The sequence below is a fragment of the Mytilus trossulus genome, chromosome 14 (genome assembly GCF_036588685.1).
Source record: "Mytilus trossulus isolate FHL-02 chromosome 14, PNRI_Mtr1.1.1.hap1, whole genome shotgun sequence".
NCBI lineage: Eukaryota > Metazoa > Mollusca > Bivalvia > Mytilida > Mytilidae > Mytilus > Mytilus trossulus.
In genome coordinates, this window is record NC_086386.1 from 53047397 (window position 1) to 53191575 (window position 144179).

A 144179-nucleotide genomic window follows, 5' to 3' on the forward strand; every position below is an offset into this window, starting at 1 on the left:
ATGAAACAAAATGGCTTTATGGCATTAATCTTAATTGGGATTTAAAACAAAAATCACTTATGTCTATTCGTTAACATTATATTTACATAATAGTTCTTAAATAACTTGTCAGTGTCGCTTTATATGGACTGCACACAGGACAGTGGCAGTGCCAGACTTGGAGTCAATTACATTTGAATGTAATTAATTAAATTACACATTACATTGCAAAAAGTATCAATTACACTAATTACACATTACACAGTTTTTGAAATGTAATTAATTAAGTAACAATTACTTTACTAAAGTAATTAATTAAATTACACATTACATTTCATTATATTCTTCAACAATATTATACATGCATGTAACAGGCTATTATTTGAACTTGGAATTATTTTAAATTATGGAATTTGCTTGATTGCTTGTGTTAAAAATTTATAATAAATTTCATGTTTATTTGGTATTATAATCTTTTGAGTGGTTAATAACACTTTCCATACAATGTATTTTGGTTATATAGTGTTGTGCGCGGCACAGTACATTCTATTGAAAATATACTATTGTCTTTGTAATAAAAAGTACAGAATGAACATGGAATTTATTTAAAAATTCAATAATAAAACATCAAGCAAATTCCATAATTAAAAATAATTCCAAGTTCAAATAATAGCCTGTTATGTGTAAAATATTCATGTAACCATAGTTTAAGCGTTGCATTTGATAATCATTAGTTCTTTTAATGTTTTTTCATTCAGTCTGAATCTCTCTGGTCTGAACACTATGACCAAAGCAAACTCGAGTAGTTGTATGATTTCTATGACAAAGAGTAAAGACCAGTCGTAGTAATACTGCCATTCGTTTTAGTGCAATTTTTTAGTATATAAATACTCAATCAAGTTCTCTATAATTTTATAATTTACCAAAAACATATGGTATACAATTAAAGACTTTATATGTAATATTAAAAACATTGAAATATTTTATTAAAGGGAAATCTGTCTAAACAGAGAAACAACCCCCCCCCCCCCCCCGGTCATTAACAGAGAATCCATGCCCAACGGTCATTAACAGACGGACACCACGCCCCACAAGTCATTATCGTTAAAGCTAGGTTCACACTGCCGATCAGATCATGTCGATCAAGCCCGATCAAGACAAATTACGTGATCGGGAACTGGTCTGATTCAATCGACAAGGATGTTCGGGATAGTCTACCTTAAAATAGGTTCACACTGCTGATCAGATCAACTCGATCAAGCCCGATCAAGACAAAGTACGTGATCGGAAGACTGGTCTGATTCAATCGACAAGGATGTTTGGATGTTTGGAAGTCTACCTTACTCGTCAACGATGTGACTTTCTACCCGAGAGTTTTTGACATGTCAAAAACAATCGAGTAAGGACCGAAAAGAAAGCCACTCAAGAAGAGATCGAGAAGTCGTCCAGTAGCGGTCGAATTGATCGGGAAAGGATCGTGTAGAGATCGAATTCCGTCGGAATGTAGAATAATTAGCGATCAGTACTCAATCATTTCGACCTTTGCTCGACTAAAGTCCGATCATTTCCAGATTAACTCGACCAATATCCGATCTCTTCCAGATCACTACGACTTCTATATTTATTTCATCCAATACCAACTCGACCAATATCCGATCCCTTCGAGACCCCATTCGACCACTCTTCGATTTCTAAGAATAGATCGGACATTGGTCGAGTTAATCTGGAAATGATTGGACTTTAGTCGAGCAAAGGTCGCAATGATCGAGTACTGATCGGTAATGTTTTTTATATTCCGACCGAACTCGATCTCATCACGATCCTTTCCCGATCAATTCGTCCGCTTCTCGGCGACTTCTCGATATCTTCTCGAGTGACTTTCTTCTCGATGTCTACTCCAATGTTTTTGACATGTCAAAAACTCTCGGGTAGACAGTTAGATCAATGCCGAGCAAGGTAGACTATCCCGAACATTCTTGTCGATTGAGCCAGACTAGTCTCCCGATCACGTAATTTGTCTTGATCGGGCTTGATCGAGTTGATCTGATCGGCAGTGTGAACCTAGCTTAACGACCGGTTTTGTGGTCCGTTTTGTTTTGTTAATGACCGATCGAATTTATTACTAAAGAATAATGAATGTCATATGACCCCTTTTATCCAATAAGAGAATCTTATTCTCAACCGATTTGAAATGAATATATATATGCAACATGCCTAACCCGAATGGACTAACAATTGGTTTACTAAATTATTTGTATTCGTATTGGTATAAAACAAGTAGTAATCATTCAAATATAACAAACTCGAGTTATTAGTCGATCTGCCAATAAAGCATTCACCTACAGTAGGTAAGAACATACTATAAATTATGAATTGAAGACTTCATGTTTATAGCTCAGTTTATAAGTAAGCGAAGACAAACATACTACATTAAAGAGATAATCAAAATCATGCAGTTGTAGCAATAATGACGCTTATGATAAAAATTATAAGGACAATAGTGATATTTAAAGAGATAAATGATATTAACTATTGATTCTGAGAAATCTTATTTATTGTTTTTCTTTTTATATGTAGCAAATTGACCCACAGTTTATTGCTAATTTACGGCAATTGGAACGTGGAGATCACATCGTCTATGAAAGGTGTTATCAAAAGATGCTCCATCTATATGATCATCACGCAATTGTGGAGGAAATATTTCCGGAGAAATTCAAATACAGGGTATACGAACAGACATCGGTTGATAAGAATGGTAATAAGTTGACTGGAAAGGCATGGATTAGAGAAATGGAAAAGCCTTTTGAAGCTAAATCATTCTACAAAAAAGATCATTACAATACATGTATTTCGAAAGAAACAAGACGGAAAATTGCTCATTACATTTGTCACCATGCATCTCCTGCAGTGTTTAACAAACGTTACAATGTTATTTTCAATAACTGCGAACACTTCGTTAATTTCTGTTCAACAGGTTTACTTGAGAGCGAACAAGTTCAGGATTTTGTGGCAGGTATAGTACAAATGTGCATCATGGCCGGTATTCACTTAATAGGATATACACTAATGTTCCTCCAATATATGATTGGATTCTATTTGTCACAAGCAAATTCATTACACAAATAACAGTTTCTTTTGATAATGTTTTCATTTGAAAAGCTATTAGTGTGGTTATTGGAGCATTGTCTCACATAATTTTTCATATTCATGTATGGTTTGCAAAACGCCGCTTGTCATTGTTGTGAGAACATTTTGTTTTTATTTTCTTGTGGTAAATGTTAGAAATTTTAATAAAAGCATGAAAAGTTGGCCTTCAAAATTCAACATTAGATTGTATTCAAAACATTTTTTATGCGCATGTTTATGCGCAAATCAAAGAAATTTTAGTTAGATAAAATTATTTCGAATAAAAAAAAGAGATATTACAGATTTATTTAATTCCGTATCATTCTAAATATTTAGTGTTGTTTGTCAGTCTGCTAATTGTTTGCTTATGTTATATGTATTGTTTTTTGTGTATTTTGATTACAAATGAATAAAAAAAAAATTCACAATTTTCGTTTTCTTCTTTTTATGCTATGTTCAAAGTATGAAAATATCTTTCACAACTCTACAAAGTTGCATGAAAATTTATGAAATAGTGTAACAAAAATTCCGATTACATAACAAACACCGAACAATATATTACAAATCACATACAATAGAAAAAGGTTGTTATTTAATAACAAAGAAAAATATCATGAACAACTAAACAAAATGAATAAAATTGAAAAAGGGAATGGGGAATGTGTCAAAGCGATAACAACCCGACAATAGAGCAGACAACAGCAGAAGGGTCTTCAATGTTGCGAGAAACTCCCGCACCCGTAGGAGTCCTTCAGCTGGCTCCTTACTATTACAGTGAAAATGGACGTCATACTAAACTCCGAATTATACACAAGAAACTAAAATTAAAAATCAAACAAGACTAACACAGGACAGAGACTCCTGACTTGGGATAGGCGCAAAATTGCGGCGGAGTTAAACAGGTTTATGAGATCTCAACCCTCCCCCTATACCTCCTGCCAATGTAGAAAAGAAAAGGCATAACGATGCGCACATTAAAATTCAGTTCAAGAGAAGTCCCAGTCCGATCTCAGAAGATGTAAGAAAAGAAAAGAAATCAAATGACAATGAAACATAAAGAACAACAGATTACTAGCAGTTAACTGACATGCCAGCTCCAGACTTCAATTAAACTGATTGAAAGATTATGTCTTCGTCGTATGAATATCAGGCACAATCCCTCCCGTTAGGGATTAAGTATCATACTTTTATAAAATATATGAGAAGAACATAACCCGTGTCATGCCAACAACTGTTTTTTAAATAAATGTGATTAGTTCCGATACAAAGACCCTATAAATAAATAAATACTAAAACCAACATATGCAATCTTTAATGACATGACAACAGGAACGTAACTATATCCCTTCTTAATAAGTCTGTTTAAAGGTTTTGTATGCTTTTGAGGTGAATACTGACATTGTTGTGCTCTGTAAAGAATATTACCATAAAAGATTGGATGTGGAATACGTATAAGATGTCTGCATGTTGAGTTATATTTACGAATTATTTCCTTATACCGATGATAAAATTTAGTAAATGTTTTTCCTAGTTTGTGATATCGAAAACCCTGGTGTAATAATTTTTCAGTAATACATAAATTTCTCTCCCAAAACAAAGTTATCTTAAACGAAATAAAAACTTTTAAGAAATTCCATCAAGTACTGTAAAAGTACTTGTATTCGAGGGGTACCAATTTTTGTGGTTTTCGTGGATGACTTTATCAACGAATTTAAGTGTCCAACGAAATAAAACAACCATTGTCCAAATCAAGACATGGAATGATCCATATGTACGTTTGATATGATCTAGAGAATATCGCCAAATCTGAGAATACTTTAATAGCAGTCACAGAACTACAACTGCATGTAGGATTATTGACATTAAATCTTAAATAATCTAAACTGTACATCTTTTGATCTTTTAATTCTCATAAAAATATTTTTGATCGATGAAAGTCAGATTTCCGGTATTGAAATGCTAATATGATAAAGTGTTCATTTTATATCCTCATATTTGTTTTAATGTTTGCTCTTTCATCTTTAATCAGTATAAGCTGTTTTCCAAGGGAAAATGCCTCAGGTTGTACACTTTATTAGTGCAGTTATTAAGAGTTCACTTTCATAATAAACTGACAATGAAAAGTCATTCATGTATAGCATTTCATAGTGCATGGAAAACCATGTTCTATGAAAATTAGAGGGCAAAAAACTGACTTTTCATTGGACGAGAAGGGGTGAGTATGTTCTAAGTACATATAGGAAATACTTATTTCATGCTGGGCTTGATTTTGATAAGAATTATTTGACAGTTCAAGATACTTTTACAGCATTTGTTTATATTACTGTTTTCTTTAGGTGACATGTGTATGGCCTAATTAACACCTTTGGTGGTCTTTAATCTGTTGAACACTTTATCATGGGTTAATTAGTGTTATCACTACAATTTACACGGGTAAATGTTTACCTTGCAATTTCCTTCAATCCAGACTATTTGAAACCTTCGTTTCTAAAAGCTTTTTCAATTATGTTTTTTTAGAAAACTAAAATCCACGAATTTAAAAACCCACGAACATGTTAATATTGCTCAAACCACGAAAATTGATACCCACGAATTAAAGTACTTTCACAGTAATATGGTTATTATTATTAGTTACATAGTGTGCTAGTGACCTAATACGGTATATATGGGGTCAGTAAATTCCATATGGGGTGAGAGCGAAGCTTGAATCCCCATATGGAATTTACTGACCCCATATATACCGTATTACGTCACTAGCACACAATGTAACGAATTTATCGTACAGACTATCTGAACGTGTGAAATTAAGACTAGTGAATCTCAAAATTAGCAAGTCTTCAATACTGTTAGCATTAAGAAAATACTTCATTGATCCTACAAAAACAGATGCAAACAATAACGAATTGTAAGGTTTAAATATGTTTTATGAATTTATTTCAATCTTAATTATCAATTTCTGCGTCTGTTGGAACATGTTTTAGTTTTTTTTCTACCGTTTTAATTTTTATAAAAGAACATAACACCATTACTAACCGTGTATGAAATAAGTCCCGCCAACTTTTTACCTAATATGGAATATAAAGGCACGTAACTCCACTACTAACCGTGTACGAGATAAGCCCCGCCTCCCTACTTACCTAATATCAAATATACACGGTTTGCACGCGGACGCTTTTAACCAATCATATTCCTGGAAATGTATAGGAGGTAAGATAAATCACACTCGTCTATAGAAATATTGAGAGAAAAACACATCCAATTCCAAATGGTCTACTCTAGAATTTGCACTGTCCGATTAAATGATGACTTAACCCCTTGGTTTAACGTAGCGAACGGAGTAAAACAAGGATGTATTCTGTCACCAACTCTTTTTTCCGTTCATATAAACGACTTAGCAGAACATATCAACGCGCTGAACTGTGGTGTACGTATAGACGATACTATGTTGAGCATTTTACTATATGCTGATGATATAGCATTGATAGCACCGGATGAAAACAGTCTGCAGCAAATGCTGAACGTTGTTACGGAATGGTGTGAAACATGGAAACTCTCCGTTAATGCAGATAAAACAAAAGTTGTTCATTTTCGTCCTCAATCAATAGCGATATCCGAGTATAGTTTTGAATGTAGTGGACACAACATAATGAAAATAGATTCATACAAGTATCTTGGAATATGGTTAGACGAGCATCTTACATTTCGGAAGAACGCGAGAGAACTGTCAAAATCAGCCAGTAGAGCATTAGGGGCGGTAAAGTTGTGGCTACTGGTGGAATGACACATGGCGTTTATACGAAGCTTTATTCAACAGTTGTTGAGCCGATACTTTTGTATGGAAGTGGAATATGGGGAACAAAGACTTTCAGTGTAATAACATCTGTACAGAACCGTGCCTGTAAATATTTTCTATCCGTCGGTAAAATCACTTCAAATTTATCCTCTCGAGGGGATATGGGTTGGACATCTTGTGAAACCAAACAGAGGATAACCTGCACACGTCTATTGTGCAAGTTATATAGATTGGACGAAACGAGAATGTTGAGCAAAATTTTGAAATATTCGGCCCGTCGACGCAAAGGATGGACATTCATGGTAAACAAACTGATAGACAAGATTGATATGGACTTATTGGTACAATACACTAAGCTATCTACAAAATTAGTGATGAAAATTGCAAATGAAAAACTCTAAGAATTAGACAATCAGGAGTGGAAAAAAGATTTATTCAATGACAAAGCCAAAGAGATAAACGGCAATAAACTGCGCACATACAGACTCTACAAAAACAATGTATCTGTGGAACCATATGTTCGTCAAAATTTACCGAAATCGAAAAGAAGACTTATGGCTATGTTCCGCGCGGGTTCGCTACCGTTAACGCTTGAAACAGGACGTTACTCCAGGCCGCCAGTACCAGTTCAAAACAGACTTTGTCAATTCTGTAATTTAAGCGAAGTTGAAACCGAAAAACATTTTCTAATGAAATGTGACTTGTACAGTGATTTAAGATTTGACATTTTTTATGAAGCTTCAAAACATATTTTTAACTTTCAAAATATTAGTATGGACGAAAAATTTATTGAAATAAGGAATTGTGATACGATTCAAAAACTATTATGTAAACAACTGCATATTTTTTTCACTCGAAGGATCGAAACTGTATGTAGATATCTGATCTAAAACTTTTGTTAACAACCTTTTATCGAAGAATTTTTATTCAAAAGTATGCAGCATATTATTTTTATAAACTTATTGATCTTGTTTAGTATTTAAATTACTTGTCTATGAATTTTTATCATGAATATACTCTGTCAATCACATATTTTTAATATTTTACTTTTTTTTCTTTTTACATTTTATTCTTAACCTGAAAGCTTGTTTTTTTATCCAGTATTTTAAAAAGAATATTGATGAAACAATTAAATGAAATGAAAATGGTTATTAGTATACATGTTTATAACTTTGTAATATATTTTTGCAGTGTCTCATAAGTCAATTTGTTTGGCTGGGTGTTGATTATTTTAAATATTGCATATGTTTTACTATATATTGTTCAGATGTTAATCAATACGTGACACTTTAATAAAATAATTTATTATTATTATATCTTTATTCTTGCTATCAAGTGACCAAGTGAAGTTTATTATCAAAATTTATCCCTTAAAACCTTTTTTCCACGTGGTCACCCCAAAGATCAACCTAAATTTGTTTGTCCAATCAAAAGATAATTTATTCCTCAATTTCAGTCATTCATTCATTTCTTTATTTCCTCTATCAAGAGATTCAATGAACAGCATATATGTTAACAAATTAAATTACAAATTTTTACAAAAACAGGCAACACAATACAATATTACAATATTACACTATTTACAATAACTAAAGCATATTACCAAAAGAAAATTTCAATACAATTGCTCTCACGTACGACAGTTCATGTACTTAGCAAGCTACTGTATTAACCCTCTCGTTACTCTGCTATACTCAGCAACACAGAGTGCAACGTGTACGTGGCACAAACTAAGAAAACTGTCAGTGTCGATATTTACTGTTGTTATGTGCTTGCCCAAAAGAATGCAGTATAATTGTTCATCATCGTATGAATACAGTTCGACAAATAATTGCAATGGAAACCTTTCATTAATGAAATCCCACCATGTATCTCTGATTGATTGAGTACCACAACAACTACAACACGCATGAAATGGTCTGTCGCATAGCTCGCAAGTGCTTCCCGTGTTGTTAGGGATGTCAGTTAGTAATTTTGTTATGAAGTATGCGTTTAAAATTTCTCTTGATGATCTAGCGCATTTCCAGAAATCAGGGACTTTGACCGAGAGATGAATATTTCTAAAACGAGAAAAGTTATTGTCACTCTGTATTCGACGTGTCCATTCATCAGTTTGTACTTTGTCTACCGTATTATTCACAATAATGTTCCAAGATTGTTTTGTAGGGAAAACTCCATCTCGCATAAAGATAATCACATATTCATGAAGATAATATTTATATAAGATATCCATAATTTCTTGAATGAACCCATAATGTTTACGTTCGGTGTCAATAAAATAAGAGTACAGGCGCGCAAGAAATAGTTTTTTCGTAAGGAATTTACCATTAAGGCTACAAAGTTTTTGTAAGAAATATAACTTCTTTATCTCTATAGTTGAAGTAATGGGATGCAATCCAAGTAATAATACACGAAATGTCGTCAGCGAGAGCAGGAGAGCAACTGGCTATATGATATACACCTGTTTTCTGGTTACATTTTTCAAGTTCAACCAACATTTCGTTTATAAATATTAAATATAATAACCCAGACAATACTCTTCCCTGCCTCAAACCTTGTAATACAGGAAAAAAATCAGAATGACATTGGTTAACACAACAGAACTCATGGTACCAATATGACAGTCATTTATAATTGACCACATTTTACCCGTTACCCCTATATTATACAGTTTATACATTAACCCAATTATCCATACAGTATCAAAAGCTTTTTTACTATCTAAAAATGCAACAAATATTTTACTGAATAATTCAAGGTTATGATAAATAGTCTCATGTAGGTTAAATGATGCTGTTAGGCAACTAAGGTACTTTTGAAATCCTTGCTGTTGGAGATTCGGAATGTTTTTATCAAATAGCACAAAATTTATTTACCGAGCTTTAATAACGCTTTCAAATAATTTCAAAACACAGGACAGTAAACTAACTGGTCTGTAGTTATCCGGTGAAGTCTTGCACTTGGTTCCACCTTTGAAGATAGGAACAAGGAGGCCTAGCTTCCAGTTCTGTGGTATTCGCCCTTGTTTGACTATGATATTGAATATAGCGGTAACACTCCACAACAGAGATACCTCCGTGACGCAAATGTTCGTTTTGGACTCTGTCATGTCCGGTGGCTTTTCTATACTTTAACTGTCCTATTAATTCAGTAACTTTTTTTTTAGTTATCAACCCACCAGGTAAGTATTCACCTTCAACACCACATGTTTTAATAATGTCATTGTATGTACTCTCGATAGGACATTTAAAGTCATTGTCAAAATTAGTATCATCCTTTGGTTAGTATGTATCATGGAAATATTCGGCAAAACAGTTTGCTACATATTCAGGAGTATTACACACTTTATTTTCATACACAATCTCGGGATAAACTTTAGACGAACGACCTTTAAAACGTTTTATTTGTTTCCAAAACATACGCACATCACATTCGGCAGTTTCATTGAGATCATCATAACAGCTCTGTATATACTGTTCATTAGCCACTTGTTGTACACGTCTAAACTCGGACTTGGCCCTTTTGTACATTCGATAAGAGTCAATATGCATGCCTCGAGGCCGACCTTCTAGTACCCAACATCTACGCTTTGATCTTTCGTTGTCATGTGCTCGTTTTACATCTGCGATCCAGTAAGGTTTTGTGTGTGGATTAAAACCGCATTTCGGGATTGCAACGTCAGCAGCAGTGTGTAAAATATTAACGAATTCGTCATTGATGGCGTCGATATCGACATAAGAAAAATACTTAATTTTATCAATCAACATATCAACGGGATCATTCAGCAGTGTTTTGTATTCATTTATCTGCGCATCTGAAACTTTATGCCAAGCAGGTAATTTGTCGCAAGAGTTCATTACACGATGCGGGTTTGAGTCTATCACAAACTCAGCCACAACTGGCAAATGATCGGACGTGCTACTTATCTTTCCTTCATCAAGAATTTCAAAGTACCTTAGTTTACTAAACATACTTTCATTGCATAAGATATAATCTAACATTATTTGTTTGGTTATATACGAATAATTTGGCCCCTTTATTTGTATTTCACCCCCGGAATACAACAAATGATGCCTAGATACAAATTTTAATAACTCTTTTGATTTATAATTATTTGACATAGGTCTGTCTTTATCTAAGCAGCTAGCATTTAAATCACCTGCAATTATACAGTTACCATAAACACTATAGTGTCACCGGGGAAATAAGGGTGACGTGTGAGGTTGTGCAACAAGAGCCTGACTGAATGGCCTCTTGTTACGGACATTGTGTGATGCACCTGATCACACAATGAACGATTGCTGTGAATAGCAATGAGAACTCTGACACTGAAACTTTGGCGAAAACTAACTACTGAGACGCTGGAACTAGCGAAGAATAAACCAATAATTCAGCATGGAATACTAATACTTTTATTACAGATGGACTGTGTTCAGGGTAAAGTCCTGAGTCCGAATCTTGCTTAAAAAAATTATAAACAAGTATTTATACACAATTGAATTGACAAGTATAGACATAATAAATAGCACTTAATTTGAGTGATATAGATTAAACATTTTTTAGAACTTGAAGAATAGATATTAAATGGTAATCTGATTATAATAATTAAGAACATACATTATGAATAAGGTAAAATGTCACTAATTAGCTAACAGAGTACAACATGTCACTCAATGTCCAAACTGAGAATTAAATGCATATCAAAGCATGTTGATTTTAAGTCCTGAATACGAAATGTAAATAGAAACGAAAATATAAAATAAAATGAAATATAAAACACAAAGAATTGAAGTCTAAATATCAAAATTGAGAATTTTATATTGAAGTCCAAAATATTAAACGAAGCTGCTTTTTCCACTGTCACAATAGTATGTATATAAATTATCTAGTACATTTAATTCACTCTTATAATTTTCAATAGAGGCAAGTACGCACCAAGGATAAAAAGTGAACCATAAGACTGTTTTTTAAGTTCAATACCAGCTATTCTACTGGAGTTAATGTCACTTATTTCATTTACAGAAAACTGAAGTGAAGTTTTGTATAATATGGCAATACCACCCTTACCATGATATGCGTTATACCCTATGGGCAATGCATCAGCTTTACTTATACAGTTGTACCCTCTTTCTATAATAGATAAATGATGTAAAGGCCTTTCCTTTAATTTATGTTCAGATATAACAAATATATCACATTCAGTGTCCTTTAAAAATTTACTAAGACAAATAGTAGAGGACATGATACCCCTGACGTTCCATGCTACTACCTTAATACTAGACATAAAAAACCAAAATAAGTAATACATTCAGCAACAATACAACATTTTGAAATACTAGTTCTATTCATTATGACAGTTGTTAGTGTTCGCCTTGTTTTGGGTCGCTTGGAACCTCGGAACTTCGTTGATACCACGCCTGGTTACTAAGCCACTTCCTACAATGCACACCACTAGGCCAAAAGTTTTCACCTTCAATAATATCAGCGCAGTGTTCGGATACGTTCAATTTAGCAGACACATAGCGTAAACTATTTCGCGATTGAAACAATCTCAGGTATGTCACTTGCACATTTCTACTCTCTAAATAAGTCATAATTCCGGAACGGGTTGACTTCGAATCAATTCCTGACAAGTAATACCTTGCGGACCTTTTCCGTGAAACACCAGTAAGTAGTTGTCATCAGTGGACTGTACTGCAGCAGTGGAACCCTGTAAGCGAACAGGTATTTTGAACGTCGTTGGTTCATCATTTGTATAACTGTCGTCTTGTTTGGCAAGGACATTTGTACGGAGTGTTTTGTGTGTTTGTTGTGATTCTCTAACTGTACCGTTAGAAATCTCCGATTCGGGTGATCGCATTCGTGAATTATAATTCTGAGTTATACTATCAGTTGAACTGACCGGAATGCTACCTGGGGTAATGTGTGGGTTAACTTTTGTCGCGTACGACTGTTGACACGACATTTTTAGTTCGTTAAAACCTTTTTGTGCACTTAGAAGTAGTTTGCTATGTCGTATCTGTTCACTGTCTATCTGTTTAATTTTTTCCGAATACATGTTAAAATCAAATTCACCAATTGCTTTCGATTGCTGATTTAATAATTTTAAGTTCGCTTCGTATTGCGTGTATTTACGTACGCTGAATACAATATGCTTACTCAGTCTCTCGTTTGAGTCTTCCAACTCTCGTCTCAACTTCTCATTCTCAGTTTGTAATTTTTCAATCACTGTACGGTTAGCTTTACCCAACTTTTCAACTTCGTTCAACCTATCAATAGTCATATGAAGCGTTGTTTTTAACTCGATGAGATGGCAATTCAGCGGTACTGTGTTATGTTCGCTTACAGATTTAGGCTCGTCCTTACGAAAAACTTCATCAATTCTAGACGGGTCGCCAGAAATAAATTGCTGTAATAAGTAACAGTCTTTTGCATACTTTTGAGAGGATGAACCTCTGTTTGTACTTTTCCTCCTGATTAATTTCCCTAAAGGACACCCCTGTATTGACTTAGCTCGACTGGTGAACATACTCCTATACAATGTTATCGTATCATCAGAATCATTCGTTAATTCAATTAATTTTAAATATATGAGTCTCTAGGAAGATCTATCAATTCAAGGTCTAACATCGCAATAAAATCTTGGTTAGGTATAAAATGTGTCCCTTGACTACTGTCTTGAGAATCTTGACTATCAACAATGGAGTCGTCATTGTTTACATTTTGGCGGATTACCACTTTTATCAGCTCCTACATCAGACATAATACTTGTATCAGACAAATCAACACCTGTCGTCTTACATGTACGTCCATTCACATCGGACGCCATAACCTTTTTATTTATTTGTAAATTTAACAAGTCTTTATTCTATTTATTGAATATACTTTCATATTAAATATTCTTATATTCTATTTTGAACAGTGTATATAGTTTTAAAAATTTTGTTAATAGAATTGAGAATGGAAATGGGGAATGTGTCAAAGAGACAACAACCCGACCAAATAAAAAAAACAACAACAGAAGGTCACCAACAGGTCTTCAATGTAGCGAGAAATTCCCGCACCCGGAGGCGTCCTTCAGCTGGCCCCTAAACAAATATATACTAGTTCAGTGATAATGAACGCCATACTAATTTCCAAATTGTACACAAGAAACTAAAATTTAAATAATACAAGACTAACAAAGGTCAGAGGCTCCTGACTTGGGACAGGCGCAAAAATGCGGCGGGGTTGAACATGTTCACTCTTAATCAATGGAGAAGCCTCCTGTGTTACCGAGCGGAGTTAATAAATCACTCAAATATGAGGTCATCTCCTTAACGGAAGAAGAAGAAAAAGAACAACAACAACAACAACAACAAATATTTTCCACGTCACAGTTATATCACCCTCTGGCCTCCGGTCCTCTTGACATAACTATTTAACATCCAAGCTGTTTTAATATTGCTTATCTACCTGTATTTTAGCTATTTGTTTAATAAGTATGATTTTTTTGTTAGCTTCACTTTTGTTGTGTTAAATACTTAAGTCTATTCAGTGGTATTTCAGTGACACTAGAAGAATACAAAAGTGACTTTTCTTATGAAAGTGATAGAAAAGGTAAAAAAGAAATAGTCCCATAAACTGGATATGCATAGGGATTAATAAAAAATTGACTGCTTCTTTTTATAAATTCATTGGAGTTTAAAGGCGTTGACCGATTTACATTTTGTATAAAGCACGGAAGTTTGTTTGAGTTTTACATCGACTTGATGTTAAACAGTCAGCTAAACATTCAGGGGTACTACTTGTATAAGTTATTTCAGAATCACATCTTTAGGTGAGTTTGGCTTTGAAAAATTAAAAAGTATTCACAAAATAGATACAGACTTTTCAAAATCACTAGAACAGGTAATTTAAGAAGTATAAAAGTAATCACTCCAACCACTTCAATTAGTGTTGATAGAATTTTCTTAAAATTTTTACCACAAGCTTGAGTTTTTTGTTTGTAAAAAAAACCCAAAGGATTTCATTTAAAAAAAAATCTTATACATGCAGGCATTATCTTTTGCTTGGTGAGCCTGTCAGTTTTTACAAATATGCATTTTCTGGAATAATTGGTATATTGATGACCCAACCCCTGAAGTATATCATGTTTACTTTAAAGAAAACCTATCAGGTGAATTGTTGACCTTAGTCTGATTGAATATTTGATTACAGAAAAATTCCCAAATGTGCTTTTTAAAGTTTTAGCACAATAACTGTTGCTGATTTTAGTCATAAATTGTAACTCATAACAATACAAAAACAGATCCGCAATAAGTTGTGCACAGTTGGTTCTCATTGGAATTCCGATAACTTGATGATATGCGGAATCTCGAAAGCGAGCAAAAATGTTATCTTATAAAAATTCAAGGGCAGTTATAGTATCAAAGAATGTCCGATTGACATAGTTCTTTTGTTTGTTGTTACTAAAAAATTGCTTAAAAGAGTTTGAACACATGTATTCGCTTTCTGACTTTTTAAATGCCCATTTAATTAGGTGTGGAAATCTTTTCTAAATGACAATATCAAGGTAGGTATGGTGTCCGGCTAGGATCGTTGCTTTTCGAGTGATCTGAACGGGCTTTTTCGAGTGTGACCCCGGTTTTGAGTGAATATGATCAAAAATGTCTATAAACAGACTTCATTTCTGATTAGATGTGATATAGAGGCCTGAGTTTAATATACAAGGATGTACAAGGAGTGTAATATAATTTGAGATAAAAAGATATTTTCAATCCGACATTTTTTTTTCGATAAAAAAGTTGAATTAAGCCTTATGATGCTTTTATTATTAAAAAAAAAAAAAGAGAAGAATTAAGTCATATTTATACACATACCATTGCAAACGTCGATGGAAGTGCATACGTGAAATCCATATATCCTTAGATATACAGACACTTAACAAAAAATCTTGCTGTTGAGACTAAATTAATTTCTATGTGTTCGGGTTTTTTGGAGAGCAGTCTGGGCTTTTTATCGAGTGATTATACGAATTTCCAATAGCTGAGAATGTTATGTGTCAGTTTATTTACGTTATAAAACAATATAAAATGATTCAAAATTAAGGAACGAAACCAATGCATTCATCAGTTTGATAAAGGTGTACTGAAACTTTATAAAAAAGATTCAGTCATTTATATATAATATTGTTTGTCTCATCTTATGAATTACATATATATGAGTATATATAATCATGATTTCAACAATAGTATGTTAGCATAGATAATTTGGATCGAGACGCAGGTAAAAATTATGAATTAGGCTGATGAATTATTCATTTTATTGTTAACTATAATTATGTGAAATTTAAGTCATATTTTAATGTCAATAGATATAAAAAGTGGTCGGATTAAGTGTATAAATGTATGAATGTTTTTTTTATTGTCAATAATGAAGTTTTTTAGCTTACCTGGCCCAAAGGGCCACGTGAACTTTTCTCATCACTTGCCATTTTGACAAATTTGTCACAAATTAAGTACTAGTTATTGAAATACAGAGAGTACATACTCAATGCAGTTTCACTAAAAGGACATAGCATTTGACATACAAACCTTCCCAACTGGTATTTGAGAATTAATTACTTCTACCGAACTTTCAGTTATTTTCTTTGTAGGAAATTGTGGTTTTGTCCAATTATGCATCTCAATTATATCCACTACTGTGAGAATACCCATTAATGTGCCATGAAAATTACCCATTAAATTATGTCTATTAATTACGGTTACATTTAATGGTACAACTTTAATGGCTTTGCCCATTAAATTTATTGTCTTTACCATTAAAAAAGTTTAATTTTAACCATTAAATAAAAACCATGAACCCGGGAACAATGGCCATTAATTGTGACCCTTGATTTATTCATTTATATTAATGGGCATTAATTAACAAGATAATGGCCATTATATTTAGCACTGGAAACTAAATTTAATGGCCATTAATATCTCTTAAATAAGGGTTAATGGGCATGAATTCTGTTTTCAAAATTATTAATGGGCACTAAATGTAACCGTAATTAATAGAACCATTAATTCTCTGGGAATTTAATTGTTATTACTGCATTTTCATGGCCATTAAAACGAATAGATATTAGTCATTAAAATAACCATTAAATTTTGTTTGATGACTATGAAAAAGTAATGGGTACACCTATAAAAAAAAAATGAAATGGCCATTATTATTTGAATGGATGATCATTTCTTTAATTGCCATTAAAATTCTTTCATGGCTGGCATGTTACTTTACTGGCCATTAAACTCGTTTAATTGATGGCTTGTTCCTTTAATGGCCATTAACCTCTTTAATGGATAGCTTGTTACTTCAATGACCATTAAACTCTTTAATGGATGGTTTATTACTTTAATGGCTTGATGAATCAAACAATTGGCATACGTTTTAATATATTAACACAAACATAGGTAAAAAAACACTTTAATGTCCATATGATATTATTCATACTTTGTTGACAATCAAAATGTAATTAAAGACCCACCATATATACGGTCAACTCTTCTTTGATGGATCCTTTATTAAACGAACCAATGCATATACTCTCAAAAGTTACTATCAGAAATAACCAATGTTATACATTTATTTCCCGTTCCTGAGGGAGATATGAAGATTTGTTCTCCCAAGAATATTCATATTTCACGAGGGCTTTGCCCGAGGGAAATGTGATTTTTCGAGGGTGAACAAATCTTCATATCTCTCGAAGCTTAGGGAAATGAATGTTTTATTCCACTGCCTATGCTTCGTTTACTTACTGAATATACTATATTAATTTGTATAAGTTTGTTTTCTTATCTGCTTGTTTCAATAGCTAAACACGGCATAAACAGTACGAATCAAAAGTAAATTAATAGTTTTTTTATTTTAACGCTTGAATAAATTTAAACACAGTAATGACTTATCTAACGCTATTTTGATTAAACGACTTTCAAAACGGTATGCACATTAACCGCGCGTAACGTCATATTAGAGATGACCAGGATAATGACGAACGAACGTACGAAAGCGTAACTTGACGAATCGTACGAAGCGGGAGCGGTAGTTTATAAATATTAATGAATTAATCCAACATAAATCGTCCAAGTGAAAGAAATTGCCTAATTCTGCATGTAGTTTAGAGAAAAATTACCTGTTAATAAGCTTACTCGAATCATAAATAACTAAACGTTTGCTACAACAGAAAAAAGGTGTGCTCGATATTTAAGGCTCTGTTTTAAAATTTGAGGTCTCAAAAGTTTGGGTTTTTTTGGGGGGTGGGGGGGGGGGGTATAAAATAGTGAATTCATATATATCAAATGTTGTTGTTTTTTTTAATATTTTGCATGTCGTAAAGGAGATGCTACAAAAAAAAGATATCGAAGTTTATTACTTGTGTATTGAACTTTTGCTAATAAAAGTGCAGTTGAATCACTTACATTGTATGGTTATTATATTTTCCGCACATTTAATTAGCTTATTCATTATAATTGTAAATTTATATGTATACTATTATCCAATTTACCATGGCATAGGAGGTACATACGGGTGAGGGTCCAATCTCTGAGTATTAAGGGATATAACCCTAGAAAAAATGGACCAGATTTCACCCACGCACACAGATGGACCTGAAACAAATTTCAACTGGCTATGACATAAAAAAAAAATCAAATAAAAAAATCAGACAATATAATTAAAACATCATTTTGAAATGCTGGGTTAGACATTCTTGAGACCAACACATTTTTTTTGTGTGACATTTGTCCGATTGCTATATGGCTTCATGTGAAAATCGACAATTTAGGACAAAGCTCTTATTCTAATTACAGTAAACATGTAATTACCGGACATTAAGTTATTTTTACCTGATTTTCTACACTAAAATTCAAAAACGAAATACCTTCCACGAGGTAGGATTTAGATCTCACAAAACAGGTTTAACCTAGCCGCATGTTTGCGCCTATCCTAAATCTCTGGCCTTTGTTAGTCGTGTATTTATTTTTTAATTTTAGTTCGTTCATATGTGTTGGAGTCTAGTATGACGTCCATTTTCACTGAACTAGTGCATAATTTTATTGAGGGGCCAGCTGAGGCCCACCTCCGGATTTCTCGCGGAGTTGAAGACCTTTTGTAACCTTCGTCTGTTATCTGCTCTTTGGTCGGGTTGTTGTCTTATTGACATATTCTCCCTTTCAAACGCTATTGGTATATTTTTTATACACATTAGTATGTGCATTTATCTTACAAATTTGTTGTGAGGTTCCAATGTCGTCATTTGCATTTTTGATGGACCAAGTAAGCCTTATATGAAATATGATGACCAGTTTAACACTAAAAAGATTGCTCCGTCAGAGGTTGACCGGTATAATAAAAGACTACCATATGAGTTTTAGGGGGGAAAAGGGGGGGCTTAGGATGAAATTTGAAAAGGCAGGACATAGAGTGCAAAATATAAAGGACAGAGATCGCAAAAAGTGCAGGACAACATTTCACATACTGCCCCCACCGCTCTCCTCATTTAAAAAAAAACATTTTTGAACTGGTTAAAAAAAAAACATATTTTTATATATAAACTGATCGATGAGATTACATATAAAACTTGAATACCCAATCTAAAAGACAGATAATGAAACGATCCCACAGCATCACATTTACATATTGTTTTAGAGAATCTAAATTATGCATTCATATCTGTACTGCTATAGTAAAAGTTGTCGGTGCACTGGAATACTCCTGAGCGTTATGTTTATTTCATCATGCGTCAAACAATTATCAAACTACATGTATATGATATCGTAACATACGTAACACTTGTATACGTCTTCTATCGATAAATCATGAAACCCATTTAAATTTGGTATAGATAATGCATTTCTGTCTATTATGCTTTTGGTTTTAGGTATGTTTGTAAACATACAATTACCGCTCCTTATACGTTCGTTCGTCGAGATAGGTTCGTTCGTCAATATCCTGGTCATCTCTATTACGAGGTCCCGATCTACAGAGGGGAATATGATGTTCAGAGGGGAATATGATACACAGAGGGGAATATGAAGTTTTGTTCGACGTCAAGTGTGATAGTTTCAACCAATCAAATGTTCATTTCACCATCAAAATCAACATGCAGTGGAATAAAATTTATTATTAACCTCCATATATATATAAAGTGCATTGCTTTTAATGGACACCATGTTTTCATCAAAGAGGGCCTGTTTAAAACAAGTTTGACTATATATTGGTGGTTTAAAACATTGGACTTTGTTCCCACAAGTCATTAATAAGGTCACACGAATTTGATTTATAGTTTGTTTTTTAATTGTCCATACATTGTACTTGTTTGGAAATAGAAATTGTTTTAAATAATAAAAATGAAAGAACAGTGAAAAACTTACACAACTTTTAAAGAAAACATACTTCTGAAACTATGAATTCCTCATCAAATTTAAGAATCCTTTGACTTAAAAATAAATAAATTAAAATTAAAAAAGAAGCATGAACACTCACCTTTTTTTACTTTTCAAAAATCCTAAAAACTAGAAATGAAGTTTGTGTGGCCTTATTGTAAAATTATAAAAATGTGTATTTTTAGCTCACAGGTGAGCTAAGCACAAACAAAAAAATCTTATATCTGTGACTAAAACATTTATTTAGATACTATCTTATAGTTAAATTGCATTGAAGTGATACCATGATCAACTAACATCAGAACTGGTCAATAGAAGACATTAATAAGTCTAGACATTTAAATTTTACTCAAGTTGATTTAAAAAATAGTAAAACAAAGAACATACAAAATCTCTGAAACAAGAAAGATTAACTAAAAATTGACATTTCAAATTAGCCAGATTATTAGTTTTGTTTGAATTATGTTGTATATTCTTTTTTTATTGTATTCAATTGTGATAATTATTTCCTTTTTTATGTTGTGGAATGCTTCTTTGAAATTTCTGAGGTCTTTCATTATCCTTGAATTTTGTTATTTTTGGCCAAACCCATTCACAAAAACAAACTGATAGTCATCATGAAATGCTTAAAATATGGAATGTTTATGATAAATTTGTGGCTGAAAATAAAATTAGAAATTGAAGTTTATCTGTTGAAATGGGAGGTTAATTGTTACAAAACAAGCAACATGAATAAAGGCAAATTTCAGTCTAATAAAAAAATATCAAATTTATACACAAATAAATGCTTGTATTTATATATTAAGTTATTACTTTTCTACATTTACAAGCTGTGATGGTCTGTATGTGACATGTCTGTCTTGCAATATTTTCAAAGACCAAGTAAAGCATCAGCATTTATATACAGTTGACCTATCTCTGACAAAAAATGATAAACTGATTGAATTTGATTTAATCATGAAAATGTGATATAAGCTACTATATACATGTACAAATGACACCTGCCATACTGACATATATGCCTTGACCTAACCCTTGTAGTTATAGAGTAAAAAACTCTTCTTTCCCTTCATTAAAAGTATCAAATAAAGAAACAATGTCCCTACTTCTAACAAATCCATGGATTCAGCAAATCAAATCAAAAAGACCAATAATTTTAAATTCCGAACCACAAGTAAAGATAGGACGTAGAGAAAAGAACATGTATTGGCCAAAAAAACCAACACTAAATGTTACTTTTTTCCACTTCATAGGCAGGATTAAGTTACAACTCAGGAGCATCATAAGCAAAATCAGTCAAAATCAAACTTGAGACCTGCCTGGCTATAATTTTAAACTAACCACCTTAGGGCCATGCATTCTTTGTTTGCTTTACTAATTGCAATTGATTTACTGGTTTCAGAGAAGATTTTTCAAACATCTTTGATACATTGTATTAAGTTAAACTTATGGCCACTTGTGGTGGCCATCTTGAATGGAGTTCATGGTCATCAGACAATCACATTATTCTGAAAAGTGGGCCAACCAAGGACCATTCCACAAAAATTTGGTTCCAATTAGCCATTGAAGTAGTTTCCGAAGTGAAAATTTGTAACTGATGTTTCGCTGAATTTTCAATTTTTAGCAATGGCGACCATGTCAAGTTTGGTCCCAATTGGACAAATGGTAATTCAGAGGAGAAGATTAAAATGAAAAAAGTTAATGAAAAGACAACAGACACTTAGTGCTGGCAATAGCACTCCTGACATCTTTTAATGAACTGATTTCATTTCAATATACTTAAGCAAAAACTAGAGGCTCTAAAGAGCCTGTGTCGCTCACCTGTATCGACTGTGGTTTTAGAAATAATGTAAAAGAAGGTTAAAATCTTAAAAAATAAAATAATAAATATACTGAACTTCAAGGAAAATTCAAAGTGGAATTTCCTTAATCAAATGGCAAAACAAAAAGATCAAACGAATGGAAAATAACTGTCATATTCCTGACTTGGTACAGGCATTTCCTTTGATCTGTTATTAGGATAATAAACAAAAACTGCGAAATTTCCTTAAAACAAACTATCATTGCAAAAGGATGCTGTGACGAAAGTCTCCAAAACGAACACAAACCCCTCCCCTCCAAAATTTGTTTCACCCTGGGCCTGTTTAACGCTGGAAATGCCTTTTAATAGATTTTTTTTGGGAACACCCTCAACAAAAAATGTGAGTAGTGATTCCCCTGACACTGAATAATGTTGAAAATGGAACAAATCAAGCAGAAATTCCTAGTACTCCCCAACCCCTCGAATTAGTTTTCAAATTTTTTTTTTTGAATTGTTTTTTTTACAATTTTCCCATAGACTTCTTTAGTAAACCCCTATTTTCTATTTTTAGCCATGGCAGCCATCTTGGTTGGTGAGCGGGGTCATCGAATACATTTTTGAAACAAGATACCCTAAGAATGATTTAGGCCAAGTTTGGTTTAATTTGGCCCAGTAGTTTCAGAGGAGATGATTTTTGTAAAAGTTAACATATGAAGACGGATGCCAAGTGATGAGAAAAGCTCACTTGACCCTTTGGGTCAGGTGAGCTAAAACTGTAAATAACAATGTGAATGTGTTTACAGTTTCACCTCACTTTCAAATGTTTGACATAAATGAGAAATATACACATATTGAATACACACTACACAAATAATTAAGCTTCAGTACCCTTTAATAGGTTGTTTTAGATACTTCCTAGATACATTGTGTGTTCCTAAATTTTCAATTACTAACTATATATATGTCCAGTACCCATAAGTTTTTACAGATACTTCCTAGATTTAATTTATTGTAGGTTCCACAATTTTCAATTGCTAAACTTTAATAGCAAGTTTTTCTTTCAGTTTTGTTAGGAAAACCTCTTCAGTTGCTTAAGTAATGATCTCATTTTTTTTTCATTTTATAATCTAAGTTTTTACTGTGCTTATACACAGTGGGCTTTGTACTATCAGAATAGCATAGCTAAAAAAATTACCAGTTACTCAGTTAGTTGTATTGAATTAAACTGAAACTGTGTAGCATATTTTTGTTCATTGGTATTGTATTCATGGTATTAGGACCAATCCTTCTGTATAAGCACAGTAACATACACGAGAAATATACACAATTCACACATATTAATAAGTTCCAGTAATCTTAAGTGTTACAGATTCGTCCTTGATACATTGTACATGTTGTAGGTTCCACTATTTTCAATTTCTAACTATATAAGTTGCAAATTTTTCTTTAAATTTTGTTAGGAAAACCTCCTTAGTTGCTACAATTTGAATTCTATGTTGATTGTCTAAAGTTATGATCTCATTTTCTTTCCCAAGCTCCCACATCAAAAAGGATAGATCTGGATTTGTGTGACAGTGGAAAAAGCAGCTTCGTTTATTATTTTGGACTTTAATTTAAAATTCTCAATTTTATTATTTTAGACTTTAATTCTCTGTGTTTTATAATTCATTTTATTTTATAATTTCGTTTCTATTTACATTTCATATCCAGGACTTAAAATCAACATGCTTTGATGTGCAATTTAATTCTCAGTTTGGACATTGAGTGACATGTTTCAATCGGTTAGCTAATTAGTGACATTTTACCTTATTCATAATGTATGTTCTTAATTGTCATAATCAGATTATCATTTAATTTCTATTCTTCAAGTTCTAAAAATAGTTTAATCTTTGTCAGTGAACAATATCACTCAAATTAATTGTTATTTGTTATGTCTATACTTGTCAATTCAATTGTGTATAAATACTTGTTTATAATTTTTATAAGCAAGATTCGGACTCAGGACTTTACACTGAACACAGTCCATCTGTAATAAAAGTAATAGTATTCCACGCTGAATTATTGGTTTATTCATCGCTAGTTCCAGAGTCTCAGTAGTTAGTTTCACCAGAGTTTCAGAGTTCAAAGTTCTCATTGCTATTCACAGCAATCATTCGTTGTATGATCAGGTGCATCATCCAGTTTTCAGTAACAAGAGGCCATTCATTCAGGCTCTTGTTACACAACCTAAAAATTCACCCAGTTTCCCCGGTGACAGATTGGTGGACGACGACGGCGTGCTGACTTCTATGCTCAGCACACGATCCAGAGACCTCAAGCAGCCAAGCGAGTTCCCAGACAAGTAGCGTAGACAATATTCAGTGATGGAATACAGCTTCCGACCACAATGGAGACCATGGAACATCCAGTCAGGTTATAGTCCAGCATGTGGGAGGTGTGGCAAATTTCACAAACATTATTTTTGTAACTCTTTCAATCAGAGATGTTACTAGTGCGGAAAATTCGGACATTATTCTAGTAAGTGTTTTTCTAAAGTTACAAAGGACAGCACAAGTAAATCAGTTAGTGTGAAATCCAGAAAACAGAAAGAGCGCGATACAGCTAGGATAAACAGCTATATTCAGTGTAAAAATATTATCCGTGCTTTACCATTCTCTGGTATGCGTAATTCACCGTTCATTCAATATTTGGATATTTCAAATGTGCTCAAAACAGAATTAAAAAGTGTGAAACAGAAAATTATCAAGGAAAGGAATACAAATCTAGAACAGCAAAAGTGCATCGAGGCACTCAAAATTCAATTAAAGAATAAGCAAATCATCGTATCAGAAAGAGACCAGTTCAAGCAAGAACTTGAAAACCTGCGTCAACAGAAAGAAGAAAGTGCTTCGCGCATAAACGTACAGGAATATATGGATCGAATTCAAAAATTAAAGGACCAAGTAATCGAAAAAGACGGGACTGTTAAAATGGTGCAAGATCTTTACTATGTGCGTTCGACCGAATTTACGGATGAAATCCAATCATTGAAAAATGAAAAACAAGCATTAGAAAAAGAAAAAGCAGACCTATGGTCAAAGGTAAATTTCCAAGCGGATTCGATTTTTCAATTGACTTTTCAACTTCAGGACCTTAACCACGAACTCCATCTTGTATCCTACCAAAACCAACAGCAACCCAATCATAACAGACACTATAACAACCGAAGAGGAGGTCGATTTCGATAGTGCTAAGTCCGAGGACGGACTTTATTGGGAGGAGAGGCATATGTGACAGTGGAAAAAAGCAGCTTCATTTATTATTTTGGACTTTAATTTAAAATTCTCAATTTTATTATTTTAGACTAATTTTCTGTGTTTTATAATTCATTTTATTTTATAATTTCGTTTCTATTTACATTTCATATCCAGGACTTCAAATCAACATGCTTTGATGTGCAATTTAATTCTTAGTTTGGACATTGAGTGACATGTTTCAATCTGTAAGGTAATTAATGACATTTTACCTTATTCATAATGTATGTTCTTAATTGTCATAATCAGATTATCATTTAATTTCTATTCTTCAAGTTCTAAAAATAGTTTAATCTTTGTCAGTGAACAATATCACTCAAATTAATTGTTATTTGTTATGTCTATACTTGTCAATTCAATTGTGTATAAATACTTGTTTATAATTTTTATAAGCAAGATTCGGACTCAGGACTTTACACTGAACACAGTCCATCTGTAATAAAAGTAATAGTATTCCACGCTGAATTATTGGTTTATTCATCGCTAGTTCCAGAGTCTCAGTAGTTAGTTTCACCAGAGTTTCAGAGTTCAAAGTTCTCATTGCTTTTCACAGCAATCATTCGTTGTATGATCAGGTGCATCATACAGTTTTCAGTAACAAGAGGCCATTCATTCAGGCTCTTGTTACACAACCTAAAAATTCACCCAGTATCCCCGGTGACAGATTGGTGGACGACGACGGCGTGCTGACTTCTATGCTCAGCACACGATCCAGAGAACTCAAGCAGCCAAGCGAGTTCCCAGACAAGTAGCGTAGACAATATTCAGTGATGGAATACAGCTTCCGACCACAATGGAGACCATGGAACATCCAGTCAGGTTATAGTCCAGCATGTGGGAGGTGTGGCAAATTTCACAAACATTATTTTTGTAACTCTTTCAATCAGAGATGTTACTAGTGCGGAAAATTCGGACATTATTCTAGTAAGTGTTTTTCTAAAGTTACAAAGGACAGCACAAGTAAATCAGTTAGTGTGAAATCCAGAAAACAGAAAGAGCGCGATACAGCTAGGATAAACAGCTATATTCAGTGTAAAAATATTATCAGTGCTTTACCATTCTCTGGTATGCGTAATTCACCGTTCATTCAATATTTGGATATTTCAAATGTGCTCAAAACAGAATTAAAAAGTGTGAAACAGAAAATTATCAAGGAAAGGAATACAAATCTAGAACAGCAAAAGTGCATCGAGGCACTCAAAATTCAATTAAAGAATAAGCAAATCATCGTATCAGAAAGAGACCAGTTCAAGCAAGAACTTGAAAACCTGCGTCAACAGAAAGAAGAAAGTGCTTCGCGCATAAACGTACAGGAATATATGGATCGAATTCAAAAATTAAAGGACCAAGTAATCGAAAAAGACGGGACTGTTAAAATGGTGCAAGATCTTTACTATGTGCGTTCGACCGAATTTACGGATGAAATCCAATCATTGAAAAATGAAAAACAAGCATTAGAAAAAGAAAAAGCAGACCTATGGTCAAAGGTAAATTTCCAAGCGGATTCGATTTCTCAATTGACTTTTCAACTTCAGGACCTTAACCACGAACTCCATCTTGTATCCTACCAAAACCAACAGCAACAGCAACAGACACTATAACAACCGAAGAGGAGGCCGATTTCGATAGTGCTAAGTCCGAGGACGGACTTAATTGGGAGGAGAGGCATATGTGACAGTGGAAAAAGCAGCTTCATTTATTATTTTGGACTTTAATTTAAAATTCTCAATTTTATTATTTTAGACTAATTTTCTGTGTTTTATAATTCATTTTATTTTATAATTTCGTTTCTATTTACATTTCATATCCAGGACTTCAAATCAACATGCTTTGATGTGCAATTTAATTCTTAGTTTGGACATTGAGTGACATGTTTCAATCTGTTAGGTAATTAATGACATTTTACCTTATTCATAATGTATGTTCTTAATTGTCATAATCAGATTATCATTTAATTTCTATTCTTCAAGTTCTAAAAATAGTTTAATCTTTGTCAGTGAACAATATCACTCAAATTAATTGTTATTTGTTATGTCTATACTTGTCAATTCAATTGTGTATAAATACTTGTTTATAATTTTTATAAGCAAGATTCGGACTCAGGACTTTACACTGAACACAGTCCATCTGTAATAAAAGTAAAAGTATTCCATGCTGAATTATTGGTTTATTCATCGCTAGTTCCAGAGTCTCAGTAGTTAGTTTCACCAGAGTTTCAGAGTTCAAAGTTCTCATTGCTATTCACAGCAATCATTCGTTGTGTGATCAGGTGCATCATACAGTTTTCAGTAACAAGAGGCCATTCATTCAGGCTCTTGTTGCGCAACCTCACAAGTCACCCTTATTTCCCCGGTGACATTTGTTTGCCTATCACTATTGTTAAGTTTATTATTTGAAGTATTCTGGTAACAATCATCAAGATCAATTTTATCATTGATGATTTTTGCTGCAGGTTCTGTACAATTGACAACAATGACGGTGTCATTCTTCTTGCATTTAATCCCGCAGTATAGACAGCCCTTGGCCCATTCCTTAAGTACAAATGACACATCAATTTCTTCATCATACAACTGATCTTTAGCTTTGATTTGCATTTTTTTATTCTTTCCCACACTTCCAGATCTGCTCTTGCAACAAAATATAAAGGCAAAGAACCAGGACATAGGAGCACAGAACCAGTACCGTTTTTCTTATCACCAGCACAGCGTAAGGACAATTTCGTTTAGCGAGCTTGCACGACTTTTGCAATATAATATTGTTGTAATATACTTTGCATGGTACTTATGACGCATCAGAGAAAAATTAAGCAACAAAACAGTCGTTTTATTACCGTTCTGATACAATGTAAACAAACCCACCAGGCAGCACATAATCAGGACCCACCAGCACCTGACAGCACCAAATCACCAGCACAGAACGTTCTCTCGCAGGACAACCATACCCACCGTGATTTACACGAAAGTACGATTTGAGAGGACTCGCAGTTACTAAATATGAAATAGAAGATGTGGTATGAATGCCAGAGACAACTGTCCACAAGCGACCAAAATGACACAGACATTAACAATTATAGGTCGCCGTACGGCCTTCAACAATGAGCAAAGCCTATACCGCATAGTCAGCTATAAAAGGCCCCGATATGACAATGTAAACCAATTAAAACGAGAAATTATGAGAAGCTAGTTTTAAGCCAATAAATGTTCTGCCAAGCGCAGCCTGATACGACAGCCGAGATTGAACACTGAACAGTTAGGGCAAGTTTGGACAATATTCAGGCTTGATAATACCCGAGTTTCGCCATACTACCTGTTCGCCCTGATACCTGTTCGCCCAGGGTCCATTCGCCAAGATTTTTATTTTTTTCTATTTGTTGTCTAGTCGCATAAATTTAAGTATTTGAACAAAATATGTTGAAGTTTGTAAAAAATGACAGAATATTTACATTACCGTAATCATTTTTTTCATTTTCCCTTTGATTTACAGAGTAGAATACTAATAATATAACAAAATAATTGTAATTTCAGTCAATCATGAATGTATGCATGAATGTATGCAGTATGTAACTAGTCTCCGAGTATAATAATAAATGAACTTGTAAATCAACGTATTTCAGTAAAATACATATGATTTACAGTTCGTACATCATTGTGTTTTAAGCTGAATATCTTATGAAAACAAAACATTTGATTTTTATTAATAATCCATCAAAAAACAAGTATCACAATAATTAGTGATCTGAATTATTTTGTCATTGAACAATTAACGATCCTAAACAAGCCATAAACTTTTAAATATTTCCCTGTTTCCATATATATCAAGAATATATACTATAGAAATATCTGAATAAGTTTATTCAAGTTTAATGCCCTGAAAATAAATATTTTTTAGTAGGGCGAACGGACTCTCTGGGCGAACGAACTCAGGGCGAACGTACCCAGGGCGAACATGTTATTAGGGCGAACGTTCCCGATACCACGCCTACCCCAAACGATGTTTTGCATTCGTATAAAAGCAATTAATAATAAAAATTAATATTTTTTCTTTAACGTTTAGTTTTTGACTATCCACTGGATATCTTTTACCTTTTTAACAGTATATAATTTCTGGCTAAGAGATTGTCCATGACATTACATAATTCATACAAAAGCTGACCTCTAAGGCCAATGACCACTGTAATGGTAAATGGTCAAGACTTACTCACAGATATTAACATAATCAGAAATTACGGAACCAGTAGAAGATGTTTCATATAAAAATAAGATGTGATATGAACGCCAATACAACTCTCCACAAAAAAAAACAATTGATGTAGATGGTAGCAACTATAGGTCATTGTATGGCTTTCAACAATGAGTAAAACCAAAACACAAAAGGATAAATGTAAAACAATTCAATCAAGAAAACTGAATATATAAAAAAGATGTGGTATGATTGTCAATGAAACAACTGTCCACAAGAGACCAAAATAACACAGACATTAACAACTATAGGTCACCGTACGGCCTTCAACAATGAGCAAATCCCATACCGCATAGTCAGCTATAAAAGGCCTTCTTCAGGTACAAAACAATCAATAAAAACAAATTTGGTGGACAGCAACAAATGACGACTTACTTTTGGCAGACTTGCACAAAATGGGATAGGGTTAAACAGGTTTACAGACAATGTTTCCTTCCCAAACCATGACCAGTGGAGAAAAACAATACTATAAAACTCGGTTCTAAAATATTCAACTCATCATGCATTTTACAAATGTTCTATTCCAATATGGTTTTATGCATGTTATACTGTTATACCATGTTCACTGAATTATAGTATTATTTGCAGGATACACATGAACCAATTTTCATAGATTTCATGGGTTTGCATACTTTGACAAAGTCACAATAATGAAAATTCCATGAAAATGCATTTTTTTTTTATTATTAATCAACGAAATTAAGCACCCTTGAAAATTACATGAATCCTTAAAAGATGCTTACACAAAAGTACCTGGCAACAGAATGGTATAATTAGTCCTTCTGTAATGATCACTAAGGTATCAATACTCAAAGGTTGTGAATTTCTGACCCAACACATTGAAAGGTCAACAATTTTTTTTAATAATAGGATTGCAAGTTTTCCTCTAGTAGCTGGATGGTTACTTTTTGTCACTATATAAGAATAGGTCCTAGGTGCAGTATTACTAGCCTGTCAACACCCAGAAGTCACCTATTTCACAAAAAGAAATACAAATAAAAATAATAATATTTGTTTGTTTCTAGATTGTAACTCAGTGATGACTGCTGTGCCCATATTTTGACTATTTTACCTATTATGTCTGTTTTGTTCATGTATCATTGTAAATATAATGAAATTTGAGGCTACTGTCATACATGTGAGAGGTTTTAGTGATATAAAACCAGGTAAAATCCACTATTTTCTACATTTTAAAATGTCAGGAATATGATAGTTGTATGTGTTTTGTCATTTAATTTTGCCATTTGATTAGGGACTTTCTGTTATGAATTTTCCTCTGAGTTCAGTATTTTTGTGATTTTACTTTTCACTGGGGACAGTCACTTCCTCCCACCAATAAAACTACTGCCAGGAAATAACCAAATAGTAATAAAAGTGGTCTTCAAACAGAAAAATCAGTAAGCAATTTTGGCACTCCAGCTGCTTCCCTAATAAAAATCAACCTCAATGATAAAGCTAAGTAAGGCCACAAACAATCAATCATCAATCTATCTCTGTGTGTGTTAATGTTTTTTTTCTTCGGTTGCCATCTTAATAACTTACAGCCACTTCATATGTTAATTCAAACAAATCTAACACAAATAAATTCATTATTTTTTATTTCTTTAATAGAAACAATATCATTTTTATCTGTAAACAGATAACAAATTCTTGCCAAGACAATGTCTATATTTTAAATAAATGCATAGGTTTATAAACATTTTGATCATTAGCTAGGTATATTTTCATGCATTTAATAAATTGTTTTTCTGCTGATATTTAATTTCATTTACAATATAAATGTTTATGGCTATTTTCAAATTTTCAAATGCTTCATTTTTATGAAATATATGGAATGAAGTAAATGAATACATTATGGTTTAATCATAAAAAAGTTTTAATAATTATAATTAAGAACTATCTTTAGTTGCATAATGTCATGCCATGATAACCTCCCTTTAATTAACATAATTGTTTTACAAAATTGTAACTTCTACATTTAAGTTATCTCCCTTTGACCAAATTTGTTAGTTTTATAAAAGTCTTTATTTGCACATAGAAGTAGGGGAAACATATTTGCACATAGAAGTAGGGGAAACATAAAGTAAACATTACTTGTATATCAGCAGTATGCTATCAAGTACTAAAGTAATCTATATATGATTTTATTCATGACCTCAACTTGCTTTGGAATGATAAATGAATTGGAAATGTTAAAAAACTTAAATGATTGGAAGTTGAATTGAGACAGAAATGCTTTAACACATTCTAATAGTTACACTCTCACAAAAATATTTAAATGTTTTTATATATAAATCTTTATAAATGATGTCAAATTATAAAATCTTGCTTTCAAAAAAATATATCTCATAATAAGAGATTAAAAGTAGATTATTTTCCAAATAATGATGAAAATTAATTTAATTCATTTTGCAGTATTTTCAAAATACTAGAAACCTATTTCCTATAAAGTAGCTAGTTTCAATCAATAAAATGAGCAATTTATGTAAAAGGTATAAACATGATGGACAGATGAAAATGAAGATATGTGTGTATGTTTTTAATGAACACTTTGCTTAAGAATACAAATGACACGTACAATTTTCAAATGAATATCACAAATCAATTGGCAAGATTTAATTTCTACTCCCCTTAATCCATGGAATGTACTATTTTCATTATTTATTGTGAATTTTATTCATAAAAATATATTCTTGCAATCTTTTACATTATCTAATAAAAATACTAATTTCAATATTAATCAATTAATCAACTTTCTTCTGTTTACCTGTCTTTTAATTTTCAATTTAATTTTTACAGAAAATCTAAATTTTACAAATGTTCTTTTCTTATATTTTGTATGGTGACAAATGATTATATTTTAAAAATAAACATGATTCTGTTTTTCATCAATACACAATCAAATAATCTGAAACAAATTTTGTTTGCTTTAAAATTAAAAGATATAAAATATAAGAACTTTTGGTTAAAACACAACAAACAAAATATTATAAAATGTATAAAAGACTGTACAATTAAAAAATATCAAACACACCTTTGAACTAGGTGTAAAAACATCACATGACCATCACATGATCATTGTCAGACAAAGATAGATCTCATTAATTTACATATCAAAACATGGTAACTTAGATAACCTCAAGAAAAAACTTTTTTACACATATTTACACTTTGATCAAACAAGTAGTTAGTTTATTTGAGGTTTATTTTTGACTGACAGTAAGAAAATAGTTTGTTTTCACACACAATATTGACTGGCTGCACTTGAATGAGAATAAATAAAGCTTAATGGTAATTATGCATTAAATTAGACTGGGACTCAAGAACTCAATAGCAATTTATTTACAAGTGAATATTGTGTATAAATACAAAATCATGGATAAAATAAAAAATTTATGTACAATATTTCTTTTTTACAATTCAATGATGAAACAAAAATATAAAATATTCTATATAATTAAATAGTACATTAATTTGCATAATCATGTGCTGTAAGTTACTTTTGATATAATTTAAATATTTAAATAGTCCTGAGGGGGTCACACATATTCCTCTGTTTCAGTCCTGCAGTCCATATTATTATTTGAAGTCCCGTCCCCATCCGGCAGGGATGCAATATCCTTAAACACGCCCACTAACTTCTCAAAACTAGGGCCCCAGTCAGTAAAATAGTCCCAATTTATTGCACCATTAACTGGAGCCCCATTTCTTCTTCCTTCCTCTGAAGAAGCAAATGAACTTCCATTTGAGTCTAGTCCATCATTGTTCCGGTAGTTAGGATTCACATTAAAATCCTCGTTTTCATTGTCAACTTCGGCAACTTTTGAAAAGATCATTGCACTTGGGTCAAAGTCACTACGACCCTTGTCATTTTCATATTCAAATTCTGAACATGTGAATGAATCATTGTTACTTTCATCCGAACTTGAATCAAGAGGTTCCAACATGGCCCCATCGTCTAGATGGTCTTTAATTTTATACTGTGGATTAAGACGGTTTTCTTCTGTTGATGAAGACACAGCCTCCAACATACTGACAGGACTAGGTCTAGATGGACGGGCGTTTAATTTATCTATTTCTTCTACAGTTAATCCTTTCACTGGCCGCGAATGATTTGGAACACGGCTACCTGGCATCGGTCTTTTACCAGTACTATGTTTAATATGTCCATTTGGTAACGGTTGCATCCTAGATGCTGATGAGGTTGAACTAATACTGTGATGGCTATGATGACTTACGACACTATGATCGGAATCCCCCCTTCCGTGATGAATGTCTGGTGTGCCACGCATGTTTTGTTGCACTAAGGGACTAGCCCTTAAATGGGGACTTTGTCTATTTATTTGATTCATGGGACTAAGCCGAGACCCATATTGTGATGCTGGACTATTGCGATTTGGCGGGTTAAAATGCTGAGGACCCAGCATATTAGCTGGACTGTTTCTATTTTGCATTGCAGTGGTCTGCATTCTTAAGGCACCAGGACTTTCTCTGGAACCATTTGAGTTCCAGTGATTTGCAGATGGGCCATGCCCATTAGTCTTTGATAACTGTTTTTTGTAGTTATCTCTATATGACTGGCCTTTGCCATGTCGAGAAGCACCATAATAGTACGAAACGTCAATATCAGATGGCGCTATACTACTTGCATTTTCCAAATCATATAGTTCTGGACTATCCTCGTTTCCTGTCAAATGAATATCACCATTGTCAATTATAACAGTGCCATCATCTATCTCTAACGGCAAAGCTGATCTTCTTCCGTCAGCATTTATCAAATCGGGTCTACTTGGCAGTCTACCATTGGACACCGCATAATGTGAACTATTTTTAATACTCTGATTGACATGTTGATGTATAAATTCATTGTCGCCATAACCAGAATCTCCTGGACTATGACCACTTCCGAAACTTTTATTCACATGGCCATTTTGTTTTGCTGCTGTCTCTTTTCGCTGTCTATGGAATCGGTAAACTAAGAAAATGACAACAATCACTATGAGTAAAACTCCAAAGAATGCGATCACAACTATTACTCCAATTCCTAATGGCTCATCTTCTCCCGCTGTATTTATAGCACATTTAGCAACTTCTCCATCTACAGTACAACCACTGCATCCTGCAGATGCACATAATCCAGAGCAACCGTTCTCGACACCAGTAGTACTTGTTTCAATAACAAATCTGTCAGTTGTACCATTTAGAGGTGTAACTTTCTCGTCCAATTCAAATTCAGACACACATCCTCCAAAACCTGAAGAAAGAAGTATTGTATTATATAAACAGGGTTTAGCATTCACAAATATGTTTAACTCGCCACATTCTTTATGTGCTTGTCCCTAATCATGAGCCTATAATTCAGCGGTTGTCTTTTGTTCAATGTCTGTCATATTCGCTTTTCATAAATTGTTTAGTTATGAATGAGGCAGTTAGTTTTATCAATTGAAATTTGTATCATATTTTTCAAGTCAGGGCCTTGTATAGCCTACTATTAAAATGATATGGATTTTCTCATTGTTGAAGGTTGCCTTTACTCACATCCACTAAACTTCAACTTTGGTGGATACTTGTCTCATTGGAAATTTAACACATCTCCTTATTTTCAAATATTCAACAATAGTGCACATGGTAAATTGTCTTAACTGCTTCTGCTTTCAAAATTAGGCCGGAGAGTACAAAATCTAATTAACTAGGATGAGGGTGGTAAAGGGGGGCCCTGAACACGGAAACACATGAAATAAAAATCGCAAAAACGTTGCACGGAAAATAAAAATCGGAAAAAACGAAGCACGAGAAATGAAATCATACATATTAAAGGAAAAAGTAAAATAATTTGGTAATCATGCTGCCGTTCTTGGATACCATCTTGTCATTATAAAATGGACATGATGACCCTACAGTCACCTTTTAGCGTCCGCTAGTTACAACTGATTTGAAAGAAAAATATTATTCATAAATATAATTGGATATCAATTTAATATTCTGTGAACTCATAACTTAAAACAATCTCCGGACTGACTTTGAATTAGTGCCAGTTTACTTTTTAATCAAATGCGCGACAAGCACGAGAAATTAACGGTTCCGACACAAAACACGAAAATAAATAACGGAGAACACGAGGCACGCACGTCGAACTAAACACGAGAAAACGAGAAATAAAACTTCAAAACACGAAAACACGTGAAATAAAAAGGACGAAAACGTTGCACGAAAATAACCCTTTACCACCCCCTAGGAAAGCAGTAGAATTTCAAAATTGGTACAATGATCCTGGTGCTTTTTAATGTTTTGTTGTGAATAAAAATTTGATCTATCAATTTTCCAAATATTCATAGATTTTTGAAATCAAAGATGTTCTGACCTTTGAGTTAACCATTTTTTATACATTTTAACACTTTCTTCCTATGCAGTTTATTGAATGATTACTTGCTCAATGTCCAGTGGCAAATATTTCATATGTATTGCTCACTGTGAATACACAACAAAAACCTTACATAGTTTACATTTTAAAATTACCTTGCAAATCATTTAAGCCACCATCGACAGAAACAGTTGTGGTGGTGCCACCTAGTGACATTTGTGTCACATGCACATCAGAAAACTTGAATGCCGTCTGTACATTGCTCCGAGAAGAACTCTTATCGTCAAACATCAGCAAAATCGTTGATCCTAAAATTACAAAATGTTAAATTTTAAAAATCATCAAATTTTAAAAATCATCAAATTTTAAAATGTCAAATACAAAAATTCTCAAAACAATTCTTTAAAAGTTGGTCAAAGTCTCAAATACCAGTAAGAAGTTGCAATTTTTGTGGTTATTTCTGACTTTAAACCAAAGTCTGAAAAAAATTAGAAAAAAAATCTTCAAACAATACCATAATAGCAGTTGCACAACTTCAACATATTTGCAATCTTCCTTTGACTTTTAAGAAATATTAATAGAAAATTGTAGAGGAATTTATAAAACAAATAAATTTTGGTGAAAAACACAAATTCCCATGTCTTGAAAATGGGAAAAGTTTCTGAAACAATTCCGTAATAGCAAGTGCACGACTTTAAAATGGAAACTTTGCTTACCTGTTATAATGACTGTAGCATTATGCCAGCTTCCATCACGAATAGAGTCGACCTTGACCTCTACTGTGACCTGGTTACTGGTACTCTCTGTGATGGTATACTTCAATGTTTTATCATCAATCTGTCAAAATAAAAAAAACAATATTATTGATAGTGAAACTAATATTTTCTTTCCAATTTTTACCTTTTCCATGTTCAAATCTGTGTAGTTTTTTTTATTTTGAAATCATACACAGATCTTCGTCATTTGAACTCTGGCCAAAAGTTATCTCCTTGGCAATCATACCACATCTCCTTAATTTCATATTTGTCATACTTTTTGTCAATTTTATTAGCAACTTTTTTGCACCACAGCAGTTTATATATTTACAAATTGTATAGACCGCTGTTTGTCTTAAATTACTGTTTTTTTTACCTCTGAATTTTATTTCTGGTCTTGTGTTAGTTGCTATTTTAATAATGTACAATCCAAATCTCTTTATTAATTCCTAGTCCCCAACAGACATTTTTCACCATTCTTGAGATATTGATTTGATATTTGCTGTATTGTTTTATCATGACAAGATACAGATCAAGTTCAATTTTCAGGATCGTAAGCCTGTCTCCTAGTTTTTCTGAAAATCATGACTTTTTTCGTTGAAACAGATGCAATTTTACATTCTGCATGACACATATATCTTCTTATATACTTCATGTCAAGGTTTTTTTTTAATAAATAGATGTACATCCAATTTTATCTAGTAAAAGTTGTTAATCATCAAAACAAAACATGGAAGTTGTTTTATACTGTTTACCCTATATCTTACGCTAACAAACATGTATATAAAAACTGAAGATGGACTGTGTTTGAGAAAATAGAAACTTCAGATTGAAATCCATATAAATGAATATAAAATTCAACTTATCCAATTAAAAGTTGAATGTATTTCCACTACTGATAAAATTTTCAAATGACTCCACTGAATATGTATGGTCAATTCAAACAAGTCTCATATTCTGTCATACATGTATATTTTATGCTCTTTACAATTTGCATATTCATTAAAACTTTCAATTCCAATCATTTGACTTACATAAAGTACTGATGACCTTGAACCTCTCTCTGCATAGAAAAGCAGACCATTGTTGGTTGTTCTAAATCTTATGAAGACACTGGATGTGTCGGCTGCTCGACGTCTCCTTGATTTTGTTACTAAAACATCCCGCTGATAGCTTTCTTTCTGTTTGAACACAACATATGCACTTGCACCAAAACCAAATGGTTTGAATTCTAAAATCAAAATGAAGATTGATACATTATTTAACTAACTGATGCAACAAAAAATGATGGTACTGAGCATATAAAGTTTAGAGCGGCCTAAATATTAGGAAAATTAAACAATATTTTGATACAATTTGTTAGTCATTTTTTTTAATCACTTAAATTAAGTTAAGTCTTTTTGGTGTAAGTCATATTGGTATTGAAATTTTATCCACCTTCTTGGTTTCATGCTAAAAGGTCAAACTACACTGTTCAATACTGAAATTTGTTCTACTGTGAGTTATTAAGCATACTGTTATATATACTGTTTTATATTCCATCCATAAATTGTCCATAAGACTACAGAAACCTAATAAAACTGTGGACAGGGTGTCTATCAAAAAGTTAAAAGAACAAAAACTTTAAAGATTATTATTTTGTTTTTGTTTACTTTTGTTGGGCTCCTGTCCAAATGATGAAAATCCAACATTTTTTTTATTTTATATTAGCTGAAGTATTTACCTTGTTGACAGGTATTGCCATGGAAACCTGCTGCACATCTACAACTGACTGTATTCCATTCATCAACACATCTGCCGCCATTGTGGCACACGGCATCTGAGCATGAACTTTGACCTTGTTGTCGTGGGCAGCCATTATTGTCAACACCTTGTTCTTCTAGAGGATTTTTACTATGAAGATAATCTTCGTTGTTAATCTTAAATTCTCTCATACATCCCACAAAATCATGGGTCTCAATCTGACCAGGCCGCTGTAATGCCACATTAATGTCTTTAATGCCACCAATAGAAACAGGCTCATTACTTAAATTCAGTTTTCTGAAATAAAAAAAAAAAGAGAATTGAAAATCCTTCAATTTATCATGTTTACTGAAAATGAAATTGAGTTACTTCCCTTGGATTATTGCACTTATTATAAATAAATATAAATAACAGAATCAAAGTTTACACTGCAAAACTTAAAAAGTTTACACTTTCTTTTTAGTGTGAAGGTTCAAATCATCAAATAGTATAGAAACACTTCATATGTGATGTAGAAGATAAACCCATTAAAATTACTTCTACAATTTTTTTCATGAAAGTTGGAAATAGTCTTGTGTTTCATGCCATTTTCACCTGAATTTACCATTTTGAAAAGCTAAACAAAATTATCAATTTATTCAAATTATCATGTCTACTTGTATGTTCCGCCATCTACAAATCTAACATTTTTATGAACTTTACAAACATGAGGTCAGCCAAATGTTTAGCATGATTAGTCACAATAATAATGTTTCAGTTATATTACGATTAATCACGGAGGCCATCAGATACTCAATCAAGTGACAAATAAAAAATCTATAATTTAATCAAAGATAAAAATCAAGGATTGTATCAAGGGTTCTATGAAAGAATTCAATTCACCGATATATTTTACAATACATAAAATGACAAAATTCATCCACAGGAAAAATGGCCGCCTGTCTTTTCAAATATGTCAGACATACATGAATAATTCAACATAAGAAAAGACTATTGTTAATATATATATACAGATATATATAATTGAACATTTTCATACAATTTTCAATTATAGTTCATAAAGAAATATATCAATTTTTAATCGGCATAATTTATTCAATTGCATATTCACACAAAAAAAATTCTTCATCGCCTCCCTCCAACATTAAAAAAATCTCATTTCAAAAGCAACTGTTGAATTTGTAATTTAATTTTTTCAAGGTTTCGGAAAAAAGAAATAAATCACCATTGAGGTTTCAAAATAGAATTAATTAGTATCTGAGAGGGCTCCATTTATCATTTTTTGTTAAACATAAAACTGCAAACCGTCACAGGTAAATTGTTCAAAAGAGGTTTTCAAATGCTTCATAATCATATTTTTATTCAAATAAACAGTAAATTACATGATATTTGATCAAATTATAGACATTAATATTTCATAATAGATGTCTGATCTTATCATAAATGCGAAAATTATATTTATGGAGCTACAAACTGAATCGAGGTACAATACGATTTGTCCCCGGGTGTTTCTTCAATATACTTTTTCATTGCAAAATTATTCACTTTGTAAAAAGACGCGTGAATCTTTAAGAGTAGTCTAACAACTGGAGTTTGTAACTTATAACTTGCTGTGTCGTAAATTAATTTCTATGTTCCAAAAGAAAATTTTAATTTACTACTGATTACGACATGGATACAAACTGTTAAACATCTTTTATTCCTTTCACAAAATTTCAATCACATCCTGATATTTTTAGCACAGCTATAACTTAAGCTGAGCATTGGCATTATTTTTTTTTTCTTTTTAATCGTCCACATGTCAATTTATGCATATATGCAAGATATCTCCATCAACCTACCACAGTTTTTCTATCAGAACAGAAAAAAAATCATCCTTATAAGGCATTAAATCATATGAAAATTCTGTTTTTATGCCATTCTTTTTTAATTCATTGCAAGTTTTCATGCACTTTAAAAATAATGATTTATGTTGTAGTCTCACGTACATACATGAGATTTCATTTGAACTAAATAACTTCAAAATTTTAGTATTTGTAAATTTTACTCTCACCTTCAAATTCCAATTGGAAGAATTAAGTTTTATCTTAAACTGAGTATTCTGAGAACTTGTAAAGAAACTAAACGGAAACTTTTTTTATAAATTGTTAATTGTTGCTTTTAATTAAAATATATCTTTCTTTTTTTAAAATGAAATCTTGCCAAAGTCAAGAAAAAATCCTATTTCAATATCAAGTCTATGGTGTTCAGAATTTAAATTTTTTATACTTTTTTCCCAAAAAACTATAAATATTTTTCTTTAGTAAGTTAGCTCCCTTTAAATTCATCCAATTCTCCTGCAAGGTGCCCCAAATTAGTACCTTGTACATATTTCAGTCACATACATGTATGAAAGAGAGTTTTCTAATAATTTTACAATTAAACACCTGTACTGTGTACACTTCATGCCATATTTTATGATAAAACAGTTTTATGACTTAATAAAATATTCAAAAGGTATGCATAATTAGATTAGAAAATTCATTGTTACTGGTGATTTTGTATTCTATGAATCCCAAGGAATATGAATAAAAAGAGAAATATGCATCTAGGAGTAAAACTTGATGAGCAAGCAAACAAACAACACAAGCTATTCTAAATAGCTTTTTTAAAGGGCAATTGCCATTAACTTTTAGGTAATAATAGTTATCAAAAAGTACCAGGATTATAGTTTAGTACGCCAGATGTGCGTTTTGTCTACATAAGACTCATCAGTGACGCTCATATCAAAATAGTTATAAAGCCAAACAAGAACAAAGTTGAAGAGCATTGAGGATCCAAAATTCCAAAAAGTTGTGCCAAATACAACTAAGGTAATTCATCATTATTTGTAGGTTTTCTGTTAATCCTTACTGATAATAAACTCCTTATAACAGTTTTTAGCAGATCCTACTCAACATGTTGCACACAAATATGTCAACCAAAATACTAAACTTTATCATGGTAGAAGAAATTTGTCTTTTTTGCACCTGATGACTCAAACTCTTAATTTTCAAAATATTCTCAAAAAGTTATGCTAATAAAAATTCTGGTGGATTAACATGATTAATTCTCTGTGAAATTCATTATTTACTATCAACTGAAATTACAAGTAAAAGTGTGATCCTTCCTGAATAATTATTCTTTGACATTATAAAACACTGTGAAATTGTTGATTAATTGATATTCCTCTATCACAATATGCAATCGATACATAACCTTTTTAACGACTGATTCTCCAATGAAAATTCCCTATAAACTCAAAACAAAATTGATTTTTTTCAACTTTTACATTTAATAAACTTGATGAAGAAAGATTATTTATTAGTCATTTAGCTTTTAGAAAATTCTACTGAAAAAGTTATTTTAAAAAAACTGATAAACATTTGAATTGTATAGTGTGTTATGCTTCAGTCAGCAGAGGACATTATCAAAACCGATATTGTTTAAATCAATGCCAGTTTAGTGAAATTATTTCATAAGTTGAAGTAGTTCAAATTGCTTGATTTGTGTGCAGAACATGTAATAGTTTATACTTTGGGAAACTTTCTATTTAAATAAAATCTCTTATTCAAAATTTCATTTTAATATCTCATTTTTCCTAGAAACAAGTGATACTACATTTAATGAGACAAATACCTAAGCAATTTTGGTTTCAAATATGTAAGAGTCATGAAATATGACAAAAAAAGTTTTATCTGCAGATTCTCAAAATTAATTTATTAACTTTCCATAAAAAAAAAGCTACATCCAAATCCAAAAACTTAAACATGAACCTAACCTTTGACTTACATTTCTACCAAAAATCTAGGTCACTTTAAAACTGTCCAAGTATAATAATGAATTAATCCCAGTCTGTCCAAAAATAAATATTTTTCTTATTTAAAATGAATACTTAAAACGATAATATATATTTCCATTATGAAATATTTTTGTAGTGGCAGGTTTTCATTGATTAACAATAAGTTTAATCTATTAATATATTGGTAACTAAAGCATGCTCTTATATTTGTGTCCAAACAAAAATGTCCGATAAAAAGACCTGCCAATATGACAGTCAACAATTGGCACAATGAAATATGAAAATTAAATTTAAATGAAATTCTTCTTTCAAAAATGTATTATCAGAAATCAAAAGAAATAAATGAAATAGAATATGAAAATTAGATTAAAACGATTTAAATGAAAGAGTCTTGAATCGTAAGTTATGAAGTCTTTTTAAAAATCAATAGTTTAAAAGTGGTATCATGAAAATCTTTAAGGGATTATATTATTCAAACATGGTTTACTTTTTATGTTCTACATTTGTTGCGATTTCGATTGCACCCTTAATTTAGAGGTCAAACAAATTTGTCTAATTCTAAAACTATTTACTGTTTTCCAAAAAGCTTTTTTTTTTACAATAAAATTTTATGTTGCAGACATGATGGGCCTTGATAGCCAAGTGGTCGGAACAGTTCAACTACTGTATCATTGGCCTGTCAACACTGAGGTTGTGAATTTGAATCCTACAAGCAGAAAATTCATTTGACTCCAATCTAAATTGACTGGGTATTGCAGATTTCTTGCCACATGTTGTGTTTTTCCCTGACACCACAGCTTCCTCAACTAATAAAAACAAGACTGCCATGATGTAGCCAATTCAGCTTAAAGAGGCATTGAACAATACCAATCAACCTTCTTTTTTCAATTTCAACTAAAGCCTGAATAAAATAGACAGAAGGATCAATTCACCTATTTGTCTTACTTGGATTTTGCCAGAAGTACTAAGAAAAAAATAATCAATATATTAAACAAATTTTGAGAACAATTTAGACTTTCAGAAAATAGAAAATATATATATATGAATAATTTAAGTTGCAATATTCTCAGGTCATCTTCCTCTGAAGAAGAGTGAAGAAAGGCATATCCACACGAACTGTAGGTTATAGGTTAAAGGTTAAAAGGATTGGACATATTCAATAATTCAATAACATTGATAATATCTCAACTCTGATTCTGATATCAGAACAATATATTTGTTAGGTGAAAGACCGATTGTAAAAATCATTTTTAAAAGCTAACAAATAAAATATTATTTTCGGTTCAACTGATCTAAAGTAATGTTGACATAGGGGTGGTATTGAACTCACATCTGAATACAATAAGTTGTCCTACTCCTGATATTTTTAACGATATCTGGTCCTCAATACAGGGTCATAATTAAAATCCTTATAACAACAGGTTGTGATATTGAATTTTTTAAACTTTCAAATTTCCCAATTTTTATTTAATGTATTATTTTGTTTAACACTGCTAACAAATTCAAATCAATTTTCTTCTGTAAGGACTTGTGACCTTGAAGATTAAAATTGTTTTTTTCAGATGCATTTTTAAATTAATAAAATTTTTACCCAGATCAATTATTGCGTCAATCTGAAATTAAAATTCTTTGTTCAAATGGACAATAGAAGGTCAAAAGAAAAAGTCACTTATTTTAAGAATTTCTGTGTAGACTATTTTTAGTTCATTTCATTGCAAAAACAATTTTCAACTTTGAAATAGTCAATTATATAAAAAAAAAAAGAAGAAAATAAGCAACAAAAAGGTCACATTGTGTCATAAAGTATAGTTGTTGAGTCTAAAATAGGATTTTGAGAGGGTGTACAAAAAAACATGGCCGTTGCTGTTTGGGATGGGGAGGAAAAAAATGTTCAGAATCATTGTGATGGTATAAATGTGGAGATAACATTTTCCTTGTCCTTTTTTATAACCTTCAAAATTCTTAATTTTGTATTTCTTGTCATTATTAAGAGTTGCCTCCCCCTACTTATTATTATATCCCCTTAATATTTCTGGGAAAGCATCCTCATGGGTCTTACTATCTACCAAGATAAACTTACTGAGATGTTTGTGAAGCTTCTCTGGTGCAGGATGAGTCGGAACATTCTGGACACACACCTCCATCTTTGGGACAACTGCTAACTCTTAACTGGGCATGCTAAAATACAAAATTTATAAGAATCCATCAGATAAAGTCTATAGTCACAATACAATAAAGAGTTAAAAGTTATTGTTTCTATTATGTGTTACTGTGGTATCAATTATTTTTGTGGATGCTAACTGTTGTCTATTGAGAAAATATTAAATATTTCGTTGATATTTGATTTGGTGGTCTAATTTGCCAAAGTATCCATATGATAGAAAATGTTTCCTTTGTAAACATTTGAAATCATGGCTATACCCTAGAACATTGGTCATGCTGGTTCAATATTATTTTGAAATATTTTGCCCTGTTCTAAAGTCATTTTCTTGTCATGATTCTTGTTTCATCTATTGGACAAATATCTGTATGTAGGATACATGTCAATCAAACAACAAGCTGATACAATTGAAACTTAAGGTCAACATGTAAAGTCTATAGTTTAGTCTATAAAAGGTAACATTATTTTCTGACTGAAAACACATTCTTCACAATAATATGGGGACGAAGTCCCCAATAACAGTAGAAAAATCAAGAAAAAAAAAGAAAAAAAATCGGGAAAATTTTCCCGAAATTTTCATTGTACTAATGAACTCAAAATCGGGGAAAAACATTTTTTATGTCATGTTTTGAATTCCCGCATCTGCGCAGAAATCTACAATGTACTTTCTTTTTCCGGTCTCGTTTGTATGAAACTTTGAGTAAAATATTTATTTATCAGTCTAGTATAAAATAGGAAGGAACGCAATACCAATTTCATTTTTAATAATTCCTTGATATGAAAAAACATTACCTGATGATAGCGTTTCTTTGTTTACATTGCATATGACGTCATAACTTAAATAACGTCACAACTTAAATCCCTAACAACAGAACCAAAATCGGAAACGTTACGGTATTTCAGTTTCTTTTTTTTAACAAATATTTAAGTTACAAAAAAATAATTCATACAGACTTCGTCCCCATTTACAGGTAATGCCTGCCTCATATTATTTGAATTTACAGTTACTGTGTATTAATTAATTTTCGTGGGTACCAATTTTCGTGGATGAAGGAAAACTCGTATGTTGGTCTATATTTAATTTTGTGGTTTTGCTGAGGTCTGCATATTAGCCAATAGAAAATTTGTCATCTGTTGAACATTTAATTTAGTAGTAAACCTGTACCCATGAAATCAATGAAAGTTGGTATCCAATGAATAATATTAAATCTGCAGTATGTGCAGCTCTTTACAATCTGATTAAAAAAGAAACCTTACCTCTCCACTCCTATGAACTTGAATACGGAACCATTCCCCTGTCGAGATGTTTCTAGGAACAGTCACTCTAGAAGTAGCTATATCTCCCAAGTTAAATGAAAATCTCACTTGTCCATTAATAATTTCCAGTGCCAAAAATTCGCTAGATTGTGTAAGCTCTGCAGGGTTATACAGAATCAGGGCCCTGTTGCTCACGGTTGCCAACGTGATATCAAATGTGTTGTCATTTGTGGATGACGACAAAGAGCTGAAGAGTTTATATGAACCGACATTAAATCCAATAGATGTGTACTGGCATTTGTCTCCCCAGAAAGTGAAAGGGCACTCACATTTATAACTTCCAATTTGATTTTTACAAATACCGTTGACACATGGATTTGGTGAACACCGATCAGCACCATTTTCACATAAATTCCCAGTAAATCCGTCTCTACAACTGCATTGAAATGTTCCTTGTGTATTTTCACATGATCCTCCATTCCTACACGGTGAAGCTGAACATTCATTGACATCATTCTCACAATATGTACCTGTCCAGCCGGTTGGACAATCACATATTTGATTTCCTTCTTGATTAGTTAAACAAAATCCTCCATTTTGACAATGACCATCTCCACAAGGGCTGACGGGAATCTCACAGTGTGTTCCTGTAACTTCAGGCGGACATGAACACTGATAGGAAATGATTAAATCGGGGGATGAAATAATCAGCCGATCAGAGTCTACGGCATTCACATTGCTACCAACTTCAATATGGTTTAAACATTCACCGAGATGACAGGTAGACGGAGCACATGGTGTGTAACCAACATGACTAATTGTTATTCCTACTTCAGACTCAATGTCTGTCTTTTTCTTTAAAACCTGTTGTCTCAAAATGTCGTGTAAAACTAGCGAACCATCTGGGTTTGTGACAGATAAGTAAACAAGAGCATCCCTGTCGAAAGATTTAACACTGTAAATAACAACAGTGTATGATGTTCCAAATACACCCGACAGATACTGTTTCATACTTTTCAATTTAGAGTCGACAAACTGCTCCGCTAAAATATTCTCAATTCTAAGAATGACTGTGTTGTCCAGGGTTTTGTTACTGAACTTGAGAAACTTAATTTCAGCATTGTATGTAACTTTATCATGGCGTCCATCAGAACCTGAAAAACTGACAATCATTGGGTTGGTAATATCTGGTTTTGACATTACACTCAGTTGACAGCCATTTGCTATATGGAAAATATTTGTTTGTGTTGTAATCTCGCAGCTGTAAGAACCAACCAAATCTGGGTCAATAGGGCGGACGTCTGCTATTGGACCTGCTGGGATTCTCTCATTAAATAGAGCTACTTGTATTTCCATGTTGTTTCTGGGTGATGGCGGTGTATCATTTTCATCATCAACAACTACGCTAAATGTAAGAGTAGATGATTGTATTGGAGAGCCTCCATCTGAAACTATGACCCCAATTTCAAACTTTGGATTCTGTTCCCGATCAATAGATTTCCTTGATGTAACCATTCCACTGACCTCATTGACCTGGAAATAACTACTGGTTCCTTGTAGCCTGTATCTGTATTGGTATGGAACTAGATCTGGATCTTTTGTGAAATCATATAGAGAAATAACCGGGACTTCAGCATTTCGATTTTCTAAAATGTGTCCAGTTAAATTACTTGGAATGAAGAATGGTCCATTATCATTTTCATCAATCAGGTTTATTTGAACAACAGCTGAACCTGTTAAATAAATAACAACAATAATAAACAAAGTATACAAGGTTTCTCACAAGACTGAAATTATTTATGGTCTCGTAGCAATTTTATCCCATGATCTATCTTGAACTTCAAATTTACAATTTTTTGCAAGACAACATGTTCTCATTATCATAATTTTGTGTGTGTGTGTTTACTGCAGTCAGATTTTGAGATGAAGAACAGGAATGCAAGCATTTTTCCATTGTTTTTCATTTTGTTATCATCACCTAGAGATTAATACACCATATTCCATCTATTGCATAAAATTCATGTGTTGTATTAAAAAAATGTAGAAGATAATGTTAAACAATATGTCTACGATTTTGTAAAAATTATGTCTAAGATTGTGAACTTCTGTCAATAATAGACCTTATTGCTATTTGAAATTCTGCATGGTTAAACCCAAGAATCTTCTCCATTTGAACAACTTATTTCATACAACTATCACTTTTCCATTGTGACTTCAGATATTTTCTATTAATTATGTAGAGAATGTTATGGGAACTTTTGTGATGTATAGTATTGGCGGACAAATAACAATAAGGTGTATTAATAAACAGTTGTTTGCTAACTGAAATTAGTTTACAATTTACCTGTCTGGGGCACAGTTCCGGTATCTACAGCTCCAACAGTCACATTATATACAGGATTAGTCTCCCTGTCCAGCACCCCTGCACCTGTCGTAGAAACCCATCCACTTGAAGGATCAATCTTGAAAAGACCATTACCATTTCCATCCAAAATGGTGAAATAGAAAACTTGGTCTGATGGTTTGTGGTCCGTATCTGTTGCTGCAACTTGTATGACATTGATACCTATCCCAGAATTCTCTCTGACTGAAGCATTGTAAAGTTGTTTGGAAAATATTGGAGGATCATTAGCATCTTCTACAGTGATTTTAATAGTACACTGGTCTGTGTCTCCACCTTTTATACTGCCCCAGTTCTTAGCCATGACAGTTAGGATTATATGTGGTGAACTTTCATAGTCGGGACGTCCAGACACGATTAACTCCCCTGTTTTGTAATCCATTTTAAATCCTTTTGCATTGCTTGAGCCAATCAAATAATAGTATACAACTCCATCTTCACCGTCATCATCGTCAGTGGCAACCACTGACCCTAAAGTTGTACCGACAGGAATAGATTCCTTGATACTGAATGGATAGTTCTTTTGCACAAATGTTGGATAGAATTCGTTAACTCCATTAATTTCAATGACAACTTCTGTGGTATTTTTGAGCTGTGTTCCTGGGTTGATGGCTAAAATCAAAACAGTGTATGAAGTCTGCTGCTCATAATCCAATGCTGCCTTAGTTTTGATGGAACCAGTAAACTGATCAATTGTAAACCATTCATTATTCTGAGTGTATCCGAAAGAATATTCAATAATGGCATTGTTTCCAGAATCAGAATCGGTAGCCGTTATGGTTGTTATGACAACACCACTTGCAGTGTTTTCATCGACTGATACTATGAAATACGTGCTGTTAAAGACAGGTGCATTATCGTTCACGTCAGTCACATGCACAATGTAAACAACTGTTGCATTTTGTGAGAAAAGAGCTTGATCCTTGGCCATGATTGTCAAAGTATGTTGTCTTGTTGCTTCATAATCCAATGGTTTATGAACTGATATATCACCTCTTGATTGGTCGATTAAGAAAAGATTTTTAGGATCGCCACCTACAATATGGTAGGAAATTTCACTATTTGGACCAGGAACATCATTATCTCTTGCATTGACATTGGCAATACTGGATGTTATTATCGTGTTCTCCATGATGGTTGTCTGCAAGTTGGTGGTGGTAAAAACAGGACTATTTTCATTGACACCTGTAATTTTGAATCTTATTTCCTGAGTAACATTCTTTGGTGGCGTGCCTTTGTCTTGGGCTTTGACTACTAATTTGAACTCCTGATTCAGTTGTCCCAGAAGAGAACTGGCTATCGAAATATCTCCTGCAAATTAAAACAAGAACTTAATTGTATGTAGATTGAAATTAGCTAAAATTTAATATATTAATACCAGTTTGAAACATTACCCTATAAGTGTAGGACTGCAATTTGTGATTTAAAATGTTTCCTAGTTTTTGTTTTTGTTTTGTTTACAGTTTCATTGTCAAATATCCTGAAATTCAAAATAAGAAATCCATTATTATGGATGCTTCTGACATTATTTTTGGATGTTTGATAACTGTTTTAATAGAATAAACATATCATTTACTTTTGTTGGTACTAATTAATGAAAAGATAAGATTAAATTATACAACAATGTCAAAACATCCTCTAAAATTGCTTGATTCAAGTTTAATGTTAGAAAAGCTGTTCCACTTGCAGTAACAGTGAAAACTGGCCATTTGCTCCAATGAAAAATCTAAATTTTAAGATGTAATTTTTTTCTGCTCAACAAAAACATGAAATATATATGAAAATAAGGAGATGTAGTATGATTGCCATGTTCATTATTATATATATATGAAAAGAAAATCCATCTTCCACAATCATAATTATGCACTTGCTTCTCATTTCTACAAATATCATTTTACCTGTGATTTTGTTTACATAGAAATAGCTAGCACCACTTCCACCATCTTTGAAATATTCCACTTCTGCATTTACCCCATAGTCAAACTTATCCACAGCAACGACTTTCATCACATGATCACCAACAACAACATTGTTTGGTACCGCTGAATAATAATCCCTCTTCTCAAACACTGGGGCATGATCATTAGCATCAGTAATTTGCAGCTGAACGACAGCCTCGGATGACTTTGGGGGAGTTCCCAAGTCAGTTGCTATGACGATCAATTCTCTGTTGTTTACACTAGGATATTCAGTGTTATGAACGTAAACCATTTCAATTTTAGAACTTATTTCTCCACTTGTTGAATCAATGCCAAATTCAGAGGATGATAATTTAAACGAATAATACAACTGATTATTTGGCGGTGATATGTCTGCATCTATCGCGCTGACTTTCCCGACATAAGAACCTGATGGTGAACCCTCAATCAAAGCAAAGCTGAGTGGCTGAGAAAATTTTGGTGCATTGTCGTTTACATCAGAGATTCTTACATTGACAAACCCATGCGTCACATGTGAGCTGTCCGAGGCCGAAATCTTGATCCTCATACCTTGGTTGCTTGGTCCGTTTTGTAACTCGGCATCAAGTTTACTGAGGAGTGTAATATTTCCAGAATTAGGATCAATTTTGAATTTGTTTTCTGGATTTTCTATGATACCATATGTAACTTTAGCATTGTTTCCGATATCATCATCTGAACTCGTGACCTGGATTATAAAACTACCAACAGCCGTATCCTCCGGAATCTCAATGTTGAAATTGTGGGAAAATTGTGGAAAATTGTCGTTGACATCTGATATTAGTATCCTAACTGTGGTGGAACCAGTCTGTGGCTGTGTGCCCTGAAACAGAATGTATATATATATATAAATATATGTAAACAAATAGATCACCCCACATATAATGCACACTTCTTAGGGCTATTACATTAACCATTAAAACATCAACCTTAGAAAAAAGAGTGGACATATTGATTTCTCCAAGAACTCCTTTCTGGTTTTTTAGCTTTTGATTTAACCATTTGGTAAGGGACTTTCTGTTTTGAATTTCCTTGGGTATTTTTGTGATTCTACTTTTTCTTTTGAACAAGACTTAAAACGTCATATATATATATATATATTTACCCTGTCAATGGCTTCCACAACTATATTATAAACATCAATCTTTTCTCGGTCTAATTTAACACTGGTGGTAATTAAGCCTGTCATGGGGTCAATCTGGAATGTTGTATCATTCGTAGCCAATCTATATGTCATTTGACCATTGTTACCGCTGTCACCATCTGTGGCCATTATCTGTAGAACTGATCCTCCAATATCTGCGTCTTCTGAGACAGTGGGCGTGTACAAGGGTTGTGAAAATCTGGGAATATTGTCATTCAAATCCTGAACATTAATGATCATCTTCCTGTAAGCTGAGAGAGCTGTGTTTGTTCCATCCCTTGCCTCAATCCACAAATCATAGGTCTGCGTCATTTCGTAATCCACAGGATTCAGTACAGTGATTGCCCCTGTGGACTGTCCAATGGTAAAAGATTGCCCAATGTTGCCTCCTGCCAAATAGAATTTGATGCTGCCACCTGTATTTGAAATTGCCTGAACTGTGACAATTGGGTGTCCAGCTGGTTTGTTTTCTTCAATTTTTTGTGGTGAAGTAAAAGATGTAAAGGCAGGCTTGCTACTGGAACTAATGTCAGACACAGTGACTGTTACATTGACAGATGAACTTCTTTTAGGCAGTCCCTGAAAAATTGCACATATTTTTTTTAAGCTGATTCAAAGTATATTTGTGATATTTGTAGTCTGTTTATGTACATCTAAACTATTTTAAACAATAATATAGTTATTCTCAATTTCAACTTTAGTATGTATATTTTTCTGCAGTACCTTTTTTTTTTTGTTCTTATGTAATTTCATTAGGTCAATATAACATGATAAGCAACACAGCAGGTCCTAAAATTGGAGCAGGATCTACTTCCTATTCTGAAGCAACTGAGATCAACCAGAGTTTCTAGTAGGGTTTGTGCTGCTGATTTTAACTTTTAATGTTTTAGTGTTTTGTGTATCATTGGTTTTTGTTTTTAGCCTTGGCTTTTTCATTTTGTTTTGACTAATTTGTTTGGATGTCCATTTAGTTTCTCTCTTTTATAACAGGGTTGACTGTAAACCTTTGTTAAAAATCCACTTTACAAATATTACAATAGTTCTGGCCTTGAAGTCTAGAACTTTAGAGTCAGTTTTTTGTGCTTGTACTCAAAAATTCAACCAATCAAAACATTGAACTTCTTCTTTTGATCATTATTTGTGTGCTCCAAGCACTGAGCAAAGTTTTATGATATCAAACCCTGGTTTTCCTTACCTGATCTTCTGCTTTGATTACACATGTATAAGTACTCCTGGCAACATCCAGTGTTTGACTAGCAGTCAATATACCAGTGTGTCCGTTGATAACAAACTTGTCTGACCCTGTCAATGTGTAGATCACTTGTCCATTGCCACCAATATCTCTGTCCAAAGCTGTCACACCCAACACAAAATCTCCTACAATAAAATATTGATAGACAGTCAGAAATTAGAAATCAGTGTGGATAAAGTAATTAAAAGAGAAGCTGGATCTCACATTTAAGATCAAGACATAATCCTTTTATTGAAAGTACTGTTCAAGATTTAATTTCATATTGGGGATGGTAGGCAATGAAATTAATAAATTGTTGATGGTCTAATTTTCTTTAGAACAGCCCTTACAAACTATCTTCTGTAGCTGTTGCTTTATATCTGAATTTACATCCAAATAGTTATTGAATAATCACAATTATAATTTCAAAATAAATACCAATGGATGTCAAATCAATGAGACAGTCATGACAGTACATTTGCACATTTACAGAAAATGTGTTGCTGTCAATAAATACCAGTACTTTACTGACTTTAACAGCAGGAAATAAATTGAAAAAATCAGGAAGTAAAACCAAAAAAAAAGTAACTATATCGCACCTTTTTGTGTTGGATTATTGACTGTCTGTTGGTAGTTTTGTTTTTCAAATTGTGGAGAATTATCATTCTTATCATCAACAATTATGGTCACATCAGCTGTAATCTGTTTTGGAATGAGAGCGTTGTCCCTAGCAATGACCTTCAAACTGTATGCATCCTTTTCTTCTCTGTCCAATGGTTTGACAGCCATTAGGGCACCAGTAGATGGATGAATTGTAAATTTCTCACCGAAACTATCATTTAAGCTGTATCTGAAAAAAATAGATATGAAATGGTTAATTTTTCTTGATTGAATTGTTCTACATTGGTTATTTCAGGCCTTTTATATATCGCTTTGTATGTAGTAAAGGTTTGGCTCATTGTTGAAGGGTATATCATACAGTTAATACTACGCATAAGACTAAAAACATATCAATTTTCTTTGCTCCATCATTTAGAAGGAAATAACTTAAAAATGAAATAACAATAACAGTAAATATATATTTTTTCCTTTAAACAAATTTGCACCCGTTTAGAGACATTCTTCTGGATATCAATTGCTAAAGAGATGTAATAAATTAAAAGGTTATATGATAACTACATTTATGTGTGCATTGAAAAGATGCATTAACCGTTTGACACAACTAATTAAATTTATGGCATGCATTGCTTGAATATATGCAAAACCTGTCACCATCATTTTTTTTCAAATATGGAATCTTCAATTAGCATATGTGGTTATATATACCTTAATTAATCATCAGTTCTTTTTATTGTTATTGTGGCCTTGAAAAATCATTTTGTTTGTTTGTTTTTTGTGTACATGTTTAAAATCACTTGCTAAGACCTTGACTATTCACTCACTGTCCACCTTGAAGTCTTCAGCAGAAAATTTAGTAATACTAGCTTGTCAATTGAGATAAGAATGGAACATACAATGTACAACACCTTGATATCGAGCTATTAAGATCAACACTGAGTATTGCCACTGGATGTTAAGCAACCAACAATCAATCACCAAAACTCCAGGAGGCTAGCTCTTTCAAGTCTAATCAAATATGGTCATCAATTTTCAGGCATTTTGGTGATAGGCTTAACCATTGAAAACCAACCATACCAGATCATGTTCTGGAAATCACAATTGAGATCCTTCCAAATTTAAACACTTTTAAATGAAGACTGAAAAATTCTCTGACCTATTTTTCCTGATCTTAATAATGCTTGAAAGTTGAAACATTGACACTGGATATTAAGCAACAACAAATTGATAAAATATAATCATGACTGACAGAGTGTCTGCCATCTTGAGAACAAAAAAAATAAATATTCAATTCCAAGGAGATAAAATCATGCTGTTTTACAAATCATTGAATTAGAATTGTGCATGTCAGCTGCAATAATTCATTGCAACTGATTTTCATGTGCGAAAATCTTACAAAAAATGTAAATGATTAGGGCAGCAAAAAAATATTCTTTTAAGGTTTATTTATACATTTTATAATTTTAGATGGGAATGAAATCCTTTTTATATTCAAACAGAAGTTTTGAATATTCTTGAAAATTATTGAAACCATCAATAAATAATTCACATATATATATATGATATATATATAGGATGACAATTAATTTTTATCTTTTCCAAATCAAAATTAAAGATAAGTCAGGTATCTATCAAAACATGTCATATTTTTTTCTTGGCTTGTAAACGTGACTGTAAAATTACAATTTACTTGTACGACAAAAAAGTAAAAACCGAAAGACCTCCATTCTAATAATGCATCTGGTCTTGAACTTCTCATACCAACTTTCTTTCAACAAGACGACCTTATAATATACAAAGGTTCTCCCGAACGAAAAACGTCACCCAATTTAAATGGCACAATTTATAAAATGACAGCCAAAGATAGAACTATGGGCTTAAGACTGTTGAGTATTTACTTTAGATAATGTATTTCCATTAAAACGAAATCTCAGTGTCCCTGTTTTATCTAACGAGCCAAATCCCGCTGAATCATGTTAACAAATAAAATAGCCTTATTAGTAAATCTTTAAGCTCAACCAAAATAACTCACTAGCTGCTAAGCTAAATCATTTCTCTATCAAAGTTCGTCATATTCAAAGCCAGTGCAACGATAATACTTCTTGTTCAATAGCTATACTTAATTGTTGTTAAGGTGAAAAGAGGACTAAAATATGCATATTCTTTACATAAAGCATTGAAATTGAAATTTGAAATTTATTAGACAGTTATATAAGTTTGAAATGCACATATTTGTGCATGTCATGAATAAAGTATTATAGTCAATAAACTTATATATTAAACTCTCCCAGCAACATTATGCCTTATTTAATTTTATCATGATTGTTTTTCTTTAAAACTTGTATTTTTCTCTAGAAACAAAACAAATCTTAAATGCCATAGGTTTTTACGACCACTTATGCAAATTTTAGCCTTGGGGTCTAAGAGACTATAAGATCATGAGTCAACTAATATACTTATAAGTTGGAGAATATAAAGAGTTTTATATCCTCTCTTTTTCACTAAATTAAAACTGACAAAAGAAATTTGTGACATATCGTTTCAGCCTTTTAAGTAGTGTTACATTCTGAATTATAAATCTTGTTCTTTATTTTTGGTTGGGGTTTCCCCCAGCTCTGTCCCTGTTCATTGTGTATCTCCTTGGTTTTCATGACTTTGCAGCCATTAAACACCCCCCCCTTTTTTTTCCCAAAAAAAGAAGAAAAAATCCAGTCATGAAAACACTATTGTACTTTAAAATTCAATAATGTTTGAAGATGGTAGCAAAAAGATTATCACCTTCTTTCAAATGTATTGTAATGGAACAATTGATTTTTTAGCTTTAGAGATAGATCCATATGGAACTTGATTTTAAGAAGAAAAAAATTTGTAAGGGTTCCGCGGAACCCAGTGTCTCGCCTACTTTTGCTGTTAATCACACACTCATCAAAAATGATGAAAAAAGCAATAAAATTATTCCTCTCGATACTATCTTTTGATTGTCAGAAGCTTCTGTCTAAGTTTGGTAAAAATCCAGGCTAGTTTAAGAATCTTAAAAATGTTTTAAATACTTTAACTGCAGACTGTATGTAATGTTAACTGTAGAAAAACTAAGTCCATTTATAAGTAAAATACGGGAAAAATGGAATTTTATTTTTACAAAATTTACTTCTGGATACTATCTTCTGATCATAAACAAGCTTCTGGCCAAGTTTCTTACAATTCCAGGATAGTTTAAGAAAGTTATTAACATTTTAAAAACTTTAACCACAGAGTGAATGTAATGTTTCCTGGCAGAAAAAACTAAGTCCATTTATAAGTAAAATACGGAAAAAATGGAATTTTATTTTTACAAAATTTACTTCTGGATACTATCTCCTGATCATAAACATGCTTCTGGCCAAGTTTTGTACATTTCCAGGATAGTTTAAGAAAGTTATTAAAATTTTAAAAACTTTAACCACAGAGTGAATGTAATGTTTCCTGGCAGAAAAAACTAAGTCCATTTATAAGTAAAATACGGAAAAAATGGAATTTTATTTTTACAAAATTTACTTCTGGATACTATCTCCTGATCATAAACATGCTTCTGGCCAAGTTTTGTACATTTCCAGGATAGTTTAAGAAAGTTATTAAAATTTTAAAAACTTTAACCACAGAGTGAATGTAATGTTTCCTGGCAGAAAAAAAACTAAGTCCATTTATAAGTAAAATACGGAAAAAATGGAATTTTATTTTTACAAAATTTACTTCTAAATACTATCTTCTGATCATAAGCAAGCTTCTGGCCAAGTTTCTTACAATTCCAGGATAGTTTAAGAAAGTTATTAACATTTTAAAAACTTTAACCACAGAGTGAATGTAATGTTTCCTGGCAGAAAAAACTAAGTCCATTTATAAGTAAAATACGGAAAAAATGGAATTTTATTTTTACAAAATTTACTTCTGGATACTATCTCCTGATCATAAACATGCTTCTGGCCAAGTTTTGTACATTTCCAGGATAGTTTAAGAAAGTTATTAAAATTTAAAAAACTTTAACCACAGAGTGAATGTAATGTTTCCTGGCAGAAAAAACTAAGTCCATTTATAAGTAAAATACGGAAAAAATGGAATTTTATTTTTACAAAATTTACTTCTGGATACTATCTCCTGATCATAAACATGCTTCTGGCCAAGTTTTGTACATTTCCAGGATAGTTTAAGAAAGTTATTAAAATTTTAAAAACTTTAACCACAGAGTGAATGTAATGTTTCCTGGCAGAAAAAAAACTAAGTCCATTTATAAGTAAAATACGGAAAAAATGGAATTTTATTTTTACAAAATTTACTTCTAAATACTATCTTCTGATCATAAGCAAGCTTCTGGCCAAGTTTCTTACAATTCCAGGATAGTTTAAGAAAGTTATTAACATTTTAAAAACTTTAACCACAGAGTGAATGTAATGTTTCCTGGCAGAAAAAACTAAGTCCATTTATAAGTAAAATACGGAAAAAATGGAATTTTATTTTTACAAAATTTACTTCTGGATACTATCTCCTGATCATAAACATGCTTCTGGCCAAGTTTTGTACATTTCCAGGATAGTTTAAGAAAGTTATTAAAATTTAAAAAACTTTAACCACAGAGTGAATGTAATGTTTCCTGGCAGAAAAAACTAAGTCCATTTATAAGTAAAATACGGAAAAAATGGAATTTTATTTTTACAAAATTTACTTCTGGATACTATCTCCTGATCATAAACATGCTTCTGGCCAAGTTTTGTACATTTCCAGGATAGTTTAAGAAAGTTATTAAAATTTTAAAAACTTTAACCACAGAGTGAATGTAATGTTTCCTGGCAGAAAAAACTAAGTCCATTTATAAGTAAAATACGGAAAAAATGGAATTTTATTTTTACAAAATTTACTTCTGGATACTATCTCCTGATCATAAACATGCTTCTGGCCAAGTTTTGTACATTTCCAGGATAGTTTAAGAAAGTAATTAAAATTTTAAAAACTTTAACCACAGAGTGAATGTAATGTTTCCTGGCAGAAAAAAAACTAAGTCCATTTATAAGTAAAATACGGAAAAAATGGAATTTTATTTTTACAAAATTTACTTCTGGATACTATCTCCTGATCATAAACATGCTTCTGGCCAAGTTTTGTACATTTCCAGGATAGTTTAAGAAAGTTATTAACATTTTAAAAACTTTAACCACAGAGTGAATGTAATGTTTCCTGGCAGAAAAAACTAAGTCCATTTATAAGTAAAATACGAAAAAAAAGGAATTTTATTTTTACAAAATTTACTTCTGGATACTATCTTATGAACATAAACAAGCTTCTGTCCAAGTTTTGTACAATTCAAGGATAGTTTAAGAAAGTTATCAAAATTTCAAAAACTTTAACCACAGAGTGAATATTTGTGGACGCCGCTGACGACGACGACGACGCCGACGGAATGTAGGATCGCTATGTCTCGCTTTTTCGACTAAAGTCGAAGGCTCGACAAAAACATTGAAGAGTTGTCTACCCTGGACAAATGATCTTAGTCACTAGGTAAATAGGGAGAACTTCAACTGTTTTATTTAAACATCAATCCTGCTATATTTTTGCCTGTAAAAGGCAAAGAAGTCAATTTAAACCAGATCACATGCAGAAAGTTGCTCCCATGCTGTGGCAACTTACTCACATTGCTGTGGCAACTTACATGTTGCTGTGGCAACTTATTTGTTGCTGTGGCAACTTACATGATTTGTGCATTGGGTCCTGTATCTTTGTCTGTGGCTTTGACTGTCAGGATGAGTGAGCTGCCAGGTAGATTCTCTTCAATATGGCCGACATACACAGAACTGTGCTCAAATTCAGGAGCATGATCGTTGATATCTTGGACTTTGACTATCACAGTTCCAGTGCCTGTCAAACTTGGGCTGCCTGTAAATGAAAGAAGAATATGATTTACTTCAATTGCAAATTTATTAACATTCCAATTTGTTTATTTTGATCAAACTCATAGCATCAGCTGTTGAAAATAAAACTTGGAGGCCAAGTTGTGATTTCAAATGCAAGTAACAAGAATTAGCGGATTGCATAAGTTTTCCTGCCGAAATTCATGTTTCACTTTGGGCAAACAGGTAACTTTTCAAGCAGTTATAACTTACTGCCTTAATATAGTCAATAAGCGCTGAAAGTGGCATTTAAAACACCAACAATCATTTTTTTAATTTAACCAATTGTTATTTATTATTGTCCTATTCTACTGTAAATATATAACTCATGAATGGAATCAATTGCTTGATGTTGTAATATTATTAGTCTTTGAAGATTTGCAATGCACATATTTACTGCTTGTGTTTTAGTAGAGGTGTAATTTATGTACATTTTATTGTTTCTTCAACTTTTATTTATAAGGTTCATCAATTAAATTCTGGTTACTTTATTGTTTGATTTATTGGCAATGGAAGTGCTAGGTAAAGTTGCTCTTCTGATTTTGAATTACAATTTATTCAAACAAATCTAGTTTAATTTTTGTTCACAACTGGAACTTCAAAAATATATATATATATCATAGCAAGAATATGTGTCAATAGGGAACTGTTGCCTCAATTGCCCTAATTATGGATAATGAACAGATGATGGCATCATAATATCCCCTCCCCCTTCTTTTCCTATATAGGGGCACACATATCCGTCAAAGACCATAGCAAAAAGATGAAGAACAACTATATGCCATAATACAGCCTTCAAGAATGAACAAAGACCATTATATACATGTAATTAGAAATATATAAAAAGCTGACAGAATAAAGAAATGTGAAATAATTTCAGATTTGTTCAATTTGGATATTTGTAAATATGAAATGTTACAACTGGATATAGATTATATTTCATTGAATTTTAATTTTACACAGAACTTATTTATTATATTATATTAAAAACTTTCAAAAGGTATCTTCCTGTACATGTTACCGCAACTAATTATTTTTTTTCTTCAAAAGCACATGATTTTATTTTTTTATATATTTATGACTTTGAATGTGACTAGATTACAGATATATTTTCAATTATTATTTTTTAATAGCCTAGTATATTGCGTTATTATGAATCTATCATGTAAATTTAAAGTCATGTTCATCTTTAAATTCTAAAGAAGGTAACATTATCATATATTTATTAACAATTTTGTGCCATGAAAATTATTCAGTGCATATTAAAATACCTGTACACAAAAGAATTTTGCACCAGGCATGCATCCATTTAAAAATATGAAATTAAATACATAAAATGTTGAAAAGAATGTCAAGAAAATGCACCGGCTCACTTGTTTAACATATTTTCTTCTTAATCATTGCATGGATATCAATTATATTTAGTGTCCTTAAAAAAATGAAATTTAGATATTCCTTATTTTAAGATTCAATTTAAGAGCCCCGATTAATTGTAATGAATAAAATAAAAATTTAATACTAAAATCCAGTTCCTAAACTTAAATAACTTAAAAACTTATCAAATTTGTCATCTTAAAACCCACCTTCAAAATCCATATCTATTAATAATTTATGCCAAAAAAATGTACTTTGAAAAAATGTAATATTTTCCACAATTTCAATATCTTCACAACCTTCACTTCAAAGTAAAACATTAAAAACTCTTAAACCTATCAAGTCAACTATATCTAATCTTTGCAACATTTTCCCCTTTTAATAACGTTTGCAAATTATTACACAACATTAGCTTCTCGAGGATTTAAGTCAACCTAATATTTGAAATTTGTCTCCTCACATTTAAAGTTATCCGGTACACGGCAATTATATTTTCAACATCTTTTGTTAGCAAAACTGTTACTTGAAAGCGACATAAATACAGTTTAATATAAAAGAAATGACAAAATAAAATTCAATCTGAGGGCAAAGGTTTTGTAGTGGAGTCTGGTACTTTGTATAGAATGCAGTCATAAAAAGGTACTAACTCGAGAAAAATGAAACTAACAGATTAAACACATTTTTATGGTCAATAAAATATACTTTTGTGACAAAAAAGGATTTGTTGTGGTAGCTGAATTCTTTCAATAAATCATAGACATTTCTTCGTCATTCATATTCAGTTACAAATTTTTAAGAAATGTACAGTTACCGTAGTTACATTTTTAGCATCAACTTTCACAGTTTTAATACTTATATTACATCATTTTTTAAATACTTATATAGTTTCTACAAAGGTACAGTTTCACACATTGATTAATGATAATGTCAACTGTCATCTGAGGCATGTTTGAGACATTAAAAACACAAAAAATGATGTATAAATGTCTACTATTTCCATTGGAGAAACATATTTTATACATATATTTGAGAGTAGAAAAGTAGCTTGAAACTTGAGTTTATAGTTCTCATGTATTTTATGAGGGCCCAAAGGACCAGTTTCTTTTCAAAATTAAGATGACTTGAGTCAAATGTGGAACTTGATGCTGTTAAACTATGTTCAAAATGGTGCAAGCTTGGAGCCCTCTTCAACATGCCAGCCATGCACAGAGGTGTGAGCTTTATGCTCTGTGTTGAAAGCCTAAATTTTAAAATTAAAAAAGGCTAATAAACGCATGTTTTCATTAGTTTTAAGTTTTGTCAAAATTGCATGAAATGAGTTTAATTGTGTGATGTAATACACTTATTTCGACTTTCTTTTCAAATCCTGTAGTTGTAAATCAAAACTGTAAAGTTGACTGAACTAAAACCTGAATTCTGTATGAACTTTGGATGTTTTCATTTCTTCATTCAAATAAAATTAGAGAACATTTAAAAATTAAATGGATTTCTACATTAAAACCTGACATGTTATATATAATTAATTATTATTAGTCCAAAGTCTGAAACATACACCAACTAATAAAATTAGTGTACAAAAATATTTGCCTTACAGTTTCAACATTGCGACATAACAAATTAAAAGTGAACCTTTTAAGGTCAAAATAATGGAGATGTGATACACATTTGAACTTAAATACAATGAACTGGTGCAAAAACATCAAAGGTTACGACAGTGCTAAATAATTAATGTAAATGACAAACTTTATACATATTTTTTTTCTTCAATTTATGAGGTCATTTTGTACATTACATAGATGCCAACCCCCTTTTGACACAATCAGTAACAAACTATGAAATTTTCCGTATTTTTGAAAAGTTTTCAGTAATCATTCATAAACGTACACTTACCAATAAAAAATACTGACGAGTGGTTGCAAGGTAATGTGCACTAAAATTTGTCGTTTATAATGTTGTCTGTAATATGTATTCCATTAATTAATTGTTCAGATGTTCTCGACTCGTACATTTTCGTTTTGTCAAGGAGAAGTAGAGGAAAGGGGGAAATCTACTCATAAAGGGAAAACGGTACTATTTATTCTGCCATAGGCGACAATACTAACATTTTCTAAATTTACCAGTTTTTGTAATAAAAACCTGGATAAAACAGTTATGTGTGGTGTTAGAACTTTATTACTGTATTCTAAAAATTGAAGCCAAATAGTATCATGACCAATTTCCAACGGAGCTGGTTTATGTTATCCATGCCCACCGTCATTTTGCACCAAATTTATGAAATTTTGGAAGCCTTTTCAAATAATTCTCTAGAAAATATTTCAATAGGTTTTAAAATTTATATTATAAATTTACACACTGCAGTTACTCATAGATAAATAGAAAAATATATTGTACCCTTACATCCAATCACAGCGCTCCTAATTTGACTTCCTTCACCTGTCTTGGGTACACAAAAGGCCAACCTAATGCTGGGAAAATTAAATACTACCGCTTTCCCTAAAATGCAAGTTTGCCCCTTTGGAAGTCAGTTAGTTACTCGACAATAGGTTGATAACTCCCGAGAAACCGGAAGCATTACATTGGCGTTTTCTAAAAACCGGACCAGGACGGAAAAGTAATGATATAAATCCGTGTTTTACAAAATTGAACGGCGATGATTGGTAATCCGTAACTATTCGACTTTGACCGTAATAGCGTAGTTTTTATAGCAAAATCGGAGAAACTACGCAAAAATCGTAATGGTTGGCATCTATGACATTATAGTAACTTATCATTCTGGACTAGTTTCAAATAAATGTTCAACATAATATAATATATATATAACAAAAATAAATACACCAAAACTCTGAGGTACTAGACATGATTCTTCCGGCCTGTTTATAGTTTTAAGGATTGATTGATTGTTGGCTGCTAAATGCCCATAGTTTTATGGAAAGAACTGTTTTAGTTAAACAATACCATGAATACTATGGATTCATTTGTTTTGTGGGAGACCAATTATTTGTCAAATTAGTTGGTAACAGCGTGAATCCTGAATTTTCAATTTAAGTACAAATTTTCTGTATATGTGTAGTCTTAAAGTGTATGCAGGACTTTGTATGTTAAACATGAAAAGAAATGAATCTGCAGAAGTTTATTTTTTAAATTGGTGCTTAATATATATATGTCATTTAATTTTAAATGTTAATTATATTCTGTTGCCTTTAGTTTTTTCATGATTTTTTTGGTGCAGGAAGCCTACGGAGACAGTACCCAGACAGAACCACCAAACCCTCAGCCAGAAAACTGACAATATAAAGCTTTTATACCATTACATGTTGTTATTTTGGGATTTATTTTGTGCAGGCGGAAGCCTACAGAGACAATAACTAGAGAGAACCAGCAAGAAACTGACATAATATAGCTTGACTTTACAGTTCCACAAGTTTCATATCATACCAGCATGAGAACAGATTATTTTCATAAGTTTTGATATATTACACAACAAACTCACCATTTAAGTTTCTATGTCTAATAAACATTTAACCAACTTTTGAGAAAATAATTAACTGTTAATTAAAATCTACTTCTCACAAAACTACAAACATATGTTCACCAGCAGGTGGATAGCCTTGTTTTCCATTCATCATATAGTATATAGGAATCTTGGTAAAAGGAAATTTCTTACTTATTCATTTAATATGTTCTTAATGTGCAATAAATCAATTTGATTTGACAAATAAACTTAAAAGAATCTTGAATCATAATAATAAATTGTCTGCAAAAACTGACAATTTTAAATATATTATAACAGTCTTTAATGTGCAAATACATGTACATAGATTACTGATAAATATATTATATATACATGTCCCATTACTTCGAGAGAACATGGAAGTACATGTTAAAAAAAACTGAGTCCTTGCAGAGTTTTATAGTATTTACAGTAAAAACTTAATTCAACTGTTCAGCTTTTTTTAACCAGGTCAATCAGTTTTAAATATTTTGGTCACTGAGTTTCTTTTATGCAGACATCTTACAATGGAAGAAATTAAGAATCTTGTTATTAAAATGAGTTGGGTTTCAGTTGAAGACCAATGTTCTAATGTCATGAATGTCATGCATCCAATTTATTTCAAAATTTATTTCAACAAAAAAATTAGAAAATCAAAAGTCTGAGTCAAAATTATCTATTATATAATTTTAAAACCACAAATGAATAATCTTTAAATTTAACTGCTAAGAATGGTGCAGACATTTCTGAGTTAAACTTGACATACGCTTTATCTCTTGCCACTCGAACCATTCTTCGTATCAAATCCTGCTTCAGAGTGAAGCACCCTTATGATTAAAAATATCATTAAAGCAATCCATTTTTCAAATAAATTGATTAAAACATATCTTAGACTACGTTCATGAGACGGCTTAATCATAAGGCTTCTGATGACATTCGTTTGTCATGAAGTGTCCTAACTCAATTCGATGGTGCTTCAAACTTGAGATTCATCCGGTCTGTCAACACTCCAACACTTTTTTAACTCGAGGATTTTCAAGATATTAATTCTATTCAGTTTTACACTGCACTTATACAGATAGTTTGCTTATGAAATATAATATCCTATTCATATTTAAAAGACAAATATGATCTATAATACTTTTGTTAGTAATTATAATTGTATTAAATTTTTGGAATAAAATTTTCAAAAAAAATTGTCTAGGACTTTACAAAGTTATCATGATTATGATAAGTACAAAGAAAGGTAATTTTAAGGACAAAAATTGGGGGTGGATATGTGGCACCTTAATATTTGGCCCTATAAATTAGAGGTAATTGATACCATTTAAAATAACATTTGTTTAAACTTATAAAGAACATGTATTAAAGACCAACGCCTTCCGATTATGTCTATTAACATCCATATATATCTAAAACTCTAGAAATTTTGTTTGTTGTATTTTGGGGTAAAAAAGTATAACAATGCATGATCTCACTTTGGACTAGGGATGCTAACATGCTTTCTAAAATAATAACAAATACTTTCTCATTTGTTAAACGACTTTGTATCTAAACAGACAAGGACATGCTGTAGACATTCGGCTAAATCATGCAGTTTTAGTGTATAAAAAGTCCACCTTTTATACAAGTTTCTTCAACCTTTTCGTCTTTTTATCATCCATCAAGAAAAAAACGTTGATTCAGGGACTTTTTACACCACGAAAATTACCTTAGATAGTCACCTGTCATTTATGATAAACTATTTGTAAAAAAATAAATCTAAGCTATTTTTACCATCATTTTAGATTTGTCAATTTTGCAAACGAAAGACTATAAAATGTTTTTCTACAGTTTTTTAAACTTTCTAAATTTGCCAACTTTATCAAGATATACAGGCAATGACAGGATGCACATCTGTGAAGCTTTTTTTCTGTTGGTCTTTACATCTGACCTTATTTTCACATTACAAGGAAAACATTCTTTAAATTGTTCAAAGGTGACTGAATATGAACTTGGACATTGTCTAACAAGACAAGAGACTAAATACACAGACAGTTCAAGCTATGTCCTGCCGTTGACAACTTTGATGCTTGTTATTTTAAAACCACATTAATCAGAACAAACTGTTCTTGTTTAAATTTGAGTCAGTGTCCTATATCAGAGAATTGCTTAGAATGAAAATTATGCAGATTAAAATATTTGGAGTCTTAATTTAGTTCAAAACTGATATTTACTGTTTTTTTATGGCAGTTATATGGGTTTTAATTTCATAGAGTGTATTATAGTCCCAGATAGAGTGACTTGAAGTAATATAACAAAATCTGTTAACTTACAAGGAACTACTAAATTACTTTCAGATTTTTTTTTAAACTTCCACAAACTGTCAAAATATGATATTTCCTAGGAAATTTATATGCATTTCCATCAATTTCAATAATCTTCTTTATTTTCAATGTAAAAAAACCATAACATTATATTAAGTTGTTTAATTGAAAACAGAAAAATGGTAAAGAACAATGTTAAACAAAGAAAAATTCAGTTTCATATTTTCATAGAGTTATCTCCCATTACTAGTAAATTACATGCTGTTTAGACCTTCTACCAGTTTTCTGACTTAAATTAACAACTTATAAAGGTTTTTTTTATAAACGAAATCATCTCAGGATTCATTTATTTTCAAAAATCCAAATAGATTAACAACAAAAATAAGACAAAAGTGACTATTAGTCCAACAAATCATAAATTATCTCCCTTTAGTACTTTTGGAATCAAAATACAATTTCTTAGCAACATGGTTAGGGAAAGACAACTGAGAACTGCTATTCAAAAGAAAGTACTCAACAATCGTTTTCAATTACACCACCAGCTGAGAAGAAAAAACAAAGTGGTTTAGATTAGCAAATTGGCAAATCTAGACAAGCAAGAATGCTTGACATGGGTTTTTCGTAATAAATGCTATTCTACAACATTACACAAACAATTACCCAGGCTCTTTGTACAAGTTCTTAAAGTGTCATAACCATATTTAATTACTAAATAACAAATTCTGCTACTTAATCTTCTTCTTATGTTTTTTGTGAGTTCGTAATTGAATGTGAATGTTTTCATAACGCATAAATTATGGTGCATGTTTTTTGTGAAATTTTCTGCAATTACAATCTGCATTAATGGATTTTTTCATTCAGGACAGAAATAACTAGGAATTTGCAAATGAAGAAAATTATTAGAAATATACTAGGTCGGAAATATAAAATGCTTGTGATCTTTTGATTTTCATTTCTTGTTTTTGTTTTATAAAGGCATTCCGCATACTGCATATAAATCAATATCGAGGTTTAAAAGAGTAAAAGAGAGTAAAATGTCTTTGAAGATTGAATAATCATTGTATTTCATTTTTTTGTTCTTGGCACTGAGTTTAAAGTACTTGTAAAGAGAAAGAGATTATAGACATATTAAATTGTGATACCAAAAGACAGCAATGATCGCTTTTTGAAATCATGTCTCAATCATGTCTCAATCCCTGAGTGTTAAGTAAATGGAAGAATTTTGGCAAAGGATCTACATGATCTATATCCCAAAATATAAGTCATTAAATATTCCTTAATTTAGTCCAAAAATCATTAGAGACCTCAAATAATAATAAAGGCAAAAATAAACCTCATGAACAATTTTGGTTGAAGAAAGTTATTGCTAGTCAAAGTCAATAAAATTGACATCTACAAAAAAAATGTATTATGGACTGGTGTACATGTATTTTAATCTTAAAGATTTTGCACTCATGAAGAACCCGAAAAATTATAACAATTTTTTTTTTGTGCAAAATCAATGTTTCCTACTTTTATCTAGTGAGTTTGGACTTCATTTGTACTATTCTTTTATGAAGTTCAGCGCATTTTTTTATTTCCTTCTTTTTTAATCTAATTCTTCAGTAAATAATAAACAAAACCACAGCTTATCGTATAAACAAACAATTTCAAGTTGTTAAAAATTCCAATCATTTTTCAAGTTTTAACAAAGAATTTGAAAAGTCAAGATAAAAACCTGCATTTGTCAATGTTTTCCAAACGTTTATCTGAGCTTTGATAAACAATACATGTAACATTGTAACAAAGTAACGAAAGTAGATTTGAAATAAATAAACAAAGTTGAAACAGACAAGCTGAATCAACAGCGAACTGCCAATCGTAATCACAAATCGTCATTATATAAGCCACTTCTGCAAAACTAATCTTCTTAAAATATCAAAAAAGCCTCAAGCTATTTTCATTCAATATGCGTTATTTTTCTCACATGAAAGTGCTATTTAAGTTGCATAATAGCTTAAAATTACATCAAAATAAAGATTTAGAATTCAAAATATAATTCAGTTTCGTAACAAATCTAACATTAAATTATTCTTATTGCTTAGACATCTTTCAGTGATAGACAAATTTAATGATTAAGAATCATAAGTGGGTTTCTTTTCATTTGAGTAGCTTTTAAAATCAACATATTAAAGTCCTGTATCAAATTCTTACAAAATTTAAGAAATTTAAAAGGATGACAATCAAATCGTAACAGGGCTATTTCACCCTCCATGCACAATCCTACTAACAACAATTACCTCCCTTTTTTGCCAAACCTTTGAGTCATACTTTTAAAATTCTTTTTGTTAAAAAACATTTCAATCTTATTTAAATTTTATCAATTAAATGAAAACAGAGTACTCTTTTAATCACTTTTTTTCTAACCTGACAATGAAATTGAAAATTTGTGGTCATGAAATTATTTCTATTTTCAATATTTAATTTGACAAGATCCCTTTCCTATCTTATTCTAAGTGCAATTCTTGGTTATCAGATTTTTTACACAATTCAACTAAACTTGTAAAGTTAATTAATTTTTCGAACATCATTTTTTCGAGACTGAAATTACACAATGTACATGAACACCAAAAAATCCTGCGGTGAGATCATACATGATAAAATTATCAGCTCTATTAAGCTTTGCCGTCAGGTCAGATAAAAAATCAAGGTAAAAATGCAGAAAATTGAATTTTAAGTGAATATTTCATCTAATAATGCTCTTATCGCAACAGGTTTATCAATAAAACAATCCTTTCCGCAAAAGAAAAGTACTTAAAAAATAATCTTCTGATGAACGGATACCAATGTAAAATACAAAGGTATATAAAACATAATTTATTTCACACCTATGCGGTGAAAAAGATTTTGTTGCCAGTGATGAACTTCCTGATAAAATTAGTCCTGAAAGCCCTTTTCTGTCTTTTTTTCTTTCTGGGAGGTATTCCATAAAGATATGACGATATTGTGTCTCACAAAATACAGAAATATTTAAAGTAATTTTACACCATATAATCTGCACATACAGTAATTTATTTATTCTTTTGTGAGTACCTGCTAAATTTTTATGGATTTATAACTTTGCACTTTTTTTACTGCAATAATTTGGTTCAGACTTTAGCAATGAAAACTGCAAAAATTGGTAATGCCAAAATTTATAAATTTAGGGTAAATCTAGATTTTAACTGATAATTTGTGATTAAAAAGTTAACTCCCATAGGTTTTGTACCCCCTTTATTCATAGTTATGTGTTTCTTATCCAGTCTTACCTGAATCAAAAGCTACTATTGTTAGCTGGTAGTCTTCACGCTCTTCTCGATCCAGTTTCTTTAGACAAGTTATCTCTCCCGAAGTGTTATTCATCCTAAACACTACTTCGCCATTAACTTTATCACCTTCACGAAATCCATATGTAACTCTGTTGTTATTCCCAGAATCCTCGTCTCGAGCGGAAACTTGCAGAACATGGACTGGAAGATTGTCAGCCTCTTCTTGAACTAGAGGATAATATGGTGAATTAACGAAAACTGGTTTATTATCATTCACATCTAGTATACTGATCGTAACATCTGCAAATGCAGATTGTGTATTACTTCCACTATCCTCGGCTTGTATTCTCAGTGAATATGTTTGCACACGTTCATAATCCAAATTCTTTTGTATACGGATAACACCACTGCTCTGGTCGATGGTGAAATCAAAATTTCGATCACCATCCACAATGAAATAGCGCACATTACCGTTTAATCCTTCATCACGATCAGTTGCAGTGACCGTTTTGAGTGTTGTTCCGATTTTGGTATCTTCTGCTACTATTCTACTGTAGGATGAAGGATTAAATATAGGCTTATTATCATTGACATCACTGATTTTAATCATTAGTGACTGTACAGATGTCTTTGATGTTTTTCCATTGTCAGAAGCAGATACGGTAACAGTATAGTTGGGCGTACTTTCTCTGTCCAGCGCTGTGTTGACTATTACTTCTCCAGTTGACGGATTTATCCTGAATGGTGACTGTGGATGATAGGAGAGAAGGAAATTGATGACAGCATTGTCACCCATATCTTTGTCTTCTGCTTTAACTACAAAAGCCACACTACCAATCTTCCTGTCTTCTGGAACTGACATAACAGATGATGTGAGAAACACTGGTGCGTTGTCATTGACATCTTTAACAATAACAGTCACCTAAAATATAGAAGGAACAATTTTTAAATAGATTATTTATTTTTAACAATATAACTCTAAATAAAAAAAATGCATTCATCATTAGCTAAGCTTAAATCTACTCTATAATTAAACTATGTGTACCCGAATAGTTATTTTCCTTAGCAATATAAATGAGGTCTCGCTAATTTTCCTTTTTTGGGGGGTCATTTTTAGTGTCCATTTTAATAAAGTAATTTTATGAATAGTTTAGCCCATAAAGGCTAGTATTTAACAAAGCAGATATATTTGGTTGAATTATATGATAATGAGATATGATATTCTCCCTCTACATGTGGCCTCTGCAAATATTTTTTTTTTTGGGGGGGGGGGGGGGGGGGGGTTAATAAATTGTGTATCAACCTCATCAAAGTTCAATTATTGTATACTATTTACTGACAAATCTATATAAAAAGCTTATAGCAAGTCTTAAGACAATGTAAAATGAGAGTTGACATGACTGCAATGGGACCATCAATCTGAACAAGTCAATTCAATATTTTATGACCTGTAATTTAATTTGGTTTCATGTTTTCAATACTATACCTGAGTTGTTGTGCTTCTTTTAATGTTAGGAGATTCTGCCTGGTCAATAGCCAATACAGTAAGGCTATAGTTTGCTGTTGTTTCACGGTCAAGCCTCTTTGTGGTGTATAGAGTTCCATTCTCTTTTCCCATTCCAAACTGGCCTTGTGAGTCCCCATCAAAGATTTCATAGTAGATTAGACCATTCAATCCTACAAAGAAAAAAATACAAATTCATAAAACTATATATATATAGGGCAAGACGATTCAAGTTTTTCTCATTTACATGTTAGGACCATTAGTTTACTACTATTAGACCTCAAAAGACCAACAACAACAAAATTTTCGAACATACCGGTAAGCCAAAATTAAGGAGATTATATTAATATGCTGTAATAAAGGCATTCATTCAACTTATAAATCTGGGCAACACATTTAAGGCAATGCTGTCTCATAAATTAAAAGAATCAAGCAACAAAAACATGTATATTTTTTATGTTGCCTGAAGAAGTTTAGAGACAATTTAAATCAACGCAATTTCAATACATAATGCAGTTGCTTAAAATTTAACACGTTTTAGGAAATGTTTCCTCATAAATTGAAAAGAGCTAGAATTGGCAACATGAAACATAATACATTTCTATTCTGACTGAAGTCCAATTCTAGAGACATAAGATAATGCAACAAGCATTAATCTTAGACAACAATGTATTAAATCAACGCTCTCAAAACAGAATTGCAGTTGCTTCAAAATTTAACAGGTTAATCTGGAAAACATGCCAATTTAGTGCCAACACCTTTGAAAACATAACGAAAGATAACATAACTAAATAGACATTTCCCATCAATAAATTCTGATCTATTCCATTCTCATACCCATCATGAAAACACCAATACAAGACATTCTCTATCAATGCCTACATATTTACTAGACAAGTGAGATTGAAATATATGTCACAACAGCCAAAATATGCAAAAGATTGGAGAAAAATTTGGCAGGAAGAAATTGGGACAAGCTTTCTATGAAAAAATAGTTGCTGAAAATTATTTTTGTTGTATTTTGTGTTTCTTAAATTAAACAATACCAGAAATAATATGTTGGACGCTTACACTTTATTTGAACTTAGGAAATGATTAAAAGAAATACTTGATTTGCAAACAGAAACTCATTTTTCAAAGTTGTAATTTTATAAATCAACATCTTTGTGTCTTACCAGCATGATCAGTAAATGCTAACAAAATACAAATAGATATATCTTGTGTCTCCCTAATGTATGTACCAAGATGCAGGAAAGGTTTTGACAGTCCAAAAACAGAACTTTATATAATTTTAATATCTAATTAACTTGGTTTGTTTCTTATTGCTTAGAAAATATAAACATTATTGCAACAAAACAGACACAAATACAAAGGATTACAAGATAACAATGGCTCAAATAAATTCTGATTTTATGACCCACAAAACCTGATAATGCCAGTATATAATATCGCAGTGCCAACATATTTACTATGTAATTTAGACAAGAAAGCCATTTCCCTTACACCTTATCGTGTAATAAGTTGTTAACCGTTATATAACACAGGCTCTCGTCAGATAACAACATTATTTTTGTCTTGGGAGGTGATATACACGATCATACACCACAAAAATGATTAGAAAACCCATTTTTCAATGATTTTAAAAGATGTTACTTATTAAAAGTGAGATGTATTTTTGAACATAGCATTTTCTGCCTAATGATTTTAATCAAGGGGATTTTCACACACGTCTGCTCTTAGGAGTGGGGAAACATGTTAAGATTTAAATTAAACTGATCTTGTTTAGATTCGTACCCTCATCTGCCGAACAAATATTGTAATAACAAATAATTGAATCATGAGGAATCTGGTATTATTATAGATTTTTCAAAAAGTGAATAAATTAACTTTCAAACTCTGACTATTCTCCCATCTAATTCACTATTCTTGCATTATTAAATTCCTTAATAATATCAAACTTGCTTTCAATAGGTATTGCAAATAGCAGGACACAAAGTTGGGTGCCCTTAAATATAAGGAAGGACAATTCTGTAAAAGAAGCCATATTTTGATAAGGGACAATTACAAATGCAAACAATTTAAATGCATAAAATAATTATTAGAGAATGGCTCCAACATCAAATGTGCTGCTGTATTGTAAATGAATTTAAAAAAAAACTGATACAATCTCTCCCCCCTCCCTTAATGTGGTATAATACATTGAGATAGTGGAATCAACTTTACTAAGAAACAATTTTCTGTCTGTTGTTTAAGACATTTCTTTAACTATGTTGACTCATTGGAGTTTTAAATTTGTTTTGTGTTGTTTTCTTGGTATGTACAACTTTGATATCTGCAGACAAATAAATCAAATAATCAGGCAAAACTTTTGAATATGATGATTAATTTCCAGAACCAAATTTTAGAATTTAAAATCTAAAATACTCTACATTATAGAACATGATATATACCAAAGGAAGCATATTTCAATTCTTCAAAGATTATAAACTGCATGTGTCATATTTTCTACACCAAGTAATAATAACCCTGTCATAATCTCACCTCAGAATGTATAAATTTTATCTCTTTAATGCATCGTACAGATGGAAAACATACACAAATCAGATAGTTTATCTGTTAATCATATGTAAAGCTTATGTAAGCTGGCATTTATAATGAATTTGGACATTTTTCTTCCTGAAGAAAAATGAAAAGTCCCATCTGGATACAAGATGCATGTAGGTACGGAGGACAAGATAAGATAAATCTGTAAACTTGAACCTGACAGGGTGTGTTTGATTAGCTCTAATCAGAAATATCTGCAAAAGATGCATAGCATTTTGATGAACATTTTGAGGACAAGTCACATCTGGGTTTGTTAAACAATCAAGTCAGAAAATCCTGCAATTCTAAGACTTAACCAGTTGCTTTATACATTCAAAATGTTTTCAAGAAATACATGCATTATTTTATGATGAAACTAAAAAGATCAAGCAGGGGCAGATCAAGCTATTTTAAAAATAAAAAGGGGGGGTTCCTAACCCAGGACAAAAGGGGGGGTTCCAACTACATGTCCCCATTCAAATGCATTGATCGTCCACAAAAATGGGGGTTCCAACCCCCGGACCCCCCTCTGGATACGCGCCTGCCAAGACTGGGGCAATTTAGTACTTGATGTTTCTTGAAGAGGACCTGTAGATCTTAGATGTCTTTATTTTGCTGTGTTGTAAGGATGCGGCTGAATCCCCAAATCTCCATTTACTCAAGACCTTGTCAGAATGTCAATAAATATGGTTTCACCTCTTACAATTATCGTTGAGACATTTCTAAATATACATGATATACATGACTTTGAAATAGCTCATGAGATCAAACATTGAATTTTTTAAAAATGTATGACTATAAGAACAGGTGTATATGAAATATACCTGTATAAGAAGTAAGATTGTTAAAAAAAAATAAACGACACCTGCTTCTGGTGCACAAATGTAGCCTTGTGACTAAAGTTTACTATGCAATACTCATTTTATTTTTCATGACATAGGAGGGATTTGATCATAAAATCTTTTTGTAAAACAGTAAAGGCAAAGATCTGGCAATTATGACAAGGAACACCTGTGGGAGTCATAACTAAAAATATGAAATCAATTTGAATTGATAATTCACAACTGTGAGGTCATGGTAGATTATGGAAAAGTGTCAAAGAGTTTGGGTGGTATGATTGAAGCAAGCTGGAACAAAAAATATAAAAATATGCCAAGGAACAAAATAATTCAAATTGTCTTAGATAATACCAGAAGATTATTAAATTATATTTATTTTTGGTTTTCTCCTTTTTCAATCACAGGTCAAGATTTTTGTAGGAGTCATATTAAATGTAGATGGAATTAAATATTTAAAAAACGATCACATTCTTCAGTTTAATTCTTCACATTTCCACTTTAAATACAAAATTTAGAAGACAGTTTCCTACAGTGAATGCTTAACAAATGTCAAAGTTATCATAAAATACTGTTAAGTGCTTTGCAATTTTAACACATAAATTTAGAAAAAAATTGTGCATTATCTCAAGTTGTTGAAATAATCTTGGGTTTAAAAGAAATTAAAATGTCATAAAAAGTCATAAAAGCTGATTTAAATTGTCTAGATTATCAACTTTTGAAATGAATCCATGAACTTTTCCCCCTCTGTTACCTCTGAAGTTACATTATGACCTTGACCTTGCAAGATTGTGAATCTCCATGTAGGTCACAAATATGTTTTTTAATTAAAATTTTCAGTGATGGGTTCCTGGTAACTCGCGACACATAATCAACATTCATGACCAAAAAAACTCATGCCTGCGTCAAAATTAAAAATTAAAATCTCAATTTCTCGCTTTTACTTATAAAATAATAATTATTTTTTTATTCGTGAGGCATTTGTCAAGGTAAAAACTCCTTGCTGTCTGTTTCAAACCTGTTATTCTGAAGTTTACATCGTTCAATCATGTCTGATCAAAGAAAAATAAAATCTAATGTTTAATTTTTTATAGAAAATAACATGCTGTTCTCAATCTAATTGTCAAATTTTGACAACTTGATGTATCAATTAAGCTATGACCCAGACCAATTTATTCTCTTAAATGATTACCAGAAAAACTGGTTATAAGTGCAGTTTATAGGTCTTAAATGATGATCACAAAATCTCCTGATCAGAAGCTGATCACTCATTTGAGTTGCCCTCTTTATTTATTGATTTAATATGTCATTTTAATCAATCAGAGGTACATGGGATCTATGTCAAGACTTAAAGACCAAGGATGGCAAATTGTCACTTAAAACATTAAGCTACCTGTGCAAATTCTTCCATAGAATGCACAGATCTTCCTCTATTTGGGGCTCATTTGAAGAAGGTTTAGCAGCCCAAGATTTGTTGGCACACATATCTGCCTCTATTTGGGTCTTACTTCAAGAAGATTAAAAGCAGCCATACATTTGTGTGTGCACAGAAATTCCTCTATGCATGCATATGGACTCTCAAGATTTAAGATTTTCAGTTCAGTTCTTTTCTGGCTTTTGTTTTATTGTCAATTGGTTATTGTAATGGTAACTTTTTATGAGACCTCTTCTAATTCCTAATACATAGAAACCATTTGATAATCTAAACTTGCTTAAACTACCGTAATACTAGGAGAATTACTTAAGGTTTCATCATGTCCCAATTGTTACACGCCTTCATAGTAAATCTTTAAAATAACTAAATAAATATTGATATGTCATTATTCATTTTAATTCCACTATAACAATTTCTTGAAATAAATAAATATTAATACCGGTAGTTTTGGATTAATTTTAATTTTCACGAATATGGATTAACATATTTTAAATATTCAGCATCCATTCTTTTTTAAAAAAAAAGCCTCAAAACATTCCTTTAACCCAGACTTGAAAAACAAATCAGTCATGAAGTATTTATAGTAATCAAAAACCTGACAAAATTACGAAAACTTAATCCGACCAATCAGAGCGTGACAAAAGATACAATTAGTCCAAACAAAGTAATACAATTATTTTATCGTTTTAAATGTCCAATTTGAAAACAGATACTGGGCTTCATAGACAAATATTTACTTTAAATTTTTCATTGTTCGCTTCTCGGATTAGGTTTTAAAGGAGCGACTGTTACAACAGTGTCTGTCTGTCCAAAGCCACTTTTCAAATACTTAAAGCCACTCTAGAATATGTTTTTATTAAAATACATTAAAATTGATGGAATATTTATAGAAAAAAAAAGATTTTATTTTAATTAAAAACTGGAGTTTAACTGAACTTTAAGTTCTCCTACACCATGCAACTGTTTAACAAATGAACTTTTAAGATTTGAGAGAAAATAATAAAAAATCTTTGCAAGAGGAAAATTACTTTTCCCAATCAGCCCTAATATTTGTTTACCAAAATTGTTTCTAAACATGACTTAATTGTACATTGTTACTTCTTTGTTTAAAACAAAAATTAAAACAGAAAAAAAACGTCTTGAAAAAATTGGTTTATTTAAACAATTATATAAAGTATGTTCCCTACTGGAATTTTGAAAACAATAAGAAAAAAGACAAACAATATATATTAACTATATTTGGATTTGCTTTCTCATCGAAGTATACCACAAAGATCTTTCCATTTATATGAAATGAATTAAAATTATTCCAACAACAAACACAAAACGTGTAAAAAAATATTTTGCCAAGAACATCCTTTTAATAAAGTTGACAGTATAGTATTAATCGTTAAACCCTTTTCATTTAAATTGTGTAAACAATGCATATTTCGTTTACAAAGAGATCACATGTCTTAAATACAGGGTTCCGTAAAACTGATTAAAACTTGATAATGCCTTTATTGTCTGTCTTTACTAAAATAAGACGGTTATACGGTGCAAATCTGGCCTCTTATGAGGGGGTGATAGAACGTTTGTCCTGTAATTTTAGGAATGATTTAAAGTTTAAGTCAATTCAAACTATTTTTAGCTAGTTTTATGCAAATTCTTTGCTCAAAACTGCTTCAAGGATTATTTTTTTTCAATCTGAAATATGGAATGCAGTGTATTATAAATTTTTTGTCTTTTAAATATTGTTTTAGTATGTGTCAATTTGTTTCCTCAGAATATATTATTTCCCTAGTATCAAGCTATTTTTTAACAATATTTGTTAATGAAGAGATAGAAATACCCTGGCCCCAACGCTGTGAAAGTTTTATGTCCTGTGCTTATTATCGTTATTTAACTTATATATATCCAATTAGATTTTGCTGACCATAAAAGGAAATAAAACCTTTTCCACAAATTTTGTAATTCAGACTCTCTGGACTAACACCCCCTTTGATATACCTTGAACAGCAGTATTTTGTTAATTCATTTTTTTAATTCTCACAACACACAACTTTTGACGTCATAGATTAACTGTGATTATTTAACGAACTTCATGATGTCAATCAACAGCCAAAAATTGAGGTCAGACTTAGTTAAATCATGGGAAGTTGTAATCATGTATTGTTGCAATTTGATAACTCGAGACAATTTACCACATGCATCTCCTGACAACACATGCAAAAAAAATGAAATAATTACATTCTTTATGTGTAATTAAAATTTTCAATAATTTAGTCATAATAAGGGAATGACAGCTATCTTAAAAGATGACACAATGTCGCCACAAGGAACAATGGTCACTAAAAAACAAAGATATTTTAAAACAAACTATTTTTCAAATAACGTATTAAAAAAAGCCAACTGTTTCAATCCATTGTTTTAAAAGGTACAGATTTATGATTGCGTCGGAGGCCATTTAAATTTTGAATGAACGAAACATTATCATAATGCAAAATCTTGACAAATTATTTACACTTTATTTTTTTTCAAAACAATTATCATTAACATCAATAAGTTAAACAAAAATCGTGACTTCGCTTGGTTTAGAATTTTGCAAGAATTCACAAAACACGCAACATTTTGTTTGAAACCAATTCTACAAAATATCGATTGAAACGATAGAAAGGAAAGAAAGATGAATCGCTTTTTAGAAATTGAAATTTAAAACATTTCTATGTGTTGAAAGCTCTTTTGTCGAAAATACAGTACAAATGATAACTTGATATATTGGGCATCCAATATGATTTTTTTTGCACAACAGTGTTCGCTGTCCCGTAAGACTTCTGGACCATAAATTTGATATCGACTTCCTACGTCTGAATCATATTACATGTACAACTTCTGTCAACTACCTATCCGTTTACCCATCCTTCTCTTTCACTGATTTTTAATAAGTTTAAACTTTTTGGGGTGGTCCCTTTGCAAACAATGACACTAGCTGTACAGCAATAACAAAAGACATATAAAATAAGCAAACTTAATTCCTTTATAATGTTTTTCAATTATTTTTTTCCAAAAATAAAACGAAAATTATATAGGTTTTTATACAAAAGTATTTCTCGAGCTTTACCAAAATAATACATCTCTTGTAACCTTTAAAATCAATTATGAATTTTACAGAAAGGTGAGAGAAAGGCGCCAAGCAATTATTTTTCAATTTAACAAAATAATTTCAATCAAAACTCCCAATAAACTTGATATACCTGAAGTGATACTTTTAATACAACCAATGCTTCAACAAACATATTTCTTTGTTTACGTTTTAAACAAGGTTAAGAACTTGAGCCAAATTTTGTCTCCGATACCCCCTTAGGACCTCACAAAAAAAACAGGATACCCAATTCAATTACAACTTCTAGTTTGACAACACATGGGCTATCAAAATAAAGAGGAAAATTAACAATATTCTTTGTTGACAGTACAAGCAAGTTTTATATTTTTCAGACCAAGGGATTTTAAATCGATTTCTGAATAGAATTAAGTAAGCCCTAATCTCGAACAACACTTTTAGATCTGTGAGTTATAGGAGAAAATGGTCTTAGAATAAATGAATTAATCTAAAAGTCCCAATAAAAAGAACGAACAACAGTTTTAAAAGGATCTGTGAGTTATGAGAGAAAATGGTTTCGGAATAAATGAATTAATCTAAAACCCAAATGAAAAGAAGAACGACATTAATTGAAATGTGAATGTTATGTAGGTTTTAGCACAGTTACGATCAAATAAAAAGACTCTTTACAATCAGTGAATAAATTGTGTTCGTCCTGCTATTTGAAAATCATGTATTTCCACCGTAATTGATGGTATTTTAGTTCGACAGTCATTTATTCAATTCTGTAAAAATAAATCATTATTCATCACTTAGCAATCCTGACTTTATATAATCCTAATTATTATGAATTCATTATAAATGTGTGGAATACTAATTTTCAAGGATTGTGTTGATACAAGCTAATCCACTAATTTAAAGAGTAAAAAAATGTACAGTTCCCTTTAGGCTTGGATGCAAACTCCTGATTTAAAATTAGTGAGACCATAATAAAAGAAGTGGGACAACTACCAAACAATTGAAAAATATCTTAGAGGTCAACATGATCAGGTCTTCAATAAAATGATATTCTCTATCCATGGTCAAGTTCAAATTTGCGCAGCGTCTACAAAAGTTTGCCATCAATTAAACAGGGTGGCTCAACTTATAAATGGCAATCACTGATATCTTATTCAATTTAGATTTCAAAGTTTGTTTTGACAGAATTTCGTCGATGACAGAAGTCATGGACAGAGACACCTACCAGAATCAATATCTGTAGCAGAAACCATGGCAACACTTGTTCCTATGGCAACATCTTCCTTGACCTCAGTGCTGTATGACATGGGGTCAAAGACGGGTTCATTGTCATTTGTGTCCTTGATGTTCATAAATATTGTGACTGTAGATGACAGAACAGGGCTCCCTCTATCTTCTGCTTTGACTCTCAGGGTATATAACTGTATCTAAAAAAAATCAAGATAGAAAATTCTAATAATGTTACAAAAAAGAAAAATATTCTTCTTATCCAAAGATGATGTCACAGCAATGTAGTTATTGGTATTGTGGTACTGTCTGCTAGATATCGATCGATATTTATGTAAACAAATTTTTTTGGGGGATTTTATCAATTTTCCCTCCCTCCATCCCCTTTTTTCAACTCCTTTTCTTAATTTAGAATCGATCAGTTTCATGAAGGAGTTGTAACAGAAAAAAATAATGTCTTTCATGATCAAATAATGTTCAAAAATTGTGTGACATAGAGTCCATCATGTGTTGATGTGACATATAAAACACCATTAGTTAACCAAGTTTACTTTGAGTACAGGTGAAAACATCAACTAATCATTTCAATACACATTTACTAATTACTTAGGTCATTAACATAAGAATTTCTCGTCAAAAGTTTATTACTTTTCTGTAAACATGAAAAATGATTCACCAGCGGAAATATATTCATTTTATTGTCAGAATTTAAATTATTGATGTTCAAAGATAGAAAATAAATTATACGTACATGATATTTTGATCACAAAGAAATCTTTTTTAAGGACATTTATTTAACGTTTAAATAAAATTTACATTTATATGAGTGTCTTTGTGGGCACCATAAAAATTCAACGAATTTCTAATTCACTATGCAGCTACGGTGAAAAATATTTAAAACCCTGAGAGTTGAAACTTGAATAGACACTTATACATATACTCTCCATCAAAATTACCTCTTCAAAGTCTAAATTTCCTCTCAAAGTAAATGTTCCCTTCTGGAGGTCCAACATAAATAAATCAGACCCCCAGGTGGTCAAGAGGGTATAGTAGACCTCTCCAGCTATTCCTTCATCCAAATCCTCAGCCTCCACTCTTCCAAGGGTGGTCCCGACAGCAGTGTCTTCTGGGACATCGAAAGTGTACAGACTTTGTTTAAAAGTTGGTGGACTATCGTTGATGTCTGTAACCGTGACAACCACAGTAGCTGTAGATGTCTGTACTCCATCTGAAACTTGCACAACAAGTGTATGCTTTTTGTTGGTCTCTCTGTCCAACTTTGATGAAAGTTTGATTTCACCTGAAAAATAAAAACAAAGTTGAGTAGAATATTGAAGTCTTATATATACAAAAGGCTAAAAAGATCTTATTTTGTATGCTTACCAAAAACTGCATACCCTGAATTGTGTGAACTTAAGGAATTCTATTTAATTGCATACATTCACATCATTTTGTTTCTGATGAATAGTTGTTTCATTGACAATCATACCTTATCTTTCTAAAGATAATTTACTGTTACAGACTAAATTCATATTCATCCAATAAAAATAATGGTCAAAATTTAAGTAAGAGATCTTAATAAGATGTAAAAGATGTCTTACCTAACCTAAATAATGGCAGTAGTTTAAACATTTGATCATGTAGTGTATTAATTCAAGATCCATTTTTGAGCATCCCTATTTTGTTAATCCAATCTGATGGTTACAGTTGTCTCATTTTCAATCATACCACATCTGCTTATCATAGTATTAAAAAGTAAATATTGAAAGTCATACCTGAATTGTTAATGATGAATTTCCCATCACTTCCACTTCTAATAACCAGGCTGACCTGCCCAGTGGTATCTTCATCAGTGACCACAACAGATGCAACTCTTGTACCCGTGGCTGTTCCCTCAGGAACAGTTTCAGCATACAGATTCTTACTGAATTTCGGTGGAGTGTCATTTAAATCTTGAATTGTGACAACAACCTGAAATAAATATTTGAAACATTAAATCATATATATAGATAAGTGAACTATTGTTAACTGTGAATTTTATATCAGGATTTCTAAGAAACAGCAAGAGTTAAGAATAATATACTACGTAATAATAATAACCCCTGCAGGAAAGGTTCCTCAGCAGATCCCTCTCCATGCTGCAGTAAATACTTGAAAATTGGTAATTGCTGCTTAAATTAATTAGCTTAGCAAGAAGCATGTTTCGAGTAATAAGAGCAAAGACTTTCCCAATGAGTTAAACTTAAATGTCACCAAAATTATATGGTCTTCCTTTCAGAAATTGTACATTCAATTTCAAAAGTTTGCCTCAATATAAGGCATCATAAATATTCAATTTCATATTACATTAGTAAGTTCTCCCTTGATGTGCATTTATATAAATGGCATCATCATCATTATCTTGTTTGTATATAACTGTACATTAAAGTTTAATTGTAACATGTATCAATGCCATCTACTCTAGCATTTCTGATCAACAGACATGAAGATCTCTAGAGTCTAAGATAGCTAATAATAAATGTGTAATTATGAAATGCTGCTTTATATACTAATGACAGAAAGTCAAAGTGAAACTTCTAGTTATCATAAAACTTAAATATTCGATAGAACTAAATGTTACCAATATTAAAACTATATCCCCCCAAAATTGTTATTAACAATACTTATGTAAACATTTTTCAGTGCCTGATTATACTGAGTCATCATACATGACAGAAAGATTAAAATTTGGCTGTTACATGAAAGAAGATCTTGAGTTTTCATGGTTTTATTTTGTATTTTAGGAAGGAAAGAACAAAGAAAATCTCATCTTCAGACTTGATACTAATACTTTAAGCTGTGTTCGACTAAGCAAATCTAGCTGCATTAAATTCTTTAATCCTGTAGACTTAAAAATAAAACCTTATTTTTTTAAATAAACAAAATAAGGCTCTTTTTTTCAAAAACAATTAGTCGCATAATTACAAAATTGATTAGTTTTGTAATGGCAGTATAAAATAACCAGTATTTAATGTTGTTTGTGGAATAGGTAGGATTTAATGGACCATATGTTATGGCTCATTTATAAAGTCAGTTAAGCATTACAATTATTACTGGGTAAATCAAAGTGGAATATTCAGAGATGTATCATTTCACTATAGAAATTAGTCAACATAGAGAAATAGAGATATAGAATAGTGGATTTTAGTGTCTTTATTGTTAGCTGAGACTAAAAGGGCATGTGGACCGTATATGATGAGGCTGTGTAATCTTCGCTATGTCCATTTTTTGCTTTTCAATGTAACATTTTTATACTCTGTCTCATTTTAATGAACAGTGAAATGTACAAGTAGGGAATTTGTCGTAAACTGTCCCCAAAAATATACACTTGCAGTAAAATTGAAGACCTCCTATTCCTTGAAACTGGACGAACTGTGCAAAAATTTCCAATATGTGTTTCATACTGACAGTTATCAATGCAAATAGCACAATCAAAAGACGACATGCAGAAGTAAACATCAAAAGGGTTTTCTTTACAGTAGACACTGCAGGTGAAACTGTCAAGTCCAACTATTAATGGACCCAAGTTTGAAAAAAAAAATCCTTTCCAATTAATCTAGCTTCATAATCAAATTCTTGAAGGATAAAATAGATATTTAAAGATCTTCAGAAAGACTGTGTACAACATCAAAAAGTATCTTCACATGGGGTATGGCCTTTTACCATACCTTGTGGTTAATCTTGATTTAATCATCCCCCTTTTTTTCTCAATCAAAATATGGTTTATAAAATATATAAAGATACCAGAAATACATTCAAAACCTTCAGAAAAAGACAAATTGCACTTAATACACCTTCTCAAGGGAAAGAATTCCGAATGACAATTTCAATAAAGTTCTACTCCTGCCTAACAAACAAATCATTATACACTTTAAACCTCAAAATCACTTCTCAAAGACCTTTTCTTGTTTGTTCAAGAAGTTAATTTGTAGCACTACAAATGTAATAACAGCTCATGTTTTATCTACCACATGAGGCAATGGGAAAAACATGCAAATTACATCAGCTTAAAGCACATTACATAATTTTAATGTTTACTAAATTGGATTAACACTTGTCAATGTGCAATTTAGCAACAGGAGACTTTCAAGTGAGATTTTCTTTTACCGTTTCTCTGTTAATCTTACAAAACTATTTAATCCTATAAAGGTTTTCATTAATTTATATTTAACATGTCAAAGAAATTTTTCGTGGTCGAACAGACTCAAGGCGAACTGAGAGGTTTGATTAATTTTAATCTCATTATTTCGTGTATTTATTTTGTACTTGTTAATAAATCCTTGCCTTAATCATAACACCTGTTATATATATTATTATATAGCAGGTCTACTGATCGAAATATCCCCTGCAATTTGAACCAAAGAAGAATATGGTATAAGTTGACCAAAGGCTGAACAATTTAGCAAAAAACAGCGTTGAAGCATTGAGAACTATGTTGAGGCAATTTGTTTTAACCATGGTCAACCATGTTATATTCTAAGCTTGACTATGGTACTTCATGGTAATTGACAACTATATCACCATATTTTTTTAGGACAGGTTACATATATACATCATGCAGGAAAATGAAACAGCAATGTATATTTAAGTTAAATCTGCTTTTCAACATTGCTTGATGCCTCAAACAGCTAGTAACTTACAAATTGGCCTTTTTAACTTTTTTGGAATCGAGCGTCACTGATGAGTCTTTTGTAGACGAAACGTGTGTAATGGCGTATATACTAAATTTAGTCCTGGTATCTACTGTAAATTCAGAAATTATTGCGAGGTTTTTATTATTGCGAAATATGCGACCGAGTTGTAAACGCAATAATTTAAACTCGCATTTTGAAATGTTTTATATGAATTAAACAAGATTTTTCTCAAAATCGTAATAATTAAAATCGCATTTAAGTCTAAAATGACAAAATCGCAATAATAAATGCACGCAATAATTTATGAATTTACAGTATGATGAGTTTATTTATACATGCAAGCCCCTGAAAAAGCATCCTACAATTTACCTTAATAAACCCTTTTCTCCCACCCAAGCTTAAAAATTTATCAACAAATCTTTTTTGGAGAAAATAAATAATCCTCGGACAATAAAAAAAATCTGGATTTTCCACCCAACTAAAAAAGTGTGATAATTTCAATATTTAACAAGACTCATACTGATTTTATTCAAGTTATTAAATGTTACAAAATTATACCCAACTACTTATTGCAGATGAATAATCAATGATGAATAGGTGGACGAAATCTTCTTAATTGGTAAAGTGTTGATTAAGTAGCTTTTTGATCAGGGTGTATACAAACCAACACGTATACAGATTAATGTTAAGTCCATCTTATATGACTCAACATTTAGATAATCTATTTTCAAGGTGGAAGATTTGGTTTTTAATAATAGAAGCATACTTAATTGTATTGATAAATATAAATCTAATGTCTACTAAACTCCTCAATGAGACACAGTAAACTAATAGTGTAAGCTGTAGAAATCTGCAAGTTTCCAGAAATAAGGAATCACGATGTACATTAACGTCCATTATAGAAATATAAACTTGAATGCTTTAAATTATAGTTTAAGATTTCAACCTCCCCTTTCCTTTTCACATGACAATATATTTTGTATGTATAAAATGTATATATTCAAACTGCTATTTGGCACAACTTTTTGGAATTTTGGGTCCTCAATGCTCTTCAACTTTGTATTTGTTTGGCTTTTGAACTTTTTTGATCTGAGCGTCACTGATGAGTCTTATGTAGACGAAACGCGCGTCTGGCGTATAAAAAAATTATAATCCTGGTACTTTTGATAACTATTATTGCAATTTACAGGCAACTTTCTGAACTTGGTTAAAAGCAAAAAGGGGAGATAATTTTGATAGCAATAATCAATCCACAATTTAATAATAACAAATCATATTCTTGCTTCAAGAAAAAACTTAAAAGCACTTTGCTCAAACATAAATCTTTCAGACATGATTCTGAAATAACTACTACATAGTTTACACCATAAATTCTATTGTTTAAAAAACATGTCAGCCATGCCTCTTCCACTGAATAAACATTGTATAAATCAATGCTTCAAAAGTTAATAAAAGGAACCTAATAAAAAATGCAAAGGTCATATAAAATCAGGATATCATTAATTCAAAATGTCCCAAATTTAAGATTGTCATTAAAATCTGATCAACGATAATGATTTTTCTTTTATTAAAAGTGTTATATGACAAAAGACATCCTGAATATAAACTGTTATTTATGTTGTTTACTAGTTTAAAAGGTAACACAGTCCACGCTGATTGCATTGTGAGTCGTTTTGTGTACAATCAAACTTGAATGTTATTGAGTGCATGAGGAAGATCATTCCTAACTTTTATACAAACTTTTTTTAGAAGAATCCAATAAAATAGAACTCAGGGGACATGAAGAAATAAACATCAATCAATCAATCCATAAAAAGCATATTTTCATTGATCCACAAAACAGTTACAGCAAAAAAAAAGAAACCCTTTACACATAACTAATGTTTTCAATATGAAGTAACTGAAAATCAGGCAGAAAGCAAGTGCAATTGCTAAATTATAATGAAGATATAAACAAGTGAAACTGCGAGCTACTGCTCACTGATGATACCCCTGCCGCAAGTGGATAATATAATATAATAGTGTAAAAATATGCAAGTGTTTGGTAAGCAGGAAGTTGTCGAGGGATGAATCTGAAAACACATCACACCGTATAGCTGACTTATATAAATCCTGAAACCAAATTCAGAAATCCTTGTATTGTAGTTCCTGAGAAAAATGTGACGAAAATTTTCAACTTCAGGCTATCATGTGTAAAATCATACAAGTGTTCGGTAAACAGGAAGTTGTCAAATGATCAATCTGAAAACTCATCACACGGTTTTAAGCTGACTTAGAAAAATCCTGAAACCAAATTTCTGAAATCCTTGTATTTTAGTTCCTGAGAAAAATGTGACGAAAAATATTCATGGGACGGACAGACAGATGTTAAACAGTATACCCCCCCCTTTTTTAAAGCGGGGCTATAAAAAAGAAGATGTGGTATGATTGCCAATGAGACAACTGTCCCCATTAAGAGACCAAAATGACATACATTAACAAATATAGGTCAATCCAGAGAGTCAACCAAAATCTGAGGCTATTCATGAGAAGAATTATCAGATTTTATAACCCCTTCAAACATTGTCAAAAACTTTGTATTTACAGAAAACTTTAAAGGCTAAAATTTACATTTGCAGAAAAATACCATCAAACAAGTTATTAATTTCACATAGCTAGAAAAAAGCAAATATTTTACTACTCATAATTTCTGTGTTTCTATTACGCTCTCTTTTGTACAAATTCATTCATAATTAGTCTTAAGTCAATGGAAATGCAATCAAAGACATAACTGTATTCTTGAAATGGCTTTGAACATGCTAGATTATGTAAGGAGAAAATTAACTCGCCATGTTAAACATATTAACTTAATTAAAACTTGAAACAAATTCTGTTATGTAATTTTTTTATTGCTAGATTGGCAGAAAAAATATGACAACTGAAATTTATAAAGAATCAATTTCATGTTGAACTGTGCAGAACTGTGACACTACAATTACGAAACAAAAGCCTGTAGTGTTTGTAATAGTTGTAGCAGTCGACAGTTTCATCAATGATGTGCAGCGATCAATTACATGCAGGGGAATTTAACTTGCACAACACTCAAAGTGCAATTTCTAAGTAATAATATTAAGTAAAGAATGCAGGCATTGAAGTTTGAAAATGTATTAAAAAAAAATCCCCATTTTCACTTTTCAAATAATTATGTGTAGTATATATATGGACTTCAACTATAATTGGTCAATGAATACAAGTATTTATCATTCATCAATCTGCAAGACTGCATTATGCAAATTTCAGAAGCAATCACGTTTTGTTTTTTTCATTTTCATATTTCAGTCACTAATGGCATATTTAATCTGCAATGCAATTTATTTTAGAAAACAACCCTCATGGAAAATTGGTGGCTGAATATTGTCTGAATTATTTCTGAATTCTATCTGAATAATCGTCTGAATAGGTCTGAATGTTGTATTTGTGTCTATTTCTGAATATTGACTGGATTTCGGACTATTCAGCCAGTATTCAGAAACAGAAATATTCAGAAACTAAGAAATATTCAGAAAATTTATGGGTTAAATGATGCTGTATTAAGAAATATTCAGCCATTTTTTAAGACATATTCAGCAATATTCAGAAATCTTCAGCCAACATTCTTCCAATCTTCAGCCATACTAAGAAATATTCAGACATATTAAGAAATATTCAGACATATATTAAGAAATATTCAGACATTAAGAAATATTCATATATATTCAGAAATATTCATATATATATTCAGAAATATTCAACCATATTAAGAACTATTCAGACAAATTCATCCAATCTTCAGCCTTATTAAGACATATTCAGCCATAATAAGATAGCATGAAATGGAATCAAAACCCCATTGTATCTGATTTGATCTTCCAATTAAGCCCAAGGTTTATGATCGTTTATCACTTTTTCTAAGAAACACAAAATATAGTGAGTGCTTTGATCATAGATTGATCTGAATATATTCAAATATTTAAATAAATAACATTCTTAACATCCTATCCATGAACAAAATGGCCTGCATGGTTTGCATTAGAATAAAAACAGTAACTATGGTCAGCTTAAACCTCACTCACAAACTGATTAACTAATATAAAAATTATGTGTCAGATATAAACTTCTCTTCCTTTCTGTAATTTAAAACTTGCTGTCTCTGTACTTCAAACTTGAATTGCTGAATAAAGGTATTAAAATGGAGTCTGCATAAAATCTGTTTCATATCATTGCTGGCAGCTCATATTTAATCCCCTAAAAGTACAAAAATATCCACAAAGAATCAATTGTTCTTGAGGTTATGAAGCAATAAATTCAATAGAAACATTATTGCATTATGCATTTGTACTGTATCTTACATTGGAAGCCAAAAACTCAAATTAAGACCCCCCCCCCTTTTATCCCTTGAAGATAAAATTGGTGACTTATAGTTTTCACTAAGTTTGTTCACCCAATTTAATTTTTACATTTAATGTAGAAAGTGGTAGTGCATTTTTTAAGTTATTGACTGCAGATTAACCTAGTTACTATTTGTTTTATGAATGTGACAACAAATTTTGAACAATATATATATTCATTACATTAATTGTCTGCCAAAATTTTCTGATGTTTTCTCAGATTTAAATCCTAAATGTTTTATAATAGTGCCTCAACAAATTGCATTTTATAATAATTACAATTATCATATGTTAAATCAAAATACTTATCTGAAAACATTTGCGTTTGGATTCTCCATATTGTTTATCCAGCGTAATCTTTGATGACGTATGCCAGTGCGTTTCAGTCAAGGTGTCAATCTCGCCCCATATCATATCGGCCCGAAATTGATTCGTCCCCGTAACGGTGTTTCAGTGAAACTTCTCAAAACATGCCGCCGGTCAGGTCACAAATTACGGCCGATTTGCAGGGTTTGCTGGTTAGTTGAAATTTAAAATTTCGAAGAGTAACTTCCCCTTAATATGGGTGTTTGAGAAATATTTAAAAATGTATTTGATCTTATTCAAATATACGTTTTCCTTTGTGAATTTTAGTTTTGTGAATAATTTCTATTGTAAAATACTGCTACAACTTGTATTTCATCTTATTTATTTTTTTTATTTTGCAGGAATAAAAAATAAAAAACACCATACACTAACGATTTTTCCCTAATAATTATATGAAATTTGCAAACATTGTTTCACTGGATATTGCCGATAATCACTATATGTAAAACATTGTGATAATAAAAATATAATGACAAGCTGAGCAGTACTCACAGTTTACTGTCTTTATGATACATAACAATTTTATATCTAATCAGTGATATTAAGATGACAAGGCCCGTTTAATGAGGTTGAATTATTATGATTTTAATTATTCAAATTCAAAAATGACACTTGCAAGTATCCATTGAAAGGAATCATATGGCCAGTTTTGTAAGGTTAAATGACCATTTAATGTACGGGTCTCCTTGATTTAGCCAATATGATGGGAGAACTGTATTTAGAGAAGTTTTAAGGTATAAGAAACATGAATTCCTGGTGTTGCATTAAAAACATTTCCCCACTGAATGGTTATTTTATTGTCGGCTTTGCACCTTGCTGCAAAAGGTGTCAAAGCAAAAATTAAATAGCCTTTCAAAACGTCATAATTATTTGGACTAGGTACAAATGAATTGTACTGATAATAATGATCAAACTACTCATGAGTTTTTTATTATGTACACTTGGTTTTCCAAAGTATTTCATAGTTATATATCAATGGGTTTAAACTGATGACTGTAACTGCATTCACGGTCATCCCAAAATGTTAGATGAAAAATAGGGGGGATTATTATTACCCCGGGATCAGCTGTTTTTAAGCTCAGGATTTCGGGATTCACTCTTTCGGGATTAGGGAATTCTTTTTGGGGATTTCGGGACGTCGGGATTATGGGATTTCGTTTTTTAAGTCCGGGATTTCGGGATTAGGACCCCTCCTATCCCACCTCAAAAATAAGGTCAGTAGCTATATTGCCTTGGGAAAACACTGTAAGATTCTTGCACTTTTATGTTGATGAGCCAGATGAAGGATTTCTAAATTTTTGTAATCAGGGAAATTAATTCTTGCTGTTATTTGTACATTTTCAAAATATTTTATTTTATGTAGTTTTGTTGGTGAAACTTATTCACATAACATTCAGACATTCCTTTTATGTGTTAAAATTAAATAACTCAGTGTAATTCAGATCTATGACTTATTTCTAGTTTTCTGAATTTTGTCTAACTTCTGAATGATTTAGAAAAAATCAGACAAAATTCATTTCTATGAGATTATAATTTACTTATTTCCAGTTTTCTGACTTTTGTCTGACATAACTTCTGAATGATTTTAAAAAATTCAGACAATATTCAGATCTATATATTAGAATTTACTTATTTCCAATTTTCTGAATTTTGTCTGACTTATTATATAATATCTGAATGATTAAGAATAATTCAGACAATATTCAGATATTTAGGGGTGTATTTAATTAATTTTTGGTTTCTGAATTGATTTTACTGCTGTTTCTTAATAATTCAGACAAATAAGACAGTATTCAGAAGTTCTGAATATGTCTGAAACTTTTTCTGACTAAATAAGAAGTATTCAGACAAAATTCAGAACTATAAGACAATATTCAGACACCATCAATAAACAGGTCAGACAGGATTCAGACACCTGATTTGTTCTAAGACACATTTCAGCCAAAATTCAGAAAATTTCAGCCACATTCAGCTAATATTCAGAAATTATGGTTCATGAGGGAAATTATCTATTGTACAAATTAATCATTCAGCAAATAAAATCTGCCAAAATCTCATTCCTGAACATGCAGATACACATCTTTCTCATACTCTTTTGTTGTGAGAGAAGATCAAATAATTTAAAATGATTGATGAATTTTTCTTGACCTCCATAACTCCATTCATCTTTGTCTAAAAAACTGATGTTGTCTGAGCGATTCTACTAATTAGTTTGTATCAATTCTTGCTGCAGCAGACAATTCAGATCATTGAATTCTGCAGTCTGATGGACAGACAAAGCTCAATCAAACGGAATTTACTTAAGCTGTAATTGCCATCTCAAAGTGCATTGAGGAATGCATTATCTGAGGACAGACAAATATGAACCAACAGGAGTTGTAACATAAAACTTTGATAAGACTGCAAAATCGCCCTGATTATCTGATCAAAGTGTATTGAGGAACAAGGATTTGGAGAAATTGAAACAAGCATGAATTAATTAAGAACTTATAAATCATTACAACATACTTCCATTTACTGAAGTCAAACTGTTTACTGCAATAAACAACTTTTTACTCAACCAATGAGGCAGATCCAGTAATAAAATTTCCAAACACTTTGGGCACACTGCTCAGAAACATGGGTCTTCATGCACATGATATTGTATGAACAATTTCCTATTATTTTGTCTGTTGTTTGTCTACATATAGTAAGGGGGTTTGGGGCATTGTCTACTTAAAGACCCTTATTGATGGGCCTGTGATCTGATTCATTTTAAGCTGTTTCAGGAATTTGGCCTTGAATATATAAATAAGTGTACCAAAAATATACAAATTCCTTTCAGTTTGTCACAAAAATATATATGTTAAAACTGAATCTACAATAAAACACCTATACAAACAGTCACCTTTAAAAACATGAATTAGGACTAGGTCATCCTGATACTTATGATAAAAGAGACATGAAAAAGACTAAATAATGTGTTTATTAAATTTCTGTTAAGTTTTTATTTGAAGTTGTGTCTTAATCCTCTGTCAGTCCTGGTTACCAGTTCAATTTCTTTCAAAAATAGTTAAAGCCTAACAGCTTCACCCAGCACAAAGAATTTGGGCCACAGTGATTGGACAATTGGAACTTCAATATGTCATAATTTTTTGCTGAGTCAAGATAATTTATAAAACTAGTGTCATTCTGGCCAATATTTCAAAGACTTCAAATAAACTAGCTTTCTACAAAAAAAAACTCTTGTCCTTTTAAAATTGTCTCTTCATACTGAATTCAAATGGAAGAAAATTTGTAGAAGTTTAACTTTCCAAAATCTCACCCTGTCAGACCATTTTACTTATTTATTAAGATCCCCTAGATTGTTATTAAGATAAAATAATAAAAGACCATTTTGTGATAATGTAGTGTTAAAAATACCCCCATAAAAGTTTTCTTTCTCTAATAAAAATTGATAGTAAAATAATAAGAACACATATGCTTCAAAATACCTGTAAAAAGTTTTTACAACCTCACATAAAATTGCCTTTTATTAAGCAAGCCCAGTTCAAAGGTAAGCAATGGATTAGAACACATAAAATGGTCCATAAACCATCTCTGATACATGTAATTATCCAATATAAAGAATTCTTTCATCAAACTTTACAAATTAACATTTACTTGCAAATTATTCATGTTATTGTTAGGTTTAGAAAATTGCTTATTTACACAAGGTTAAAGTGTCTACTTTAAAATGTGTTTAAGTGTTTCTGGTGGCCTGCTTAAATTTCAATGATGTTTAGTCTGCAATAGTTTTTTGTTAACATCCCATATGTACCAGACAGGGAGGACACAAATAATTTGCCAAGAGTCCAAGACATCAGTGGACTGACACTCTGGTCAACTTCAGGGTCAAAAACATACAAGAAGTATCTTTTAACAATACATCAAGCTTAATTAATTCCAGAGTTAACAAAAGTTTAGGGAGACATGAACGGAAATTTGATCCGCCATCTTTTTATGATTCAAAGTTCCCTAAATGTAAAAAATCTTTTTTATAAATAAGTATTCTTGTTTACCATATTGAAATACATTTCTTTTTTCAAAAACAACATTGTGGGTAATGTTTTTTTTGCTGTATTTAGACATTATTATCGATGGATTAATCGCTTCAATGTGGCAATAAGTCATACATTTTTCTGATTCAGATTAAAGGTTATCAAAATTAATATAATTCATCTATTGATTACAATCATCCAGCCCCACAGGCCTATAATGATAATTAATAAATTGATAAATCAATGTATCAGGAGTGTCAAATGATAATTTATTAAGGGAATTATAATCTAGTAATCCACTCAATTAATAGGTTGACATCTTGGGACATAAATATTGACTTTTCTCGCCTTTTCTGGTTACAAAATTACATACTTTTTTAACAGGTGGCGGAGTTTGCAGCATTGTATGCCAACTGATTTAAACTATTCAATATTTTATTTCATTGTCATTCAAAATGTGTCACAGCTAATATTTGTATCGCTGCACACAATGAATGGGTTACTTTTCCTGTTCAACTTCCAGCTGTGATTTGTTTTTCTCAAATAACATAAAATTATGTTTTTTAGTGCAGGATTGCAATAAGATGCTGCAAATTCAACCACTAATTTACGAAATATCTTGGTAGTGTGTCAAAGGGACAATATCATTTGAGAATCATTAGGAAATGTGTGGGTGTTGAAATGACTGATTTGTTTTACATCTTATAATCATTGTTCCTGCATGATTATTGTACTTTTAAACAGTAGGAAATAAGATATACCTTTATAACAGCTAGGACACTCTAAAAATACTGTCAGACCAGAGAAGGGGGATTGGAGGTTGGACCCTCCCCCTTTATTTCTGAAATTATTAGTCTCTAAATAAATCATTTGGTATATATACAAGATTATTTTGAATTAGAAAATAAAATTTACCTTAATAACAGAACACTCTTCAAATACTGTCAGATCAGAGAAGGGGATTAAGCAAAAAAGTTGGACCCTCCCCCTTTTTTTCAAGCTTATTCTCTTCTCTTGGTATATATTTAAAAAATACTTCCAAACTATGTTTAGATGTACATACAATTGTGCTATAAACAGGTCAAAACAGCTCCAATAATAATATCAATTTAATTAAACCACTTGTATGTCTATTTCAGATTGTGCAGTGTCCCTTTCATAATAGGAAATTCCAAAGGAATTTAATAATTACTCTGAAGCATTAAGAAGCATGATGAAAATTGAGTTTAATTATCATATCATGTTTTAAACTGACAAAGGGACAAATAAACAGGTGAATAGTGTACTTGGCAACCTTAATTAAAATAACCAATACAAAAAATAATTAACCTTAATGTAAAGATAGTTGTGGACTTCATTTCTTCTTCCTTCAATTGATTTTCTTAGGAATAAAATATTTGAATTTTAACTTGCAAGGTTTAACTATATAAGAGTTAAAAAAATGCACTTTATGAGGTTTAAAACTTGAATCACATTTTAATGAACAAGTACAGGTTAGGTTCCAAATGACAAAAGTGAATGACGAAGAGTATATTTTAATGTATACAGGAGACGGGAAAATCATAAAAATTGAGAATCTTAAATCCCTACAATTATTAATTTGGCATATTCATAAGATATTTTAATAAATTAAGGATAAACATGTTTTATATTGAAAGACTATGAAAAAAATTGACTAAATAATATTATGCAATTTAATAGGGTCCCAAAATTGATAGGGGTAGGTAAAACTTTTAATAAAGTAAACATTGATGGATTTCCAAGATAAGTTCGGACCAAGTGAAGCCATCTTTATTGTTTGAAGCAGATTTTAAAACCATTAAAAATCAAATATACAAACTCAGTACACCAACAATTCTTTTATGTTTAAATTTCAAAACATTAATATTGTATGCGCGTATGTACAAAATTATCATATTACAGTATATATTAAATCCCTCAGCTTCACCTCTTTAATTTCATTGCTGACATGCAAAAAATAAATATTTGAAAATCATACCATATCATTTTATATCCTTTACTAACATGCTTATCAGATTTGAAAGAGATAGAATATAATTTCGAATTTGCATAATCTTTTAAAATTTTCCAGTTCAACATCTTTTTTTGTTTTTAATCTCTAGACAAAATCTATTATTAAAAATATTTGATAAAATCTAAAGGAAAACATATCATAAATATGAAATGTGATTTACATTTAAAGAGATACTAAAAAGATATAAAGCCCATTAATATTTTCAAGTATACTAATTTTAAACAATTTTACCATGGACAACAGGTGGTGTCATGGGTGCGTTTGATTGGTCAAAATCTCTTTAAGACAAGGAGATCACCAAGAACTCTATCAAATTAAACAATTGAAGTTCTGATGGGTATTTTTTTTTTCTTTTATGACAACAGGCTGATATTTTTACATGATCATAAACATTCTTTTGAAATTATCAACAACATAAAAATTTTAAAACTCATAAATTTGTCACCCAAGTACAATTAGATTAGGTATAAGAACAGGTAACAATCATAAATGCCACAATATTTGTAGTGTACTCTAGACAGTAGATTACAAGCTTGTTATGTTAGTTACTTATATCTCATAAACAAATTTTAAAATTTATGATAAAAAATTTCAAGCTATATATATTGTGTACTTACAAACATGATAAGTATAAATGATTAACCTTTTAAATAAATTTTGATTTTATAAATTGTGTGAAGATATAAGGTAATATGATAAACATAAAATACTCCCTACATAATTAACATGAAAATAAAGGGTTTGAATATAAAATATATGTTTGTACAGTCTGCAGTTATCATTTAACAGTGGCCATGGCAGATCCAGAAAATTTCATATCAGGGACTAACTTATGAGACTTGTATTGAGAGGCCCCCTAAATCAACCTTTGATTAACTTGAACTTAATTCCTGAGTCCTCGTGCAAAAAATCTGTACTGCACTGCACTTCAGTTGGCACTCTGTTATCTAGCAGTCTTTAAAAAAAGATAATTTTTATGATGAGGAAACTTGTAAATACTTAGAAGACAGGTTATGACAGGCAGCCAGTTCTGAGGTCACTAAACTTATAGGTATCTTATTTTTTGGTGAAATCATTTGGTTGTCAAGTTAATGTTTTTTTAATAAAACATAATAAACCTGATGACCCTGGATGCTGCCATTTATTAAAGCACCTGATAAAACAATGCATCACACATCTGAATTTATTAATGCTTCCTTCTGCATGGGTACAAAGTCTGTTTTAAGTGATAAAAGTTGTCAATCAGAAATTGTGTTTGTACTTGCATATATCTATATATATATATATAAGAAGATGTGGTATGAGTGCCAATGAGACAATTCAGCATCCAAGTCACAGTTTGTAAAAGCAAACCATGATATATAGGTCAAAGTAAGGTATTCAACACAGAGAAATATATGGGAAAGTCACTTATTGTATAGACCTTCAAGCTGAATATTGGGTTCAGATATCATTACTTAAGAGAGCTAGCTAAGTCTCAGTGGGCATGCTTAATAATTTAAGAGGGAGCTAGCTAAGTCTCAGTGGGCATGCTTAATAATTTAAGAGGGAGGAAACTGAATTACTGAATCAACCCGGTCAACAATTGTCATACATTTATTTTCCTTATGAAAAAAAAAACAATACTTGACATTAAAGCAATGAGCCCCGTTTTAACTTAGCAATGCATTATAAAGCTGTTGTCATTTTGATGATATTTAACTTAAGAATAATCATTAAATAATGATTTCAATATAGCGCTTGGTATTTTCTTATTTTAATACAGATTTTTAACCTCTTTATTTTTTCCACTCAGCCATCTGTTTCAAAAAGTTATGTTGGAAGGACAATGGCCTTTAAAAAAATCTGACCAGAAATCATATGATAAAATCTCCAATACAGCCACCTATATGTAAAACCATCAATTATTCAGGCTTTATTATAGATAAATAGTCAGGAGTAATTTGCAGGGATGTTTTAGAATTGATATTGATGAGAGAAAATTGTTTTATGGGCAATCATATTGAAAAGATCAAAGAGAACAATTTTATACACTTGATTGAAGTTCATTTGGACTAGTGAAAAACAAGCTGAATTGGTGAATTGTTATGTTTCCAATTGTTAACTACATTCTATAAACTTAAAAAAAAAATTAAAAAAGGGGGGGAGGGGGAATGGATTTTTATAATTTACCCCTTTGTTAAAAAATTTTACATGATGAATTAAGTTCCAGACTATAAAATAGGGACTGTGACTAGGATGGAGAGTTGTCACATTGGTGCTCATACCACATCTTCTTCTCTATGTATACATGTACCAAAGCAATAGCAATATTTAGTCATGAGGTATGAATGCATTGTTAGACAAAAATAATGAAACATAGTCTACCAGATGTTTAAACCAGAAAAAAAATCATGAAAAGAATCTTCTTTTGGCCAGATGTACATTTCATGAGACAAGATAACTTATTATGATGTACATTTCTGCTTACATCATCATTACATTTCATCTTTCATAAAATAAATTTCCTACATTTTCTTCATTCCCAAGACAGATGTTTACAACTGAAGTTAACAAACAAACAAAGACAATAGCTTGTTGTAAACAATTATACAATTATGAAGATGTATATTTGTAAATTATAAATGTCAGAATAAATGATGTCACTGGTTAAAAATTTTCATACTGATGTGAACACATGCCTAGGTAAATATATACATTTGTCGAAATCCATAAAAATACATCAGCAGAAAAGTAACTGCATATTGGTAAATTAATGCACTAGGGAAAATGTTTTTCTCTTACATGTAACATTTATAGTATACATGCAAAACAAATTTCAATATTTTTTCTTTCTAATTTTAACAGAAAAATAAAATAATGTATTAGTTTGGGTTGACAGTGGGGTAAATTCATCTAGATAATGTAACCCAACATAAAAAAATATGTCTTCAAAGGCAACTAGAGGTCAACTTCAAAGTCATTCAAGTCATCAACCAAACAAATAGACATGCATTTCTCTAATTTACAAGGGGCATAACTGCAAAAAATAAGTATGCAGAACCCCAACAAAAAACATTCTCTCATGGTGACCTCTATAAACATGTATAAAAATATTTCGTTTTATAACTGTGTAATAACAAACAAAATTCTCTTTTGCACCGTTCTCAAAAGGTAAACGTCTTCCGTTTTGTAAAATATTTGTCATTATAGAAGCATAAAAAGTAATAAATTCTATGGTTTGAAGTCAATGATTATTTCATATTCATTCCAAGCTTTGATCAATGGCCCGAGACTTTTATAATCATCAGACCTTTTTGATATAAAATATTAAAAAATAAGTATCTGATCCGCTCTTTTCTACCCAGACTAGGAGTCCCATGTTCGAATAAATCTGTACAAAACATCAAATTTAAATCTCTGTAATGAGGGTGTTTACATCTCGGTGAACAATTCAAATCCCATCTTCGCTCCGTGACTGGAAATTTTGCATTAGTTTCCATTGGTACGGAATTAATTTCTTCTAACATGTCTAAATTATATAATAGATGCCTTTCATTTTTCCTATTCTGTATGCTAAAGAAATTTTCATTAGTCTTGAATACCTCTCAAAGGAAACCCAAATTAGATTTCATTTTTGAATTACAAATTTGCCTATTAAACTTTTAAAATATTTACTTTTTCAAGGATACCTTTCTTAAATTTTAAACTTGTTCATTGTTGTGTAAATAATATTTTATACATTTGACAAAATAGATTCTTACATTGGCTTAAAACGTTTTCACAAATTCATTTCAACATACCCCCTCCTCTCTATAAATTCTACACTTGTTATTTTCTAATTTGACAAAATAATATCTATTACATTTGACCTTCTACAAATTCATTTCAACATTACCCCCCTCCTCTCTATAAGTTCTGCACTTGTTATTTTATAATTTGACAAAATAATATCAAACATTTGGCTTAAAAATGTTTACAAATTCATTTCAATATTACCCCCTCCTCTCTATAAATTCTACACTTGTTATTTTCTAATTTGACAAAATAATATCTAACATTTGACCTAAAAACTTTCCAAATTCATTTCAACATTACCCCCCCCCCCCCCCCCCCCCCTCCCCCCCCCCTTTTCCTCTCTATAAGTTCTGCACTTGTTATTTTGTAATTTGACAAAATAATATCTAACATTTGACTTAAAACCTTTTACAAATATTTTTCAACATTACCCCCCTCCTCTTTGTAAATTCTGCACTTGTTCATATTGATTTACAGTCCTTAGCTCTTAAGATAACTAAGTACCTTATTACCCTCTAAGAAATTAACATGCAATAAAAACTTCTCTTAATGATGTTTTCCCCAGCCTTCAAATAAAGCTATACTTTCACATAGGAACCACATTCTTGGCTGCACAAGGTGTCTGGCTAATGATTTTAACATTTTTCTCATAATATTTACTTTTGCTATCAAAATACAATGTTTTTGCTATCTAATTAGATTTTGATATGTTATGCATAGAGAAGAATTTATTTTGTAATACAAAATGGAATCTGAGACTAACGTGTAATGGTGTAAAGCAGTATATAATTGTTTGCCTAAAAATTAAAGCTTGGCTATCAATGTTGTAACAGAGAAATGACAACTTCCAATGCAGAGTCCTTATTCAAAATTCATAGTATTAAATATAACTTCATGCACATGGTTCATGTTTATCAAAACAAGACAACTTTCTAATTTTAATGAAACTTTTGTTACCATAGAGGTTTAATGAATACGCTTGATAATGCAGCTAGTGCGGGTTTGCTCATTGTTGAAAGTTCTACCATAGATGTTATACCCACAACGCAAATAGAAACCTTTGAAGCTTAGACAGGCAAACCTTATCTATGGGTATTTCATCTATGATTCTACAGTGACCTATAGAACTTTGCTAACTTTCTATTTCATCTGTAAAATGTTTTCTCTATGGCAATCTTCTTATATTTGAAATGATAAAAAGTTTTTTAACATGGCATCAAAACTTCTGGAAGGATTTTTATTCTTTCATCTATAAAGGGATTTCTTATTGTATTCAAAATAACAAAAAAACAGTATACTTGTGAGTACTAATACCAGGCCTTTCAATAAGGTTTTTAATGAATTGATTCATTATATACTATCTGAGGTCAGCTAAAATTTAAGCTTAGTATAAAAACCCTAACAACCCACCCACAACATGTTATCATTTCTTTACATGCTTTATTAATATAGCCCATAATAGACAAAATAAAAACACACTGCATAGCCCAAGCCCAAAATCAGTCGGGTAAACATTAGGCACAAAGCTACTTTGAAGTGAAATAAATGTATTTAAGTTTGTAATCGCATTCTTTTGTTGGACCTAGAACAAACAATAGCCAGACTTCTATCAAAAAGTTAAATTTAACTGTAGCCAAATAGTCAAGACTGTATAAGATAATTGGTCAGCAAATATTTAGATTACAGAGTTATCTCCACTTTAAGTTTCATAATGTGCTTTCATGTTTTGTGGTTTTGCAACTGGAGAATGGACAGAACATCAGAAAATTAAATTATAAGTAGCCCTAAATTGCTTAATATAAATATTTAAATATTGAATTATATTATCATGTCTTAATTCTAACGATATCTCATTAAGATAATTATTTGACAGACAGCTGAACTTATCAATGTAGAAATATTTTTGTTTCATTATTAGAATTCCACATAAGATTATTTTCCTCTGACTTTACCCTATCTTTCAAGTCTTAATTATTTGTTTCAAGTCTTTAATTGTTTGTTAAATTCTGATTTTAATTGACACAAGGTGATGGTATCAAATAAATGTACATATGTTTATTGAATTTTTCAAAATATTTTAAAATTTGTTTTAAAATTGAACAAATATATTGGTCCCCCTTTTTTTCATTAACATAAAAATAGAACCGAAATATACATGGATGAATCACTCCTAAATTTTTCCCCTTTGATTAGTACACCTTAAAATTTCAAACCAGCGATTTATTTGTTTTGTCATCAGACAAAAGGAAACCAGATTTAACACACCTGCCCAGGTACACAGAATAATCAATGACATCAGGTCATGATTAAAACGATTACAATTTATTCACTTCAATAAAACTGTCCGGCATAATGGCGGCTCCCCTTGAAATGACATTCCATTCTATTCCATCGGAGTAACACAATAATCACAGGATTTTATATCTTTTCAAAAGACTTAAGACGGAGTTCAGTACATCCTTAATGATACATTTTTGTTTGGGATTTAGCCATTATTCTGCTATAAACAAATTTAAAACCCAGTACAGGTTAACTAGAGGGTTATTCTATTGAAATGAAATGACACGTCCAACTTTTGTATAGAGTTTATTTTTATACAGGCCGATTGTTGACCACTTCACCATGATATTTTAACAAAATATATGCATGGATTAAAAAATTTGAACAAAAGAATGAACTAGAACAACTCCGTTAACAATAGGTGTGTCATAATACAAGTTGTATTTCTGAAATTGGTAAAATTCAATTAAATAATTAATGTATATAGGTCAGTATAAATTAAACATAATTTCAATTCTGATACATTATAATTCTGTATACTGTGGATTTATTTATATTAGTTGGATAACAATTTTCGTGGATATATAAGTGGGTATAATGGGAAATTAGTGGCTATATATATTTAAATATGTCAATTCAGTTAAAAATTAAAAAAAATCAGAAATTGATTAAACATGTTAATTGTTGGTGTTTTAAAGCCACTTTTGGGCTATTTTCATGGCAACCAGTTTTTATTGGTGGGGAAAGCAGAAAAGCCTGGTGAAAAAAAACCTTTTTAAACGTCCTACAATTTTCTCAATCACTTCCGATGAGACGAAAACATATCATACCTATCACTTTAACCCTGAACTTAATGAATAGAAAGATAGATCTATCTTGTTTAAAGTTAAGACTCACACCACACCTTGTAAACAAAACAAAAAAAACTTTTGCATTACGTTCCATCAAACATTCGTCAAAGGCGTAACCAGCACTTTCAGACCCTTTTAAGAAATTACCGAAGGTGAAATCACTTGAATGTTTTTAAGTTAGCACTTGACAACATGTGTAAAAAGATTTTCTTAATTTTTGTATCAATCTTTATACCTTAATGTACTTGAAAATATGTTTGAATGTACTATAAACAAACATTTGTAAAGTCACAGTATAGGACATGCACACCTTCATTTGACATCATACCACATTTTGTGTACATCATTCAATACTTAAAAAGTTTTTCTTTCATTTCAAAAGAAAGTTCTACATTGACAAAATCTTTTCATTCATACAATTTTGCACTTTCTTAAACTGGACCATGTTATTTTTAAGTCTTGGGTGAGGCTAAACTAATTTTACTTTCAAAAATGGTTTCCCTTTAAAGTTTATGGTAAAAAATATTTTCTTTTTGGTCAATATATTTATTTGGAGAATGTATATTGGTAGACCTGTAACTTTGTTACTCTACATGTACCTTATCAGTCTAATACAAATTAGGACAATCAAATACTGTTTTAACCCCCATGCATAACTCAAAATTAACAACATATGAAACGGACGACACCGAAATAAACATGTCTGGTAGTTCATACCTGAAGGTTTCGGTCATAACAATTAACATAATATGTCCACACTTTATTGTGGTAAACTGATTAATGTCAATTACATGTATATTACCCACTACACGTTGATTACACTTATTGTGAAATGGACATATGTATACTAAGGTTTACTGACCATCATTTAATGAGTCTTGTTGTTTATTGTATATTTACATTTTGTTTATTGCAGTTGTTTAGTACTTGACCACTTATTAGTGGTAATAAATGTCCAGGGTTTTCCTTTCTTTTATGTTGATAAGTAATTTTCTTGGCGAGTTAAATTAAGAGAGCATAAAATTTTCCCCAAAACACATTTTGTCTTTCTTGATAATTTTGTTTAATATATTTATATTTATATTTGAACATATCATATATATATTCCACTACAATTTGCTACAATATCTGAATATAAATATGGAAATAACAAAAAAAGATTTAGTCCATATTTGATGAGAAAATATCTAGAACAAATAAGATATCATGTTTAATGGTGTACATGTACATGAGCAAAACAATCAAACTCTTTTATCTAACCTAGAAATTTTATATTTCATTTGATCCCCACGTTTTCTCAAGCAGAGTTGTAAATAGAAATGAAAACCCAATTCATCTCTTTCAAATTAAACTTCTCCAATTTTTAAATGACACTTTGTGCTCGTACCGTGCAACGAACAAAATTGCACTTCAATGTTGCCCTGAACTTTAAATTAAACGAGTACAGCTGCATATCTTGTAAGCAACCCCCTAGATCTTGTTTTCAGGTTTTATTTTTGTAACATTGGGTTGTAATAAACAGGTAACGATTCACTGTGAATAACATGTGAATATTGTTCCAACATACAATGTAAACAAAGACAATTTCATATTTCAAATTACGAATCTGACAAACATGGGACAAACGGGTGGAAGACTCAATACAATTTTGACAAACTGGCTGGCCTTTTCAAAACACAGGCTTTTGTCCACAATGACAAGATAAAAGAACAATATGAAACGAAAAATACGAACTTAGTCACCCAAAACAAAGAATTTTTAAAGATAGGTGTCACTTTAATGTAACCCATACCTTCGTCTTTTTCTTGTGGCATTTTATCGTGGTCATGCGATTTTGTCATTTAAAGTTAAATAAAAAGATTTGATACCTAGCGTGGTATGTACGGACACATTAAATGGACCCCTAACAAATGTGACATATAATTTATGGAGTCTGATCTCATACCCAATCTTAACCCATTGTGTAACAGAATCTATAAATCTTGGCCATTTGTATTGTATATTTTCTACTTTATCATGTCTATTTCAAATGTACTTTAGAGCGTGTCATTCTGGTCACAATATTGGTGGAAAATGAACTTGTATTTTACTGAATTGATACAAATTTAAAAAAAAAATTTAAAAAAAAAACGTATACTCTTTTAAAATTTATCAGATTCAAAATCTTTGTGGTGAATTTAAAAAAAAACAGAAAATCAAGAAGTTACTCAGGGTAGCTCCTAAACCCCTCTATGAAAACAAATATAGTCCAATTTTAGTCGATAATTGATGTATTGAGCTAAAACGGATATATATTAAAGTGCACTGTTTATATCATCAAAAGCCACTTTTAAACAAAAGTTCAAATGCAACTAGTTGGGTTTAAAATTACAAATAAGTTTTGAATAAAAAAAAATCCATACAGAGTGCTTTTCATATACCTTATAAATAGTTTTGCCTATAGAATTTTTATGGGCCACAAAAATAACACATTTAACACAAACTGTTATAGATATTGATTAGATGGTAATAAATTTGAAATATAATTATGGATTTTTCTTCCATAAAATAATAAAGAAATCTTATGAGTGACATCTTATGGGTCTGAAGATATTACAAATATTTCTTCAATAGGAAAAACTCTTGTGGAAGGATTATACATTCTTGATTAATTCATTAATAAACTGGAAACGGAAAAATGTCCCCGTTATTTGTTTTCCATATTGATAAATAAACATTAGGTGTAATGTTGTTCGTAAATAGTACGGCCAGGGTACTGAAAGAGTACCTACTGAGTTTCTATATAAAAGAGATAAAATATTTCGGTTGTCAGCGTAAGTGAAAAGACCTATAATTTCTACGCTATTGTACTGATAAATTTGAATCAAACTTTCAAAATTCTACTAACATTGATCAAAAAGTGTCATAATCTTGAATCTATTCAAGTTATGACTAAACAGTTGATTTGGCTAATCCTCTTGGACACTGGCCTGGCTTTAGTGCAATTTGTCAATTACATGTAGATATAGCTCCAGAGTTTTGATGGTGAAAGATATTTTTTAGTTATATTCTTAAAGTAGACAGAAATGTATAACTGAAGCAAAAATCTAAATTTCGATACTTTATAATTTGTTTTACTAAATTCCATCACTTTAGTGCACTCACTATCCCCCTTTTTTTACAACCTGAGTGTCAACAAGGTTTTTCACCCAAATTATAGTACATGATGTATATTTCTTCAATGAAAAAGAATTGCAACAAAAAATATTGTTTTTTTAATATAATATTTATCTGTTCTTGATATGAATTAGAAAAATCTATTGATTTTATCTCAGTATTAAGGGGAGATAACTGCTTATAATGGAAAAAAGAAGTTTCAATACCTTTTATAATTATACAAGTGCATTCATGCTCCTTTTACTTTATATTTCATATTACATTACCTTTTCACAATTCTCAATACATTAAACTTTTACTTCCATGCAATTAACAAATGTAAAATCAAATGATAGTTCAGTTTATTTTCAAGAGCACAAATAAATGTACAGCGAAGTATACTAATATAGCAAAAAATGTAAAACTAGTATTTTGGGTTTCAGTACAAAAATAAACTTGTCAATCTTTGGAATTTTAAAAATTACACCTGACAGCCACATTTCTTAATCAAACTTCGTTTTTGTAATAAGACGAAACTTTTTTGATCAACTGCACGTTTCTAGTATTAAGTGTGCAACATTTACATGTTAACTGCCAAATGCACTGCGTCTCTTTGTTGTTGATTTAAACTTTTTCAACATTTAAACTAACTCAAATCTTTAGTTTCATAAAGATTTATCTTTCAATTCCGACTGTGTTTGGCAGAGACGATCCAAGGTGTGACTGTCTCTGTTATAATAATGCAATCACATGTCAAGACGATATTTAAATAACTAAATACCAGAAAAAAACATTTAAACAAAAAATGGACAAAAATGCCAACTTGTACAAATTACTGACACAAAACTTAAATCAAGATGAAGACATTTACTGTTAACAGTTTAGTTGTTTTTTTCTGCTGGGCAGATATAAATCTTATAAGATTAAGGTATGTAGGTAAAGCCCAGCTGGTACCTATGTGTATTTTATTTAATTGTGCATCGTCGTGCAATTTGTTTTACATATATAAATGTGCAAATAGTGTGCAAGCTTTTCATGTATTCATGTGTTTAGTTACAAACAGTTTGTACAATAAATTTTACAAAATACCTGTATATAAAAATACCAGGTACTGATCAAGGATTTTGAAAAAAGGGGGAGGGGAGGGGTCAGGGGCAGGTTAGTCAATGTTTGGAGCATTAGGGATCGAAGGGAGTTTTTACATGTCTCATAATAAATCGAGGGAGTTTACATGTCTTAAATCAAAGGTGATTGATTCTAAATTGACCATCCTATAAAGAAAATACACAATATTTGTATTCTAATACAAAAGACAAAAAAACTCCTTTGATCAATTTAATGTCAGTCTTGTCAAAAGTTAAGGAAGTCACAATTTATCTTAAAAAATGTGTCATTTCTATCAAAATACATGTACAATGTATCAGTATTAAAAGTACATAATTTATATACATGACATGGGAAAAGGGTTGATATTTGGTTTTACAATTTTATTACATTTTATGATTTACATCAAAAATCTTGTCTGGCAATTGAATGAAGATCATGTTAAATGTAAATAATGAAAGTTAATTGTGATTGATTCATTAGTCAACCAGTCAATGGAGCAGAAAGTTTGGTCAAAAATATTGTCTTATGGATCTCAAAAAACAAGATTGTATTTCTGCTAAACAGATTTCTTTTATTTTTTATTGTTTCATGCAATTTGTATTAATTATCCAAGTAATAATTACTCCACTTTTACATCTTGCAAAACATTGATTTTAGACGTAGTCAGAATAATTTAAGACAGTTTGAGACTTTCCTCACTCTGGTACTTAAAATTTTGGGTCATTTTTAGCTGAAATGGTTTGCTTATTTACTGGTAAGAAGAATGAATTCAAGATTTAATCTGTTTTGAGGAAACTTTGTGTTTTTAGCTAATCAACATTGCTAAATACAAACAAGATTTAATTTAATACTAATTGATTTTAGATCAAATTTTTACACTCTTATAAGTACATACATGTCTATATTATCTATTTAAATTTAAAATAGTCCCATTTATGACTATTTCAAATAGCTTATAAACTGACCCTAATAAATAATTGATCATGATATTTATTAAGATGAGTGAGGGTTATATTGTATAGGTATGTCCACTGATTTTATCATGTTTATCATACATTTTTATGGCCAGAGTCATAAATTCATGTCTATGGTCATTTATCAATAAATGACCAAACATTTTATGACCATACCTATCAATTTCTTACTAATACAAGTGACACCTTGTACTTTTCTGTACTTATACATATTTGGGGAGAAATTGAAAAATTGTTATAATTATATGACTTGTTTTCCTCGTTTATTTTCAAGCGTGACTGGTCTATAATTGTGTAATATTTGAGCCTTACAGCTAAATTTGGTCAAGAATTGTACAAATTTGTAAGAAAACAAGAATTTCACATTAATCATGTTATGTCACAAATGACCTATAAAATATTTTTATCTTCTGTCACATATTCTAATGAGAAATAACAGTACAAAAATGTAAGGCAAATTCTACTATGATTTACCTGAAAAGCAAGTTTAATTACTGAATTCAAATATAATATATGTCCTAAACTAAGGGTCTGGAAGGTTCCCTGATCAGCTCAAGATAAAAACAAGATTTAGGCAATGCAAAACAGCTTACATGTTCCCATTTTTTAACCTTATACCAAATTTATGTTGCAAAGTTTCAAGTACTCTCTTTTTTTTCATTCCTCAAATAAATATTCTTAACCATGTTAACCATGCCATGTGTTGTAAAATGTAATCACGTTGCTACAAGAAGTCATATACATGTATATCTAACCACTGTCTTAATTTTATAAGATTTAATTCTGTCTTCAATTCATGATCATTGCAGTTCAAATTTTTTATTGATAGTACTGATCAATAATTTTTTTTGCTTTATAAACATGAGCATACATGTACACGTATTCAAGGATAGAAAAACTTGTTAGGACATTCGTGTGACATTTTATAAATGAACCAAGTAAAAAATCATAAGCTTATCACATGTATAATTAAAGTGTGCCAACATGGATTTTCTTGGTTGCTGAGCACATGCATATGAATATGTACATGCATATATCATGTATATATATATATGCTAAAATAAGTATAATTTTTAAATATCTAATTGGGGCATCTTTGACACCAATTAAAGTTAAGTATATCTCTGCTACAATTTTTGCAAGTCAAAACAAATAAAGAATTCAAATACATGTTACATGCCTGTGTTTCAAGTGATTCAGATTTAAAAGCATATATATGTTAAAAACTTAAATTCAAGGTTTTAAAATTTGATTTTCATTATAAAAATAAGAATTCAATGCTCTTAATTCAATCGGCTTTTTTTTTTTTAATTATTCAAAACTAATGCACCCAATTTATAAATTCATACCAAATTAACACAGATTATCCTTTTCTTAAATAAAACAAAATAAGCTAATAAAACTTACCACAGTGCAGCTAGCTCTTGGACTGCTCTGGGAACTCTGTATGGCACACACAGTAACGTTAACATTACTCCCATGAATCTCTCTATCCAATTGCATGGCGGCACTAAATATTCCTGAATTTTCATCAATTTGAAACAATTGTCCAATTTTTCCTTTAGTACTAATTCTAGTAATATAAAATTTCTCATTTGCATACGGACTGGTGTAAATGCGATTAATTGATTTTCCAATATTTTGATTCTCAGGAATTTGAAGTAAATACGAAGAGGTTTCAAATCTTGGTCCCACTCCTGATGACGGCACTAGAATAACTCTTACATCCATTTCCTTCGATTTTGGTGTCATTCCATTATCAGATGCTTTCACTCGTAATGTATACGTTCCCGGTGAGGCTGGTAACGCAGATGTAACAGACAATGCTCCAGATGTAATGTCAAGGTTAAAATATGAATTTTGAGTAAGCAAAGTGTAGACAACTCTACCGTTGTTCCCTTCATCAGGGTCCTCAGCCTTAATTGTTGCAAACTGTCCAATACTTGTTGGGTACGTTACTGTGACAGCATTAGTTGATAAGAAAACAGGTGCATTGTCGTTTTCATCGATGACATTAATAATGATGGTCTTTTCAGACGATTTTCTCTTTGTGATGTCAACGCCTTTGTCTGATGCATCAACAGTCAAACTATACGTAGAGACCTTTTCCCTGTCCAAATCAGAACCAGAAAATGAAATTTTTCCTTGCTCTGAATCTATAGAGAACATGTTTGAAACTGGTTCCTGGTTGATGATGCTATAGGTCACAGACCCATTGAGACCAGAGTCAATATCCTGGGCTGTTACTTTCATGATGGACTGAAAGGAATTTGCATTCTCCGTAATTGAGGCCACGTTTGGCGTATTTATGAAAGTTGGTACATTGTCATTCTCATCATTGACTTTGACTGTTAGACTAGCATATGTTGGCAGAACCTTTGGTGTTCCTTTGTCAGAGGCAGATACATTTAGTTTATATTCACGTTTTGTTTCATAATCTAATCCTTTATCCAAGTACAATTTCCCAGTATTAGCGTCTATTACAAATGTTCCAGCACCTCCAGTTAGAGAATACGTGATTTGAGCATTTATTCCAAGATCAGTATCGGTGGCAACAAACTGAATAATTTCATCTCCAACAACTGTATATTCGGACAAGACGACTTCATACACAGACTGTGCAAAAAGTGGTGAATTGTCATTGACATCTAAAATTGTAATAGAAACAGTGCAAGTTGCGCTATTTTTTGTTATGGATCCAGAATCTGTAGCCAAAATGTTTAATGAATAACTATCTTGTGACTCACGGTCCACAAATCCAACTAATGAAATCTGTCCACTTCCTGAATTTATTTCAAACTGTCCATCCTCATTTCCATATAATATTGAGTATGTCAATGCCTGATTTTCTCCACTGTCCAAGTCAGTTGCACTCACCTTCACAACAGGCGAATACTTTGCCGAATTTTCTTTCACTTTCGGTCTGTAGATATTGTTGTCAAAGATAGGTGGGTTATCATTCTCGTCAAGGATACGAATTTCAACTGTAGCTTTGTCATTTAGTTTTGTGATTCCATTGTCGGTAGCCATAATCTCAATAGTATAAGAATCTTTTCCAGTGTCTTCAATCAAGCTCTCTCTATCGAAAACTTTCAAGCTTCTGATTTCACCTGTTTGTACGTCCATCATAAATTTATCATGACCAGTCACTAAGAAATACGAAATTTCAGCATTCCTTCCGATGTCTTCATCTGTGGCACTCACTGAACCAATAACACTGTGTGCTGGGCTATTTTCCTTGATTGTCATTGAGTAAGTTGTGTTTACAAACAAAGGCTTGTTGTCATTGTTGTCCAAAACGTTTATTGTCACATTGACAGCAGAACTCCGCCGATCGGCACCGTTGTCAGTAGCAACAACAGTCAGTTGATAGTGGTCCCTCGTTTCACGGTCTAGTTGTTTAGCAACATATAGGGCACCACTGGGGAAAATTCCAAATGATGAATCACCATTCCCTCGAGTAATGTTGTATGTTATTTTCGCATTCTCACCAAAGTCACTATCAGCGGCTTGCAGCACCAAGAATTGTTCGTTTACTGAAGTGGTTTCGTATAATGAGTATGCATAACTTGTGTGTGAAAATACCGGAGAATGATCATTTACATCTTTGATGACTAATGTGATTTGCTGTGATGACGAAAGTTGCTGAGATCCACCATCAGTCGCCGTAATTGTAACCTGGAAAGATCTCTGCGCCAAGTTCAGTTTCTGGATAGATTTCGCTAGAATGATCATTCCTGTATTTCTGTTGATTTCAAATAGATTCGAAAAGGATGGGTCATTTATAGAGTAAGTAATAACAGAATTCATATCAGCATCTAGGTCAACTGCAGATGCAAGATATACTTCATTTCCTTCCGGTAAATTTTCCGCAATGAAAACTTCACTGTTGATGAGTTCAAATTTCGGTGCATGGTCATTAACATCATTTATAGATATATGTACGTCAACTTCTGCGCTACGACTGTCAGTGTAGGCAACGATTGTAAGCGAATACTCTGATTTCATTTCCCGATCTACTCTTTTCACTGCAGTTATGGCCCCTGTTGTCTGTCCAATATTGAATATTTTTTCAGTGTCACCATTTACAACGGCATATCTGACAGTTTTACCATTCACAACTGCTCTGACAGAGCCAACTGTTTTTGTTGTTGGATTTGATACAGTACCAGAATCCTCATCAACATAAAAATTGAACGGCAGACTTTGAAAAACGGGAACAATGTCAATTGAATTGAAAACGGCTATTTCAACGGTGCCAACATTTGATACATGCGAAGGATCAGGATCAACTGCCACCACTTGTAGTGTGTACTGATTTCGAACACTTCTGCTTAGTACTCGTGTTGTCGTAATAATACCAGTGTCTGGGTTAATAGCGAATGCTGGATCATTTGATACAAAACTGTATGTTATCTTAGCATTAGATCCGTAGTCTCGGTCAAAAGCAGTCACTTGAACAACCAATGAACCACTTGGTTGATTTTCATCAAAATTCACAAAATACTTTTCTGGATAAAAAGATGGCTTTTCATCATTCTGATCAGCAATTCTTAAATTTATTGTTGCAGTAGAGGACAAAGGTTGTGGTCCTTGGTCTTTGGCTATGATTTTGATCTCATAAAATGACTTGACCTCTCTGTCTAACATCTTCAGCGTTGTAAGTTTACCACTATTCGTGTCTATGCTAAATGTACTTGGATATCTAAGTTGAACATCGCCGTGCAGGTGATATGATACTGTCCCATTAATGCCAGAGTCAACATCAGTTGCAGTTGCCATTATAATTTCAAATCCTGCTGCTTTGTTCTCATCTAGTGTGATATTGAAGCTTGAGCTGGAGAAAGTTGGTGCCTGATCATTTTCGTCTAAAATGTTTATTACGACTCGTGTAAAATTGTAAAATGGACTGGGTCCACCATCATGAACTGATACATTCATTACAATACCTGAAGCAATTTCGTAATGTAGTTTTGCCTTTATTGTGAGAAGTCCCGTCTTTTTGTCTAATTTAAACCATCCACGTTCATTCCCAGTAACAACAGAATAGGTCAAGTCAGCATTTTGACCCGAGTCTTCGTCATGTGCTGTTAAGCTTTCAACAAAGCTACCGACAGGTAATGTTTCACCAAGTGTTATCCTGTATTCAAGTTTTGTAAACCAAGGAACGTGATCATTTATATCGATAACATAAACTATCAAATATGCATAAGAAGACTTTTGAGGAATTCCAGAGTCTGTGGCTTCAATTGTTAAGTTGTAAACACTAATTCGCTCTCTATCAGGAACTCCTATGAGTTGTACAGAACTGTACTTAAAGTTGGGTGTTGACATTATTTTAAAATGTCCCTTTTCATTTCCTGATATAATTGACAATGATGAAATTGTTGTTCCAGGATCAGCATCTGTCACTGTTACTAAGGCAACAATGTTTGGTGTACTTTCATTTTCACTAACGGTAGAATGAGGCTTTGAGGCATCTGGGTAGTGCTTTATTGAGATGGTGGGTGCATGGTTGTTTTCGTCAACAATTTTCACAGATACATAGGCTCTTCCTGACAATGAAGGACTGCCACCATCTGTAGTCGTAATGGTTATAATACAGCTATAGGGTTCACATTCTAATTCTCCAGCAGATCGATCACAACGTTGATAACAATACAATGGTGTTTTGGTTGTTCGGATCTCTCCTGTTTTAGGGTCAATTTGGAATTGATTTGAGTCATCCAACAATGAGTAAGTTATGTCGCTGTTTACTCCAATATCATCATCTGACGCTGCAGCGTGAATGACAAGTGTACCAATAGGGGCGCTTTCATTTATGGTTGCTTTATACTGACTTTGATCAAATATTGGTGGGTTGTCATTAACATCGTCTACATTTATCGAAATCTGTAAATACCCAAATTTTGGAGGTGTTCCGTGATCCTGCACTGAAACGTTAAGCTGATAAACAGATCGTTCCTCTCGGTTTAATTTTTCTACGTTTCTAACAATTAATACCTCACCATACTGATCAGGATCGTAAAGAACATCAAACTTATTGTCGTCATCTCTTGAAATAATTGCATAGTTTGAAACTCTACCGTTCTCTCCAAAATCGTTGTCAGAGGCTGTTGTAAGCGGTACTTGAGCACCTTGTATATTTTCGTAAAATCTAATCGATGTTGTTTGTTGCGGAAAAGTAGGTGAATTGTCATTTTTGTCTAAAATCGTAACCCTAACATTGATGGGGTGCTGCTGAGTATTTGATGATGATGAGCCAGTTACGAAAAAACTTATTGTGTTTTGCTTAAGTTTTTCTCTGTCTATGACAATATTTGTAGTAATCCTACCTGTATTTTCATTTAATTTAAATAAATTTTGTTGGTCTTGAATATGATATAGATATCCTGATTTAATTGGTAAAGTTCCTACAAACGAATCTATTGGTAATTCTTCAGAAATATTATAATTTTCAGTTGTAATTTCTGGTGTCCCACCAGGGTCCGGCACTTGAGAAGTCACAGATAATATTTGTAAAATAACTAAAAATGTTGTCAATAATTCTCTCCATGTTGCATGGAATATCGTTATTAAAGCCATGCTTCAAAAATATAATGTTTTCCCTGAGAACCTCTTTTTGATCAATTTTCTCCACTAATTTGTACTCACAATGCTAAATTATGTTTCGCATTTCACGTGTATTTCATGTATTTGTTTTCATGTAATGTAATTCCTCTCGAAACGACACATTTTCCAAATTAACAATTATTACTGTTTGTTAGTAGTAAGCCTATAATGCGAAATGTACACATTTTGAGAACTATAATACACAGCTCCGACCTCCGATTGTTGACAAAGGTGATTTTTGTCTGACACTCACCTGTGTTCAAACATGCTACCTGAGTTTTCACGTATCACACTTTTGAAACGATACAATTATCGGAATGATAAAGAAGTTAATTATTTGTATAAATCCTTTTTCCTTATTGTTTCATTTTCACATTAAGTTCAAATTAATAAAATCCTTATTTCAATCAAAATGAAAATTGTTCTTCTAGTGTACTTCCATGTTTCTTCCAAACATAACAAACGGTGCGAAATGCTCGCTACGTCACGAATAAACCACGCCTCCTTTAACTTGATTGAAAAGTCGATGCTTTACGCCCCAAGGAAACAGGTTTGGTAGAATTTTCAAAACTTTAGCAAAATTGCACAAAGAAATTACAAAAATATCGTATAGTAATAAATTTATGGAATAGCTTTGTCTTAATTTAAATAATTTACAATTATTAAGATTGTAATTTAATTATTTAGTAATTTTGTTTTGAGCAATCCCCTTACTAGCCCCACTCAGGTATGAATGGAAGGAATTCAATTACCGGATTACGTATGAATATGGAATGCCAGGTAAAAATAAATCGGATAATTTGTCAAAAATATGAAATTATCATTACTAACTGTTTGACAGTCATGATCACTCGCTGTTTTTAGACAGACGATTAACACAAATTGGCGCTAATTACAAGATTATCTATGTTTCTCCTTTTCTTTGTAGACAAAACTGTTAAAATAATTTTAAGTATTTTTTTTTTAATTTGAAGGGTAAATTTATTTATTTTCTAATAATAACATTTTTGGTGTGTGAAAGCTTTTCATTATACACTGAGACTCATGCAGGCTGTCTGGTGTCAATTTTATTTGTAAATCAGAGGTTGAAATTGAATATTAATTATCTATAAAAAAAAAAAACACATGTAAACTCTTTGATTTGGAGGCACATATGAACATGACAAATATATACACAATGAGAAAAAAAAATATTGAAAAATTATCATATATAAAACGAAAAGAAAAGAAAAAATACTTATGGTGATGTGATGAAAATTGATTTTTCTTCATCTATCATTCATTCATAATGAATAAAATCATTTATAATCACCATCGAATCGATTTAAAAAAAATAGTAAAATACTGGAGAGATTATTTTACATCTTATGGACGACTTAACAATGACCCATGTAAAATAATAAGATAATGATGATAAAAGTAATATATTGTCAATCAACCTTGCCTTATATAATTAAATGCACGTATTGAAATACAAAAAAAAAGATATTGAATTGAAAAAATGTGTTATAATTTTGAAAAAAAAACTATTTTTTTCTATAATTGAGTTCTAAATTCTTAATTGCTAAACAAAAATCAAAACAAGAAAGAAGTCCCAAATCCGACTTTTGATTTGTAATGTTTTCCAACTTCCTATTTTTTTTACACTGTTTTTTTCACAGATCCCTTTTTACACTAGATTCCAAACTTTATTTTATAACTCTAGATAAAACACATTCCAAAACTAAAAGTGTTCTTATTCAAGGTGGCGTCAGTTATTCTGACATTTGTCATGAAACTAACCACCTTCTTATCGCTATTTTTGTAAGATAAAATCCAATGAAACTATAAGAAATAGAAACACAAAGTATATGGGGTTTCAATTCAGTGTACAAATCAGAAAATGCACAGTTAATAAATAAAAAAGACACATGCAAAAAGCAAAAAAAAAAAGCGTTTGTATCGCTCCGGGACTTTCTATATAGTATAGAAAGCCCCTGTATTCCCTGTATTGCTGTTCTTCGTCTGAAAGTCTAAGTGAGCACTTCAACCACTTCAACACGGAGAAGAAAATCCCTTACCGAACTGGAAGTTTAAGACGGTCCCTAGCATCGGTCTTTTCAAACACTAAAATGTAAAGTAAGAAATAATTTGATGGAATCGTGTTCATTTTGATCCCTTTATCTGTTTATATAATTGATTCAAACTCATGAAATTACAATTTTAGATCAACTATATAAACATTTATATATCTGCGCAGTAATGTTAATTCAGATCTTATGATTTTGAATATTTTTTTGTTGTTGATCTTAATATAAGTAGGTATTAAGATGATAGTGTGAGTGTTGCGTGGAGCTTAAATCTCGTTGCAGATCAGATGGGCACTAGTTGAAAAGAAGATGTGGCATGGATCGATTGCCAATGAAACAACTGTCCACAAGAGACAAAAAATGACACAGAAATTAACAACTATAGGTCACCGTATGGCCTTCAACAAAGGTCACTTTCAGGCGCACAATCAACCAGATTTTTAGACCATTATTGTAAAGTAAAATGATCTAAGAATGCCTGTTCTAATATGTTTTCAACTTAAAAAAATTACCAACAAGAGAAGGCAATGTAAATATAAAAATAAGAAGATGTGGTATGATAATATTGCCAATGAGACAACTCTCTACAACAGACCAAAATGACACAGGAATTAACAACTATATATAGATCAACGTACGGCTTCCAACAAATAACTGAAAAAAATTACTGATGAAGTCGATCCTCTTTACTCGTTCTTATTAAATCAGTCTTTTTTCTATCTTATTGTATATAAAAATTTCAAATTGCTACATCCATTCAAAATGTATAAATATAAACGAGATGATCTTTCCTTTCCTATTGTTATTTTTCCTTTCCTTGACGGAGATGTTCCGTTGGCAGCTTCTTATGGAGTGCATTCCTTAGTTGAATTGATAAGTACCGTACACCATTGATGTTTCGGATCTTTATATGAACGCAATATTTTGATATATCATTTGATATATTGTAAAACTTTTCCCAAGGGTTATAGATATCATAAATTGGTCAAAACTCACACGAAATTTCGTTATAAATATAAAGATGAAATGTGGATGTGTGATTCCATGTGATAAATTCATTATTGTATGTGCTACCAGCTTTTACGAAAACATTGTTTAAAAAGCTAACAAACTTGAAAATTGTCTTTTTAACATCTCCGCTTAGCTAATACACGTATCGTTGAAAACGGTTGTGATTAATAAACTGTTGCTGTCTATACTTAATGATTATCAATTGGTCGAGGAAATTGTCATAGACTGTCATATGTTATAGCTTTATGTTTTTCGTTATTTGGAGTATTAGTTGTTATAAGTTGACCTTTGATGCATGTGGCTGTTGTTGAAATCATTCATAACTTTTGTGGACTAGCTCCGGACGATTTATAGCTTGGCTAATGGCAAAGCAATTTAGCTGTCAATATATTTTTAAGTCTATATGCTGCCCGGTAAAAGTCGTCTGATTGGCCTTGTCGAGTATGTTGCTGTCGCCTTGGCGTAAAACCCACGACTTCTATTATTCCGAATAGTTGGCTATAAACAATTCGTTATATGTGACGAGTAGCAAAGAACTGTTTGATAATGTGCACGGTTTGCTTATATATGTTGAATTGGTAAATATATTGATGTCAACAGTCGATCCACTTTGCATTATCATGCAATTGTCCTTCTGTTTTTGTTCTAAATTTTAACCACTATTTGCCACTGGACGTCAAACAAGGAACAATCAGGCAAACTTTCCCTATAGGTTTGCTGTCAACATATGTAGTGCGTCAGTTTTATAAATGAGGGTCTGATTTGAGATTTTCATTTTAGAGAATAGTTTGCCAATACTACTACAGGCAAACCGATAAAAATAGAGAACATTAGGTCAAACAAATACAATGGAAGTTCAAAATATCAGGAATATAAAGCAAAGAATATAAGAAAGGATATAATTACATGAAAATTTACAGAATACAAGAATGAAGGACATTTCATCCAGACCATCACACGTAAGAGTATGCACTGTTTATTTCAAGGTTCATATTGGTGTGCTGTCTCATTGACCTTTTAAAAACCCTTAAAATTGAGTATGGAAATAGGGAATGTGTCAAAGAGACAACAATCCGACCAAATAGTGAAAAACAGGCAAACTTAATCAAAAGCACATGATTTATTTACCACGGCTTTTCAGGGATTTGTTTCCTATATCTTTTGTTTGCTGTGTGATGCTTCTTTTTCTTTTGTCTTATGTTTGTCTATTACTCTGTTTCTATTTTTCCTGGCGTTGTCTTTTTTCGACTTTTTGATATGATTGCCGCCATGGAACATTGTTACAGACACGCCTTTTGCTGAAATGTGAATTTAATTGCATATTTACTGATCAATTTGAGATACATCGGCATAACATTTTGGTGTAGCTTAAAGCTTAAAAGTTGCAATATATCTCTCTTACTTTAGTTTAAGAAACGTACACAACATTGTATGTACTTAGCTTTTCTTTTTGTGGTTCATTATTCTTTATTCTGTATTTTTGTGGTCAATTATTCTTTATTCTTTATTTTTGGGTGCATTGTTAGCTATTCTTTATTTTTTTACCCATTATTATCTATAACGTAAAATTGAGAATGAAAATGGGGAATGTGAGAAAGAGAAAACAATCCGACTAATGAACAGAAACCAGGTCTTCAACACAACTTCAGCTGGCCGCTATTCAAAATGAGTTCTAATTCAGTGAAAAAGGATGATACACTAAACTCCTAAACATATAAATAAACTAGAACTTAAAAAAACACATACAAAACCAACAAAGGCCTAAGGCTCCTGCTTTTAGACAGGTGTAAAAATGCGGCGCGATTAAACACGTTTTGTGAGATCTCAACCCTCCCCTATACTTCTAGCCAATGTAGAATACAAAAATACATATCAAGACCCCAGTATATCATAGTATTACCATGTCTGTCCTATTGTTAGATATTTGATAGTCTTTTTTGTTTTTGTTTGATGCGATTAATTGCTTGACAAAAGAAACGAACATTTGTTAATCATGTTAGAACCATGCATATCCTGGTCTCTACATGCAACCTTTTCGTTTATGAATGGTGTAATAGGGTAGCTGTCTCGTGGATCTTTTACATGCATGTACCAGGTGTTACTGATCCACATAGATAAAACATGTATCGTCCAACTGTCAACTTTCTGATACTTAAGATTTCATTCCGATTGGTTTGCTGTCCCGATATGTCACTCTAGTGTTTTGCGTGTGTTTAAAAAAAAGGCGTGATATGAGCTGTATAACAGTTGCGTTGTTGAAGAACTTTGCTTACAAAGATATTATTTTCAACATAGCCTGAAAATATATATATGATTTTGAAATAAATAAATTTGGTGTTTTTACTGTCTTCTGATTGGTTAAAATTATTAGTTTTATTTTCAATGTTGTCAATTTCGATGGCGACACGCCCACTCTGACATTGTGTATTCATACGCCAACATGTGTGTACGTTGTTATTGTAAATATTACCAATATAGAAAAGTTCTTTGAGCCTTATTTTTGATAGAAATTTATTTATAATGAATGGCAATAATATATTTTGATTTTATTGAACCATAAAACGAATTTTTGACTCTTCACATTTTACATAATCCGCTTCGCGGATTATTCAATGTGAAGAGTCAAAAATTAGTTTTATGGTTCAATAAATTCAAAATAGATAATAGCCATTCATTAAATAAACCATTCCTTTGCTTTTGTTGTCCCTATTTTGACAATAATTATTTAAGACTGATTTGATCAAATATTGATTAATTTTAAAAATATATATATTCGTCTTTTTAGAATAGTTATATTTTTATGTTGTAAAACAAAATATGGGATATTTTTTTCTAAGGTAAATAACTCAATACGGAATTCCGTCAGGTAAACACGAGTTATCTTTCATTGGTAACTAAACATTAATAAAAATGAACAAAACACGTCAACTAGACTATTACTCAACTTAATTACCGTGTCTAGTAATTCTAAATATAAAGTTGGAAGCAAAGAAAATCTTGGTTTTGTACAGGCATTTACTTATGTAGAAAATGAATATTGTGGATTAAACTTCTTTTTCTTCTTCTTCGGAACTATTTGCAGGGTCACCGCATTAAAAATATCCTAGTTTTAGGTTAATTTTTAAAAATGCGTAGTTATAAAATAAATAAAATTGTTAGGATTTAATATGTACTTAGTTTTAGTAAAACAAAATAATAAAGATAAAAGGTAAAAACTTGTATTTACACTGTACATAGCAAACTGTCACAAAATTTAAACAGATTTAAAATTTAAAAAATGGATAAAACCTAAAGTTAATAAGAATATAGGAGTCCACTTATTAAAAGATAAAAATATGTTTATGGTTCATCTATGGCAGTGATGATAAAGAGTTTATCAAACGAGGTTCCTCATTATATGTTTATATAAAATCTAAAAAAAACATTAATTCATGTTGTAGATTTATGTTAACATGTATTATAATTTAGTTATACTTATAACATTGAGGCTCATATTAGATTTAAAATTTAACATTATAGTCTAGCAACAGATTTAATTCTCTGTTTATTGAATTTTTATATGGTTGGAATGGAACAATCATATATGTCATTAATAACCATGAAGATAAGTTAATATTTATACCCATTCTCATGACCGATACTAGCTAATTTTAGATGATGTGATGTTCATCAGTAGGGAGTCGAGTACTATTGTTCATTATCCTTCACTGAATTCCAGAACTCTTACAGTTAATATGCAGAGTGTAATTGTTATGTATATTTCACAATGATTCAGCTCTCTTGGTGTGTAATGCAAATACCCAGTCTTTGCAGATTCTTTCTATATCTCCTAATTGAGCTGTTGGTATCCGAAGGTTAGTGGAACTGTCAATTAACAATTGGAGTAGATCGTCATAAGATTTAATGATGTTATTGTAGTTGATTTGATTTTCTATCAACAAATTTTTGAGTCTAATATGGTGAATTTTCCTGACTGAGTTAAGGCTTTTGCAGTTCATAAGAAAATGTTTATAGTCTTCTGTTTCTTCTGTACAAAGTTTGCACTGTGGAGATTTTGTTGAATCAAAGCGGTTGTTTATACTTAGAGTTTTATACGTTCCAGTGAGTGTTCTGGATTTAATTATGTCTCTTGTTGTCTCTGACACTGCTCCAACACTTATTAGGATTTCGGAAATTCCATTTGCTTATTTCCATATGATTTAATGATGATTTTGTTTTAGCTATCTCAGACCATTTTGTTTTCCATGTCGAGTCTATCATATCATGGGTCAATCTTTTCCAGTTTTTGTTTGGATTTAAGACTATCTCATGCGCAGAGGGCAATCCATATGTCTTGAGAATATGATCCACTTTGATATACCAGCTGTTGGAGTTATCATCTTTTGTTGCTAATTGTCTGATTCCTATTTTGTATTCAATGGAATTTGTATCTTTTAAAATTCTAAGGAATAGAGAAATCATTGCCTTGTGGTTGTGTTCAATGGCTTCTGCTCCAAGCAAAATATATATTGCAGCATCTGCAGTTCTTTGTGGCAGAGATAGCAGATGTTTAAATGTCTTTTTCTGGAAATTCTCTAATTTCAAAATATCAGCCTTATTAAAATTCTAAATTTCAAAACCATATAGCATTCTTGGTATGACAAATGTTCTCCATAGTTTATATGAAATCAACGGATTTACTCCATTTATTCCATGCAAGCCTGCTCCCATGAGAGAATACATGGTAGCTCTAGCAGTGGATATTCTGTTGACTACATTTGGGGAATTTCGGTCTTGTCTTTCAATACCCAGATGTTTTATGGTTTGTTTTTCGCTGATTTTCTCGTTGAAAAGTTCAAGGTTAAATTCTTTGCTCTTTTTGTTGATCAGTAAAATTTCCGTCTTTTTACTATTGATTTTTACTCTATCATTCTTTGTACAGCTTTCAATTATACGGAGTTGAGTTGAAGCATCCTGTTCAGAAGTTGCACATAGCATAATATCGTCTGCACATGTTGGACAACCTAAGTAATTGGTTCCGATCTTAAATCCAATATTTGTAGCTTCAAGTGTATCTAGGATATTCTTGTTGTATGATTTATAAAAGTTGGCAGATAAAATACCTCCCTGCTTTACTCCTTCCTCGTTTGTGAAAGCCTGCGAGATACATCCTTGAGATTTTACTTGGGTTGATGTATTATTTATACAACTCTCTGATCAGTAACCAGGTAGGGCCTGTAATTCCTTGGTGATAAAGTTTCCAGAAAAGATGTATGTGATCTACCACATCAAACGCTTTTTCTGCATCCAGAGTAATTAAAATTAGTTTTTCATTATCTAAACATAGCTAGACCTTTCACTTGTATAACAATCGCATCAAATTCCATTATATTAACAACGATGTGTGAACAAAACAAACAGACATAACAGATAAAGATGTCAAAAGTAGGGGTACAGCAGTCAACATTCTGTTATACATAAACTACCAAGCATATTAGCAAAAACTAAAGACAAGAATACACAGAGACATAGAAGGATGTAATAGGAAGAATGTTCAGGTCGAGTGGTCTGGGGTTGAAGGCATAAAACTTTGCTCAGTGCTCGGAGCACAAAAGTCATGCTCGAAACATGAAATCAAGCATTTTGACTGGTTGATTTTGGAGTACGAGTACACAATTGTTACTCGAAAGTTTTATGACTTCAAGACCAGGTCTGACAACATACGACATATAACTAATACAATACTGCATGCACGATGGCAATACACGTTTTTCAACAAATGACACGCCTTTATCTGTATGTTAACTTATGATAATAGTGGTAGCAATACTAATATTTTTTTTTATCTAAAGAGGGTAATTTAAACTCTTATAAGGTTTGAGTTTGGCTCATTGGTGACGTTGAAGGGAGAACGCCTGTAATGAATCAAATATAGTTCTTTAAACATAAAGTTGTGTCATTCGCATACAAGACAATTATTTTTTATTCTTATTTCAAATCACAAAGTCTTGACAAGCGATTTTTTTTAATGTAAGTTATTTTATTTTTATCAACAACAAAAAAAACACCCCGAGTACAGCTTTCTTTCTTTAAAGAAGAAAAACACGTGTAAATCACAAAATGCCGCATTTTTGAACGATGAATCTGCTTTACAGTAATGACAAATTATAAACTTAGGATATTTCATTTTATTTTAGGCTTATAAGAACTGGTAATTTGCCTTTTTTAATGTTAGAAATAGTGAAAACAAAGACTTAAAGTAGATTGTTTCATACTTGAACATTCATTTGTTTTTTTCATTTTCGGAAGAAATTTGATGGATTTTAACTGTTGGTATCTCAAGCAAATCTTATAGAAAGGTCGGTCTGAATTTTTGCTCCATATTTAAGTTTTTTTTTATCCCAAAACTTGCATGTTATATATATACAGCTTCACAATCCTAAACACGACCAATAAGGGAGAGGTGTTTGAGAGCACTAAAAACGACTGCTTCTGCTTGCTGGAAATAGTTTATGGTTCGGTTCCTTCCTTGCAATACATTATTGGTACTAACTATTCTCTAATCAGAAGTTCTGATACTGGAAATTACTGGAAATTACTGTGATCTTTTTTCTCAGCTTCAACATTTCCACCCCTTGTCAAAGATAGCGGACACCCTGCATGCGGTGTGTATTTTCATACATTTAAATATACTTAAATATCCATCGGCATAGATATCTGTCGGTGTTTTTTTTTATATTTAGAGGAACAGTAAAGACATTTCTACAGCACGGTACATTTAACATAAAATATAAAGATGTGGTATGATTGACAGTGAGACAACTCTACATCCTAAACCAAGAAAATGTAATACAGTGGTTGCCATTAGATTTTTTTTTCATGTACAGTGCTTTTCATAGCTTACGAAACGATGTGAATTGGTTCATTGCTGAAGACATACACAGGCAAAAGTGACACACATGTACACAAGTGTTTCACATGCGAGTCACATCCCTCCTTTGAAGACGTTTACGGCACCACATGTGATTCAAAGGATTCACGCATGTCACAGAGTGTCACGTGTGACCAGTTATTGTTCACACATTTGTAATATTTTACTGTTTATTCTCAAGTTATTTCACTGGACAAGGTTATGCGCTGTTGTCGTTATAGATCTAATAAATTTTATTAATTGTCCCACCGTTCCTGTGATATGGTTGAAGTTTCTATGCGTCCTTTCGTTTGTTCGTCCGTCCGTATAGTTGGATTGTTTTCAATCATGTGTAGTTGGCCATATAATACTGATATTTCGATTCTATCTCCTTCTTAAAAGAGTTATGCCTCTATGACTCTATTTTAGTTTTATATCTCCTGTGGGTGACAGGATTGTTCGCAACCATTTGTAGTTGACCATATTCTACTGTCATTTTTAATTTGACAGTTTGTGATATTGACTGTTTATACTCTTGTACTACAATGAAACCTTGTGAATGAAACCTCTTTGAAACTGCTTGTCCGAACCTTCTTATACTTGATAGGGCTGTTTGACCACCATATGCAGACGACCACAATTTTACGTCATTTCGTTAAGTTAACATGATTAACCTAGCCGCAATTTAACGCCTGTTTAGGAGTTAAGTATGACGTCCATTTTCACTGAACAAGTATATATTTTTGTTAAAGGGCCGGCTGATGTCAGCCTCCGGGTGCGGGCTGTTCTCGATGCGTCGAAGACCCATTGGTGGCCTTCGGTTGTGTTTTACTCTTTGGTTGGTTTGTTCTCTCATTTTGAAATTTTGAATCCTCAATACTCTTTAACTTTGTACTTGTTTTGGCTTTATAACTATTTTAACATGAACGTCACTGATGAGTCTTATGTAGACGAAACGCGCGTCTGGCGTCAAATTATAATCCTGGTACCTTTAATATATGTTTGACACATTCTCAACTTCCATTTTCTATTTCATTATACTCTGCTTTATACTTACCTCCAATAATATTATTGTGTTATTAAAACTGGCTGTTTCTGTATTGGAACTTGTATAGATTCAAGGTTTGCTGTATTGACTCCGAGACCCGTAGACTCTTTAAATACAGACTTGTTCTGAATGCTGTACTAGTATTACATACATCAAATGTGAATATAGGGCCAATATTTCCATTACGGACTGGCAATGATGTGAATATAGAAACACTATTTCAAATACGGACTGGCAATGAATCCTGAATGACATGCACACTATATTATTCAAAAACCAGTTGTTGGCATGACACGGGTTATGTTCTTCTCATATATGTTATGATGGTGTGATACTAAACCCCTAACGGGAAGGATTGTGCCTGATATTCATATGATGAAATCATAATCTTTCAATCAGTTTAATTGAAGTCTGGAGCTGGCATGTCAGTTAACTGCTAGTAGTCTGTTGTTATTTATGTATAATTGTCATTTTGTTTATTTTATTTGGTTACATCTTCTGACATCAGACTCGAACTTCTCTTGAATTGAATTTTAAATGTACGTATTGTTATGCGTTTATTTTTCTACATTGGCTAGAGGTATAGGGGGGGGGGGGGGGTTGAGATCTCATTAACATGTTTAACCCCGCCGCAGCCTCTGGTCTTTGTTAGTCTTGTATTATTTTAATTTTAGTTTCTCGTGTACAATTTAGAAAATTAGTATGGCGTCCATTATCACTAAACTAGTATATATTTGTTTAGGGGCCAGCTGAAGGATGCATCCGGGTGCGGGAATTTATCGTTACATTGAAGACCTGTTGGTGACTTTCTGCTGTTGTTTTTTCTATGGTCGGGTTGTTGTCTCTGATACATTCTCCATTTCCATTCTCAATTTTATTAACCAACTGACCAAAAGTGTATGTGTTGCTGCCATATGAAATAAAATACAATTGTAATTATATTATTTTCAAAACATAATTAAATTCAATAAAACATTAACAATATTAACTTTGAACATTTTTGGTTTGAAAATGTCATCTATTCCTGTGAGGATTCAAATTTCCTTTTTCCTGAAAAAAATGTTAATGTTTACAGTTTTTGTAATGGCCCGGTTTTTCTGTAATGGCCCTGTTTTTCTGTAATGGCCATGTATTATTGCCCAGTTTGTCTGTATTAAGCCCAGTTAGGGTTTATAATAAACAGTCATTTTTGGCAATAATGTACTTAGTTGGTTAATAATTAATAATTAAGTATAATTTATAAAAACAGAAGGCCTGCCTATCTATTGATAACATATGTCAATTTCATTACAATACTTGAGCAAATATTTATACAAATAAAGCAACAAGACACCAAAAAGGTTTAAACTACAATCACTAGGAAAAAAATGTAAACGTACAAATGGAAAGCGTTCATCTAAAATTCGTTTTTGAAACAAATCGTTGAACGTGATATTTGACTTCAGGTTAGTACTTCGCAACGAAATCGTCTTGGCAAGACATGAAAAAAGCCTTTTTTTTTGCTTTTAATCATTAGCTCTCTATGTCACAATTCCAAATATTAGTTTTACATATATTCCTAAATGAAATCTTCACTAAATTATGCTTTATCTAAAAGCGGCCAGATATGAGTGTTTAATCTTCTTGTTAGTCGTTTTTTTCTCTTCTCTGCAGCGTTGGCTTTCTTTCATTTGTTGACTAATTGATATGTCGTGTCCATCTATTTGAAATAACGTTGGTTCAGTTTTGCTATATTCATTCCTACTGACGAATCTTCAAGACACTTAGATACATATAAACTCAACATAGTATTGTTTGTTTCTTTTACCAGTAGTATGTAAGAGACAGTGGCGGATCCAGAGGGGGGGTTCCGGGGGTGCGCACCCCCCCCTTTATTTTGGCCGATCAATGCATTTGAATCGGGACATATGTTTTGCACTCCCCCTTTGCCCTGGGCTAGCACCCCCCTTTCGAAAATTCCTGCATCCGCCACTGAGAGACGAATAGAAAAAAACCACTAACAACGATAATTATAAGAGTTATTATGATAATTTAAACTGAAATAAAACAAGCAGTATAATTAAATAAAACTTGATAATCACTTCAAAAAATAAATTTTACTCTTTTTGTAGACATTATCATATACTTGTATAAGTTTATTCCATCAATGCTAATCTCTTTGACGCACTATTTAAAACGGGATCTGATTTTAAACTCACAGAATGTGTGAATGCCATTCTCGCTGATTCTTTGTTTCCTTCTAATTGAAAAGCGATACCTAGGATGTTATAAGATATAGCTTTTTGAAAGTCATTAATCATACAATATTCCTTTCGTACGGTCGACTGTAAATCTTTGAGAGAACCAAGACAATCTTTTGTATTGTTCAGATGCCTATGACATAGAACACAAAGGAAATGAACATATATAACTGGGGGCATTGCAAATTTTAATTTGTCTAATTCCATTTGTAATTCACCCGATATTAACTTTGAGCGAGCAAAAAATTGCACATGGTGTAGCAACAATAATTTCTCCATCTGCGCGATTGACATCTTCCTAAATAAATTCAAATTGAATAGTTCATAATCAACATGAGATAAATTCATGTCTCTGTAAATCTTTTCACTCGTACATTTCGAGAGTGAATACCCGAGGATGAAAAGAGCCGTATTGTGTATTCACAGTGTGGGAACGGAACTGTACGGTTTTCTAATAATTTGGTCATTCGGGAGACTGTCAAGCGGTGCTCCGACATTCGCAAAATAACAAGTTGCTTGATGGAAACGTTGACGAACTCTTATGTTACTATATAACGTTTCTGCTTCAAAATTTAATAGCTAAAACATTCTTTATGTAAATATGAACCAATAAAATAATAAGAAAGATATATGCATCAAAACGTTTTCCTTAGAATGGTGGAGCTCCGTGTAAAACGATCAAAATTGTCACACAACAGCGATCAAAAAGGTCAAATAAACATCGAAAAATCAATGTTTGCTACCTGAATTTTCACATGTACCTTTTCTGATATATAGTCTTACCTGTCTGAAAGTTTCAAAGCCATTGTCCCAGTAGAAATCCAAATATATTCATTTTCTCCATGACGGATATTTTTATTGACTGTACAATCGCTCCCAGTTTACTGTAATATCACTCGGAGCCTTCCTGTGCAATCGCTTGGAGCTATTCTTTTCATCGTTTGGCTACTCCGAAAGGAGGGTAACATACTTTATCTTGTTTGACTTCAAGGTTCAGCTAGCAAGCAAGCTAGTCTAAGGTATTAGGGGGGGGGGGGGGATTATGGATTTTTTTTCTGGCAAACTGTTTTTTTCGCGACAAGTCGAAACAATTTCTTCTTTCAATTTTAGTATTACATATAGTGGCAGCTGAGGGTGAAACAAACAAAACAAACAATTTTTTTTTTCTCAGAATCAAAATTATTTTTTTCTGCCATACTGGAAACAACCTTTTTTCCTCCAAAAATCTATAGCCACAATCCCGCCCCTCCCCAAGAAAATCAAATGGCTGATGCCTCACTGCAATCCAAATACCACATATGTCTGGCATGATTTTTCTCTCCTTTTTCGATTTAATAACAGTTAGTTATTTGGTATTGTTATCATTTTTGTCGAGCCTTCGACTTTAGTCGAAAAAGCGAGACATACCGATCCTACATTCCGTCGGCGTCGGTGTCGTCGTCGGAGGCGTCCACAAATATTCACTCTGTGGTTAAAGTTTTTGAAATTTTAATAACTTTCTTAAACTGTACTGGATTTCTTCCAAACTTGGACAGAAGCTTGTTTATGATCATTAGATAGTATCATGAAGTAAATTTTGTAAAAACAAAATCCATATTTTCCGTAACTTACCCTGCCGGGAAACGTTACATTCACTCTGTGGTTAAAGTTTTTCAAATTTTAATAACTTTCTTAAACTATCCTGGATTTCTTCCAAACTTGGACAGAAGCTTGTTTATGATCATTAGATAGTATCATGAAGTAAATTTTGTAAAAACAAAATCCATATTTTCCGTAACTTACTCTGCCGGGAAACATTACATTCACTCTGTGGTTAAAGTTTTTCAAATTTTAATAACTTTCTTAAACTATCCTGGGTTTGTACCAAACTTGGACAGAAGCTTGTTTTTTATCATAAGATAGTATCCAGAAGTAAATCTTGAAAAAAATTAAATCCATTTTTTTCGTATTTTACTTTTGAATGGACTTAGATTTTCTGCCAGGAAACAACCCATTCACTCTGTGGTTAAAGTTTTAAAAATTTTAATAACTTTCTTATACTATTTTTGATTTGTACCAAACTTAGACAGAAGCTTGTTTATGATCAAAAGCTAGTATCTAGAAGAAAATTTTGTTAAAACTTTGTACCTGTGTATCTATATTTTACTTATAAATGGACTTAGTTTTTATTCCAGTTTATAACATTACATACAATCTGCAGTTAAAGTTATTTTTACCTTTATTATATTCATAAACTATCCTGGACGGAAGCTTCTTATTTACAATCAAAAGATTTGTTTCCTCTTTTTTGTTGAGCCTGCAATTAATGCAGCCTGCATTAGCGGATCCGGTATGCGGGTAGAGGGAGTTTTGGTGGTTGAAACCCCATTTTTTCCGATTTTTTTTAATTTTGTGGACGTTTCATGGTGTTCCGTGGTTTTGGTCCCCTTTTTGTGGAAAGGCGGGATCCGCACTTGGTCTGATATCGTCAATGATAGTATGCTGATCCGATCATTCATCTGATTTTTAATAGTTTGGTCTTATGCTGTGCTAGTTTTGGAGAAAAATGAGCGCACGCAGACATTTTTAACCCTGCCAAATTCTTTATGTACCTGTTTCAAGTCAAGAGTCGTTGGTTCATGTCTGTCATATATGTTTTTCGTAAATTGTTTTATAATGAATTAGGCCGTCAGTTAAATTCGAAATGTATTGATTCTTATGTTACATGTTGGGACCTTTTATAGCCGACTATAATTGCTTAAATCCATTTATTTATTTTTTTTAACTTTGACAATCATATCACATCTCCTTATTTTAATATTGAAGATATAAATGTGGTTTGATAAACCAACTGTTTCGTTCATTTGTCGGATGCTATAGTTAGGCATATTGAAAAGTTCCTTAATCGTGACATTGATATACAAAAAATCATGTTGAAGGATTTTGTGTTTACTCTGTCTTTCAGATATCAAGTCCTCTCTCATCCTTGATACAATTTAATTTTACTGGAGCTTTTTCTACCAGTAGCTATAACTTGTAATAAACAGACATCTCATTATACCACATCTTCTTATTTTAATATCACGTTTATTGACATATGTGTCTTTTCTAGGATCTAAATTCGAATTCCTTGTTACAATATCCCGATCCTGTGATGAAAAGTTCTTTGTTGTATTATTCAAACATGTATTTATTATTTTTTTTTAAATTGCTGGTAAATAATATATTAATTAAAATTCAAAATATGATAATTACCCTTCCAGAGAATCTAGTCACCTTTTCGGAATACATAAATATTTTTGTTTTAAATTAGATTCTTAACACATTTTGTACTGTCCTTTTGTTTTTGTCTTGTATACTTATTCAGTGGTTAGATATAGGAAGATGTGGTGTGAGTGCCAATGAGACAACTCTCCATCCAAATAACAATTTAAAAAGTAAACCATTATAGGTTAAAGTACGGCCTTCAACACGGAGCCTTGGCTCACACCGAACAACAAGCTATAAAGGGCCCCAAAATTACTAGTGTAAAACCATTTGTTTGTTTATGTGTTACATATTTGTTTTGCGTTCATTTTTTTTTTTTTATAATTTTTTTTTTTTATTCATGGATTAACAGGCATTTACATAAATTCTCTATAGTGGCACATAATAAAGCAAGCAAGAAAAATAAGCATAATCAAGCAAAAAAGAGTAAACAAAAATAAATAACTAATAATACGATATGATATAAATATGGATGAAGTATAACATTTTCATCAAAAAATATATAGTGATAATGGAAATTACATTTCAGGCACATCTATATAAAATAGTTCAATATTAAATTAATTAATGATTTTATCCCAGGGGTTCCAGTACATGTTATAATCTTTCACACTCATATTTTTTAAGTAAATATGTTTTTCTAAAATCAAATTTTCTTTGATATAGTTGATAAATCCCTCTATATGAGGTTTTTCCTCTCGCATCTTTGATCTGTATATAAAATACTTTACTAGTAAAATGACTTTATTTTTTATAAAATTTAGTTTATAGTTATCATAAAGACCAAACATGACTATATCTATATTAAGTGGAATTTCAATATGTGTTGTTTCAAAAATCCAGGCATTCATATGGTGCCAAATGTCTGCTACAATATGCTACAATATTTGCGTTCATTTTTTGTACATAAATAAGCCGTTAGTTTTCTAGTTTTACATTGTTATTTCGGGACATTTTATAGCTGACTATGCAGTATGAGCTTTGATCATTGTTAACGACCGTACGGTGACCTATAGTTGGTAATTTCTGTGTCAATTTGGTCTCTTGCAGAGAGTTGTCTCTTTGGCAATCATACCACACCTTCTTTTTTTATATCTATTGTACACATTTTGTTTTTGTCTCTGATATAGTCACCTTAAAAGGGTTCCTTGATAGAATTTTAATTGTCAAAATAACTGGTTATATGCTTATTTTCACTTCAAATACCATATATGAATATAAAAGGACAGCAAGAAACAACAAATGCAATGCATATGCAATGAATTTAATAAATTTGGCCAAGCAATTCTACAGGAAAGCTCCGAGTGAGTATACAGGAAGGCTCCGAGTGATATTACAGTAAACTTGCGAGCGATTGTACAATCAATAAAAATATCCGACATGGAGAAAATGAATATATTTGGATTTCTACTGGGACAATGGCTTTGAAACTTTCAGACAGGTAAGACTATATATCAGAAAAGGTACATGTGAAAATTCAGGTAGCAAACATTGATTTTTCGATGTTTATTTGACCTTTTTGATCGCTGTTGTGTGACAATTTTGATCGTTTTACACGGAGCTCCACCATTCTAAGGAAAACGTTTTGATGCATATATCTTTCTTATTATTTTATTGGTTCATATTTACATAAAGAATGTTTTAGCTATTAAATTTTGAAGCAGAAACGTTATATAGTAACATAAGAGTTCGTCAACGTTTCCATCAAGCAACTTGTTATTTTGCGAATGTCGGAGCACCGCTTGACAGTCTCCCGAATGACCAAATTATTAGAAAACCGTACAGTTCCGTTCCCACACTGTGGTATTCCTTGGCTTTGATTGTTATTGTCTGTTTTTAAACCGGAAGTTGACAATTATCACTCTTATTTCAGGCAAAAAATATATAGAAACATATATATGTTGAATCAGTATGAGGAAACCGATGCTTAAACCACAAAAGCAATTTGAATAAACTAGAAGTAGAGTCACATTAATAATTTAGAAAATTGATGTTAAAAGACCTTCAAATGTTCTTTGAACAATGGGTTTATAACTATTTTAGAATCTTTTTTTATTATGATGAATTTTGGAAACGATCTTGATATAAGTAGTTCTGCACCACTTGTCATAATGTTGCCCAATCGTTCACTCTTTAAATGAGTTATCCAATGACGACAGTGTGTCTAACTTTTTGATTCCTTTTACCATTGCGCCTGCTGTCTTTTTCGAGCGTCACCGATGAATCTTTTGTAGACGAAAAGCGCGTCTGGCGTAAATATAAAATTTCAGTCCTGGTATCTATGATGAGTTTATTTACAACCACTGTGTCTATGCCACTGCTGGTTGATTTTTAAATTCCAAGAGGGTATCACTAGCCCAGTAGTCAGCATTTCTGTGTTGACTTGAGTGTTCACTGATATGTTCATAATTAAAAATCAACTGTTAACAAAACTTTGAATTTTTGAAATACTAAGGCTTTCTACCCCAGGAATAGATTAGCTGTATTTGTCAAATCTTTAAAGAATTTTTATTCCTCAATGCTCGTCAATTTGATATGGCCTTTTTAACATATTTTGATTCGCGTATCACTAATGAGCCTATTGTAGACAAAACGCGCGTCTGCCGTACATATAAAATTTAAGTCCTGGAATCGATGATGAGTTTATTTTTTAGACTTAAGATGTGTCCAGCAACTCGACGTGACTTGGAATGTAGGACAGTTGTATGAGTCCTTATTCACTGCCGAACCTGTCAACTTTTTTTGGGTCATTTTTCCCAAATGAAAAAAGCATGTGAAAAAACGAGAAACAAAAACACAAAAAAAACCCACACAGTAATTTACAAAAACCAAAAAAAAACAATTAAAGACTGAGCAACACGAACCGTACCTGAAATCGGAGGTGCTCGCAATTAATCTTGGCGGGTAGGCATGACTTGCTGCATACGTGGCACACTTTCTCAAACCGGGGTGATTGCAGGGTTTTCGGACGAATAATTAGAGCTCATGCTATAAATGTGGCACTCTACGGCCAACGTAAATAAGAAAAATGCAATGAATAAGAAACAAATAAAAAATGTGGTAGCTTCATACAGTAAAAAGTAAAATCACAAAAAATATATTGTAGAAATTAAACTTATGATGCATTATCATAACTATGTTAAACAAAACCTTATATCCTAAAGGCATTATTGAAGCTGATGTAACAGAAGTTAAATACTCTGTCGATACAATTTATTTTGCTAAATTTGAACTTTATGAGATTCTTTAAGCCTCGGTCACCCCTTACCGGACGGCACGAACGGACGCCTAACGGATGAAAATAAAAGTTGTCTGTTGACTAAATTGTTATCCGTTTGGAGTCCGTTGATGTACTGACCGAATAAAACGGACGTGTAACGGATGCATAACAGACACACACCAGATATGCAATGTTCGAGAAACGGAAACGTACCGGACAGAAAGGATGTCGAACGTACATCCAACGGACGAGTAACGCATAAAACGGACACCTAACGGAAGCGTACCGGATAAAACGGATGAACAAGATATACGAAAAAATCAAAGGCGATAATAATAATGCATGTAAATCGCATGAATATTCAAAATGTTTCTGTGTAACTTGTTTTGGTTTGTTCTTCAAAATTCTACCAAAGGGCAATTTATGAAGCTTAAGACATCTGACATACAAATAATTGGTATTTCTGACGCAAAATTTTCAATTGGAACTTATCTGTTTCGGATCCGTTCATCATCTGTTTTATCCGTTAAACGTCCGGTAGAAATCCGTTTCTCACCCGTTCAACGTCCGTTTTATCCGTTATACATCCGGTAGAAGTCCGTTGGTGAATTTATCTTCCAGACCTCCAACGGATGTATAATGGACACGTAAAGGATACAAAACGGAAACGAAACGGACGAGTAACGCATTTATAGGGACAAACTTTTTTTTTATTATTTATACATTTTAACATTTTCATTTTGATTTTTTTCAAATCATTACTTTTTATAAATTCATTTTTAAAACATAAAAAACATAAGAATAAAATTGAGAATGGAAATGGGGAATGTGCACGTGTCAAAGCGACAACAACCCGACCATAGAAAAAAACAACAACAGAGGGTCACTAACTGGTTTTCAATGTAGCGAGAAATTCCCGCACCCGGAAGCGTCCTTCAGCTGGCCCCTGAACAAATATATACTATATAGTTTAGTGATAATGAACGCCATACTAATTTCCAAATTGTACACAAGAAACTAAAATTTTAAAAATACAAGACTAACAAAGGCCAGAGGCTCCTGACTTGGGACATGCGCAAAAATGCGGCGGGGTTAAACATGTTGGTTAGATCTCAACCCCCCCCCCCCCCCTATACCTCTGGCCAATGTAGAAAAGTAAATGCATGACAATACGCACATTTAAAATTCAATTCAAGAGAAGTCCGAGTACACTTTATCAAATTGGATACTGAAAACCAACTTATTTTCGCGGATACTTTATTTCGCGTTTTATCCTTTCTAGACCACTTCGAGGCTATTTAATTTCGCGATTATCTGATTTCCTTGATGAAGTTTATTAAAAAATATCAAAGATTGACATATTCGCGACGATTTATATTCGCGTTATTTTTTTACTCGCGAAAGTCGCGAAAATAAATCGCTCGCGAAAATAAGTTGGTTTACAGTATTTGACTAATTTGCACATACTATTATTTAAAATATAAACACTCTTTATTGAAAAAAAAAAATAGCACACATACAAACTTTGCATGACAAGAAAAGAAACAAAAAGATATCATCACTACAATCAATTTATTAACAACAATCTATGAAACGCCTAAAACACTTCAATCTGGAAATGCTTCAAAACATCGCATTAACGCTTGTTATGCTGATTCTGTATCTTGCATCAAATGAAAACTTATGCCTAAAATTTTGTTGTGTAATGCTTGCATCAGAAAAGTTGACACTTGATAATGTTTCTGTACTGTCAATTGTAGATTTCTGAAAGAATCCCGGTATTGCTTAGTATTCTTGAGATGAAAGTGAGAAAGGAATCGAAGAAAGTGTGCATACGCTATTGGTAGAATTATCCATTCATCCATATCTTCTTCCATTTGTAATTCATCCGGTATTAACACTGAGTTCGCACTAAAAGTCACAAATCCTAATAACATAAGTTTACGTAGTTGAGCAATTGTAATCTTTTTTGAGAAATCTAAATTGGATAGTTCATAAAAAATAGTTGAAAAACGGGCAAATAAAGGAGGTGCTCCTGGTGAACATTTTGAAAGATCATACTGAATGATTCGAAGAACTGAATTATATTGTTTAGTCTTATAATAAAACGAAGCTAACAACAGCCATCCAGATAATGCATCATGACGGGTTGTTAGCAGAAGAGTACTAATACAGGCATTGCGTTTTGTATAAGTCGATTTATTACTTAATACATTATCAACTTGTAGAAATTGGTTACTTTTCTGACAATATTTTGAGATGTAGTACGTATACAGGTATTTGATTCTAGAACTCTTGATTGACAATATCCTTTGTATACCTTTTGTCAATTCAAAATTCAGCGTTGATGGTACCTCGTCTGCCTGGAACATAGTTGGAGATAAAAACAGGTTTGAAAAATTCGCTGGTAAAAATCGTGGTCTGCTGTCAAATGATAAGTTATTGAAATTCCAGATTTGGTCTGAAAATAAGATACATTGCCAACCATAACTGTTAAGACTATACAGCTTATTTAGAAGAACTTGATGTGCGGGTATTTTTATCATATTTTCAAATAAATTATTCTCCGGAATGAAATAATGTGGACACACTGAATATTCAACACAATATATAAGCCTCTTAAAGCATCTCATGAAACATGACAACAAGTTTTCAGGATTCCATATTGAAGTAGATATTTCTTCAGATATCCAAAACATAATGTTTTTTATGACATAGGAACACAGGAAACCTTTAAAATCTATGTTAATTTCTATAACGTCTTTTAGTAAAATTTTCATGAGAGCATAACACAATAATTGCGTATGTGTAAATGTATAAATAAGAAACTTTTCTGCAACGGAAAATGAAATTCGCCACTCTAGTTCTTCAGTTAGGGATCCTTTTAAACCTAATGGTACAAATAGAACACCGTGTTTAACGACAGCCTGTTTTACATGGTATCCCGGCCATGAGTTATTCGATCGTGTTATCCAGTTGTTTGCTGTTGTTATCCATGATTTACAATGCGTGCAAAATGCATAATCAACCGTTCCATAGTTATCGGTTAAACATGGACCATGAATAGTTGTTATAAACTTATTTAAAAAAACTTCTTTAAATGAGTTTACAAAAAAGTGTTCGATTCCTATCTTTTCACAGTCTTTCAAAAAACTCTGATCATTACAGTGCAATACACGTAATTTAGTAAAACCTGGTTGTGTATCTTTTGTTTCAATTGCAAGATATATTGCATCAGAATTAAAAGGAATGTTTGTGTCTTCATAAACCTCAATATATTTAATAGCCATCATTATATCTAAATCACTACCTCGCATCTGCAGTCCATCTCCAAAACTCCCACTTGTAATTACTGTCCAATCTTTGTTGCTTCGTAAATTGTCTCTAACAGTATTCATCATTCTTGCAGTTTTTACTTGCTTCTCTGTTCCAACAATATGCTGACACATAAACCTATATAGATCTACTGATGTATCATGTGTAGCTGATTCTGAAAAAAATTTGATACAAATGAACTTAGGCGTCAGCCGGATGATTTCAAGTCAAAGTAAGGTTGAGACAGGTTTAGCACAAAATAGTAAAATCTAGTTGACATTGAAAAGGTTTTTTTTTTAAATGTGTTATTGCATGATGCGAAATGAAATTGTCGATGGAAGATTTGTTTTTTGGTTCAACTTGACACAGCTCTGTATTAGAAGCAGAGCCGTTCTCGCAATTTATCGAATATACGATATCAAATGTAACTAAAATGAACATTCTGTGATGAATTTATTTGAAACCACTGTGTAGATGCCACTGCTTATGGAGATTTATATCCCCGAGGTATCACCAGCCCAGTAATCAGCACTTCTGTGTTGACCTAAATTCATCAATATAAATTAACTGTATTTGGCAAACCTTTCAGGAAGTTTTGGTCCTCAATGCTCTTCAACTTTGTACTTTATTTGGCTGTTTTATCAATTCTCGATTCGAGCATTACTGATGAGTCTTTTGTAGACGAAATCGCGTCTGGCGTAAATATTAAATTTCAATCCTGGTATCTATGATGAGTTTATTTAGAGAGTCGAAATAGGATATATAGATTATATAAATCTCTTGAATCAAATTGATGGTAAATTTATTATCTGTGGTGACATTTACAACATTACTTTAAGATTCTCTACAATGGACAATTACAGTCATATTTTTTTAAGATATGAAAACAACAAACATATCGTACTATGCTCAAATAATTACTATAGATACATTTGTTACAGGCCTTTTTTTAAGAAAGTGCCACTAACATTTATCTTAATTATTTAACGTTATATGTTAAAAGACTTTTAAGCTTAAACGAAAATATAATAAGTCCTCTTAGATTTTCATAAACTGACAACTATAGTCATACTCATATTGATAGAAATTAAGAAAAATAAACAAACACAATCACTACGCTCATACATTATTAGAATATAAAAAAAATAAAAAATAAATTAAAGACTGAAAGTATACATACAAAATATTTATGTTATATGAATTTGAGGCGCAATTACTAAATAAGTAAGCCGCCTTCCAAAACCAATAACAACAACAAGGATATATAGATGATATAAACTAGAAGGAAAATTTGATACAAGCCCAAACGAAAAAAAAATAACAACAAGTCTAAATTGAAAACAATTGTCAAACATATGGTTGTGTTGGATAAAAACCGCAATTTAAATGCGTGTGTATGTACAACACATTTCTTGGCATAAGGGTCTTAATACAACAAAAGCAACATTATCCAAAAGACCCCGAAAATGTATATTATAATAAAACGCATTTGACTAACAGGAGATCGAACAACTGATGTTTTAAGACCCTGCTGGCTGCCATTGAAAAATGCCAAATAAATTGATCAGGAGATGTAACTTGGATCTTAATTATCAATCAAATACCATACAGAAAACAAAAAAAAGGTGAAGTTGATATAAATGGTGATCCGATGGATAAATCTGTTGTAGAGTTGTCACTGACTCAGACGTGCTTATAAATATAATTATTTTCTGTGACTGTATCATTAATTTGTAGGATCCTTTACTATAGATAATTGAGCTGATCTGTAACAATAACATCTCCATGCCTTATATATCATGTACTGTAGTACGACGCTAGATTAAAACTGACGAGGAAAGGTAACACACAGCCACCGACAGCTTTATTTTTGTGAAGCCCAGGTGGTTGTGTGGTCAAGCGGGACGGCTGCAGTGCAGGCGATATGGTGTCACGATATCTCAGTAGCATTGGTTCGAATCCCGGCGAGGGAAGAACAAAAAATTTGCGAAAGCAAATTTACAGATCTAACATTGTTGGATTGATGTTAAGACGAGTTGTATATACACTGCCTTCTATTTTATATTTATGGTTTTGAGTTATGAAACCAATCCATCAGTTTCAAGACAAATGGTAAACAGCTTAAAACCAAACAGGTAACATCTAAATGGCTTGCTATTTTAAATGAATTTAAGTTTTAAACGGTCATCTTAATTTTAATATCATCTGAAAAGTCTGAACAAAAAATCATTAATTCATAATGACACTCTTCAGTCAATTTTCAGACATCTTCACAACGATTATTTCATTACTGTTGTTAAGACAATTTGCTTTTCAGAGCTATATAGCTTTTCAAATAATTCAGTACTAGTATTAACATGATGTGTTCAGGTAGATAACAACAGCTGAATACACTGAACATAGACTAGACAGATTTTTATTTACTGCAAAAGGTAACTTACGGTTTGTAACAAAGATACAAATAAAACAGTATGAAGAGAAATGAGTAATTAGATTATTATTACCTGCCATTTTTGATTGTAAACTGTGTAATTATTTACTTTGATAACGGAGACTGACCTTATATTTATCTTCATGTCAATTATAAGTTCAAATGTAGTTGATATCTGAAAATAGATAAATCTACCTAGGTATTTTGATATATAGTGATATTATAACCTTTACCTATTGTGTTATTATTAATAGACTAAGTATTTTTTATTAAAGATATCATATAATCAATAAACCCAATATAGCAAAACAGAAATAAAATAACGTCAAGTTACTACAGCACTATCTGTGACATTATCTTATTCACAGTGGCCATAAAACTTATGTCCACCATGATGACCCTATATATCTATCACCATGTTGCCTAATAAATACAGAAGGTATTAACTAAAAAGTAATCAAGGATAAAGGGAAATCATAACTGTAATTAAGTGTTAAAACTATATAACTTACAGATCAAGTTTTTGTGTAAAATATATGCGTTTGTCAAATTTAATTACTGTTATTTTGACAAGAAAATCAAAAAATAAAATGAAATAATAAAAACAAGTTGAACATATATCTTTTAAAATAACATATTTTTTAGTTGTGTCATGACTGTTTGTGTTATACCTTTTAAATAATAATATCAATTTAATCTAATATTGCATGTGTCTTCTTACATGGGAAGTATATGATTATCAACTTCTAATACAATGCCTGCTTTTCTTTATTTATTGAAAATGTGTTTTTCAAACTAATTTCACAATCAAATTTGTTGATACTTAGATAGACTGTCAAATCTACATTTGTTAACAACTGTTTGAAATTATCTGTAGCACTAGTTCTGAATAAAATTTAGGAAATATATAATATCTCTTTTGAATAAGTTAACTAAAACTATATTCATTACATCAAAATTTGATAATATTTTTATGGTCATATAAACATATTATAATTAGTTTGTGACGAGGAAAAACCCCTTTTAATTCAAAGAAATAACAATTCTATAAGAAATCAAAACTCAGGGAAAACAATTATTAGGTTGTAGGTTAAAAATTTTCAACCAAAAACACGGTCTTAATTTTACGTGACGGCGACTATAATGAATCATACAAGCTGAAAAACTTCAACCATGATTGATTTCAGCAAGTAACATAATTGATAAAACACCAACCAATGTTTTATGACCCAAATAATTGGCCAGCATCTCAACAATTGTATACCCTAATAAATGGCCATTATTAGATTTCGCCATAAAAGAGGGCATAGACAGTGCAACCTGCTACTTTCTTTGACTTATGTCCAATAAGTCAAAGAAAGTAGCAGGTTGCACTGTATATTGAGGAGTACAACATTTGTTTTCCAATCGTTCAATGTGTTTCGGGTTTTGGTTTTGCCGTTTAACAAGGGATTTTCCAATATGAATCGTCCTTGGAGTTTGGTATTTTTACTTATCTGTAGCGTTAAAATAAATGACCAATTGTTAAGTTGCCAACATCAAAATGTTTGCAAACAACACGTTGACTCATTCCTGTCTGTAACATTCAGAGGGCTTTATTACGATTTTCATCACTGAGTCGAGGCATTCCGTAATCTAAAAACATTCAATTAATAAAAGGAAGAAAATAATGTAAAACACATTTTAGACGAGAAAAAACCATTTAAAATTTATTCAGTTATCCGCTATTCCGCGTAATACTTTAACCTTGCTTGTTCAGGTAAGGCAATACTTGTTGTTTATTTACCAGAGAGATGTATGACGGTAGTAAATAACAAAAAGTAATATAATTTATTACTATTGTGAAGAAAACTTAGAAAATTAGTGTTACGTTTCTAAAGTAGAAGAGTATATATGATAAAGATTCATTTGTTGTAAAACACATCAGCGGGTGTCCGTATTGTCTCATTTGAGCAGTCCTGACACTCACGAGAAGTATTATGTATGTAATTCGATAAGAAAAATCTTATTAAAATCATTATGTGACTTATACACCGTCAGAAGTATAATTTGCTTCACAAATTTGCAGTTGGCTCTTATTTTTTTTTATTGACGTAGGATACTATTTTGTTATTTCGTAGGAACTAAATACGCCCTCGTTTTAAATGCGAAAAAAAAACTTACTTATTAAATTTGATATGCACTTTAGAAATCATTGTCATATTACAATAAAACATATTACTGTAATTGAATGTATCGAGAAACAAATGAATAATTCAGGTGTATGACAATGTCGATACAACATTGTACAACTTTGTCGATATCGTTTCATACTATTGTCTACATCGTTGACATTAACGATATTGCGAGGTAGACAATGTCGATACAATGTTGTACAACTTTGTCGATATCGTTTCATACTATTGTCTACATCGTTGACATTAACGATATTGCGAGGTAGACAATGTCCATACAATGTTGTACAACGTTGTCGATATCGTTTCATACTCTTGTCTACATCGCTACACATTACCACATTGACGTGATTTATATAAAAAATAAGATAATCGCAGAAATGACCGATAAAATCCCGCAAAATGGTAACTATAACTCTAAGAAGCGTTTTCTAACAAAAAAGCCGTACTGGACAGAAACTCTGACTGAACTTTGAAATAAGATACGTACATGAAAAAGATTTCGTCAAGATTTCTGGGAGGAGAAATATTAAAACAACTTGGAGCAATAACTACATGCAAGCTAGAAAATGTTATGACAAAAATCTAAGACGGTCAGAACGTACCTATAGAAGAAGAGTAGCGGTGGTAATAGAGACAATGACGAGCAAAAATCCAACTGACTTCTGGGATAAAATACGTAAACTAGGACCTAGAAGTAACAAATGTATACCACAGGAGGTCGTTGATGATAATGGTACTATAACTAGGTCTGAACAAGAATTTTTGGAAAGATGGCGTTGTGATTTTGAAAATTTATACAATGGTTTGTCGAGTGATGAATTTGATTCAGAACACTATACTCAAGCTAAAGTACACAAACACCTATTAGAGGAAAATATGGAGGACCCCTTGTATATGCCGAATAATCTTTTAAATGAAAATATATCAAGAAATGAAATACATTCTGTAGTAATGCAAGCGATACTATGATCTGCAAGTGGATATGACGAAATACCGTAAGATGTTTTAAAATTTCCTGTAGTTATTGAAATATTACACAATCTTTTTCAACCAATTTTTGACTCGAGTTAAACTGCGTCCGCCTGAAGAAAATCCATAATTTGTCCTATATTGAATGATCCGTTGTCAGATGCACATATTCCGATGAATTACAGAGGAGTCAGTCTATTATCATGTGTAAGCAAACTCTATAGCGCATTTGTTAACAAGAGATTATCAAGTTTTCTCGAGACTGAGTGAATTTAACTTTTCAATCAGCAATAATGCGTTAAAAACAGTGGACGATTATAACTACTTAGGTGTAACTTTTAAATGTAAAGGTAACTTTAATTTACATGCAGAGACTTTGGCTAAAGGTGCAGGAAGAGCATAAGGTAAAATTATCTCAAAAAATCATAGTTTAAAGGATTTTAGTTTTCAGTCCTATGAAAAACGTTTTAATTCGTGTGTTACTCCAATCCTCGACTACGCATCTGGAATATGGGGAAACAGGAAGTTCCGATCAATAGACAACGTGCAGAATAGAGCAATTCGATATATACTTAGCAGCGTCACTTTTCCGTAGATAACAAACAGTTTACTCTAGTTAACATTCTTAAACATTTTCACAAAATTTAGATGAATAATATATGAACTTTTACAATCGTTAATTCTTAATTTATAATTATCTGTATTTAAATTTGAATTATTCAACTTTCTATCTGTATTTAAATTTGAATTATTCAACTTTCTATCTGTATTTCAAATTAGTGAATGTCAAGTAAGGATTTAATTAAATAAAATAGAAATATCAGAGAAATTCGCAGAAGAGAAGAAGTATAACAGACACTGTATAGGGGCGGCAACACAGACAAGAAATATTAATGTAAATTAGACGACAGAAAAAAAAATCACATGGTAGAAAGACTTGTGTAAAGATGAAATAAAATCCCAACGTAAAATGAATCAATAATGAGTCTTATGTAGACGAAACGCGCGTCTGGCGTACTAAATCATAATCCTGGTACCTCTGATAACTAATGTCATCAGAGTTTAATTTATGTGAAAAGTAGTCATATAATATTCATAGGAACGTCAATATTAATATTTATGTCGTGCTTTACATGCTATATGCATCTTTTTTTTTAGTTTTATATGTGGTCTCGGTAATACATGT

The 144179-nt window shown here is 31.7% G+C and overlaps 1 protein-coding gene across 1 annotated transcript; it reads right to left on the reverse strand.

Moving 5' to 3' along the window:
- Positions 1 to 31221: 31221 nt before the first annotated feature.
- On the reverse strand, positions 31222 to 114868 carry LOC134697876 (cadherin-related tumor suppressor-like). Its single transcript, XM_063560163.1, has 19 exons — positions 109174 to 114868; positions 81919 to 82114; positions 81100 to 81443; positions 80142 to 80343; positions 70948 to 71138; positions 69462 to 70383; positions 58807 to 58990; positions 53071 to 53321; positions 52436 to 52617; positions 51202 to 51819; positions 50037 to 50919; positions 48082 to 49449; positions 45738 to 47470; positions 44400 to 44497; positions 38480 to 38796; positions 37791 to 37987; positions 36718 to 36838; positions 36157 to 36309; positions 31222 to 34894 (listed from the first exon to the last, which is right to left on the reverse strand). Exons 1-19 carry the CDS (start codon positions 114349 to 114351, stop codon positions 33180 to 33182), a joined length of 14853 nt encoding a protein of 4950 aa, XP_063416233.1. The 5' UTR covers positions 114352 to 114868; the 3' UTR covers positions 31222 to 33179.
- Positions 114869 to 144179: the final 29311 nt, after the last annotated feature.

Bases quoted from the DNA above. Each gene is read 5' to 3' on its own strand.
- LOC134697876 (XM_063560163.1), bottom strand. From the start codon at position 114,351: ATGGCTTTAATAACGATATTCCATGCAACATGGAGAGAATTATTGACA. The intron at 71,139-80,141 runs GTAGGTGTCTCT...TTTTCTTTGTAG, and splicing joins TGCTACAGATATTGATTCTG to GATTGAATGGTCTAATCTAC. The intron at 34,895-36,156 runs GTAATTTTAAAA...TTCTTTCTTCAG, and splicing joins TGGCTTAAATGATTTGCAAG to GTTTTGGAGGATGTGTGTCT.